The following is a 144,179-nucleotide window of genomic DNA, read 5'->3' as shown; positions in this document are numbered from 1 at the left end:
GTGCTTTCAGGGCATACTGTTTCATTTTATTTTTTATTGACCTCTCTTTTTCCATATCCTAGACACCTTTGTGCCTCTGTCCAGACTATTCCAACCAGCTCTCCCTGTCAAAGATTGTTAGAATTTTATTATAGTTTTTGTGTTTCTACACACTGGCTCTTAGCAAGTAAACTAGATTCTGTGATACTCAGGATCTCATTTGTAAGGGAAAAAAATTATACAAAATTTACTTGATTAGTATTTTGAAAGTTAAACAGTACAATGTTTGAAACAATACCTGTAATTTCTAGCACATAAGGGAGTAGTCCCATAGGGTGTCTGTTCTTTCTTTGGTTCCCTTTCACTGTGACTGAAATCATAAGAATATATGTTTACTTTCAAAATTATTTCCATTTCTATGTTTTAAGAAACAGAATGCACTGATTAAGACATTATACTTTTCTTTCAATCTTACCTAATTTTTAAATAAATCTTTCTCTCTATAAATAGCATTTTTTCTTTCTTTCTTTTTTTTTTTGGCAACACCAAGAGACACATGGCATCTTGTTTCCCAAGCAGGAATCAAACTGGCACTCCCCCTACAGTGGAAATGCCAAGTCTTAATCATTGGACTGCCAGGGAAGTCCCACCTTTTCTTATTTTTAAAAACTTTTCTGCAGTAAATCTGTCTCATTGAAATTGAATTTTGATTTGTCACTTTGCCAATTTTTAAAATTTATCATTCCCAGTGATATGTTAAGACTCAGAAGTGTACTTATGGGATTTGTCACCGGTTTTGTGGCTAAGTGTTGTCTGCTCTGATCAGACTTATATTGCAATAAGGTGAAAGCTGTCAGGAAGAAAAGTCTGTTGTCTTCTTTCATTGAGATAGGAGGGATTATTCCTTCAATGGATATCCATCCAGGGCTTGGTGGGATCCTCTTGTCTTTTGGAATTTTTATGCCTACCTCTTTCAACAGAGTCAGAGTTTTAAAATAAAATGTGGATTTTTGGTGAAGCAGTATCTGCTTTATCCCTGCTTATTCCCAAGAATTCTCTACTTCTTTACCTTTGGAAGCCCTTTGGTGAGTCACGGATTTCCAAGGAGGATTTTCCAGTTTCTGCATGTATGTGCACACATACATCCATGTCTTGGGACTTATTTATGGAAACTGAAGGAAACTGATCTTCTAACTTTTTCCTTTGACCTCTGTCTTCCTGTCACCCCATTGCTATGATGACTGAGGCTCTGACTCACTACTAAAAATCATACTCTTGGTTTATTGACACATGACTCTCTAGGGAAACTGACATCTTTTTATTTACTGGAATAGCTGATCCTCCAGTTCAGGATGAAGTACCTAGTTATGAGAGTATGAAAACTTAAATTTTTATATAAAGTAGAATAGAAAATATCTGCACACTGAAAGACTTTCACTTTCTAAGGGGGGTTCCTGGTCCCAGAAGTAAAGCTCTCTGCTGAAAATAATGTGAAATCTATACATTGCTCTCAATTATAGGGTCTCTTCTCAGTAAAGGGACTAATAACGTTTTAGGAATCTCTTCAAATATTGGTGCTGCGAAAACTGGACAGCTACACACCATATACGTAAGTAAACTAAGAACAGATTAAAGACCTAAATGTATGTCCTCAGTTCAGTTCAGTTCAGTCCAGTCGCTTAGTCATATCCGACTCTTTGTGACCCCATGAATCACAGCATGCCAGGCCTCCCTGTCCATCACCAACTCCCGGAGGTCACTCAAACTCATGTTCATTGAGTTGGTGATGCCATCCAACCATCTCATCCTCTGTCGTTCCCTTCTCCTCCTGCCCCCAATCCCTCCCAGCATCAGGGTCTTTTCCAATGAGTCAACTCTTCGCATCAGGTGGCCAAACTATTGGAGTTTCAGCTTCAACATCAGTCCTTCCAGTGAACATCAAGGACTGATCTCCTTTAGCATGGACAGGTTGGATCTCCTTGCAGTCCAAGGGACCCTCAAGAGTCTTCTCCAACACCACAGTTCAAAAGCATCAATTCTTCGGTGCTCAGCTTTCTTTATAGTCCAACTCTCACATCCATACATGACCACTGGGAAAACCATAGCCTTGACTAGATGGACCTTTGTTGGCAAAGTAATGTCTCTGCTTTTCAATATGCTATCTAGGTTGGTCATAACTTTCCTTCCAAGGAGTAAACATCTTTTAATTTCCTGGCTGCAGTCACCATCTGCAGCGATTTTGGAGCCCCAGAAAATAAAGTCTGACACTGTTTCCACTCTTTCCCCATCTATTTCCCATGAAGTTATGGGACCAGATGCCTTGATCTTCGTTTTCTGAATGTTGAGCTTTAAGCCAGTGTTTTCACTCTCCTCTTTCACTTTCATCAAGAGGCCTTTTAGTTCCTCTTCATTTTCTGCCATAAGGGTGGTGTCATCTGCATATCTGAGGTTATTGATATTTCTCCCAGCAATCTTGATTCCAACTTGTGCTTCTTCCAGCCCAGCGTTTCTTATGATGTACTCTGCATAGAAGTTAAATAAGCACGGTGACAATATACAGCCTTGATGTACTCCTTTTCCTATTTAAAACCAGTCTTTTGTTCCATGTCCAGTTCTAACTGTTGCTTCCTGACCTGCATATAGGTATCTCAAGAGGTAGGTCAGGTGGTTCTAAAACCATATAACTCCTAGAAGAAAACATACCAGTTCACTCTTTGACAGAAAGCACAGCAATGTATTTTTGAATCTATCTCCTAAGGCAAAAAAACTGAAAGCAAAACCAAACCAAAGAGACCTAATGAAACTTAAAAGCTTTTGCACAGCAAAGGAAGCTATCCACAAAGCAAAAAGGCAACCAACTGACAGGGGGAAAATTTTTGCAAATGATATGAGCAATAATGGATTAATGTCCAAAATTTAGAAACAGTTCATACAACTCAATATAAAAAAAAAAAAATAAACAAACAAAAAAAAAAAACAATTTAAAAATGAGAAGAAGCCCTGAAAAGATATCTTCTGCCAAAGAATACACAACATTCGACAGGCACATGAAAAAATGTTCAGCGTTGCTAATCATCAGAGAAAAGCAAATCACACCTGCCATGAGATAACATCTCACACCTTTCAAAATTCTTATCATCAAAAAGACCACAAATAACAAATATTGGTGAGTTTATGGCGAAAAGGGAGTTCTAGCATAGTGTGGGTGAGATTTTTAGATTGGTGCAGTCCCTATGAAAACAATATGGAAATTTCTCTAAAAACTGAAAGTACAAATAGCATATGATTTAGCAATTTCACTCTTAGATGTATATCTGAAGAAAGCAAAACAGAAACAAAAATTTGAAAAGATACCTGTGCCCCAACATTCACAGCAGCATTATCTACATAAAGAAGATACAGAAGCAATCTGTGTCCATATAGATGAATGGGTACAAAAGTTGTGGTAAGTATACAAAATGGAATATTAGCCCCACAAAAAAAGAAAGAAATTCTTTCACTTGCAATGAATGTATGGATCTAAAATGCATTATGCTTAATGAAGTAAGTCAGACTGAGGAAATCAAGTACCCTAGATTGATACTTACATGTGGAATCTAAAAAAATAAAACAAAGTTATGAAACAAAACAGAAACAGATTCACAGATATAGGAAACAAATTAGTGCTTGCAACTGGGGAAAAGTAAGTGAGGAGAAACAAGATACGTATGAGTATAAGAGAAGGAAACTTCTATGCCTAAAATAAAAAAGCTATAAGAATATATTATATAACATTACTTAGAAATAACTTAAAAGAAGTATTTCTACAAATATACTGAATCACTAGATTTTACACCTGAAACTAATATCATATTACATATCAGTTAAGTTCAGTTCATTCGCTCAGTCATGTCTGACTCTGCGACCCCATGAATCGCAGCACGCCAGGCCTCCCTGTCCATTACCAACTCCCGGAGTTAACCCAGACTCACGTCCATCGAGTCAGTGATGCCATCCAGCCATCTCATCCTCTGCCGTTCCCTTCTTCTCCTGCCCTCAATCCCTCCCAGCATCAGAGTCTTTTCCAATGAGTCAACTCTTTGCATGAGGTGGCCAAAGTACTGGAGTTCCAGCTTTAGCATCATTCCTTCCAAAGAAATCCCAGGGCTGATCTACTTCAGAATGGACTGGTTGGATCTCATTGCAGTCCAAGGGACCCTCAAGAGTCTTCTCCAACACCACAGTTCAAAAGCATCAATTCTTCGGCGCTCAGCCTTCTTCACAGTCCAACTCTCACATCCATATATGACCATAGGAAAACCATAGCTTTGACTAGACGAACCTTTGTTGGCAAAGTAATGCCTCTGCTTTTGAATGTGCTATCTAGGTTGGTCATAACTTTCCTTCCAAGGAGTAAGCGTCTTTTAATTTCATGGCTGCAGTCACCATCTGCAGTGATTTTGGAGCCCCCCAAAATAAAGTCTGACACTGTTTCCACTGTTTCCCCATCTATTTCCCATGAAGTGATGGGACCAGATGCCATGATCTTCGTTTTCTGAATGTTGAGTTTAAGCCAACTTTTTCACTCTCCACTTTCACTTTCATCAAGAGGCTTTTGAGTTCCTCTTCACTTTCTGCCAGAAGGGTGGCATATCTGAGGTTATTGATATTTCTCCCGGCAATCTTGATTCCAGCTTGTGCTTCTTCCAGTCCAACGTTTCTCATGATGTACTCTGCATATAAGTTAAATAAGCAGGGTGACAATATACAGCCTTGACGTACTCCTTTTCCTATTTGGAACCAGTCTGTTGTTCCATGTCCAGTTCTAAGTGTTGCTTCCTAACCTGCATACAAATTTCTCAAGAGGCAGATCAGGTGGTCTGGTATTTCCATCTCTTTCAGAATTTTCCACAGTTTATTGTGATCCACACAGTCAAAGGCTTTGGCATAGTCAATAAAGCAGAAATAGATATTTTTCTGGAACTCTCTTTCTTGTTCCATGATCCAGTGGATGTTGGCAATTTGATCTCTGGTTCCTCTGCCTTTTCTAAAATGAGCTTAAGCATCAGCAAGTTCACGGTTCACATATTGCTGAAGCCTGGCTTGGAGAATTTGAGCATTACTTTACATTACTTTACTGGATCTTCACTACCCATATAATCACGATGGTGTGATCACTGACCTAGAGCCAGACATCCTGGAATGTGAAGTCAAGTGGGCCTTAGAAAGCATCACTATGAACAATGCTGGTGGAGGTGATGGAATTCCAGTTGAGCTATTTCAAATCCTGAAAGATGATGCTGTGAAAGTGCTGCACTCAATATGCCAGCAAGTTTGGAAAACTCAGCAGTGGCCACAGGACTGGAAAAGATCAGTTTTCATTCCAATCGCAAAGAAAGGCAATGCCAAAGAATGCTCAAACTACCACACAATTGCACTCATCTCACACGCTAGTAAAGTAATGCTCAAAATTACATATCAATTATACCTCAATAAAAATCTTTTAGTGTATTATAAAATAATTATCATTGTGAAAAATCTTTTCTTATCAATTTCATAGCTGCCAGGCCCTACTTTATAATCACAATAGCCTCTTTAACTGAATATACTAATTAAAAGTTGATTTAACATCCTATCCTAATTTTGCAGTAGTCTTATTTCTTAAAAAATCCTTTTCTCTCTATGCCCAATTTCAAAAAATTATTGTTTAAGGCACTGCAGGAATAGTCAGGAGTATTTTGTGGAATTTCTCAACAATATTGAAGGCAAACTTTGTTTCTCCTGGCTCACATCCCCCTTTCTAGAGGGCTCATAAACATGGCCATCCTGGAATGAAGACGAGACCACTCTCCTCCCCTGGTGTGAAGGGAAGAGGGAATGTCCCTGGCACTGGTTATTCACGCAAGCCTTGATTGGATCCCTATGTCCTGTCCTTTAGAATTATGAACAAATCATATTTCTTGAGTAAATAACATGAGTTGATTGATTTTTAGGGTCATATATATTTTGAGTCATAAACAGTCAGATTATTTTCAGAGTGGTTGTCTCAGTTTTTATTCTCATGAAAGGAGAAAGAGATAACTTTGTATATGGTGGTTAATGCAGAGCTATGCAAATGTGACTTCGAATATAGACTATTTTTGATCTGAAAATCTTGTTGACTTTTGGAAGGGACTAGAAAGCTCAGCATATGTGAGTGTGTTAATGTGGCCTGCAAGGGAGGAGGGTAAAATTTATTGTGAGGACCAAAGGTGATGACTTTCATTGTCCAAGGACCTCTCTTCTCTCTAATCCTTCTTCCTCTCTCTTGCCTCCCACAAATTCCATATTTCTCCTTTTACTCTCCAGTCCCTTTGAATGTCTAATCTGATCCTTCTTCCTGGACCCTAGAGAACTAAAGGATTCCCTCCAGAAGAGTCTGTGTGTGATATTTGTATGAGGTATATGTGCCTCTGGAATGTGAAGAAAGAACTCTTTCTGCTGGTGGAGGATGTAGACGCTGGCTCTTTATCAGGATCTCATCTCTTTAACATCCAAGAACTCCCTTTCTTCAAAAACTCAAACTCCTACTTATGTATTTCTGGGGAGACTGATATATAGCAGACTTGGATTGTAAAGTCTTGTTTCAATCTATAATTTGAAAATGGTGGCTATATAGGTATCATGTGTTTCTGAGGTTGTTTGGTGATATTATCAAAAATACACTTGGAAAATATAGGAGGAAATCTGAACCTCGAAAAATTGTGAAAATGTAGGGGTAGGTGAGATCAATGTCCTGGGAACCTCCTCTGACATATTAGATTTATGGTAAGAAGAAACCAGTAAAGAAATCACAGTGGTGAGGTATAGAAAACATGGGCCAATGGGAAACCTGAATGATCCAAGCTCCTTTTCCCACCACCCAAAATCTGTGTCCAGAGCCAACTACATTGCTAGCAATTACATTACAGGTTATTGAAGAACCAGAGAATAATAAATTCTCCTTCAAGCTGTTTCCCCCTCTAACCTATACATTTCTTGTTGGAGAGGAATCTAATGAAAGATTTGTCACTTTGGGTCTTTGACTTCTAACTGTTTCTGGTCTAAAAAAACCCTAAAGTATAGGAAACAGTCGTTAGAGTTTGACCATATAGATAAACTAGATAAAGGTAGGTATCTGAGTAAACCTTTGGAACAAAACAGGGAAGATATTAAAATTGGTTAGTTAAGTTTTCTTCAAAGAAATTCATGTAAATGTTAATTGTAAGGCTAGTGAAGAGAAAAAGAGAGCAAGCTGGGCAGTCAGGCAAGAAAAGGAAATTTATTAGAAGGAAAAGAGAAGGTGACTGGCTCTTAAGGAGAACCAGTGTTCTCCCTTTCTGACTGAGTCCTTCTTATACCCCATCAGTGAAAAATTCTCTGAAGGGATGATCATGTAGTGGAGATCTGGAATCTGGTCCTCTCGCAGCTTTGAGAAGATAGGTGCCAGTGAGATAACAGGATGCCGTTTGGGCAATTTGGTCAGTCTTACAGATCACTGTGGTTTATTCTTTGTTTGCGAGGTCGACGTAAGGAGCCATCTTATCAATGAGACCCCATGTGGGCCCTATCACTCCTGCCTTTTTGATTTAGGATAAGGGCTAAAGGTCAATCTTCTGTAACTGCTTCCTGCGGGACAGGGGCAGGGAACGGGGAGAGGGGGGTGGGGCGCGTAAAATAAGAAAAGGCTGAAATGCAGGTCATGGGGATTTGTGTGGAGTCAAAGTTTTTGATAATCTGAGTGAGTTAGAAGTAGCTCATGGATAGTTCGGTTGGCGAAGGCTTGTAAGCGGTCCTGAAGAAATTTTGAAAAAAGACCCAATGAACATGGGCTGAAAGTTAGAATAGGGGTAAGTAGAAGGAGAGAGCCAAGAAAAGGTAGGACCCAGGGCATCCAATTCCAATTGCTTAACTAGTTTTCCCATGAATTACTGAGGTATTGGCATATTCTCGAGGCCTTGTTTGTTAGATTTCTTGCTGCTTCCTTTACAACGCCTGATTTACTGGCATAGAAACAACAGGCTTCCTCCAAAAATAGGCATCAGATCAGATCAGTCGCTCAGTCGTGTCCGACTCTTTGCGACCTCATGAATCGCAGCATGCCAGGCCTCCCTGTCCATCACCAACTCCCAGAGTTAACTGAGACTCACGTCCATCGAGTCAGTGATGCCATCCAGCCATCTCATCCTCTGTTGTCCCCTTCTCCTCCTGCCCCTAATCCCTCCCAGCATCAGAGTCTTTTCCAATGAGTCAACTCTTCACATGAAGTGGCCAAAGTACTGGAGTTTCAGCTTTAGCATCATTCCTTCCAAAGAAATCCCAGGGCTGATCTTCAGAATGGACTGGTTGGATCTCCTTGCAGTCCAAGGGACTCTCAAGAGTCTTCTCCAACACCACAGTTCAAAAGCATCAATTCTTCGGCGCTCAGCCTTCTTCACAGTCCAACTCTCACATCCATATATGACCACAGGAAAAACCATAGCCTTGACTAGATGAACCTTTGTTGGCAAAGTAATGTCTCTGCTTTTCAATATGCTATCTAGGTTGGTCATAACTTTCCTTCCAAGGAGTAAGCGTCTTTGAATTTCATGGCTGCAGTCACCATCTGCAGTGATTTTGGAGCCCCCCAAAATAAAGTCTGACACTGTTTCCACTGTTTCCCCATCTATTTCCTATGAAGTGATGGGACCGGATGCCATGATCTTCGTTTTCTGAATGTTGAGTTTAAGCCAACTTTTTCACTCTCCACTTTCACTTTCATCAAGAGGCTTTTGAATTCCTCTTCACTTTCTGCCATAAGGGTGGTGTCATCTGCATATCTGAGGTTCTTGATATTTCTCCTGGCAATCTTGATTCCAGCTTGTGTTTCTTCCAGTCCAGAGTTTCTCATGATGTACTCTGCATATAAGTTAAATAAACAGGGTGACAATATACAGCCTTGATGAACTCCTTTTCCTATTTGGAACCAGTCTGTTGTTCCATGTCCAGTTCTAACTGTTACTTCCTGACCTGCATACAAATTTCTCAAGGGGCAGGTCTGGTGGTCTGGTATTCCCATCTCTTTCAGAATTTTCCACAGCTTATTGTGTTCCAGACAGTCAAAGGTTTTGGCATAGTCAATAATGCAGAAGCACATATTTTTCTGGAACTCTCTTGCTTTTTCCATGATCCAGCAGATGTTGGCAATTTGATCTCTGGTTCCTCTGCCTTTTCTAAATCCAGCTTGAACATCAGGAAGTTCACAGTTCACATATTGCTGAAGCCTGGCTTGGAGAATTTTGAGCATTACTTTACTAGCTTGTGAGATGAGTGCAATTGTGTGGTAGTTTGAGCATTCTTTGGCATTGCCTTTCTTTGGGATTGGAATGAAAACTGATCTTTTCCAGTCCTATGGCCACTGCTGAGTTTTCCAAACTTGCTGGCATATTGAGTGCAGCACTTTCACAGCATCATCTTTCAGGATTTAGAGTAGCTCAACTGGAATTCCATCACCTCCACTAGCTTTGTTCATAGTGATGCTTTCTAAGGCCCACTTGACTTCACATTCCAGGATTTCTGGCTCTAGGTCAGTGATCACACCATCGTGATTATCTTGGTCATGAAGATCTTTTTTGTACAGTTCTTCTGTGTATTTTTGCCATCTCTTCTTAATATCTTCTGCTTCTATTAGGTCCATACCATTTCTGTCCTTTATCAAGCCCATCTTTGCATGAAATGTTCCTTTGGTATCTCTGATTTTCTTGAAGAGATCTCTAGTCCTTCCCAATCTGTTGTTTTCCTCTATTTCTTTGCATTGATTGCTGAAGAAGGCTTTCTTATCTCTTCTTGCTATTCTTTGGAACTCTGCATTCAGATGTTTATATCTTTCCTTTTCTCCTTTGCTTTTCGCTTCTCTTCTTTTCACAGCTATTTGTAAGGCCTCTCCAGACAACCATTTTGCTTTTTTGCATTTCTTTTCCATGGGAATGGTCTTGATCCCTGTCTCCTGTACAATGTCACGAACCTCATTCCATAGTTCATCAGGCACTCTATCTATCAGATCTAGGCCCTTAAATCTATTTCTCACTTCCACTGTATAATCATAAGGGATTTGATTTAGGTCATACCTGAATCGTCTAGTGGTTTTCCCTACTTTCTTCAATTTAAATCTGAATTTGGCAGTAAGGAGTCCATGGTCTGAGCCACAGTCAGCTCCTGGTCTTGTTTTTGCTGACTGTATAGAGCTTCTCCATCTTTGGCTGCAAAGAATATAATCAGTCTGATTTCGGTGTTGACCATCTGGTGATGTCCATGTATAGAGTCTTCTCTTGTGTTGTTGGAGGATGGTGTTTGTTATGACCAGTGCATTTTCTTGGCAAAACTCTATTAGTCTTTGCCCTGCTTCATTCCATATTCCAAGGCCAAATTTGCCTGTTACTCCAGGTGTTTCTTGACTTCCTACTTTTGCATTCCAGTCCCCTATAATGAAAAGGACATCTTTTTTGTGTGTTAGTTCTGAAAGGTCTTGTAGGTCTTCATAGAATCATTCAGCTTCTTCAGCTTTACTGGTCGGGGCATAGACTTAGATTACTGTGATATTGAATGGTTTGCCTTGGAAAGGAACAGAGATCATTCTGTCGTTTTTGAGACTGCATCCAAGTACTGCATTTCGGACTCTTTTGTTGACCATGATGGCCACTCCATTTCTTCTGAGGGATTCCTGCCCACAGTAGTAGATATAATGGTCATCTGAGTTAAATTCACCCATTCCAGTCCATTTCAGTTCACTGATTCCTAGAATGTCGACATTCACTCTTGCCATCTCTTGTTTGACCACTTCCAATTTGCCTTGATTCATGGACCTGACATTCCAGGTTCCTATGCAATGTTGCTCTTTACAGCATCAGACCTTCTTCTATCACCAGTCACATCCACAGCTGGGTATTCTTTTTGCTTTGGCTCCATCCCTTCATTCTTTCTGGAGTTATTTCTCCACTGATCTCCAGTAGCATATTGGGTGCCTACTGACCTGGCGAGTTTCTCTTTCAGTATCCTATCATTTTGCCTTTTCATACTGTTCATGGGGTTCTCAAGGAAAGAATACTGAAGTGGTTTGCCATTCCCTTCTCCAGTGGACCACATTCTGTCAGATCTCTCCACCATGACCCGCCCATCTTGGGTTGTCCCACGGGCATGGCTTAGTTTCATTGAGTTAGACAAGGCTGTAGTCCCAGTGTGATTAGATTGACTAGTTTTCTGTGAGTATGGTTTCAGTGTGTTTGCCCTCTGATGCCCTCTTGCAACCCCTGCCATCTTACTTGGGTTTCTCTTACCTTGGGCATGGGGTATCTCTTCACAGCTGCTCCAGCAAAGCACAGCCATTGCTCCTTACCTTGGACGAGAGGTATCTCCTCACTGCCACCCTTCCTGACCTTCGAATAGGCCTCCTTTTTCTGCTTTGAGGAGGTCTAATCCTCTTCTGTTTTGGAGGACCATGGATGCCAGGGAATCTAGCTGATTTTGGATAGTGATAAGGCTGTTAGCTATTTCTTTTAGGCTGTGAGGTTTTTAGAAAGGCTTTGATAGTAATTTAAAGAGGTTGTGAGTTCTGTGGTCCCTTTCCCCATCCCAGTGGCTATTCCTAAACTGATTAATAGAGGAATGAATTGAATTGCCGGTGTGGGTCAGTTATGAGTTAGTGGGTTATTAGTTAGTGGGATAGGAAGGGTCTGATTGTTAGGAGCAATAGACGTATCTGGGGCCAGATATACCACGGTGCATGTTCCTGTCCAGTTAGTGAGAAGACATAAATAAATAGTGGTTCTACATAATAAAAATACTCCAGGAGTAAGAAGACAACAGCTGAAATCGATAGCAAATAGGAGTCTTTCTGGGAACTTGTTAGTGGTCTCTGAAACTGACAGTGAACTCCCCAGAGTAGCCCCTACAAGAGGAGTATTTATACCATATGCAGAAGGGAGTCTCCCTGAGAAAGTAAGAGAGTGTCCTGCAGTTCCTGAGACATGATAGATCGGCCTGAAAGGAAGGAGAGATGTGAAGTGTGATTACAAAGGCGTGGCGGTATAGTTCCTAGTTGGGGATAAAGAACTGTTTATAGAGTTTTGTCTGGAAAAACAGAAAGGAGTCTGTTGTAGACAAACATCAAAAGTGGTGGATGTTAAGGAGCAGTAACCAGGCTAGATCAGAGGGTGGGCTTGGGATAGTAATAGAGGCTTTGAATTTTGAGAGAAGGTCTCTCCCAAGAATAGGAGTGGGGCATTTTGGGAGTATGAGAAAAGAATGGGAAAATGGGGTATCTTGATGTGTGCAAGGTAGAGGCTTGGTTATTAATGGTGTAGATATTAAATCGTCAACCCCCATTACAGAGACCTGAGAAACCTTGGTTTTTCCAGAGTAGACAGGCAGAGCAGAGTAAGTGGCTCCCGTGTCAATGAGAGAGGAGACCGGCTTGCCTGCCTCTCTAAGAGTTACCCTGGGCTCTGCAGAGGTGACAAGAATCGGGGCCTGGGACCCTGGGCACCTTCAGTCTTCAGCAGCAAGCCCAAGGAGACTGGGCAGAGCTGGGTGAGAGGACTCCTGCTTGGCACCAGGAGGGGATGTCTGGATCCCTGGAGGGGGCTTTAGGCAGTAGACCTTCCAATATCCCTTTATGCCACAGCTGGGACAGGGACCTGGAGGGGGCCTTGGCTTTAGGCATGAGCAGGCCCAGTGGCCTTCTTTGCCACATTTGAAGCAGGGCCCAGATGGCTTCCTTTCTTTTTGGTTGATGGAGGCAGTGGCTAAAAGGTGGTATTTGGCCTGATCTTGTTGGGCCTTATCTAGCTTTGCCTGTTCTTCCCGGTTATTGAAAATTTTAAAGGCTAAATTTAAAAGGTCTTGTTGAGGGGTTTGAGGGCCTTCTTCTGCCTTTTTAAAGTTTCTTTCAGATATCTGGGGACGACTGGGAGATAAAATGGGTATTAAGGACAATGGTGCCTTCTGCTGAAGTGGGGTCTAATTTTGTGTATTTTTGTAGTGCTTCTGTTAACCTGGCTAGAAATTGTGCTGGGTTTTCATATTTCCCTTGAGTTATTTCCTGGAGCTTATCAAAGTTGGTGGCTTTATGCCCTGCCTTTTGAAGGCCCACAATGAGGCAAGCAACCATGTGATTACAGGCTGCTTGTCCAGGTCTCCCTGCCTGATAATCCCAGTTGGGATCATCTCGGGGGACAGCCATTGCCCCTATGGGATTAGTGTCATCAGTCCTGTGTATCTCATCAGCATGCATCTGAGAGGCTTGCCATACTTGTTCCTTCTCTTCTGGGAGAAGAGTGGAGGGAAGGATGATGTAAATATCATGCCAGGTTAAGTTATAAGACTGGATAAAATACTTGAATTCTTTTAGATAATTATCAGGATCGGAGGAGAAGGACCCAAGACGCTTTTCAATCTGAGATAGATCAGTGAGGGAGAATGGGACATGAACCCAAACAATGCCTTGTGATCCAGCTACTTTCCATAAAGGGAGGAGTGGAGCAGAGGAAGGAGAGGGGTCCTGTGGTGAAGTTTCCTGTTTTTAAGTTGTACGGGACTAGGCACAGGGAGGGGATCTAGGGAGGTGGGGTAAAGCCTTGGGAGCCTCCGGGTAGAGGGTGGGGCTGAGGTCTCAGAGCTTATCTCAGGCACAGGCTGGGGAGGAGGGTTGGGAGCTGCAGGTGGCAGAGGCCTGCACTTGAGAAGGAGGGAGGGAGGAGAGGACATAAGGTGGATGGTGTGGAACTGGATCTGGAGCAGCTGCAAGGGGATTGGGAGCGATAGGGGTGGCCTGTGGTTGGAAGGGTCAAAGGAAGAAGAACCTTCTGAACGGGGATTGGGAGACATTGTATTGGAAGGATTTAGTGTCTGTCTATAATGCGGAAGACCTGGAGTATCAAAATTGAGAGTTCTAGCCACTGGGACCTGTTATCAAGTCTGTTATCAAGACCTGTTATTGCAGCCAAACAGTGATAGAATAGTAAATAAGTCTTTTTAGTCTTATCTCCCCTTGGAAGCCCAAAGCTTTTAGGTTTTGGAGAAGGCATCCTAGAGGAGTAGATTTTTGAGGGCTGGGATTGAGAATTTCCCATTGAGGCTGAATAGGGAGGTTAGACAAGGGAGAGAGAAAGCGAGGAGAAAGGTCCAAGAGAAAAGGCATCCCTGTTCTCAGGACTTTCTCAGAGAGTAATAATAGTCTGCTTTGAAATGGGCATCCCCTATTTCACAGTCAGACGGGGCACAAAGCTGAGGGCCTGAGGGCCGTGGGGATCCTCCCTCCTAGAGAGAGGTGGGGGGGGATCCGAGAGAATGGATTTCACTCACCCTTGTAACCGATGGATGAAATGAATGGATGTCAGTCCAGCAAGACAAGTAGAGAGTACCGTCCGAGCTCGGCTCAGTTTCTAGGCAAGGTCTAAGGGAGGGAACCACTGGAGGTGGGCTCGTGAGAGGAGCCCACCCAGTTGTATCTTCCCTCCCGTTTTGGCACCAGAATGTAGAGAAAAAGAGAGTGAGCCGGGCAGTCAGGCAACAAAAGTAAATTGATTAGAGGGAAAAGAGAGGGTGATTGGCTCTTAAGGAGAACCAGCGTTCTCCCTTTCTGACAGAGTCCTTCTTATACCCCACCAATAAAAAATTCTCTGAAGGGATGGTCACATAGCCAGAGGTCTGGAATCTGGTGGTCTTGCAGCTTTCAGAAGATAGGTGCCAGTGAGCTAACAGGATACCATTTGGACAATTTGGTCAGTCTCATAGATCAATGCGATTTATTCTTTGTTTGTGAAGTCAATATAACAGGCCACCTTATCAATGAGACCCCATGTGGGCCCTATCATTAATAATACTAGAGTTCCATTAGGTACCACAGCAATTATATTACTGCAACAATAGAAGAAAACCATGACTACCCTCAGTATGCTCAAGACAATTAAAACTGTATCAATAGCCATGTCACTGCAAGTCTTTCTATTTAAATTTCACTCCTTATCCACAACAATTTGCAGCAGAACTGAGACAATAAAGAACAGCATAGAAAATTTCCCTCCCTGCCTTCAAAAACCTTACCACTGTTTGATCCATGAGGAGAGATTCTCAGTAATTGCATTATTTAATAACACAGAATATAAAGGGAAAAAATGCCAGTTCTCAGAATACCATTTCTACAAAAGTTAGATCATTATCATTACACTTGAAAATCATCGTGGGTTTTAGTTCATGCATTCCCAAGAAAATGAAACTGTTCATATGGCTCAACAATTATGCCTAATATAATTTAATTTCTGCCTGATAGATATGAGTCAAAAAGAGTTTATAAGCCAATATTAGCTTTTTTCTCCTGTGTATTATAAATAATATCAAAATATGTGTCCTTTAACTTTACAAGCATCTACTTCTCTGTCTCCCAACCTCCCAATCTGCTGATGTGTGCAGATTGCTATGCTTTGCAGTCTGTCAATCAAGGACCCAATATATATGATCAGAACCATCTATTAATTTATGTGTTCTTACTTGCCTCTAAGTTGCTAGATGAAATGGCAGTGATGTAGCTTTACCATAGTTAGTCTCTGGAAGACTGCCTCAGTAAGGAAGGATTGTGCATGCCTGAGTGTGCTAAGTCACCTCAGTCATGTCCGACTCTTTGTGATTCTTTAATACTACCAGGCTTCCCTGTCCATCACCAACTCCCAGAGCTTACTCAAACTCATATCCATTGAGTTGGTGATGCCATCCAAACATCTCATCCTCTGTTATCTCCTTCTCCTTCCACCCTCAGTCATTCCCAGCATCAGGGTCTTTTCCAATGAGTCAGTTCTTTGCATCAGGTGGGCAAAGTAGTGGAGTTTCAGCTTCAACATCAGTCCTTCCAATGAATATACAGGACTGATTTCCTTTAGGATGGACTGGTTGGATCTCCTTGTAGTCCAAGGGACCCTCAAGAGTCTTCTCCAAGACCACAGTTCAAAAGCATCAGTTCTTTGGTACTCAGCTTTCTTTATAGTCGAACTCTCACATCCATACCTGACTACTGGAAAAACCATAGCCGTGACCTGAAAGACCTTTGTTGGCAAAGTAATGCTTTTTAGTATGCTGTCTAGGCTGGTCATAGCTTTTCTTCCAAGGAGCAAGCATCTTTTAATTTCATGTCTGCAGTCACCATCAAAGTGATTTTGGAGCCCAGAAAAATAAAGTCTGACACTGTTTCCCCATCTATTTCCCATGAAGTGATGGGACCAGATGCCATGATCTTAGTTTTCTGAATGTTGAGTTTTAAGCCAACTTTTTCACTCTCCTCTTTCACTTTCATCAAGAGGCTTTTTAGTTCTTCTTCACTTTCTGCCACAAGGGTGGTGTCATCTGCATATCTGAGGTTATTGATATTTCTCCCAGCAATCTTGATTCCAGCTTGTGCTTCATCCAGCACAGCATTTTTCATGATGTACTCTGCATCTAAGTTAAATAAGCAGGGTGACAAGATACAACCTCGACATACTCCTTTCCCTATTTGGAACCAGTCTGTTGTTCCATGACCAGTTTAACTGTTGCTTCTTTACCTGCATACAGATTTCTCAGGAGGAAGATCAAGTGGTCTGGTATTCCCATCTTTTTCAGAATTTTCCACAGTTTGTTGTGATCCAGACAGTCAGGTTTTGGCATAGTCAATAATGCAGAAGCACATGTCTTTCTGGAACTCTCTTGCTTTTCCATGATCCAGCGGATGTTGGCAATTTGATTTCTGGTTCCTCTGCCTTTTCTAAATCCAGCTTAAACATCTGGAAGTTCATGGTTCAAGTACTGCTGAAGCCTGGCTTGGAGAATTTTAAGCATTACTTTACTAGCTTGTGAGATGAGTGCAATTGTGTGGTAGTTTGAGCATTCTTTGGCATTGCCTTTCTTTGCGATTGGAATGAAAACTGATCTTTTCCAGTCCTGTGGCCACTGCTGAGTTTTCCAAATTTGCTGGCATATTGAGTGCAGCACTTTCACAGCATCAACTTTTAGGATTTGAAGAAGGTCAACTGGAATTCCATCACCTTCACTAGCTTTGTTGGTAGTGATGCTTCCTAAGGCCCACTTGACTTCACATTCCAGGATATCTGGCTCTAGGTGAGTGATCACACCATCATGGTTATCTGGGTCATGAAAATCTTTTTGGTATAGTTCTTCTGTGTATTCTTGCCACCTCTGCTTAATATCTTCTGCTTCTGTTAGGTCTATGTGATCCTGAAGCTGCTCTAATTAACAGATAGAGATTAATATACGTTTTATTCTAAGGTGGCAGACGGGGGGATCATTGAGTCTGTGCTGTAGTGACCTTCACAGAAGGGAGGTTTAAAAAAGCAAAGAACCTGGTTTTTTTCTTGAAGATACTATTTCTGCATGCTGACTTACCCTCATCTTCCTTCTGTTCTATAGTTTTGATGTTCCAGCTTGCCAAGGTGAGCCAGAAGACTCTTTTTCAGAGACGTGCTCTTTTTCTGCAGAAAAGTTGTAAGATGGAGCCATGTTTTCCCTCTTATAAAGTTCAAGCTCCTGGTGAGAACCAGCAGATAAGAGAGCCCTTATCTGAAGTTATGTGAGAAGGAAAGAGATTTTAAGGATTCTGCCCAAGATAAGATTTTCTTACACTTCATCCTTTTACTTTTGTCCTGGTACCCTCTGGGAAACTGTCCATTGCCTTTCTGATAGATTACTAGTACTTCATCCAGCCTGATGAAATGGACCAGGTAATCCGATGGCTACCCACCTCTGCAGCTCCCCTGTAGTAACTGTCCCTCTGGAGCTTCAGGAATAGGGAATTCTCCTGTGAGTTTCCTGTTCTCCTGTGAGTGCCTATGACTGCCTCCTACCTCAGCAGCACCCCTTTCACCCTCTGGTGACCTTTCCTTCCTTAGAACTTGTTCTTCATCATTGATAAAATTTTCCATTGCTTATGACCTCAATTCTTTACTTTGTTCCCTTGCAACAAGATAAAATAGAGCTTGATAATTTCTCAAGAGGAAATTCACCTTAGTCTCTCTTCTGAAGACTTTGCACCTTGATCCCTATATTACACATAAGTTTATGTGCACATTTCTTTCCTTCTGCATTTCAGAAATTCTGAGTCTGTACCTTATTTCTGGGCAAAGCCTCTATCTCACATAGAGTAATTGTCTACTAAGGTGACAGTTGGAGAAGGGAATGTCCAGTACAGTGTCTGATAAACAAAAGAAAATGGATTTTTAAATTTCAATGTTTTAAATTAAATTCACAAGAAGAAAAATCAGGATTGAACTTCCCTGGTGGTTCACTGATTAAAAATCTGCCTGCCAAATCAGGAACACAGGTTTAATCCCTGATCTGGGAAGATTCTATGTGCTGTGGAACAACTAAGCCTGTGCACCACAACCACTGAGCCCATGCTCTAGAACCCAGGATCCACAACTACTGAAGCACACAGATTGACAGTCTGTATAGCAAGAGAAGCCACCACACTGAGAAGCCTGCACATCATAATAAGGATAGCCCCTGCTTGCTGCAACTAGAGAAAGCCTGCACAGCAACAAAGACCCAGTGCAACCGAAAATAAAGAAAAAAATTATCCAAAAAAAAAAAAAAAAAAAAATCAGGGTTAACATCTATTGAACACAAAATACATATTAAGTACCTACAGGAGAAGGAAGTAAACATTGAAAGAGTAAGGCAGTATGCCAAAAGATAAAAATTACACTGCAGATAGTGATTGCAGCCATGATATTAAAAGACGCTTACTCCTTGGAAGGAAAGTTATGACCAACCTAGACAGCATATTAAAAAGCAGAGACACTACTTTGTCAACAAAGGTCCATCTAGTCAAGGTTATGGTTTTTCCAGTGGTCATGTATGGATGTGAGAGTTGGACTATAAAGAAAGCTGAACGCTGAAGAATTGATTCTTTTGAACTGTGGTGTTGGATAAGACTCTTGAGGGTCCTTTGGACTGCAAGGACATCCAACCAGTCCATCTTAAAGGGCATCAGTTCTAGGTGCTCATTGGAGGGACTGATGTTGAAACTGAAACGCCAATACTTTGGCCACCTGATGTGAAGAGCTGACTCATTTGAAAAGACCCTGATGCTGGGAAAGATTGAGGGAAGGAGGAGAGGGGACGACAGAGGATGAGATGGTTGGATGGCATCACCGACTCGATGGACACGGGTTTGGGTAGACTCCAGGAGTTGGTGATGGACAGGGAGGCCTGGCATGCTGCAGTTCATGGGGTCGCAAAGAGTCGGACACGACTGAGCAACTGAACTGAACTGAACTATGCCAGAAATGTAAAACAAAGAGACAACAATCAAAAAAAGAGGTGCATTAGGGCAAGGTATCCAGAAAGTCCTGGTAAAGGACTTCACGCTTTTAAAAGGGTATCAAGTTAGGTGTCAGTGTAGGAAGATAACTCTAAGTGCATTATTCAAGGAAGTGATAGCTTTCAGATGAGTTTTACCATGTGTAATGCGTACTAACCTAGACCATGTTAAATACTGACTCACACTGAATGACATGCATTTGAGCAAAGAACTGACAATTTTTTATGTATATCATAAAAAAGTCACTTTGGCTGATGAATAGTGATGAGGACAGACAATATGAGACCATTAACAGTGTCAAGAAAAGCAATGGGAAAACCATTCTTGGAATCCATGTAGAAGTCTCTATGGGATGGGACCTAATTGAAGAGAGTGCTATAGAATTTTCTGATACTTTGTGAGAGAAAACCAGAGATAAAGGGTAGCTTTATAAAGATGGATTCCACTGCAAAATGACTTCTTTGAGACAAATGATCTGAGAGCTAGAGGGACAACTTTGTTAACTTGGGAAAGATTAAGCACTGGATTCTAAGTGTGGTAGAAGAGAAAGTTCAGTGTATAGAGGAGTGGGAAGGATTTGCCATATGTCTGGGTTCCCAAGGTTTTTGAATACTAAGAACACATGGCACCTTCCCATTGACCTGATCCAGGGAACAGAGCAAATTTCAAAGATGTTCACTCATGTCTTAATAGGACTTCCATTTATTTTTGAGACACTTTCATTTTTCTTGTCAAAACTGTGTAGATACAGAAGGCCATTGTGCAGACAATCACAATATAATGAGTTAAGGAAAAGTGAGACCTAGTTCGCCCTTATCCTATTGTAAAGACTTCTACATGGTACCATCTCCAAAGGGAGCCTACATTTTATCTGTCTGCCTTGTCTTAGTTGTGTGTGTCTTAGTTGAGGAGTACTTTAATGAAGTAATCCTTCTTCAATGATAGAATTAAAAAACAATAAAAGGAAAATAATTACATGAATTAGTTTTTTAGAATTGTCACAAAAAATAAATACTATAAGCTGGGCGGCTTAAATAAAATTTATAGTCTCACAATTCTGGATACTAGAAATACAAGAACAAAGGTGTTGATGTGTTGATTCTTTTTCAGGGCTGTGAGGGAAGAATCTATTACATGCTTCTCTGCTAGCTTCTGACAGCTGCTGGCTGTCATTGGCATTTCTTGGTTGTACCGGCATCAACCTGATTTCTGCTTTTTATTCATACACCATTCTCTATGTGTCCATATCTTTCTATGTCAAAATTCTTATTTCTTCTAATAGGGACACTGTTATGATGGGTTAGTGAAGTCGCTCATTCGTGTCTGACTCTTTGTGATCCCATGGACTGTAGTCTACCAGGCTTCTCTGTCCATGGTATTTTCCAGGCAAGAGTACTGGAGTGGGTTGCCATTCCCTTCTCCAGGGGATCTTCCTGACCCAGGGATCGAACCCAGGTCTCCTGCATTGCAGGCAGATGCTTTACCCTCTGAGCCACCAGGGAAGCCCACTCAATTATTACTTCATTTAAACTTGATATTTTTATTCTGCAAAGTTGCTTCTTCCAAATAAAATTACACTCACAGAAATCAGTCAGACAGAGGAGAAATATTGTATGATAACTCTTATATGTCGAAATCCAAAAAGAAATGATACAAATGAACTTGCATACAAAACAGAAAAAGACTCACAGACTTAGATGACAAACTTATAGTTGCTGGGGTGAAGGGATAGTTAGGGAGTTTTGGAAGGTCATGTACACATTGCAATATTCAAAATGGATAACCAACAAAGATCTGTTGTATAGCACATGGAACTCTACTCAATGTTATGTGCTAGCGTAAATGTGGGAAGGTTTGGGGAGAATGGATACATGTGAATGTATGGCTGAGTCCCTTTGCTGTTCTCCTGAAACCATCATAGCATTGTTAATGGCTATACCTCAATATAAAATAAAAAGTTTCTTAAAAATAAAGTTACACTCACATATATTGGCAGTTAGGACTTCAACATCTTTTGGGAGAACACAGTTCAGCCCATGACCTATGACAGCACTCAGTGTGTGTGAAATGAAATACTAGTTGATGAAAATAAAGGTGAAAACCTAATAAGAAAGGTCTGGAGAGATAGTAAAGCATTGTATTCCTGTGTGTGATGCAATTTCAGTAACTGAAGCTATATCACTGAGCAAAAGCAGTGCCTTATTTTGCATGGATTACCTTTTTGGAGGAAGAGGTAAATATCTAAAGGAAGATTTTATATATTGTACAATAAAAATAAGAAAAATACAGTGAATGTATAGTAAGTGATATTAAGGGCAATTTTGCTATAGACAAGTTACAGTGTCTCCTTCTGATAAGAAAACATGTAAAGGAAAATTTAATGAAATGTAAGTATGAGTTCAAGCTGGTTTTAGAAAAGGCAGAGGAACCAGAGATCAAATTGCCAACATCCGCTGGATCATGGAAAAAGCAAGAGAATTCCAGAAAAACATCTATTTCTGCTTTATTGACTATGCCAAAGCCTTTGACTGTGTGGATCACAATCAACTGTGGACAATTCTGAAAGAGATGGGAATACCAGATCATCTGACCTGCCTCTTGAGAAACCTGTATGCAGGTCAGGAAGCAACAGTTAGAACTGGACATGGAACAACAGACTGGTTCCAAATAGGAAAAGGAGTTCATCAAGGCTGTATATTGTCACCCTGCTTATTTAACTTCTATGAGAGTACATCATGAGAAACGCTGGGCTGGAAGAAGCACAAGCTGGAATCAAGATTGCCAGATGAAATATCAAGAACCTCAGATATGCAGATGACACCACCATTATGGCAGAAGGTGAAGAGGAACCAAAAAGCCTCTTGATGAAAGTGAAAGAGGAGAGTGAAAAAGTTGGCTTAAAACTCAACATTCCGAAAACTAAGATCATGGCATCTGGTGGAAAATAGATGGGGAAACAGTGGAAACAGTGCCAGACTTTGTTTTCTGGGGCTCCAAAATCACTGCAGATGGTGATTGCAGCCATGAAATTAAAAGATGCTTATTCCTTAGAAGGAAAGTTATGACCAACCTAGATAGCATATTGAAAAGCAGAGACATTACTTTGCCAACAAAGGTCCATCTAGTCAAGGCTGTGGTTTTTCCAGTAGTCATGTATGGATATGAGAGTTGGACTGTGAAGAAAGCTCAGCGCCAAATTGATGCTTTTGAACTATAGTGTTGGAGAAGACTCTTGAGGGTCCTTTGGACTGCAAGGAGATCCAACCAGTCCATTCTAAAGATCAGTCCTGGGTGTTCATTGGAAGGACTGATGTTGAAGCTGAAACTCCAATACTTTGGCCACCTCATGCGAATAGTTGACTCATTGGAAAAGACTCTGGTGCTGGGAGGGATTGGGGGCAGGAGGAGAAGGGGACGACAGAGGATGAGATGGCTGGATGGCATCACCAACTCAATGGACATGAGTTTGAGTAAACTCTGGGAGTTGGTGATGGAGGCCTGGCATGCTGTGATTCATGGGGTCACAAAGAGTCGGACATGACTGAGTGACTGAACTGAACTGAATTGAAGTATGAGTTATTTTGACATCATGGGTGGATTACTCTATGCAGAGGTAATCTGCGAGCCACAGTGGGCTCTGTGGATGTGCTTTGGCCATGGGGAAAAAGAGCAGGCTAAAAAACAATATGCCAAGTGAAAGAACCCAGACTGCAAAGATCATGTATTAAGGTTTTCATTTTTATGAATTGATCAAAAAGGAAATCTATAAAAATGTGAAAAAGATCGGTGATCTTCTAAGGCTCATGTCAGAATGAAGATGACTGTTATAGTATTAGATTTGTTTTCAAGTGATGGAAATGCTCCAAATTTGCTTGTGGGTCAGAGACGTAGCCATGTGGAAAACTATCTTTCTCTCTCTCTCCTTCAATCTACAACCATTAAAACATTCACAGCTCAACAAAGGGCCCTCCATCCAACACAGTGTGACACTGAAGAATTCTGAGCATGAAAGATGGATGGCCTGGAACGCACAGTAGGTGGAACCAAGGGAACGGTGGGGATGGGGCCTGAGATCCCAGGCTTCTGACCATGGAAGCTGAGCCCATTGCTCCAGAGGAGCCAGCAGCAGCAGGCAAGGCAGCGCACATGACTCTGGCATCATGCATGGGCACACAAACCCTGCTTCCAAAGAAACGTGACAGTAGTGTCCATGAAGACCTGGCCCACACCCTCACCCTTCCTGCTGCTGAGGCATCAGAACCCCAGCTCCTGCACCCTCATCCACGGTGGTGGGGCCCTTGAACCTTACAACAAAGGTCAAGGTGGGGATGGGCTGCTCAATCCAGCTCAATCCAGGTCCTTCCAGCTCTCCCCCTCTTCCCCACAATGGAACCTGTTTCAAGGGATCTCGGATGTAAGGAAAGAGCCCGCCATTCTGATGAAGACAGCAGCTCTGGCACAAACAAAGCAGCAATAACACTGCTGTCACAAGATGGAGCAATGGAAGTGTGGAACCACCCACACCTCTTACAGAGCCGGTGGAAGCTGGAAAGTGCCAACTTCAAATGCAACCACAAGTAACTGCAGATACTAGAAGCCAAAAGCTTATGTGACGTTGCCACCTACTGGTAAATAAAAAGAAATAGACTATCTTGAATCTGTCATTTAATTTCAAAAGTGCAAGCAGAGGAAAAATGTATCAAACAATATGAAGAATTATAGTAACACTACACAACACAAAGAAAAAGATAATTTTCTAGATGCCAAATTTAAAATAACTGGTAGTCCAGTGGGTAAGAATCTGACTTCTAATTCAGGGGTCCCAGGGCTCAGTGGGGAACTAGGATCCCATATGTCTGGAAGCAACTGAGCCCGTGTGCCACGACTACTGAGCTTGCCTGCTGTAGAACCCATGCTCCAAGACAAAAGAAGCACTTGACTGCTGCAACTGGAGAAAGCCCAGATACCACAGCAAAGGGGCCAAGCACCACAAGGAAGGCTCAGCAGAGTCAAAAATAAATAAATAAATAATCAGAATAGTGTGATCGAACTGTTGGAGAATTCAAAATAGTTGTCATGAAGAAATTCAAAGAGTTACAAGAAAACTCAGAAAGGTAATTTAATAAGCTGAGGAATAAAATTAAGGAACCCGAAGGAATACTTTACCAAAAAGACTGAAACCCTAAAGAAGAGCCAAACAAAAATTCTAGAATCAAAGAACACACTAAATGGGGTGAAGAATTCATTAGAAAGCATTTAAAATAGACCAGATCATAGGAAGAGAGAATTAGTGAGCTCATAAATAGAAATCTAGGAATGATGCAATAGATGAGGAAAGAGAAATAAGATATAAAAAAAAAAATGAGGAAATCCTACAAGAATTACTGGAAACTTTTAGAAAGGGCACCATTAGCATAATGGGTATCCCATTAGGAGAAGAGAGGGAAAAGGGAGAAGAAATATTATTTAAGAAATAATAGCTGTGAACTTCCCAAACTGGGGGTAGGAACTTGATATACAAGTCCATGAAGTTAAGAGAACATCTAAAGACCCCATTGCAAAAAGACCTTTTCCAGGACAAGATAATAAAATTGTCAAAATTCAATACAAAGAAAGAATTTTAAAGGCAGCCAGGGCAAAAGGGATGGTAACCTACAAAGGAGCTCCTACTGGACCATCAGCAGGTTTTCAGCAGAAACCTAACAGGCCAGGAGGGAGTAGAATGACATTTTTAAAATACTCAAAGATAAAACTTGTCACTCAAGAATATTCTATCCAACAGAGTTATTATTCAGCTATTATTCAGTTATTATCCAGCAGAGTTAGTATTCCCTGACAGATATGGCAGGGGAATACTTACCCAAGCAAGCAAAAGCTGAGAGAGTAGATGAACCCTAGACCTTCCTTACAAGAGATGCTAAAAGGAGATCCTCTACCAGAATCAAAATGGCAAAAATACACAAAACATTCAGCAAGGGGATAAAGAGACAGAACCGGAAAATTACAAAGAGCTCTTTTTACCCTGTCATTAATCTACTCTTCTTGTATCACAAGGTTGTGATAACTTCAGGTGAACAGGAAAGGGACTCAGCCATACATATACACATATCCATTCTCCCCTACAACCTTCTCTCATCTAGGCTGGCATATAACATTGAGTAGAGTTCCGTGTGCAATACAATAGGTCTTTGGTTATCCACTTTGAACACATTTTAATAATCTAATTTTCTTTACTTATTAAACATCCTGACCCAGTGCCTAAAGATTTGAAAAAAGATAACTTCAAAAAAATATTTAAAATAACTGAGTGTTTGAATTTTGGATAGTAATAGCAATATAATAACAGTATTACAGCAGCATCGGGCTGCATCCTTCAGCCTGCAAGCCCTGTACTTGCTGAGTCTCAAGACCAAAGAGAAAGCCCAAAGTCAATGATAGAGACATGTTTAATAGACAGAGGAAACTTTATGTGTGTGAAGCAAGGTCCTGGAGCAACTCCCACTATCTGTAGCAGGTAGAGGAGAGAACACAGCAGCAATCTTGCTGTTGGACAGAACTGCCAACAACAGTGTTGAGGAGCTAGGGAAGCTGTCTGAGGGGTGAAAGTGAGGTGTGTCTGACTCTTTGTGACCCCATGGAGTATAAAGTCCATGGAATTCTCCAGGCCAGAATACTGGAGTAGGTAGACATTCCCTTCTCCAGGGGATCTTTCCAACCCAGGGATCTAACCCAGGTTTCCCATATTGCAGGTGGATTCTTACCAACTGAGCCACTAGGGAAGCCCAAGAATACTGGAGTAGGTGGCCATTCCCTTCTCCAGCGAATCTTCCCCACCCAGGAATCAAACTGGGATCTCCTGCATTGCAGATGGATTCTTTACCAGCTGAGCTACCAAGGAAGTCTGCAAGATACAGCACCCCTAATATTGATTTATCGGTTACCAGGGAAACCAGCAGAGGGGCTAAGGACCTTCATGGGGTAAAATCTTCCCTTTGAAAAAATAGCATGGTGGAGTCATTCTGATCTAAGGATTAGAACAATCACTAGCCAGAGTCAGGGGGAAGGAAGGACACAGGTTTTTACTGATTAGGCTTTAAATTTAAGAGGGAAGATCAGTCATGTGTGTAGGATGTAAGTAAAGCAGGGACTGGTAGAGCAGAGGATAACCCAGAGAGAAAGTCTGCTTGTACAGGCAATCAATGATTATTTATGCCATGAAATGTCTTGAGAAGTTTCTAAAGCACTTCCCAAATGCAATTATTATCCTTGACAAAGTAAAAATAAAATTAAGTCAAAGGAAGTTTAAGGTCACCAGCCCAAAGTCATATAATTAGCGAGCATTCAAATTAGATTTTGAATTGAAATTTGCCTCACTCACAACCACTTAGGGAGAAGAAAGCAATATTTGTACTTTCTTTTAAAAACTTTTGCTAATTATATTGAGGAGAAGGGTATAAAATTGTTTGAAAACAAGTCCATTTTGTAAAGAAAAATTCTGATCTTTTTCTAGTATAGAATAAAGTGTTAGCTGATTCTTCATCTCACCTTTTATCATTATACCCCTCTGACTCTAAGTTTATTTATCTTTACAATTAGTGACAAACAAACAAAAACAACAGAGACACAGCATGTAATAGAATTTCTGGAAAGTTTCTACTTCCCAGACTTTTATATGATAAATACTTCATAAAGAGAATTCCCTTCCAATAATTTTTCTCTTTTAAAAGTAATCCAGGAATTGTCTGTCAAAAACATAACTAGAGAAAGCATTTACATAAATCTTTTTTGTTTGCTTGTTTGCTTTGGTTTTGGTTTGGATTTTGCTCAGGTCGTCCACAGAGAATCAGCTTGAAATCTTTATGTACTTCTCCGTGTTTCTGGCTCAGAGGGTAAAGCGTCTGCCTGCAATGCAGGAGACCCGGGTTTGATTCCTGGGTCGAGAAGATCCCCTGGAGAGGAAATGGCAACCCACTCCAGTATTCTTGCCTGGAGAATCTCGTGGACAGAGGAGCCTGGTGGGCTACAGTCCACGGGGTCACAAAGACTGAGCAATTTCACTTCACTTCACTTCTGTGTTTCTTACCTAGACATGGTACAGAGCAGTTTATGCCACACAAATCTTTTCTTCTGTCCCTTGGGTTCCTATAAACAAAGATGCTATTCAGCTCCTTGAGGACATTTAGGAACCTATATAAATCCTACTCAGCAGGGTAAGAAGTTGTACAGAAAGCTGAAGGCACTGGCAAGAAGACAAAGGTAAAATAACATAGTCATAGAATACCAGAAAAGTGAGATAGAAAGTAAGACTGAACAGGGAGAGTTATTTCTATGAACTGGACAAGTATATATGTATTACTGTTACTTAACTCAGGTTTCGTTGCTCTCTGCTCAAAAGCCAGTACTCAAGAAACAAGTGTTGCATGGATAGAAAAGCTTGCTTTATTGTGGAGGCTGACCACCTGGGGAGAAGGTGACTAGACTCGCATCTAAGAATGAACTCTGAAAATTCTACTTTACCATAAAAGTTTTTAAAGGGAGAAAGAAGTTAGTTGCAGTTAGTAATTTGAGAAAGGGGTCAGAGTCTTTGTTATCTTCCACTGTGTGCAGACTTTGTTCTGCACAATAAATCACAGATTTATTGGTGATGAGGGAGGTGTTCCAGGACTCATGCTTAGCATGACGTTATCATCCTCCACCTGGGTAAGGGTCTTAGTTCCTGCAGAACAACTCAATGATATTGTCATGTTTCTCCCTTGATGAAGAACCACAATCCTGCTTTATCATTGCACTATTGTTTCTTGATTTCTCCTTTGTTTCTTCAGTCCATCACTGTTCTGGTTAGCAACTGCTTGAATCTGCCTTTTGGAACTCACGGAAGGTCTTATGAGGCTGCATGAAGTCCATTTCTTACAAACAAGAATCAGGGACATGAAAAGGATTTGTACCCACATGGTTCCCACAGGGTTCTGATTGGGTTCATTACTAAAGAGATAAGTGAAGGAAGAAGGCAATGGCACCCCACTCCAGTACTCTTGCCTGGAAAATCCCATGGACGGAGGAGCCTGGTAGGCTGCAGTCCATGGGGTCGCTAAGAGTCAGACGCGGCTGAGCGATTTCACTTTGACTTTTCACTTTCACGCATTGGAGAAGGAAATGGCAACCTGCTTCAGTGTTCTTGCCTGGAAAATCCCAGGGACGGTGGAGCCTGATGGGCTGCTGTCTATGGGGTCGAACAGAGTCGGACACGACTGAAGTGACTTAGCAGCAGCAGCAAGCTTAGAAGATCACAGTCTACAAATGCATAAAAATCGTACCAAGGCACTAATTACTGAAGGAAACTTTTTATGGGTAACATTATTTTGGGAGAAAGGGCACCAAAGAAAATATTTATTAATGATGAAAAAGCTGCTGGACCTCTGAGTATAGAGAGAGGACAGTAATGTATCTGCAGAGATTTTGGCTTCCATCATCTGGGACTTCTCCCCTTCCTGTTCTCTTCCTGCCTCCCCAATCTATTAGTCTTCATATCAGTTAAGATAACATCTATTATGACCTTCAGTCACTTGGAGATTGCTGAGTACCAATTTTCTTTTTCTGATAGAGGACAGAAATAGCAAGATTTGAGCTTTTCAACTGCAAGATTAGAGAAAGCACAAGAAAGTTTTACCAGCTAGCAATGTTATGAAACAAACTGATGAAATAGTTTATCCAAACACCTGTAGGGGAATAAAATGATTTTTGCTTTATCCTTCTAGGTTTTTGACAAAACCTCCTCTGTAATAAAAGACAGATTAACAGGAGGAAACAAACAGAAGTTTAAGAATATGCATACTTCCTGTATACATGAGACACACCAAGGAAAACTGAGTAATTCATAGAAATGGCACAAGCCATCACCTTAAATATCTCTGCAGCTAAAACAAAGAAAGATTACCAGGGGTCTGTTAATAGGTTACAGGGAAAGCACAGTAAACAAGATTACAAGACAAGGTCAAAAATGGTTATGGGGCAGAGGATGAGATGGTTAGATAGCATCACAGATTCAATGGACATGAACTTGGGTGAACCCCAGGAGATGATGAGGGACAGGGAGACATGGAATGCTGCAGTCCAAGGGGTCAAAAAGAGTCGGATATGATTTAGCAACTCAACAACAGCAAAAATTGTTATGCAGATATAGGTCCTAGCCTTGTCTATTGATAAGAGTTTCCAGAGACTCACTCATCCTCTTCTCACACAGAGAGGAAGATACCTTTACAAATGGACTGTCCCTCACAAATGTAAATATCTCTTCCAGAAGTGCAAATGTTCCAAGCTCACTCTGCTTGCTGTGCTCCAGGCCAATGAATCTGAGAGACAAGGTGTTGAGGCAAGAAAGAGACTTTAAATGGGGAGCCAGCAGACCAAGGAGATGGCAGGCTAAAGCCTCAAAATAACCATCTTATTGGGGTCTGGATGCCAGATTCTTTTATAGATCAGAGAGAAAGAAGCAATGAGGAACTAAAGTCAAAAGGCAGAATAAAGAAGGAGATGCAGTGAGGAAGAAAAGTAAAAGGGTCTTCAGTTTTGCAAAACATCTCCAAGGGAATGCCCAGCCTTCTGAAGGGGTGTGTTAATCTCTTCTATTCACAGGTGGGCAGGCACAAGCTATCTCCATGAGCTGAACAAAGGCACTTTAGTTTACAGTCAAGCAGAGGGGCAGGGTCCTTCAGGCAAGCCATAGAATACAATTATAATAATATTATAATTATAATTATAAAAGCAAGTAAAGAAAACAGCTTCCAACATGGAGTCAAAATTGGCTTCCTCCTTGCAAGATAACTTTTAATTATAATTATAAAACAACAAAAGCAAGTAAAAAAAACAGTTTCCAACATGGAGTCAAAATTGGCTTCCTCCTTGCAAGATAACTTTTACCCAATTTTCAGAGATCCTATTATATCTGCAGTGTTTTGTTTTTGTTTTTAATAAATAATCAGCTCAATTCCAGAAACTATTTCTTAATCTTTTAATATATGTTATTTTGACAGATATCTGAGCACTGAAGTTTTAAAAATTTAGCTTATCTAATGTCTTTTTCTGACCCCTCTGCCAATATGCTGCTGCTACTGCTAAGTCGCTTCAGTCATGTCCGACTCTGTGCGACCCCATAGACAGCAGCCCACCAGGCTCCCCCATCCCTGGGATTCTCCAGGCAAGAACACTGGAGTGGGTTGCCATTCCCCTCTCCAATGCATGAAAGTGAAAAGTGAAAGTGAAGTTGCTCAGTTGTGTGCGACTCTTCGTGGACCCCATGCAGCCTACCAGGCTCCTCCATCCATGGGATTTTCCAGGAAAGAGTACTGGAGTGGGTTGCCATTGCACCATCCCTAAAGGAGCTTTCCTGGTGGCTTAGATGGTAAAGAATTTGCCTGCAATGTGGGAGACCCAGGTTCAATCCCTGAGTCAGAAAGACTCCTCTGGAAAAGGGAATGGCTACCCTCCCCAGTATTCTTGCCTGGAAAAATTCATGGACAGAGGATCCTGGCAGGCTACAGTCTATGCGGTTGGGTCACAAAGCGTTGGATACCACTGAACAACAAACACTTTAACTTTCACTAAAAGTCTGTGAAAGATTTTTTTTTTCTTTTTTCTCAAGATTCCTAGGTTCTGAAAACAGACATCTTTCTCACTCTGCCACAGTTGCTTCATTTCTTTGTGATTTCATAGGCTCAAAAGACCCAAGAGGAATTGTTGGCTAAAAAAGAAATGCACAAGGTGAGAGTTATGAGTCAAGTTTTATTTGGGGCAAAAGGAGGACTGTAGCCCAGGAGACAGCAATTTCAGATAACTCTGAGAAACTGTAATCTACAGGACTCTAGGGGTCTTTCCTTGGACAGACCACTCCCCGCTGCCCCTTTCTCTGCTTTAGCTCCTCTCTGAAGTACCTAGATAACAGTATCAAAGGCACATTTCCTGTATTGTTTTACTGCTGTGAAAACCCCTCACCAAACAGGTGTTAACTATTTGATGACCCTGAGCATACAGCCCCAGGCCTATTGGAGCCTCAGTTCAGTTCAGTTCAGTCGCTCAGTCGCTGTCCTGTCTGACTCTGCGACGCCATGAATCACAACATGCCAGGCCTCCCTGTCCATCACCAACTCCGGGAGTTCACTCAGACTCACGTCCATCGAGTCAGTGATGCCATCCAGCCATCTCATCCTCTGTCATCCCCTTCTCCTCCTGCCCCCAATCCCTCCCAGCATCAGTCTTTTCCAATGAGTCAACTCTTCACATGAGGTGGCCAAAGTACTGGAATTTCAGCTTCAGCATCATTCCTTCCGAAGAAATCTCAGGGCTGATCTCCTTCAGAATGGACTGGTTGGATCTCCTTGCAGTCCAAGGGACTCTCAAGAGTCTTCTCCAACACCACAGTTCAAAAACATCAATTTTTCGGCACTCAGCTTTCTTCACAGTCCAACGCTCATATCCATACATGACCATTGGAAAAACCATAGCCCTGACTAGACGGACCTTTGTTGGCACAATAATGTCCCTGCTTTTGAATATGCTATCTAGGTTGGCCATAACTTTCCTTCAAAGGAATAAGCATCTTTTAATTTCATGGCTGCAATCACCATCTGCAGTGATTTTGGAGCACCCAAAAATAAAGTCTGGCACTGTTTCCACTGTTTCCCTATCTGTTTACCATGAAGTGGTGGGACCGGATGCCATGATCTTCGTTTTCTGAATGTTGAGCTTTAAGCCAACTTTTTCACTCTCCACTTTCACTTTCATCAAAAGGCTTTTGAGTTCCTCTTCACTTTCTGCCATAAGGGTGGTGTCATCTGCATATCTGAGGTTCTTGATATTTCTCCCGGCAATCTTGATTCCAGCTTGTGTTTCTTCCAGTTCAGCATTTCTCATGATGTACTCTGCATATGAGTTAAATAAACAGGGTGACAATATACAGCCTTGATGAACTCTTTTTCCTATTTGGAACCAGTCTGTTGTTCCATGTCCAGTTCTAAGTGTTGCTTCCTGACCTGTATACAAATTTCTCAAGAGGCAGGTCAGGTGGCCTGGTATTCCCATCTCTTTCAGAATTTTCCACAGTTGATTATGATCCACACAGTCAAAGGCTTTGGCATAGTCAATAAAGCAGAAATAGATGTTTTTCTGGAACTCTCTTGCTTTTTCCATGATCCAGCGGATGTTGGCAATTTGATCTCTGGTTCCTCTGCCTTTTCTAAAACCAGCTTGAACATCTGGAAGTTCACGGTTCACGTATTGCTGAAGCCTGGCTTGGAGAATTTTGAGCATTACTTTACTAGCCTGTGAGATGAGTGCAATTGTGCCGTAGTTTGAGCATTCTTTGGCATTGCCTTTCTTTGGGATTGGAATGAAAACTGACCTTTTCCAGTCCTGTGGCCACTGCTGAGTTTTCCAAATTTGCCGGCATATTGAGTGTAGCACTTTCACAGCATCGTCTTTCAGGATTTGGAATAGCTCAACTGAAATTCCATCACCTCCACTAGCTTTGTTCGTAGTGATGCTTTCTAAGGCCCACTTGACTTCACATTCCAGGATGTCTGGCTCTAGGTCAGTGACCACACCATCGTGATTATCTGGGTCATGAAGATCTTTTTTGTACAGTTCTTCTGTGTAATTTTGCCATCTCTTCTTAATATCTTCTGCTTCTATTAGGTCCATACCATTTCTGTCCTTTATCGAGCTCATCTTTGCATGAAATGTTCCTTTGATATCTCTGATTTTCTTGAAGAGATCCCTAGTCTTTCCGATTCTGTTGTTTTCCTCTATTTCTTTGCATTGATCACTGAGGAAGGCTTTCTTATCTCTTCTTGCTATTCTTTGGAACTCTGCATTCAGATGTTTATATCTTTCCTTTTCTCCTTTGCTTTTTGCTTCTCTTCTTTTCACAGCTATTTGTAAGGCCTCCCCAGAGAGCCATTTTGCTTTTTTGCATTTCTTTTCTATGGGAATGGTCTTGATTCCTGTCTCCTGTACAATGTCACGAACCTCTTTCCATAGTTCATCAGGCACTCTATCTATCAGATCTAGGCCCTTAAATCTATTTCTCACTTCCACTGTATAATCATAAGGGATTTGATTTAGGTCATACCTCAATGGTCTAGTGGTTTTCCCTACTTGAACTATATATAAATATATATATATATATATATATATATATATATATATATATATATATACACTTGACCTATATATAAATATATAGGTCAGTCCTTCGGGGTCTTTGTCTTCCTTCAGGCCAATTATCTGTTTTCTTTTTCTCACACCTGACCTGCTCTGGGACTTTCCCCTGGGGTGCGCATATGCCCCTCAGTCAAGACAAATCAAGTGAAGGCTTCTGGGAGGAACAAGACTCTTTATGGCTTGACAATAGTCCCTTGACTTTTGACCCACAAGGAGACTTTCTGTGCATGTGTAGTGTCTCCCTTATCCCAAGAGAAAGAGGAGGGAGATCCCTTAAACCTTTCCTCAAGTAGGGTTTTGCCCCCTCTTTGTCCTTGCCATTACTATTACTTTACGGTATTTACAAGAGACAAATACTGGCTATTACTCCGCTTCTGTTGTTATTTCCATTTTGGAGAGCAAACAGGAGGCTAATTATAAATTCCTTAACTGGAGCCCATCTATCTCTTGTCCCAGGAAATACAACAGGAAGCTAGTTGTAAATGTCTAACCTGGAGCCCATCTATTTCCTACATCAATGGAACTTTGATTTCCCTTTTGAACTAGCCTTGGTCATTCTGCAGCTTCATCTCTGATAGGGCATTGGTTGAGGTTGCCCCTTTTTGGACTGACTGGGCATTTGTTGGGAATTTTCCTTTTTTAGGGCTAGGCAACTCTGACCCTGAACAATCATTCTGAATTGCTGTTTGCTTGATATTTGCTAATGGTGACAATGAATAATTAAGTGTGGATGATCAGAGCTCTGTTCATCTTACAGTCCCTTGGGGTAGTTTTGCAAATTTAAGAGATCCTTTAGCTGTGCTCCCTAAATGAAAAAAATGCCTCAGTGCTCCCTGAGATCTGCAGGGCAGAGGCCTCTAATGGCTTGTCTATTGTATCAGAATGGATCTTTTGCAATTGCTTTTCTCTTGCAGCGGGTTGGGAGTGTGGGGGTTGGGGGTGGTAATGTATGTGAATAGATGTCTCAGTACCTGAGTCCAATCCCTGACTCTCTTCCTGGTTTTGTTAAGAGTGGCTTAAGAGTGTGAGCAGATGATATGTATTATTGTCTATTACTGTTACTTGGTTTTCTTTCTTTCTTTCTTTCTTTTTTAACTGAGGTGAATATTTGGAAACAGGAAAAAAGAGTTCCCTGAATATACATCAAGATGGCTGGATTTTGTACAAGTAGAAAAAAATGTGCATTTTATCCTCCTGTGCCTTTGAGATGTAAATGATCTACCTAGGCCCTCTGGAGCTTTTCTGTGTTGCTAGGAACTGAAGAAAAAAGGGATGCAAAAATAATATTTAAAAAAACCTCAAAACTACTGGGAATGCTCCCTCAGCGAAACTTTACATAAGTTTCATAAGAGATGATCAAGAAAATCAGTAAAACCATAATTTATCTAAGCAAGCAAATTTAATGTATTCAAACTATTCTTTGTAAGCTAGCAAATTTATATTGTTGTTTAGTCACTAAGTTGTGTCCGACTCTTGTGACTCCATGGACTATAGACTACCAGGCTCCTCTGTCCTTGGAATTTCCCAGGCAAGAAGACTGGAATGGGTCACCATTTCCTTCTCCTAGGGAGCATTCTGACTCAGGGATAGAACCTGCATCTCCTATGTTGCAGGCAGATTCTTTACCACTGAGCCATATAGGACTTTGTTGCTATTCAGTCGCTCAGTTGTGTCTGACTCTCTGCGACCCCCTGGACTGAAGCATGCCAGGCTTCCTTGTCCTTCACCGTCTCCTGGAGTTTGCTCAAACTCATGTCCCTTGAGTTGGTGATGTCATCCAACCATCTCGTCCTCTGTTGTCCCCTTCTCCTGCCTTCAATCTTTTCCAGCATCAGGGTCTTTTCCAATTAGTCATCTCTTCACATCAGGTGGCAAAAGTATTGGACACCTAGAACTTTAAGCACTTAACAATTCAAATATTTAAAAAGTTAGACAAAATGCATTTCAAGTTCATGTGGAAGGGGAAATACTATATTGTTGATACTTGGCATTAATGTTAGTTTGTTGATTTAATTAATTAGGTCTAATGAATTTGGTCTAATTAATTAATTAGGTCTTTAGCGTCATCAACTTTCATGCTTTCACAAAGTAACGTTTTCACTGAGCTTAGGTTTAGTAGAAGTTAAAGGAAATCTTGTGATTTCTGTTGCAGATCTGTCGGTGAGAAAAATAACTTGGTGTGGTGAAATTTTTGAGTTAAACTATAGGAATAATTATGTTCTTAAATTATATAAAATAATCTCTCCAGATTTTGGTAAAAATTACTTGCTCTCTTGGTTTTCCTTAGAAATTAAGGTGTTTAAAAGTTGGGGATTCTAATTTAAATATGTAATTAAAGTTACTAGACATAATAAAACATTTCACTATATAGTAGGAAAGTGGGTTATATATTTTGAGAAAAAAGTTTTATGCATGGCCAGGCTTATTTTAGTTTAAACTTAATTGGGTAAATGGATTTTGTTATTAAAAGTAGACTGGTACAGGGCTAGATTTGGTTCCTTTCTGCCAAAAGAACAAGTTTACTTCAAATGCTGCTTTTGATAATATATGTGAACTTCCTTGCCTTTCAATGATATGATTTTGTTTTGAAATATTTTAAGTGACCTATGATTCCACCAGACCAAATGTTCTTAAAACCTTTTGAAGTTTTTGATGAGCTTCTTATCAAATTCTGGGTTTCCCAGGTGGTACTAGTGGTAAAGAACTGGCTTGCCAATGCAGGAGAAGTAAGAGACCTGGGTTCGGTCACTGGGTCGGGAAGATCCCCTGGAGGAGGGCATGGCAACCCACTCCAGTATTCTTGCCTGGAGGAGAATACCATGGACAGAGGAGCCTGGCGAGCTACTGGCCATGAGGTCGCAAAGAATCCTACAGGACTGAGCAACTAATACACACACACAATCAAATTCTAATTAAATTTCTTTTGACTTCAGCTTGCTCTGGGATGCTTCAGAGGGCCCCTAAGTCATGAGATAATCCTTCCCAGGCAAATACTAGAGTGGGTTGCCATTCCCTTCTCCAGGGGATCTTCCAGACCCAGGGATGAAATCCAGGTCTTCCACATTTCAGGCGGATTCTTTTCCATCTGAGCCACCAGAGAAGCTCAGCACATTGAGTGGCCTACCAGGGAAATCTCCACCAGATTTGGGAATGAGCATTCCTATCATCACGAGATGAAATGGTCATGAAATACCCCCAAAGCTAGGATCAAACTTATAAATATGAAAAGGCCTTGCCAGCTGGAAACTGACACTTGCTCTCTATCTCTAAAAGGATTAAATCATGAGCCACTGCAGTTCTGACCTTGAACACCCCTGAAAGGAGTTTCAGGGTGGAGATTAGGAATGGGGCACACCGTACTCAGGGGTAAAACTGGCAAAACAGGCTCTCAAATAGAAATTTTAAGAAGATTTTTATGAGCCTAAATCATCACATCTTCTCATATCTTAAAAAGCATTAAAATCACTAATGGTGATGCCTTTTTTGGCAATTTAGGAGAGAAATGCATTTGGATATAAAAATGGAGTAGCTGTCAGACTCAGACATGCCTAGTCGGTCTCACAGCAGTGTCTGTTGGAATTGTAACCCAGCAGAACACTGTAGGTACCTCTATCAAGTCTATGATTAACCTCCTTATCTGAACCTTTATTCTTTTTCTTGTTCAAAACTTGTTCTCCTCAAGATTGAGAATTTCCAAAGAAAAAGGGGGAATTGTAACCCAGCAGGACCCTAAGGAGCCTTCCCAGGACAGGCTTTTCCCATATCTTCTACTTTAGATATACTTAGATAGCAGTATTTGATGCAGTAATTTGACTGATAATGTTAACTCTGTAATATCACCCTGTTCCCTCACCCTCAGCCACTCAGAATTGTACACTCACTGATCACATACCCTGAAACCCCCTTCCCTTCCCTGGGTTTTAAAAATTCTTTGCCAAATTTCACCCTGTGCCGGGAGCTCAGGGTGGTGCGTGGGGGAGGGGGAGTGAGTGCGGCACATAAACTTCTTGTCTCATTGCATGGCCCTGCAATAAATACTTCTCTGATCCAAACTTCAGTGTTTCTGTGTGTTTGGCCTCACTCTATCAGGCACACAAACTTGCTCTAACAAAACTTTTCCAAAAATGTTGGTATACATGTGATCAGTATACGTATGATTTTAGTGAAGGAAGAATACATGCAATCAGGCACGTATTTCTTTGCAGATTACCGCTAGTCACCAGGGGCAGAGGTCATTATGAAGAATTTTAGTGCTTTTCTAGATACAAGAAGATGCAAGAACTGGGCTCATGAAATCTCCTGAAAACATGTAACTATCTGAAGACATGTTCTGCCAGTTTTTCTCAGAGCACAGTGTCTCATTCTTGATTTCCACCCTGAACTCCTTTTAGGGAGTATTAAAGTTCAGCAGCTGCAGTGGCTCATAATTGGATCTTTGTAGAGGTAGAATGCAAGTGCCAATTTATAGATGACAGTATATTGTATTGCTTTTTAACTTTATCAGTCTATGCTCTCTCTTCTCCAAACTTTATTGTATCAAAGAATATCCTATAGTAATCTTTTGTCTACAGCTATTCTCTCCAACAGCGATAAAACACTCCTATACTTTCCTGCTACAAGTGCATGACTGCTTTCTGGACAGATAAAAACTTCCTTAGGTTAAAAAAATGACTGATTTATGCTCTCAACTAGGTGAATGACAAGCTTTGAGCTAAAACAACCAAAAATAATAAAGCATTTTGAGCTCATTTCCTGTTTATCTCTTTAACCAGATCTCTCTTGAAAATATATCACATGATGATTTAACATGGTTGTAGAACTTTAATCTTATGTTTTCCACTTTTCACAGATTTTGCAACAAACTCTGGTCTTGTGGCTGCCTCCTCCAGTCATGCTTTTCGTTACTGCTACTGCTACTGCTAAGTCACTTCAGTCGTGTCCGACTCTGTGCGACCCCATAGACAGCAGCCCACCAGGCTCTGCCATCCCTGGGATTCTCCAGGCAAGAACACTGGGGTGGGTTGCATTTCCTTCTCCAGTGCATGAAAATGAAAAGTGAAAGTGAAGTCGCTCAGTCATGCCTGACTCTGTGCGACCCCATGGACTGCAGCCTACCAGGCTCCTCCATCCATGGGATTTTCCAGGCAAGAGTACTGGAATGGAGTGCCATTGCCTTTTGGTTACTAACTCCACCCAAGTCCCCTTCTACTTCATCCTCATGGGCATGGCCATCTTCCATACCTGGATTTCCATCCCATTCTGCTGTCTGTACACTATCTCTATTGCAGGCAACACCACCTTACTGGCTGTCATCAGGGCAGAGCCCTCTCTGCATGAGCCCATGTACTTGTTTCTTTCCATGTTGGCCCTAACAGACCTGGGACTTAGCCTCACTGCTTTGCCTACACTCATGAGGATCCTCTGGTTCAATGCCTCAGAGATCAGCTTTGAGGCTTGCTTTATTCAGTTCTTCTTCCTCCATGGATTCTCCTTTATGGAATCTTCTGTGTTGTCGGCCATGTCTTTTGACCACCACGTGGCCATTTGCCACCCCCTCCATTATTTTTCCATCCTCACCAAGAAGGCAATCTGCAGAATAGGTCTAGCCATCATTTGCCACTATCTTCTGGCTGTTCTTCCTGCATTGTTTCTGTTGAAAAGGCTCCCCTTTTATGGATCCCCTCATCTCTCCCACTCCTACTGCCTCCATCAAGACATTATTCACCTGGTGTGTGCTGACACCACTACAAATAATGGGTATGGATTTGTTCTAGCTCTGCTTATTATCATACTGGACCCCTTGCTCACTGTGCTGTCCTATGCACTCATCCTGGGACACGTCCTCAGAATTGCCTCCCAGGTTGAAAGGCTCCGGGCCCTCAGTAACTGTCTGTCCCACATTTTGGCTGTTTTGGTCCTTTACATACCCATGGTTGGTGTGTCCATGACTCACCGCTTTGCCAAGCATGCTCCCCGAGTTGTACATGTCAGTATGGCCAGTGTCTATGTACTAGCACCTCCTGTGATGAACCCCATTATCTACAGTGTTAAAACCAAACAGATCCATTGAAGGATCTTTGATCTCTTTGCTCATAGACAGTTGGAATAGAGTGTTGAGAAGTGGGCTTTTGGTACTACTTTGTAAAATAATAGTTTGAGAAACTTGAAAAATTGGTTTGAATGTCTAGTCATGTATGAATCAGGAAGCAGGGTTGGGAGTTAAATACAATATTATGTTCATTGGATTTGTAATTTAAGCTAAGTTGAACCACCTGCATGTGGCAGAGCTGCTTCATTTACACGCACTTTTTGCACGCTAAGTTCCTCAACATTTGTATCCTGGAATTGCCAAGCTTCTAGTTCAAGATGTGAAATATGTTATAGAGTGAACTACCTGAGTTAGGTAACCCTTCAAAAGTCCTTCAAATGGGGACATCCTGTTTTCAACAGTGTCTCTTCTTGTGAAGCTCTCCCCTAACATGTACATGAAGCCGCTAAGTTGCTTCCATTTACACTGTTTCTTCTCGGAAAATGCCCTGAGAAGTAATTCTGGATCTGAAAGAAAACACAAAACAAAACAAAAACTCACTAGGCATCAAACGTGGGGTCTCTCATGATTCAATATAAGTTCTAGGGTTTCTCCTTCTCACCTCTCAGCTTCTAAGTGGCAATTATTTCATCTTGTATTTTTTAGACTTTAGATGTGTACTGGGACATTAATTTGGGAGATGGGTATTCACAGTGAAAATTTGTTAAGAAGGAGATCAGAAGAACCTTGGAAATAAACTGGCTTCCTTTTACGGGTTCATTCATTCATTCATATACTTTTACTTGCTTTTCTTATTTTTTGGGCTAGGACCTACAGTTCAATGATGAACGAATGTTGACATGTTCCTTGATATGTTCCCAGTCAAACAGAGAATGTATTCAATATTTAACCATTAAATATGATGTTAACTGTGTGCTTTTTCTTATTTAGCTTGAGCAGATTGGTATCTCTAATTTAATACTACCATGACTGGATAGTAGATTTGGTGTAATGCATTTCTGCCTACATTGAAATGAGCATGTGATTTTTACCCTCTTGTTTCTTATTTAATTCAACTACACTTGCAGTTTTACAACTGCAATATCTTAGTATTTTTTCTGTACTTAAAGCCTATGTTGATACCTTGAGTTTTTTAACATGGTATTTAGTATGTATCCATACTTTAAAATACAACTAGTCTTTCTTTTGTGATTCTCTTAAGCCAAAACTTCATCTGTTTTTTGATTGATTATCATTTTTAGTTTTAATTTGGCAATAAAAATCTATTTCTATTTGTCTTCATCTAGTGCATGTTAAATATAAAGTTATTTTCTTTTATATATTCCATACTTGATATAATGGCTGCTGTGAATTCCTTGTCTATTACATTCAATATCTGGATTATTTTGGAGCTGATCCCCACAGATCATTTTTCTCTGGAATATGCACCACATTTCTAGTTTTACTTTATGTTGAGTACTCTTAAATTGTATCTAAAATTCCCTCAACCATGTTTTGAATAAGATGTTGAGATTCTGGATTCTGTTTATATCTCTGAAGAATTTGATTGATTTTTATTCAGATAGTTAACTCATGGAACTCAAATTCTCAATTCACCCCTGCATTTTGAAGCACCTAATATCTTTGTTCAGTTTTGTTAGCCTTACATAGGCTGCTTGATACCTGTCTCAAATATGTACAGTTCAGATATTCACTGAGTTTATATGCACAAATTTGTATTCTTCTTCTTGATCTGTCTTTTACATGTATTTTCCTACCACCTTCTAGATAATCTGGCAGCTCCAAAACATTCCTTTTGTTTTTCAAACCAGTAAGTCTGTATGTTGTTTACTGAGTTTTAACTGACCCATCTCCTATCAATAGAGATCTCTGTAAAACTAAAAGTCATAAAACAAAGAAACTCCCTCAATAATGTTCTCTTTTTCTAAGTAAGTGTAACATTTCTCTAAGTACATTGTACTTATTTTTCTCTTTTGTCACAATGGCATCCCACTCCAGTACTCTTGACTGGAAAATCCCATGGATGGAGGAGCCTGGTCAGCTGCGGTCCATGGGGTCACTAAGAGTCAGACACGACTGAGGGACTTCACTTTCACTTTTCACTTTCATGCATTGGAGGAGGAAATGGCAACCCACTCCAGTGTTCTTGCCTGGAGAATCCCAGGGACGGCAGAGCCTGGTGGGCTGCTGTCTATGGGGTCGCACAGAGTTGGACACAACTGAAGCGACTTAATGGCAACAGCAGCAGCAGTGCTTTCATAGTTTTAAAAAAACACATTTGTTCAAGGTTTATAATGTTGATCTATGGGTTAAAGGTGTCATTTTGTTAGAATAAATACCTTTAGTCATTGAAATACATAGTCTTATCTATAGTTGAATTGCTGGATTGTACGGTATATTGTAATACAAACTGTCACATTGTGTTCAAAGTGGTTGTAACACTGCATCCCCTCATACTTAAGGAAGACGACAATGATGATATGGAGTATGGTGGTTAATGCAGAGATATTCAGATGTATTTTTAGGTATATTATACAATCAAAGTTGGAGGGGATTTGAGAGAGTGAAGTCCCATTGGTTATACAACAAATACAGCAGAGGGGTACTGTTTTCAATGTTGAAAAGAAATGAGCTCCCTTATCCAAATGTATTTTCTCTGTCCAATTCTCTTCCCAGTTCTTCTACAGATCCAATATCCATCCTTATACTCTTTCTTTGACTCTCTGAACTGACCCAATTTCCTTGGTTGGTAATTTGCTTGTTTGTTTTATAAAGCATTAGATTTATAAGGCTCCAGAAGGCTCTGCACAAGCTGGAATCAAGATTGCCCGGAGAAATATCAACAACCTCATATACGCAAATGACACCACCCTTATGGCAGAAAGCAAAACAGAACTTAAGAGCCTCTTGATGAAAGGCAAAGAGGAGAGTGAAAATATTGGCTTAAAACTCAACGTTCAGCAAACTAAGATCATGGCATCCAGTGCCATCACTTCATGGCAAATAGATGGGGAAATGATGAAACAGTGAGAGACTTTATTTTTTGGGGGGGCGGGGGCTCCAAAATCACTGCAGATGGTGACTGCAGCCATGACATGAAGATACTTACTCCTTGGAAGAAAAGCTATGACTAACCTAGATAGCTTATTAAAAAGCAGAGACATTACTTTACCAACTAAGATCTGTCTAGTCAAAGTTATGGTTTTTCCAGTAGTCATGTATGGATGTGAGAGGTGGACTATAAAGAAAGTTGAACACCAAAGAATTGATGCTTTTGAATTGTGGTGTTGGAGAAGACTCTTGAGAGTCCCTTGGACTACAAGGAGATCCAACCAGTCTACCCTAAAGGAAATCAGTGCTGAATATCCATTGGAAGGACTGATGCTGAAGCTGAAACTCTGATACTTTGGCCACCTGATGTGACTCATTGGAAAAGACCCTAGTTCTGGGAAAGATTGAAGGTGGGAGAAGAAGGAGACAACAGAGGATGAAATGGTTGAATGGCATCACTGACATGATGGACATGAGTTTGAGCAAGCTTTGGGAGTTGGTGATGGACAGGGAAGCCTGGCGTGCTGCAGTCCATGGGGTCACAAAGAGTCGGACACAACTGAGTGACTGAACTGAACTGAACTGAACTAAGGCTCTGTATTTAACCTCCAGTCATTAAATGTCATGCCTAGAGAGGAATCCAGTGAAATATTTCTCCCTTTGGCCCTCCCTTTTCTCCTTTGAGAAAATCTTAGGCCAAAGTAAGAGTTACTGTGGTTAAATTGTGGTAGTGGAGACAGATTAAATACCAATCTTGTAAATTTTAGAAAGAAAAGAGGAGATAGGAATAATTATTGGCCAGTCCTTCTCAAAAGAACCACATTTTGTTCATAATACCATAAAAATTGCTGAATTTCATTATGTGATACAGCAATTGTTTTTACATGAAGAAGAGTAGATAGATGCGTTATCATCAAGATGTTCAGTTCAGTTAAATTGTAGTCACATTTACATCTGTAGAACTGTATTTTTCACTCTTTTATACACCTTAGGCATTATTCAGTAAAATAAAGTCCTTACCTGACTTCATGAAACTTACAGTTGGGGGCGCAATGTGGGGCTGTGTTGGAGATGACTAATGACAGTGTTCGGAGAAGTCAATGACACCCCACTCTGGTACTCTTGCCTGGAAAATCCCATGGACAGAGAAGCCTGGTGGGCTGCAGTCCATGGGGTCACTAAGAGTCAGACACGACTGAGTGACTTCACTTTCACTTTCACTTTTCACTTTCATGCATTGGAGAAGGAAATGGCAACTCACTCCAGTGTTCTTGCCTGGAGAATCCCAGGGACGGGGGAGCCTGATGGGCTGCCGTCTATGGGGTCCCACAGAGTTGGACACGACTGAAGCGACTTAGCAGCAGCAGTAGCAATGACAGTGTTAGTAAAGAGCACTGTCCCCACTGTGCTTCACTTCCTTAGCTTCCACCAGGTGGTGCCAGTGGTAAAGAACCTTTCAGGAGATACAAGAGATGGGGGTTTGATCCCTGGGTCTGGAAGATCTCCTGGAGGAGGGCATGGCAACCCACTCCATTATTCTTGCCTGGAGAATCCCCATGGAAGAGGAGCCTGGCAGGCTACAATCCATAGGGTTGCAAAGAGTCAGACATGACTGAAGCAACAGCACACACATGTATTTTAACTTTCTAACTCCGGTACACTGGCTGAGTTCTCACCTCTAGGAGTACTCCTACTTCTAGCCAGGACTTCCTGAGAAATTCTAGCAGTCCTCTTCCTGGAAACATTGAAATGTCAGAATTAATCTACTTTTCACAGTAATAGCCACAGCTTTCATAGGTTATGCCACATCTTGAGGTCAAATATCCTCCTGATGTATGGCAGTCATTACAAATCTCTTTCCAGAAATTCTATACTAGTTGATACTAGTCTAGTTGAATGAGTCTGGGGGTGATTCTCAGTTGACAAAACTGCTCTCTCTTAATTGTTTACCTTTCCCTTTATGCCTTAATGTCCCAGGAGGAATCTCATCTGATATAGACAAAATTCCACCTCATCAATACTCTACAATCAAAGACATCTTGGGTGTCTTATTCCTAATTCTAGCATCATTAATGTTAATACTATTCTCAGTTCATCTTTTAGGAAATTAAAAGTATACTTCAGATAACTCTATCAAAACTCCCCTTCATATCAAATTATGTGATACTTCTTATTCACCTATGCAATCTTACGGTCCATTCCCAATAATTCAGTGGATGCACAGGCCTTAGTCTTTCCAGTTCTGATTTTAGCAATTATCTCAGTACTTAGTGCATGTGAGCTAAGTTGCTTCAGTCATGTTTTTCTCTTTGTGACCCTGTGGACTGTAGCACTACAGGCTCCTCCGTCTGTGGGATTCTCCAGGCAAGAATACTGGAGTGGGTTGCCATGCCCTCCTCCAGGGGATCTTCTCAACCCAGGTTCAGTCCCAACCCAGGAATTGAATTCCTGTCTCTTACGTCTCTCCTGCATTGGCAGAAGGGTTCTTTACCATTAGTGCCCACCTGGGAAGCCCCAATACTTTATACATCAAAATAACAAAGCATAACATTTCAATCCCTTAGCTAATGCCTATTCTGTGTACTAGCAGCTGACCTACAAACACTAGCAAGAATTGGAGGACTATTGAGTATTCATTTGTCATCACTGCACAATTAGCATCTATTTTATAATTTCTCCTAATTCTCATTCTTCCACCACTAGCCAGCATCATTGAAAACCACTACCTGAAATGTATTTATATATGTAACCGAATCTTACCACATATTCTTTATCCATTCCTCTGTTAATGGACATTTACATCACTTGCATGTCCTGGCTATTGTGGATAGTTCTACAATGAAAACTGGAATTATGGAATCTTTTGGAATTATGTTTGTCTCTGGGTATATCCCCAGGAGTGGAATTATTCGATCATATAGTTGTTCTACTTTTAGTTTTTTAAAGGAAGCCCTATGCTATTCTCCATAGTGGCTGTACCAATTTGCATTCCCACCAACAGTCTAGGAGTGTTCCCTTTTCTCCACACCTGATCCAGCATTTATCGTTTGTAGATTTTTATTTTTTAATGACCATTCTCTCAGGTGTAAGGTGCTACCTGATTGTACTATTGATTTGCATTTCTCTGATTAGTTGTGGTTAGTTAAGCATTTTCTATGCTTCTGGCACAAAAACAGAAATATAGATCAATGGAACATGATAGAAAATCTGGAAATAAATTCATGCATGCACCTATGGTCAATCAATCTATGACAAAGGAGGCAAGGATACAATGGAGAAAAGACAGTGTCTTCAATAAGTGGTCTGGGAAACCTGGGCAGCTACATGTAAAAGAATGATATTAGAATATTCTCTAACATAATAAATAAATAAACTAAAAATGGATCAAAACCCTAATTATAAGGCCAGACAATGTAAAATTCTTAGAGGAAAACATAAGCAAAAGACTTTCACATAATTCACAGCAATATATTTTTTAGACCACCTCCTGAAATAATAAAAATGAAAACAAAAATAAACAAATGGAACTTAGTTAAACTTAAAAAGTGTCTGCAAGGAAATGAAACATAAAACAAAGAGACAACCCTCAGAATGGGAGAAAATTTTTGCAAACAAAGTGACTGATAAGGGGTTAATATCCAAAATACACAAACAACTCATGCAGCTCTATGTTCAAAAAACAAACAACTCAATAAAAAAAAAAAAAAAAAAAGGCAGAAGATCTAAATATTTCTCCAGAGAAGATATACAGATAAAAGTACATTGGTAATTTAAAAATACTTATAAGCTTCTGACTCTTACTTTATATAGAACTTTCCATGTTTTCTATATACTTGATGCTTTCCATACAAGCTGTTCTCTCAAAACTGAAAGGGAATTATTGAAATCTGCAACTGCTATTATTGAATCATCTCCTTCATCAATGTCTTAGAGTTTTCAGAGGAAAGGTCATCACCTCCTTGCTTAAGTTTATTCCTAGCTATTTTATTATTTTTATGTGACTATATATGGGATTTTTAAAAATTTTCTCTTTCTGATAGGTCATTATTAGTGTATAGAAAATTAACCAATTTCAGGATATTAGTCTTGTATCCTGAAACTTTTCTGAATTCATTTATTAGTTCTAGTAGATTTCCTGGTGGAGACTTTAGAGTTTTTTTTATATATTTAGTGTGGTAATCTGCAAGTAGTGTTAGTTGCTCAGTCATGTCTGACTCTTTGTGACCCTATGAACTGTAGCCTTCCAAACTCCTCTGTCCATGAAATTCTCCAGGCAAGGATACTGGAGTAGGTAGACATTCCCTTCTGCAGGGAATCTTCCCAACTCAGGGACTGAACCCATGTCTCCTGCATTGCAGGCAGATTCTTTACCTTTGGGCCACCAGGGGAGCCCTGAGAATCCTATAAGTAATTGTAAATTTTTACATTTGTGAGGAAAGGTAAGCCTGATATCCCCCTACACTGCCATCTTAATGTTTCTTCCTTAAACCCTCTGTTTAGATTCATCTTTGTGTTTATTGATATTATTCTCATTGCTAGCATATAATTTGTCAATGATAATTAGTTGAATGATGTTGCCTAATGTTTTGAGAATTTTTCTCAAGACTAATATTGCTTTCATCTATTTCTATATATATATTTAATGTATCTGACATGTGTGATCTGATGAGTATATACACCATATCTCTCCCCACAATTCTCAGGCATGTCACATCTTCAGACTTCTACCAATGTCCTTGGCTTACTTCCAGGCCAAGGTGAAATCTGAATTTGCATACTCAAGACTTCTCAGAAACTCTCAGTTGCTCTGAGGTCCTCATTTCTTTACCCCTACTTCTGCATTGCTCTGGGTATCACTGGGTCCATGAAGTTATCTGCACTTGATTAACTGAGTGGAAGAGGAGACAGGCCTCTGAAGGATGATCTCAAATACATGAAGTTCATCTCTATTCTTTGTATTTCAGATGTTTGTAAGTCACTATTTCTAGTTACACATCTGATAGAAGGTTTGCTCCCTCCATGTATTGTATCATATATATGATATATTGTCATATATTATATCATGATGATAGAAATGATTGCAAAGGAAAAGCAAATGATGGCAGTAGTTACACTGTAAATAACTTAGTTACAGCAGGTCTTTGTGATGAGAGAATATGTAAGGAAAGGGTTTATTGAAGTATGAGAGAGAGTCGTATCAAAATCAGGGCTACCATTCCATGTGAGAAGACCAGGTATGTATGCCCAAAGGCATAAGTGGTTTCAACCTATACACACTGAGGATAATTTGGGGGCATAGGAATGAAAAAGCAGGATAGATGGTGAGTCATACAAGTATCTTGGTAGAAAATGTCTCAGATCATCTTTTTGTTTAGTAAAATTAAATAATGAAAATCATTACACACATGAAGATGGAACTTGTCATGTGATATGAGTGAGTAAAGTGCTTAAAATTATCATGAAATGTTGTTTTCACCAGGTCATCAAACTCTTTCCCTTGTTTTTTCATTTGCTTTCATGTCCTTCAGTAACTTGGTTTTGGACTTCACGTGTTTTATATCCTGTTAGTATCATGTATGTCTACCTTCTTTAATCTCCCCCTTTTAACTTTCCCAATCATGCTGGGATCCATGAGTAAGAGAACCCACAGAAGCCAGGAGAGGTAGGAGCAGGCAAACAGCTGTCATGGCTTCAGTAATCCTGGTGAACTTACAGGAGGAAGTGACCTGGCCCATTTGCCTGGAGCTTCTGATAGAATGCTTGAGCCTTGACTGTGGCCAAAGCTTCTACCAAGCCTGCATCACCACTGTTAGAAAGTGCAGCACAAAATAGCCGTGTAGGAGAAGGTCCTTGGGAAAATGGCGGAGGGCCAGAAATACCCTGGCTTTGCATGCTGCTGGTTGTAAAACATCTCCTGCCTTTAGCTATGCTCAGTGCCAAGATTTAATAATAAACATTAAAGATGATGCTTGAGAAAGTGGGTCATGGGATAAACACCTGGGTCATTTATAACACGCTGTCCTTGAAATATCTTTTACTGATTATGTCTTAACCCCGTAAACGCTCTGCTGGCCATATACTCTAAGCTCTTTGTTCCTGCTTCTATAAAAAGGCTCGACTGCAGAAATAAATTTGTCAGTCCTTGCAAGAGACTGTCCGAGTGTCATTCTTTCAGATTCGTCGTTTCCAAGTCCCGGGGAGAAAATCCCCACAAGTGGCGCCATGAACAGGGACTTGAAAGGAAGGCTGAACAAAGCAATGAGCCCCTGCAGAAGGGGGCAAGCAGGATGGGACAACATAACAGTAAAATTCCTTTCATTTCTATAATGCATCATTTTTTTGAAACAAAACGGTGTTAATGTTTCAAGAGATCAGTGAATGACTGCTATCATATTTTACTGGAACAATTCATGGTTCCCAGCAGAGGGGACACTCAATCTAGACATATAGAAAAGGGTTAAAAGTAGTGTTTTGCAAGCATATCGGTAAGGGTTACATGGTCACTCATAGGGGCTATCCTAGAACAAATTGAAGGGCATAACGTTGATTTGGAAGTAAAGACTATTCAGTCTTTACATGAATGTGAGCTTAAGGAACAAGATATGCAAGGTGCTTTGAAATATAAGAATGTTATGCTCAATCAGACACAATCCTTAGAAAAACAACTTAGAGACATATATATACAGGATGTGTCAAAACTGAAGCCACTTAGAACGGAGGTCATTTCTTTCAACGGACAGCCCAAATCAGGTTTTTCCTTCTGCTCCGCCTGTAACAGCAGTTGCTAACTTTGCTCATACTAATCATTTCACTCCTCCTTGGGAGATGCCTGCTTGCACTTTCTCTTTCCCAATACAGTTCAATCAACCTGCCCAAGGCCAAAATACTTGGGCTAATCTAGATTTTGTCATGTTGTCTAACTTTAAGAAAGCATGTACTCTGTATGGACCTACTTCTCCTTACCGTGTAGGATTTCTCAGAGGATGGGCTGACCATTGGATGCCATATGATTTTTTTCAAGTAGCAAAGATGATTTTATATCCTCAACAATTACTGCAGTGGCAAATGTGGGTTAGTGATGAGGCCCAACAACTGATGATTGACCAGCAATCTCATGGTAACCCCGCCAATTTAACTTATGATATACTTACTGGAACAGGGACCATGGCCGATGTAATGGCGCAATTAGCTAATATTACCCCTGAGATGTGGCATTTCATTAAAGAAACTGCCTGCAGGGCTTGGGCAAAGGCTGATAGCGCTAACTCTGATGGTTCATTTGTTAAGATTATTCAAGGACATGAGGAGGAATATTTTCAGTTTATAGGAAAATTAAAGGATACAATTGAAAAATCTATTAAGGATGTGACTTTACAAAATTTTATTTTAAAACAACTTGCTTTTGAAAACGCTAATGAGGAATGTCAATCCATGCTCAGACCAATTCGAGAAACTGGCTCTCTTATGGAATATTTGAAAGCATGTAAGGATATTGGATCTATGTCCCATAGAGCAAAATTGGCAGCATTAGAAACCTTTAATGTACAGAAAGCTGCTAATGCCAAATGTTTTAACTGTGGGAAGCCCAGCCATATGAAAAAACAATGCCACATGCCAACATAGGCCAGAAAAAATAATACTACTTTTAATAAGAAGAGACCCCCAGGAATCTGTCCAAGATGTAAAAAGGGGTTCCATTGGCTGAATGAATATCATTCTAAATTTGATAAGGATGGAAACACCTTGACCCCCGGTGCACAACAAGAACAACAGGGAAACTAACAAAGGGGCCATCCTCTAGCCCCATTACAAAAGGAGGACCCAGCGTTATGACGCTACAAGCAGCCACATCTAAGAGTGCTTGCATTGATATACCTAGTCCTTATGAGATGGAACTAATAGAATTATACAACCCCCACAAAATTCCCACTGGATATTATGGCCCGATTCCATCTGGGACAGTGGGACTGATTTGGGGACGTATTAGCTACACAATGAGAGGTTTAGTGGTACAGACCAGTGTTGTGGACGAAGATTATGAAGGGGAAATACATATTATGGTAAATGTTGTGAGAATGGGAACTATATACTTACAAAAAGGGGAACATTTTGCACAATTATTACTTTAGCCATATGTCAAACCAATGAAGGCATCTGATAAAGTTCGGCAGGGAGGCTTTAGCAGTACCAACCTTACTGCTGCACTATCCACCTTATTAAAGGAACATCAGAAACCCATGCTCACTTTATGCATATGGGAAAAAAAAATTTCACAGGCATGCTAGATACCGGAACTAACATTTCAATCAGAGCTGCAGAATGGCTCCTTGATTGGGATAAGGTTATGGTTCCTTCTAGAGTACTAGGAGTAAATAAAACTGATGGCACACAAACTTTTGTCAGTGCATCCTATTTACAAGTGTATGGCCCTGATCAAATTGTAGCCTATATTAAACCATATATTACTAATATCCCTATCAATTTATGGGGACGGGATTTTCTTGAACAAATGAAAGCCACAGTTATTTGAATGAACCTTTTTAATGGGGGCCACTGAGTTAACACTGCTGCCTCTCGATTGGGAATCTGATACCCCAATATGGACACCTCAATGGCCCCTAACTAAAGAAAAGTTAGCAGCTCTTACGCAATTAGTAAATGAACAATTACAAAAACCTCATATAGAACCTTCATTTTCCCCATAGAACTCCCCTGTTTTTGTAATAAAAGAGAAATCAGGAAAATGGCAAATTTTGATAGATTTAAGAAATATTAATAATACCATGTTACCTATGGGGCCCTTACAACCCGGATTGCCCTCCCCTTTTATGGTACCAAAAGGATGGTCTATAGTTATTATTGACTTACAAGACTGCTTTTTTACTATACCTCTGCACCCTAAAGATAGAAAATGTTTTGCCTTTTCAGTTCCTTCTATAAATCACATGGCTGCCGTTAAAAGATTTCAATGGAAGATGCTACCTCAGGGAATGATGAACTCTCCTATCATTTGCCAATATCTCATATCTGTTTTATTACAACCTATTAGAGATAAGTTTCCTACGGCATTTATAATTCATTACATGGATGATATACTTCTCTCTATGGAATCTGAACTCTGCAACAGTTATATAATGAAGTTACTACTGCTCTTCAAAATCAGGGCCTGCTTGTAGCACCAGATAAAATTCAATTGAAAGCACCCTTTAATTATTTAGGACATATTATGGAAGAATCTAAAATCAAACCTCAAAAAACTCAAATTTCTATGCAGTCTCTATGCACGCTGAATTATTTTCAAAAATTGCTAGGAGATATTAATTGGCTATGGCCATCTTTTGGCATCCCCACCTATGCGTTACACAATCTATTTAAAATTTTAGAGGGATCCCTTAACCCTAATAGCCCTAGTCAACTAACAAAAGAGGCCAGAGAAGAGCTAGCCTTAATGGAGAAACACATTCAACAATCTTTTTCAACTCGGCTAGATCATGATCAAGCAGAGATTTCTTTACATATATTCTTTGCATATATTCCCCACTGAACATTCGCCCACAGCAATTACAGCTCAGCATAGCCCAATAGAATGGGTATATTTACACACTAAACAGTCTAAAAAAATTATATCATATATTGAGAAAATAGGGCAATTAATTATGTCAGGAAGAAGCCATATACAAACTTTGACTGGATTTGATCTATATGCAATACACGTCCCCTTGACAAAAAAGGAATTGCAAATTGCCTTACAATATAAGCTGACCATGCAAATGGCATTAAATGATTTTCAAAATGTTATCTCATTTCATTTGCCGAAAGGAAAATTATGGGACTTTCTACAATGTACTAAATTCATTATAACTAATATCATTGCATCCCAGCCTATTTCCAATGCACCCACCTATTTCATTGATGGCAACAAGAAAGGCATAACAGGGATTGTCGGCCCTGATATCAAAGAGAAATTACCCACTACCTATTCTTCAGTACAAAGAGTTGAATTGTATGCTTTATATGCTCTTTTGTTGCTTCAACCATTATCCTTCAACGTATATACTGATTCCAAATACCTTGCTTCCCTTTTTCCCGATTTTGTTATCACCTTTTTATACAACCTAGATGAAGAATTATATACTCTCTTTTCACAGACTCAAGCTTTAATTCTCTCACATACGGAACCTTTCTTTATTGCTCATATACATGCTCATTAGGGTTTACCTGGCCCTCTGGTTGCAGGAAATGATGCTGTTGACAGTCTCATGGCTCCCATTTTTACATCCGCCAGTGACGAACATGCTAATCTTCATACCAATGCTAAGAGATTGCACTCTAAATACCATATTCCTCTCACGGAAGTGCGGCATATTATTAAAACCTGTGATGTCTGCGCCCCTCTGCATTTACGGACTATGATTTCAGGAGTTAATCCCTGGGGGCAACAGCCTAATTCCCTTTGGCAATCTGACTTCACTCACTGCTCCTTAGGAAAGTTTTCTTTGCTTTTTGTCTCAGTTGATACATTTTCAGGCTTTATCTGGGCAGTACCTTTCTCTTCAGAGTCCAGCAAACACGCCATTTCTACACTCTTACTCACCTTCCCCGTTATGGGGATTCCTTCAGTCTTGAAAACAGACAATGGACCTGCATTCACCTCACATTCATTTCATTCATTTTTATCAGAATGGAACATAACACACATTACAGGAATACCCTATAATCCTCAGGGTCAAGCCATTATTGAAAGAGCCCACTGCACCCTAAAAACTCATTTATTAAAACAGAAAGGGGAAATTTGGAATAGGAGATACACTTCTTATTCTATGAACCCTCAATTATTATTATCTTTAACTCTTTATTCCCTAAATTTTTTAAACTTAACAAAAAATAATTCTGACACTCATGCAGACAGACATTTTGCAGAAGACAAAAACAGCAAATTAGAAATCAATACACCAATATGATATAAGCAATTTTATCAGTGGCTGCCAGGAATCTTACGACTCCTAGGCAAGGCTTATGGTCTTATCGTTGCAGATGGAGAGGAAATCTGGGTTCCCCTTTGCCATATCCATTACTGAGAAGGACCCCAAGACTGGACTCCCTCGGCAAGTAACAAAGCTGACACAAAGGGTGTCATCAGTGACCTTGGAGGAACCAATGAGGAAATGCCATCATCTGAATCCTTACCCGACATGCGCTCAAGTGAAAAACATGACTCGTCAGGCTGAGCAAACACTGAAGAACACTGGAACTCCTATGACTCCAGATAAGCTGTTTCTGGCAATGTTAGCTGTTCTTTCCTGTTCCTCTGGGGTAAGTGCAGAATATGTTTATTGGGCATATATACCTAATCCACCTTTGTTATCCATAGTGGATTGGGTTGACAAGGTCCCTGTGGTATTCACCAATGATAGTCTGCACTTCCCTGCCCCATGGTAAATGCAGAGGCCAATTCATGAAGAAGATGAAGGTAAAAAGATAAATGTTTCAATTGGATTCAAGACACTACCTATATGCTTTGGAGCTCACTCTTTGTGCATGACTATATTCCCACAGTGTTGGGTTACTCTGTACACAATGTTTCTGCCTACAGTATAGGAATGTTTGCAACTGCATCCTTCCTCTTAAATGGTTCTGAAAGACATTATCCTGGAGAAATAGCTAACTATACTGACTTACTTTTCCAGCCTGCAGAACTAATATGTGATGCTGTATCTTGGAGAAAGAAATGATCAAATCAACCACTATATTTGTCTGACTGTTGGGGACAGTTCAGGAAACTTTCTATCAAACAACAAAATCAATCCATATTCAAATTCGTGGATTGGGGGCCCCATGGGTTATTTGTGAATTGCTCTGAGGAGCAAGAAAAAAATCATAGCTGTTCCTGGTATCATAGAGTTGACACGTGGGGATTCCATAAGACCAATATTGGCTTTTTGGACTGATAAGGATGTATTGTTAAACTGGTATTATGGAGGGTTGTCTCCACCTCAGCCCAGAATTATAGTCCCTCTTATAGGACTTGAACAGTGGCATATTTGGAAGATTCCTGCTGCACTGGAACACTTTGCCAATTTACATGGGACTGCAAAGCCTTTAAAACCCCAAAACTATACCTTTATGTATAATAGTACAGGTTATATCCAATCCTGTGTGCACCTCCTGTACATGTTTATTGTAGGTAACTTTGATATAGATCTTTCTGCTAAAATTGTTAACTGTACAGCTTGTGCTTTATATACATGTTTGACCATACTATTTCTTACCACAACGCCAACGTCACTATAGTCAAGTAGAGGTCTAAACTGTGGCTTCCTGTCAATTTAACAGAACCATGGACCAACTCTGTATTCCTTTCAGTTCTGCTCAGAAATGGTCTGAAAAGGTCGAAGTGCATAATAGGGTGGATTATTGCTGGCATTCTTAGTCTAATATCCATTGTTACAATAAGAACCCTGTCTGGTATGGCATTACACAAGTCTATACAAAATCATGATTTTATCACTGCATGGCACAAAGACTCTCATGATCTTTGGACTCAACAAGGCCAAATAGATCAGCAATTACAAACACGAATTAATGAGTTACAAACTGTGGTTATCCACTTAGGAGATCAAGTGCAGCAACTGACTTTCCAAACAGATATATGTTGTCACTGGAATTTTATGTCTTTTTGTCTGACTAACATGCCTTATAATAGCACTGAGTTTCCTTGGGATAAAGTTAAAGCACATTTACAGGATCTCACAGACAACTCAAGTTTAGACATCAATCTGTTGAAACAACAAATTGCTAATTTTCAAGTTGAGGTACCTAAAGAATTGTGCAGCACTCAATTTTATGATACTTTAACTAAAACCCTATCGTCCCTAGACCCTAGAACTTGGTTTTCAGGAAGCAACATTTTTATATATGTATTAATGACCCTACTTTTTCTGTCATTGATTATAGGATACAGATGTCTCTACTAAAGACTCCGTGCCTCTCACAACGGAGCCCAACTAGCAGCTGCCGTGCTTAAACTAAAAACAAAAGGAGGATATGTTAGGAAGTGCAGCTCAAAATAGCCATGTAGGAGAAGGTCCTTGAGAAAATGGCGGAGGGCCAGAAGTACCCCGACTTTGCATGCTGCTGGCTGAAAAACATCTCCTACCTTTAGCTATGCTCGGCGCCAAGATTTAATAATAAACATTAAAGATGTTGCTTGAGAAAATGGGTCATGGGACAAATACCTGGGTCATTTAGAATGCCCTGTCCTTGAAATATCTTTTACTGATTATGTCTTAACCCCGTACGCGCTCTGCTGGCCATATACTCTAAGCTCTTTGTTCCTGCTTCTATAAAAAGGCTCGACTGCAGAAATAATTTGTCAGTCCTTGCAAGAGACTCTCTGAGTGTCATTCTTTCAGGTCCGTCGTTTCCAAGTCCCGGGGAGAAAATCCCCACAACTACAAATGACAAGGAGTCAAATATTGGCCAAGAGGGAGAGAGTAACTCGCTTGTGTGCAGATTCAATTATGAGCCTGGGAACCTGCAGCCTAATAGGCATGAGGCCAGCATAGTGCAGAAATTCAGGGAGGTCAAGGGGAGCCTGGAGGAGTGAGACAGAAATCTCTGCACCATGGAGAAAACCCCTGCTCTTCTGTGAGGAAGATGGGAAGCTCATTTGCTGGCTTTGCGAGTGGTCCCAGGAGTATCGTGGTCACCACATGTTCCTCATGGAGGAAGTTGCCCAACAGTACCAGGGAAGAGACCAAAATGGAGGAAAGAAAGGCCAGAAAATGATACTTAAGGGGAAATCTCTACTTGGCATTGGACTTTAACTACCTGGTCACCATGAACCTAAGACCTGTGATTCTTTCTTTCCTATGTTGTTGTTGTTCAGTCACAAAGCCATGTCCCACTCTTTGCAACCCCAAGAACCACAAGCATGCCAAGCTCATCTGTCCTCCATCGTCTCTCAGAGTTTGACTGTTTATGGAATTCTCATGGAGTGGTTTGCCTTTCCCTCCTCTAGTGGACCAGTTTTGTCAGAACTCTTCACTATGACCCATCCATCTAGGGTGGCCCTGCACTGCATGGCTCATAGATTCATTGAGTTATGCGCCCCTTTCACCATGACAAGGCTATGATCCCTGAAGGGGATATGCTTCACCATGAATTTCTCTCTTCTTTTTCTTTCATTCTAATATCTGAAAAACATTTCTGTGCACTCACCCACTTACAGAGTAATAATAGCCCTACATACAGACTCTTAGTCAGAAGTAGACATTCATGCATCTTGTATTAATAGGTGGAGAACTGTGCCCAGGAGAAGTTCTCATTACCCCATTGAACAGGAGGGTAACTAGGACACTGGGAAGATTGAGGTATACTTTTCCCCCACTCTAGAATCAGGTTTCTTCTAGAACAAAAAGAACCAGTCTTCTTTCTGGTGAGAGAAGATGGTGATTTCTATCTCTTGAGTTGTAAAGAATATATTCTCCACCTCAGTATTTTTCAAAATCAGATTCCAATTACTGTTCTCAGTTTATGTAAAGTTTATTTATCTATTTATTTTTTGGAAATCAGCTTGATTCCTCCACCATTTATCCTCTACAGTCTTGCTTAGAAGACCCTTTCTTGACTCTGATCTGATTCTTTTCTCACAAAAAATGCTCCAATCATATTTGAAGAGGTTGAAGAGGGAGAAGCAGGAAGCTGCGAAGATGGGATCTTATTTCAAAAAAGAGATATCTACCTGGAAGGCAGGAGGAGACACTTACTGAGGAAATTAGATAGATATCTTGGCAGGACCTTGGGTTGATCACAAGGAGCTGCCTTCTTCTTTGTTCCCTGACAGTTAAGTCTTTTGACTAGGCCTTTTCTTCATCCTTTCCTGATAAGAATGGTGGCTGAAAAGTGAACATGTCACAAATGGCCACAGATATTTGGAGGGAGATATTTTTATAGAGGGACTCTCTGGTGAGGATGACAAGCAAATTTCATATTCCATTCTTGTCGTGTGTTTTAACCTTTGACTCTCAGAAGACATCTGGCAATGGCTCATGGCTTTATCCTCGGGGTTCAAGTTTTTGGCAGAGGGTGGTGGAAGGGGATCAGGAGTAATACAGAGAGGCATGAACATCCTGGACAGATGTGTGAAGCCTGCCCACACCCAGGGGTCTCGTTTGGCTCTGAGTTGTCCTCAACAATTTGGGTCAGATTTTGGGGCCGTATTTTTGAAGTCAAATAGAAAAAATGGACAAAGTCAGTTTCACCATGAATTGCTCTCCTCCTCTTTCTCTCTCATTTCTGAAGAATCAAGTATAACATGAGACAAAATGTCCAGGCAGAGTTTAAAAAACAGAGTGATCCTGGACAGTGAGGAGCTGAAGGGACTGCAAAAGTTGAGAAATGAAGAGGAAGTTGGTTTACAGAACATGGCAAATTCTGAGAATGGGATGGTCCAGTAGAGTCAATTGGTGAGATCTCATCTCAGATCTGGAGCATCATTTGCAGGGATCAGCAATGGAGATGCTGCAGGTAAGACTTGGAAAGAAGTCTGAGGATCCAAGGTATGAAAAAAAAATGAAGACTAAGTTTCCATCTTTTCTGTGTTGCTATACTCTTTGTGGTATTGTCAGTAAGGTTGTTTTGGGCCTCCAGTACCCCTTCTTTGCATCTAGTTCAGAGGTTTTAAGAATAAGTGAATGCATGAATTGAATGCAAGAATAATGAGGGAAATTTTCATTTTTTTAACGTACCAATTTCCCTGTAAATATGTTTGGCGGTTTTCTAAAGGCCCCTGTTATCTGTGATCTAGTGTTAAGTATTTACTGGATGCTTCTTCATGATGCAGCTTAGTCATAGACAAACAAACACACCTCAGATTCCAAGAATCTTTTTTTCTCCACTCAATGTGTTGAGATTTTCTCCCTCTTTCTCTATTTCTGAAGAAAGCTTTTGAAGGGTTGCTATTTATTTTCTAAATATTCATTGGAATTAACCATTGAAGAATCTCACTCTGGATATTTTTTATTGAAAGGGTTTAAAATATCTTGCTTGTGTTAGGATCATTTAGTTTTTTTTTACAGTCTTTGAGTCAGTTATTGTATGTCTTGTAGAAAGTTGTCTATTCTAAGTTGCCTGATTTGTAAGCATACATTTGGTTACAACAATCCTATATTATCCCTTTAATTTTTATTATAATCACAATATCGTTTATTCCTGATTTTGGTGATTTGCTTTTTCACTTTTTTTTCTCTTTAGCTATGCTTTGTTAATTTATTGATCTTTTAAAAAAACATTGTTTCAGTTATTTTGTTTTTAAGCTTTCTTTATTTTGTTTATTTTTAAACTTTCTTATTCATTTATTTCTGCTGTTACATTTATTTTTTTCTTTGTGTGTGTTTGTGTGTGTGTTGGGATGTGTTGGGGTGCGTTGTGGTGTGGGTGGGTGGGTGTGCTGGTTTAATTTACTCTTCCTTTCTGTTTATTGAACTGGAAACTTATCACTGATTTGGGACCATCTCTTCTGATATAGGGTTCAATGACATAAGTATATTTAACATTTCACACATTTTGATTGTTTAGTTTTAATTTTCATTCAGCTCAACATACACTCAAATTTCCTTCACACTTTTCTTTTTCTTTAAATTTTGTTTGTTTGTTAAAACTTGGACATTTTAAAATGTGTTGTTAATGAGAGAATACTTGGTGATTTCTGAGTTTAACATCTGTTGTGGATTTCAATTTTAATTCTGACATAATTAGAGAACAATTTGTGCATGGGTGCTTGCTCATTCGGGACTCTTTGCGACCCTAAAGATTATAGTCCACCAGGCTCTTCTGTCCGTGGGATTTCCCAGGCAAGCACACTGGAGTGGGTGGCCGTTTCCTTCTCCAGGGGATCTTCCTGACCCAGAGATTGAACCTGAGTCTGCTGCATCTCCTGCATTGCAGACGAATTCTTTACCACTGAGCCACTGAGGAAGCCCATTAGAGAACATATATTTTTATTATTTCAAGCTTATAAGTTTATTGACACTTGTTTGTGGCCTAAGGTACTGTATATCCAGAGAAAAAATTATTATGAATTTGAAAATATTGTATGTTTCTTGTTCATTGAGTAAAATTATCTTTATATGTCGATTGGGTCAATTTGGTTGATAGTATTGTACATGTCTTCAATATATTTGATAAGCTGTTATCTTATTGACAGTCAGTTATTGAAATATACAACTATTATTATTGAATTGTGTATTTCTCCTTTTATTTTTGCTTCAAGTATTTTGAAGCTCTGCTGTTCTGTGCATCTGTATTTATAACTGTTGTATATTTTTGATGTAGTGAACATTTTATAATTATAAAATTTCCCTCTCATCTTCCCTAATATTAATCTTGAAGTATTTTATCTAATATTAACATAAATTTTTGACCTATTTTTTAAATTTCTGCTTGCATTTCATGCAAGCATGGTATATATTTTTCTATCTTTTTTAACTTTGCCCTTTTTGCGCCTTGACTATGTCTCTTGTAAATAGCAAGAAATGAATTTTGCTTTTTATCCATTTCAACAAATCTCTGATTTCAACTGAGGCATTAATACATGACATTTAATGCAATTGTTGATGTGATTGTATTTAAATTTACTGTTTTGCTGTTTGCTTCCTATGTGGCTATTGTAATTTTCATTCTTTTTCTCCTTAACTAGCTTATTTTGTATTAAATGAATATAAACTAGTATAAATTTTGTTTCCCTGTGTTCAAGGTGGTATTTTTTCAGTTTTTTTTTTTTTTCCCTACTGGTTGGTCTAGTGATTAAAATGTGTTTCCTATATTATCTAGATCTACCTCAGACTAATATTAACTTAGTTTCCAAAAAATAGAAACTTTCTTCAGCATCCCTTCATTTCCTTTCTGCAACAATGTAGTGATGCTTTTAATATGGGCATCTGATTCTGTGCAGGCAAATGCCTGCAGGAATCTGAACATTTTGCAACATCTGGGAAGAGAAGCTCTCTTCATCTGGAGTTTATATCAGGATGTTTGTGTTTCCTGTATAAACTGAGAAAAAGAATCAATATAGGTCAAATAGTAGAATTGGAGAAAGACACAGATCAGATTCTGAAGACAGTGTTTGAGTATCAAAATTAAACTTTGATTAAAATGGTGACTGCTTCCCCTGCTCCAATCCTGCATTCTTTCTCTACTTATTCTAGTCTAATTTGATTTTTGTCATGTACACAAAAGAGACCTATTGTAGAGAGGTTTTTTGTTTTTGTTTTTGTTTTTTTTAAATTCAGATGTTGTCATAGATTTTGGTGACATGGGGAAAGTAAATCTGCAGTAAAGGAGACTAAATATAGTGGTACATACCGGTTAAAATAAATAAAACATTAAATGTAGTGATTAAGAAGATTACATGTCTAAAAAATGTTAAGCATCTGGAGTCAGTTCAGTTCAGTTCAGTCGCTCAGTCGTGTCCGACTCTTTGCGACCCCATGAATTGCAGCATGGCAAGCCTCCCTGTCCATCACAAGCTCCCGGAGTTCACTGAGACTCATGTCCATCGAGTCAGTGGTGCCATCCAGCCATCTCATCCTCTGTCGTCCCCTTCTCCTTCTGCCCCCAATCCCTTCCAGCATCAGAGTCTTTTCCAATGAGTCAACTCTTCGCATGAGGTGGCCAAAGTACTGGAGTTTCAGCTTCAGCATCATTCCCTCTAAAGAAATCCCAGGGCTGATCTCCTTCAGAATGGACTGGTTGGATCTCCTTGCAGTCCAAGGGACTAAACAGACTCAATAGAGACTAAACTGCAAGTAAATGTCCCAGGTTTTAGAAAGTGAGTGTATACTGGTTTGGTTCAGTTCAGTCGGGTCTGACACTTTGCAACCCCATGAACTGCAGCATGCCAGGCCTCCCTGTCCATCACCAGCTCCCACAGTCTACCCAAACTCATGTCCATTGTGTCGGTGATGCCATCCAACCATCTCATCCTCTGTCATCCCCCTCTCCTCCCACCTTCAATCTTTCCCAACATTAGGGTCTTTTCAAATGAATCAGCTCTTCACATCAGGCGGCCAAAGTATTGGAGTTTCAGCTTCAACATTAGTCCTTCCAGTGAACACCCAGGACTGATTTCTTTTAAGATGGACTGGTTGGATCTCCTTGTAGTCCAAGGGACTCTCAAAAATCTTCTCCACCACCACAGTTTAAAAGCATTAATTCTTTTGTGCTCAGCTTTCTTTATAGTCCAACTCTCACATCCATACATGACCACTGGAAAAACCATAGCCTTGATTAGACGGACTTCTGTGTATATTGGTAACTTTATGGAAATGGGTTACAAGAAAGGAGACAACTGGTTGGTGAATAACAAGTTGCATATTAGATATTCTAAGTTACTCTTTCCTGTGGCTTATTTACTACTAAATATATTATTATATATTTAAGAGACAAAGGTGAGTAGAAATAAAAGAGTTGGAAATCAATTGCACGTGAGTATGCTGAATTTAATGGAGTGGAAGAGATTATCAGTTGTATACAAAATGAGAAGAGAGACACCTGTAAAGCACCTACATGGATATATTTGTTTGCTTGTACCCTCAATGAAAACCATATGAATAGCTTGAGGAATATTAGAATTATATTAGGATTATGTATTCATCTTTGATTCTCAAAAGCTCAGCACAAAATTTGTATATCACTTCAATTTTGTTTAATAAATGATAGAATCATGAATTATTCAAATCATCTCTTAGGTCACCAGAATTACAGGCTTGTTTTTCCCATAAATATGTCTCATTTCCATATACTAGAAGCCTTGTGCTTCCACAGAGGTTGGAGATTTTTTACCTTTTTAGAAATCCGACAATATCACATTCTGGTATGATTGGGCTCATTCTTGTCTTTACTTTCTGGCTCTCACATTGAAACCATCTCTATTTCCACAATCAAGGGCTGATGGGGATGTAAATAAGCTTTTTAAGTGGGGGCACCTATCATTTTTTGACTCATATTTTCTTTTTTCTCAGTTGGATGTGAATGGCATCATGAAAAGCTACATATGGGAAGCCAGAGATGGTCCTTTTATACTGGTAAAATAATTTAAAGCTAATAGAGTTATCTGGTGGGCAATTAAGATAAAACAATGCTCAAGGCAGAAAAACAGAGTATATATTTAGCTTAGATTTCTGTTCACAAATCATGGCTAGATTGTTCTGTAAACTTTGAAAGGACCACATTCTATGGTAGAGAATTTTGGTCATAGGAAGTTGAAGAGTTTGGGTCAGGACCAGTATTAGGAATAAGATATTGCAGTATCAAAAGCCTGTGACTTCATAAATTTAACTCACACTGTGTGTAACTATGTAACTCAGGTTCCCATATTTAGTATGTGCTAGACATTACTTTGCCAACAAAGGTCTGTCTAGTCAAGGTTATGGTTTTTCCTGTGGTCATGTATGGATGTGAGAGTTGGACTGTGAAGAAGGCTGAGCGCTGAAGAATTGATGCTTTTGAACTGTGGTGTTGGAGAAGACTCTTGAGAGTCCCTTGGACTGCAAGGAGATCCAATCAGTCCATTCTGAAGGAGATCAGCCCTGGGATTTCTTTGGAAGGAATGATGCTAAAGCTGAAACTCCAGTACTCTGGCCACCTCATGCGAAGAGTTGACTCATTGGAAAAGAGTCTGATGCTGGGAGGGATTGGGGGCAGGAGGAGAAGGGGATGACAGAGGATGAGATGGCTGGATGGCATCACTTACTCGATGAGCGTGAGTCTGAGTGAACTACAGGAGTTTGTGATGGACAGGGAGGCCTGGTGTGCTGCGATTCATGGGGTCCCAAAGAGTCGGACATGACTGAATGACTCAACTGAACTGAACTGAACTGGTTTATCATGTGAAAGTTGAGTCTTTACCTGTGAAGCACCTAGAATTAGAGACAACTCCTTTATATTTAACTTTCTGCTCTGGGAATAAAAGAGATACAGTTTTTTATTATCTTTCTGTTTAGATTCCCAAAAACAGACTTGAATCTTAAGGAATATTTTGTCCTTGCTGCAAAGAGTTGATTCATCTTAGCCACATAATTTAGGCACCAGAATGGAAAAGTACCATTTGGTGTGAATTTGCACACCAAATGTGTCAGCATCAGACTCTTTACAAACACATGAGATGCAGTCCCCTATTCATTTAGTGTTCATAATGTCTTCTTTTCCAGTGGTTTCTAATTATTCCCAGAGATCATGAAATATCATGCTGTTCTGAGAACCTCCCTATAAGGGAGCAGCCTTTGAAGACTTGGAGACTCTAGACTTTGTTCTCATATCAGATATGTCACAAACACCCAGGAGCCTGATCCAGCTACATCACATTCTGACATCTTCCTGGGAACACATATCTATGCAGTGATTCCACAAATTAAGTTTTTTAGGTACCAAAGTTTTATTAAATTTATCATTTCATATAATTTCATATTATCTCAAGGAGGAAGAGAGGGAGAGGTTAATGATTTCATTTTGAAAAGAAAACTGTCTTTCTGACAGGTAAAGATTATCTCAAATCACCCAAAGGTAACTGGGACACGAGCACATTTCTCTGCCTCCAAGGTCAGGCATCCACTCTTCCCTTTCCAAGGGTTTCCAAGAAGACAGTTCAAGTGCATAAATGGAGTAGAAGTAAAACTCAACAGTGTGGGGATCAATTTTTGTTTTCTCCAGGGGTGAGCCCTTGACTCTGAAGTAGCCAGAAACTTTCCCAAAGGAACAGAAGAGAGTATTTTGAATTCCTGATTTGACAGACATACTATGAGTGTTTAATGGTGAGGCATGCTGCCCTGGAGGGTGTCTGTGGGATTCATGTGATGGAGAAAACCTTAGGAGAAGACTCCATTTCTAAGTGTGGGTAGGGAGAGGGAAGCCCGACACTATGTGCTGATGATGTGATCGTTTTTATGGGGAGTGACCAGGAACTTGGTTCATCCTTTCTTTCACCAGTTCACTACTTCACCATAATCTGGAAAAAAATAGATTATAGTGCTGATTCCTTTGCTTATATTTAATATTGTGAATTTTTAAAAAATCATTTCAGAGCTAACAGATGTGTAATGCTACTGGGATAAGGAGACATCACAGTATTATCAAGCCACCTTGTTCTCAGCATCTTTCAGAATTTTTCATTTTCTAGTTGGTCTCATGTTTTGAGACCCATGTTTTCCCTCCCAACACAACAAACATTGTCTTTGCACTGAAGTTATTCTATAGAGCCCATTCAAAATGTCTCAAATAAAACTACATCATCGCTCTAATCCAAAAGTGAAAGTGAAAGTTGCTCAGTCCTGTCCGACTCTTTGTGAGCCCATGGACTTCACAATCCATGGAGGGGGTAGCCTTTCCTTTCTTCAGGGGATCTTCCCAACCCAGGGATCAAACCAAGGTCTCCCACATTGCAGATAGATTCTTTATGAGCTGAGCCACAAGAGAAGCCCGCCTTAACCCAACCCAACCCAACTCTATAATTTTACCATAGTTCACGTGACCTTCCATAATCCCACAGGTAAATCAAATATTGCCATTTCTGTGGATGAGAACATAACATTTCTGCACAATAGGAGATACACCTATCAATGGGATATAACTGATTGCCAAGGTCATAACTGATTGCCCAAAATAATTCCTGGCACTGTGGTCAATTAATCTATGGCAAAGAGGTAAGCATATACAATGGAGAAAAAAGCAGTCTCTTCAATAAGTGGTGCTGGGAAAAACTGGACAGCTTACATATAAAAGAATGAAGTTAGAACACTTTCTCATATACAAAAATAAACTCATAATGGATTAAAGACTAACAATAAGACTTGAAACCATAAAAATATCAGAAAAAAACATAGGCAGAACACTGACAAATTGTAGCGATATTTTGGGGGAATCTGTTCTGGGGCTTCCCAGGTGGCGCAGTGGTAAAGAATCTTCCTGCAATGCAGGAGATGTGGGTTCAATCCCTGGGTGGGGAAGATCCCTTGAAGTAGGAAATGGCAACCCTCTCCAGTATTCTTAATTGGAAAATTTCATGGACAGAAGCATCTGTCAGGCTAGAGTCCATGGGGCTCACACGACTGAGCTGCTGAGCACTCCTAAGTCAAAGAAAAAAAAGCAAAAATAAACAAATGGGACCTAACTTAAAACTTTTTGTAGCAAAGGGAACTATTGACAAAATGAAATACAACCTAGAAATGAAAGAAGATTTTTACAAATTATATGTCTGATAAGGTGTTAATATCCAAAATGTATTAATATTAATATAAGCAGCTCATACAACTCAGTATCAAAACAATCCAATTTAAAGGTAGGCTGAAACTATTTTCAGGGCAGCAAAGGAGACACAGAGAGAACAGACTTATGGACACTAGGGAGGGAGAGAGTGGGATGAATTGCAAGTGACATTGACACATACACATTACCATATGTAAAACAGAAAGCTACTGGGAATGTGCTGTATGATGAGAGGAGCACAAACCAGGTGCTCTGTGATAACCTTAGGGGGTGGTATGGAGTGAGAGGTGGGAGGGAGATTCAAGCGAGGTGGGGGGAGGAAGAGACACGTATATATCTATGGCTGATACATATTGATGTGTGGCAGAAACCAACACAACATTGTAAAGCAATTATCCTCCAATTAAAAATAAATTACATGTAAAAAAAAAACTGAGCACAAAGCCTCAAGAGACATGTTTCAGAAGATATACAGATGGCCAATAGGCACATGAAAAGGTGTTCAACATTGCTAGTCATCAGAGAAATGTAAATTAAAACTGCAATGAGATATCATGTCACCTTCACCAGAAAGGCTATCATCAAAAAGAAGAGGAAGGCAGAAGAGAAAAGTCAGAGTGAAGTGTGAATATGGAACATTGCTGGCTTTGAAGATGGAGGAAAGGGACTAGATGCTAGAAAAAGCTAGTGAACAGATTACCTTCTAGAACTTTCAGAATGGAACACAGTCATCTTAATCCCTTGATTTTGGCCCAGTGACACATATGCAAGAATTTTGAATTACAAAACTATAAGATAGTAAATTTGTGCTATTTTAAGCACAAATTTGTTTTAGCAAATAGGAAAAAAGTATTCCACATCCAACCAAAAAAAGGGTATTTGTATTTTTTAAGAACATATGGACATCTTAACCCATTATTGAGGAAATCAAAAGACTACATTGATTCAGTCATATATCATATTTATACTACTTATAATACAAATATACAGTATTATAAACATATAAAGTAGTTCCATATGAATGTACAGATTCCATGCATTCAAGATAAAAACTCAGAGTGCGTGTGTATCTGTTCTTGTAAGTTCAGAAATTGCTTTTAAAGCTATCATGGTAATGCAAAGTGCCAGGAATGGTTAAAAATTTTTGGAAGAAAAAGTTGGAGCACTTATATTCCAATATCAAGACTAGAAAATTTTAAGTGTAAAGAAAAGTGAAAGTGTTAGTCACTCATTTGTGTCTGACTCTTTGTGACCCCATGGACTGCAGCCCACCAGGGTCCTCTGTCTGTGGAATTTCCCAGACAAGAATACTGAAGTGGGTTGCCATTTCCTTCTGCAGGGGATCTTCCCCACCCAGGGATTGAACCTAGGTCTCCCACATTGCAGGTAGACTCTACCAACTGAGCCATCAGGGAAGCTTTTAAGTGTAAACCTACAATATTTATCCAAGCTTATACAACTAGACTAATTAATGAAAGCCAAAAGTACAGGAACATTCTTAGGCCTATGAGAATTCTGTCTCAACAGACTGAATTTTTTAGACTGAATCTCTCAGGGATCCAATATCCACAGCGTACTGAAACCATCAAACTTCATTCCATCTCAAGGGAGAGAAGTTAATACGTTTGATTCTATTCCTTGCCTGGGAATGGGAAATGGAGGATGGAGGGGATATAACTTATGTTCTGTCTCCTGGGGATATAAGAAAATGCATAAGTGTTTTCTTTCATCTCTTTCAGAATCTCTTCCAGCCTAAAATGTTGCTTTCTTCCTTTAAATTGAAACTTCCTACTATTTCTGTGAAGCAAGAGACAGAAGACAGAGTTTGGTGAGTTGAAAACTATAATTAACTAGAGAGAAGAAAAATGTTACACTGGCTCTGTGATTTTATCAAATAACATAGCCTTGAGTTTATTTAGTGTCCAAGTAGAGGCTGTGCCCTAGAGGACATGACTCTGGGAGGAAGATGTTCCCAAGTACTGTGACCGGTAATGGCAGGGGATTCATAAGCAAAGAAGAGCTCTCTGGGTAAAAGGCTGAGGTCAGTCAAATGATTTTGACTAAGGCAGCAGACTGGTTTGGATGTTTCTTTTTTGACTCCCTTTTGTAGTTTTAATGATTAGGGGTTTATTTTCTCCTTTTATTATAATTTTTTTTTCCCTGTGACCCTGAGGAAATGTGCTTCTTTTCAGGAGGCAGTGAATTTATCCTCCAAAGGACTGAGTTGCAATCTAGCTTAAATTTACAGTTACATTTTTGAGCTTTCTTGGTCTATTTATTTTTCATGCTACAAGAGATGATGTCACCATCTTTTTAAGGGAGGATTTTGCAAGGTCTGTTGTTTTCTTTATTCTAAAAAGTTCAGTGCCTGTAGGAGTTCAGTCTGCATTAGATCTGGAGGAGTAATTTAGAATATGTATTCTTGGGCTTCCCTGGTGGCTTAGTGGTAAAGAATCCACCTGCAACGCAAGAGGTCTGGGAAGATTCCACATGCCCATGTACCACAACTATTCAGTCTGTGCTCTAGAGCCCAGGAGCTGTCACTATTGAGCTCATCTGCGGCAACTGCTGAAGCCCACACAACCTAGAGCCCATGCTCCACAAAAAGAGAAGCCATAGCAATGAGAAACCCACAGGCCGAAACTAGAGAGCAACCTCTGCTCTCCATAACTAGAGAAAAGCCCATGCAGCAACAAACACCCAGCACAGTGAAAAATAAATGAAATTATTATTATTATTGTTTTAAGTAAAGCAGCCTTAAAAAAAATAGAATATATTTAAGTGGCAGAGAGCTGTCTTTGGACAGTGGGGACTAGTTACATTCCTCCTAAGTAGTTACTTTGTTCACTTAGGCTAATCCAGGGCTCTTGCAACAACCAAAACCATCCCTTGTGAGAAGCTCACTATATAAAGCTTTGAGCAGGAGTAGGAAAGAGATATCTCAAAATTCTACATGGCTCAATCCACTTCTGCCTCCTTGCCCACAAAACTCTAGAAAACTGACAAATTCAGTGATACAGAGCTGTTATAGCTTGTCCACAAAATCCACTTCCTTCCTTAAAAACTTTTTGAATGACTTTGTAAATATGTGACGGAGTATAAGAACTAAACCTCTCTGAAACTGGCCTAAAGATGGCTCATGTTGTGCTGGGTCTTTCTGATGCTGTGCTTCCTGGTAACAGTGTTCTGATTCTCTTTTCAAAAGTACTTTATAAAATAGATCACAGAATAGAATTAAAACTCGAGGGATATTTCCAATACAAAAGTCATCTTAAAGGCCGGCTCTATATGGGTGAACTGAAGATTCCCAAAGATGGATTTGCAGTTCCAGTACTGGCAGATTAGAAAATGAAAACACTGATCAAAACTTTATTAGTCTTTATTTCATCTCTTGGAGGTGAAAATATACTCCACTTGACTTTGCCTAGGTTAAATCACTCTGGCTGATATCTAGTATGGAGGCATTCCCAGACCACAGATGAGTAGAGGTGTCTCCCCAGTTTATGTTAGGAAGCAGATCCTCCAAAGCTTAGGGCATTGCCCCTGAAGTCATAAATTATCCTCTGAGCTCACTGCTCTCTGAGTCACAGAAATGTTGCTCACTTATCTTGTGCATTTCCTGACAGAAGCCTTCTCTTATGGGCTTCCCAGGTGGCACAGTGGTAAAGAATCTGCCTGCCAATGCAAGAGATATAGGAGACTCAAGTTTGATCCCCGGTTTGGGAAGATCCTTTGGAGTAGGTAATGGCAACCTGGTCCAGTATTCTTGCTGGGATAATCCCATGGACAGTGGAGCCTGGTGGGCTACAGTTTATGGGGTAGCAAAGAGTCAGACATGACTGAGTCCCCATCCCTTTTCTTAATATTCACATCCCAGTAAGCATACCTTAATCTGAACTGTATTTCAATCTCTGTGTAACAAACCTCCCATAGTACACACACACTGGAATATGTCCTTTCTTTTTCTTCACCCCTGTCATTATTTTTCTGCTACTTTATTAAAATACCTCAGCTTATTTTATCAAACCCAGTGTCTAAGACATAATATTTACTCCTTACAGGTCAATTACTCCCTTTTTGTCTTGTCACATCCCATTTAATAATTTTAATATTTTTCTATTTTTTTCTCTCTCTTCCTCTCTGTCTCCCTCATACATGTCTCCTTCTTCCTCCTCATATATAACTTATTTCTTCATTTGAACCTATGCCTATCCTAAATATTCTCCATTGGTTAAAGGGGCATGATTATTTAGGTTTAATCATATGAAATTGCTGACCTACAAAAATAACTATTTCACATGGTTTATTAACAAATGCATAAAGAAATGAAGTGGGGCCAACGGCAAAGCAAAAGGGGAATAACAAGTCAATTCTATAGATGCTAGTTCATCCAGGCGAGAAGGTACTTCTCATAGAGGAACGCTGAATGTGACAGCTGCTGTCCTCAACAGCTCACCACCAGAGTGCTCACCACCAGAGTGGAATTGTTATCTTTCATGATATATTCTGACAGCTGATTTGTCCTCAGGGCTCAAAAACCAGTGCATCCCAGACTGAAAAGACCATGTATAACTTGAGCTGTTACAATCCTGGTTCCTTTATCCTTGCTGGAATACCTGGCCTGGAGAAGTTTCACGTCTGGATCGGGATTCCCTTTTGTGTCATCTATGGTCTGGCTATTGTGGGCAATGGTACTCTCCTCTACCTCATTGTTGTTGAGGACAGCCTCCATGAGCCCATGTTTTTCTTCCTCTCTCTGCTGGCCACCACGGACCTCATCTTGTCTACTGACACGGTGCCCAAACTGCTCAGTAACCTCTGGCTTGGCTCCCAGGAAATAACTTTTCACTGGTTGTCTCGCCCAAATGTTCTTCCTCCACTTCAGCTTTGTAGTAGACTCAGCCATCCTGCTGACTATGGCACTGGATCGCTATGTGGCTATCTGCTTCCCCTTGAGATACACCAGCATCCTAGCTCCTCAGGTGATTATCAAGCTTGTGGTGGTCATTGTTGTGAGGAGTTTCTCGGTCATCTTGCCAGATGTCTTTCTGCTGAAGCGGTTGCCTTTCTGTGGAACACGAATCATCCCCCACACATACTGTGAGCATATAGGTGTTGCTAGGCTTTCCTCCACTGACATCTCCATCAACATCTGGTATGGATTTTCAGTGCCTGTCATGACTGTTGCCTCAGATGTGATCTTTATTGCTGTCTCCTATATCTTCATCCTCCGTGCTGTCTTTCATCTCTCATCCCAGGGTGCCCGCCAAAAGGCACTCGGCACCTGTGGTTCACATGTCTGTGTCATCCTCATCTTTTACACACCTGCTGCCTTTTCCATCCTCGCCCATCGCTTTGGGCACAGTGTACCTCGAAATATGCTCATCTTATTTGCCAACTTCTACGTGGCCATCCCTCCTGCTCTAAATCCTGTAGTGTATGGAGTGAAGACCAAGAAGATCCAGGACAAATTTTTTCTCCTCTTTACTTTGAAGAAGACACAATGAGTGGGAAGCATCACTGAAGGAGAAATTTAGGTAATACTGATAAGATAAAATTTTGCATAACATTGGAAGACATAAAATAAAGTTGTAACTACTATTTACTTGAAATTTTAGAGTTCTACTCATGTAATAAAAGTATAAGCATGAGGGAGAGGGGAGAAATAAAGTCTTTGGGACTTCTAGAAAATCAAAGATTTTCTTGATTTAGCTTTTCTCACTACTTGTATGGAGAAACTAATGATGGGTACAGAACAGCAGTAAGAGTAAGGTTTATATATTTCCTATTCCTGATTTTGAGATTTGATGGCTAGATACTTCCTAACATGCAACCTATCCCTGTGTTTCCCAGTTTTTTAATCAAAGGCAAAGCTTCCTGCCTTTTTAACTATTAATTCTTTCTACTACAACTAACAAACTTAGGGGTTCACACTTCAGTCTTGATTCTATACATTATTAATTCCTCCTCCTCTGTCCTTTATTGCTTTTTTAAAAAATTTTATTTTATTTTATTTTATTTAACTTTACAATATTGTATTGGTTTTGCCATATATCAAAATGATATATCAATGCCATAGATCAAAATGAATATATCAAATGCCATAGATAAAAATGAATCTGCCACAAGTATACACGTGTTTCCCATCCTGAACCCTCCTCCCTCCTCCCTCCTCCATCCCCATAATGTCCCTCTGGGTAGTCCCAGTGTACCAGCCCCAAGCATCCAGTATTGTGCATCGAAACTGGACTGGAGACTCGTTTCATACATGATATTATACATGTTTCAATGCCATTCTCCCAAATCATTCCACCCTCTCCCTCTCCCACAGAGTCCAAAAGACTGTTCTATGTATCAGTGTCTCTTTTGCTGTCTCGTATACAGGGTTATTGTTACCATCTTTCTAAATTCCATATATATGTGTTAGTATATTGTATTGGTGTTTTTCTTTCTGGCTTACTTCACTCTGTATAATAGGTTCCAGTTTCATCCACCTTATTAGAACTGATTCAAATGTATTCTTTTTAATGGCTGAGTAATACTCCATTGTGTACATGTACCACTGCTTTCTTATCCATTCATCTGCTGATGGACATCTAGGTTGCTTCCATGTCCTGGCTATTATAAACAGTGCTGCGATGAACATTGGGGTACACATGTCTCTTTCCCTTCTGGTTTCCTCAGTGTGTATGCCCAGCAGTGGGATTGCTGGATCATAAGGCAGTTCTATTTCCAGTTTTCTAAGGAATCTCCACACTGTTCTCCATAGTGGCTGTACTAGTTTGCATTCCCACCAACAGTGTAAGAGGGTTCCCTTTTCTCCACACCCTCGCCAGCATTTATTGCTTGTAGACTTTTGGATCGCAGCCATTCTGACTGGCGTGAAATGGTACCTCATTGTGGTTTTGATTTGCATTTCTCTGATAATGAGTGATGTTGAGCATCTTTTCATGTGTTTGTTAGCCACCTGTATGTCTTCTTTAGAGAAATGTCTATTTAGCTCTTTGGCCCATTTTTTGATTGGGTCATTTATTTTTCTGGAATTGAGCTATAGGAGTTGCTTGTATATTTTTGAGATTAGTTGTTTGTCAGTTGCTTCATTTGCTATTATTTTCTCCCATTCTGAAGGCTGTCTTTTCACCATGCTTATAGTTTCCTTTGATGTGCAGAAGCTTTTAAGTTTAATTAGGTCCCATTTGTTTATTTTTGCTTTTATTTCCAGTATTCTGGGAGGTGGGTCATAGAGGATCCTGCTGTGATGTATGTCAGAGAGTGTTTTGCCTATGTTCTCCTCTAGGATTTTTATAGTTTCTGGTCTTATGTTGAGATCTTTAATCCATTTTGAGTTTATTTTTGTGTATGGTGTTAGAAAGTGTTCTAGTTTCATTCTTTTACAAGTAGTTGACCAGTTTTCCCAGCACCACTTGTTAAAGAGATTGTCTTTAATCCATTGTATATTCTTGCCTCCTTGTCAAAGATAAGGTGTCCATATGTGTGTGGATTTATCTCTGGGCTTTCAATTTTGTTCCATTGATCTATATTTCTGTCTTTGTGCCAGTACCATACTGTCTTGATGACTGTGGCTTTGTAGTAGAGCCTGAAGTCAGGTAGGTTGATTCCTCCAGTTCCATTCTTCTTTCTCAAGATAGCTTTAGCTATTCGAGGTTTTTTGTATTTCCATACAAATTGTGAAATTATTTCTTCTAGCTCTGTGAAGAATACCATTGGTAGCTTGATAGGGATTGCATTGAATCTATAAATTGCTTTGGGTAGTATACTCATTTTCACTATATTGATTCTTCCAATCCATGAACATGGTATATTTGTCCATCTATTAGTGTCCTCTTTGATTTCTTGCACCAGTGTTTTATACTTTTCTATATATAGTTCTTTAGTTTCTTTAGGTAGATATATTCCTAAGTATTTTATTCTTTCCATTGCAATGGTGAATGGAATTGTTTCCTTAATTTCTCTATTTTCTCATTATTAGTGTATAGGAATGCAAGGGATTTCTGTGTGTTGACTTTATATCCTGCAACTTTACTATATTCATTGATTAGTTCTAGTGATTTTCTGGTGGCGTCTTTAGGGTTTTCTATGTAGAGGATCATGTCATCTGTGAACAGTGAGAGTTTTACTTCTTCTTTTCCAATTTGGATTCCTTTTATTTCTCTTTCTGCTCTGGTTGCTGTGGCCAAAACTTCCAAAACTATGTTGAATAGTAATGGTGAAAGTGGGCACCCTTGTCTTGTTCCTGACTTTAGAGGAAATGCTTTCAATTTTTCACCATTGAGGATAATGTTTGCTGTGGGTTTGTCATATATAGCTTTTATTATGTTGAGGTATGTTCCTTCTATTCCTGCTTTCTGGAGAGTTTTTATCATATATGGATGTTGAATTTTGTCAAAGGCTTTCTCTGCATCTATTGAGATAATCATATGATTTTTATTTTTCAATTTGTTAATGTGGTGTATTATGTTGATTGATTTGCAGATATTGAAGAATCCTTGCATCCCTGGGATAAAGCCCACTTGGTCATAGTGTATGATCTTTTTAATGTGTTGTTGGATTCTGATTGCTAGAATTTTGTTAAGGATTTTTGCGTCTATGTTCATCAGTGATATTGGCCTGTAGTTTTCTTTTTTTGTGGCATCTTTGTCCGGTTTTGGTATTAGGGTGATGGTGGCCTCATAGAATGAGTTTGGAAGTTTACCTTCCTCTGCAATTTTCTGAAAGAGTTTGAGTAGGATAGGTGTTAGCTCTTCTCTAAAGTTTTGGTAGAATTCAGCTGTGAAGCCATCTGGACCTGGGCTTTTGTTTGCTGGAAGATTTCTGATTACAGTTTCAATCTCCATGCTTGTGATGGGTCTGTTAAGATTTTCTATTTCTTCCTGGTCCAGTTTTGGAAAGTTGTACTTTTCTAAGAAATTTGTCCATTTCTTCCCCGTTGTCCATTTTATTGCCTTATAATTGCTGATAGTAGTCTCTTACCATCCTTTGTATTTCTGTGTTGTCTGTTGTGATCTCTCCATTTTCATTTCTAAATTTATTGATTTGATTTTTCTCCCTTTGTTTCTTGATGAGTCTGGCTAATGGTTTGTCAATTTTATTTATCCTTTCAAAGAACCAGCTTTTGGCTTTGTTGATTTTTGCTATGGTCTCTTTTGTTTCTTTTGCATTTATTTCTGCCCTAATTTTTAAGATTTCTTTCCTTCTACTAACCTTGGGGTTCTTAATTTCTTCATTTTCTAGTTGCTTTAGGTGTAGAGTTAGATTATTTATTTGACTTTTTTCTTGTTTCTTGAGGTATGCCTGTATTGCTATGAATTTTCCCCTTAGGACTGCTTTTACAGTGTCCCACAGGTTTTGGGTTGTTGTGTTTTCATTTTCGTTCATTTCTATGCAAATTTTGATTTCTTTTTTGATTTCTTCTGTGATTTGTTGGTTATTCAGCAGCATGTTGTTCATCCTCCATATGTTGGAATTTTTAATAGTTTTTCTCCTGTAATTGAGATCTAATCTTACTGCATTGTGGTCAGAAAAGATGCTTGGAATGATTTCAATTTTTCTGAATTTACCAAGGCTAGATTTATGGCCCAGGATGTGATCTATCCTGGAGAAGGTTCCGTGTGTGCTTGAGAAGAAGGTGAAATTCATTGTTTTGGAATGAATTGTCCTATAGATATCAATTAGGTCTAACTGGTCTATTGTATCGTTTAAAATTTGTGTATCCTTGTTAATTCTCTGTTTAGTTGATCTATCCATAGGTGTGAGTGGGGTATTAAAGTCTCCCACTATTATTGTGTTATTGTTAGTTTCTGCTTTCATACTTGTTAGTATGTGTCTTACATATTGTGGTGCTCCTATGTTGGGTGCATATATATTTATAATTGTTATATCTTCTTGGATTGATCCTTTGATCACTATGTAGTGACCTTCTTTGTCTCTTTTCACAGCCTTTGTTTTAAAGTCTATTTTATCTGATATGAGTATTGCTACTCCTGCTTTCTTTTGGTCTCTATTTGCATGGAAAATCTTTTTCCAGCCCTTCACTTTCAGTCTGTATGTGTCCCCTGTTTTGAGGTGGGTCTCTTGTAGACAACATATGTAGGGGTCTTGTTTTTGTATCCATTCAGCCAGTCTTTGTCTTTTGGTTGGGGCATTCAACCCATTTATGTTTAAGGTAATTATTGATAAGTATGATCCCATTGCCATTTACTTTATTGTTTTGGGTTTGAATTTATACACCCTTTTTGTGTTTCCTGTCTAGAGAATATCCTTTAATATTTGTTGGAGAGCTGGTTTGGTGGTGCAGAATTCTCTCAGCTTTTGCTTGTCTGTAAAGCTTTTGATTTCTCCTGCATATTTGAATGAGATCCTTGCTGGGTACAATAATCTGGGCTGTAGCTTATTTTCTTTCATCATTTTAAGTATGTCTTGCCATTCCCTCCTGGCTTGGAGAGTTTCTATTGAAAGATCAGGTGTTATCCTTATGGGAATTCCCTTGCGTGTTATTTGTTGTTTCTCCCTTGCTGCTTTTAATATTTGTTCTTTGTGTTTGATCTTTGTTAATTTGATTAATATGTGTCTTGGGGTGTTTCGCCTTGGGTTTATCCTGTTTGGGACTCTCTGGGTTTCTTGGACTTGGGTGATTATTTCCTTCCCCATTTTAGGGACGTTTTCAACTATTATCTCCTCAAGTATTTTCTCATGGTCTTTCCTTTTGTCTTCTTCTTCTGGGACCTCTATGATTCGAATGTTGTAGCGTTTAATATTGTCCTGGAGGTCTCTGAGATTGTCCTCATTTCTTTTAATTCGTTTTTCTTTTTTCCTCTCTGATTCATTTATTTCTACCATTGTATCTTCTAATTCACTAATCCTATCTTTTGCCTCTGTTATTCTACTATTTTTTTGCCTCCAGAGTGTTTTTGATCTCATTTATTGCATTATTCATTATATATTGACTCTTTTTTATTTCTTCTAGGTCCTTGTTAAACCTTTCTTGCATCTTCTCAATCCTTATCTCCAGGCTATTTATCTGTGATTCCATTTTGATTTCAAGATTTTGGATCAATTTCACTATCATTATTCAGAATTCTTTATCAGGTAGATTCCCTATCTCTTCCTCTTTTGTTTGGTTTGGTGGGCATTTATCCTGTTTCTTTACCTGCTGGGTATTCCTTTACCTGCTGGGTCTCTTCATCTCGTTTAAATTGCTGTGTTTGGGGTGTCCTTTATGTATTCTGGCAGTATGTGGAGTTCTCTTTACTGTGGCATTTCCTCACTGTGTGTGGGTTTGTACAGGTGGCTTGTCAAGGTTTCTTGGTTAGGGAAGCTTGTGTCATTGTTCTGGTGGGTGGATCTGGATTTCTTCTCTCTCCTTTTGAAGACAATGGGTTGCTTTTCTGGGTGCCTGATGTCCTCTGCCAGCATTCAGAAGTTGTTTTGTGGAATTTACTCGGCGTTTAAATATTCTTTTGATGAATTTGTGGGGGAGAAAGTGTTCTCCCCATCCTATTCCTCCGCCATCTTCAATGTCCTAGTCCCTTTATTGCTTTTACTTTGCTATTTTCCTTACAAATATCAGATTACAAAAAGTGGATTATCTTTTATATCTATTTTCTTCAATTGAGTGCTCCAATAAAGTTTTCACTGCCCTTGGCTCATATTTTACAACTGTAATTTAATTTATACTAATTATATTTAACTTAAAAATTTATATTTGAATATTTAACTTAAAATTATTTTGAAAATATATTTAATTTAAAAATAACTTGAGAGAATATTAATTTATTTCACAGATGAGGAAACAGAAACATGATTACCAAAAGACAAATAGAGATTTAAGATCCAAACCCAAGTCTGTCTGATTTTGTGTTTTTTATCCCATTGCTTTTTGGATAGCTACTCACTGGACTGGTTCACAGTCTTCAGAAATTTAATTTTCCAAAACTGACCTGTAAATTCAGTAAGTTTCTCTATAAAAAGTGTTCTTCCTTTCCTGTCTTTCTGTACTGAAAATAGCACCACTTCAAACCTGAATTCCAAAGCTAGGTACCTGTGATTTGTCTTTTATTTTTTCTATGTCACTGTCCAACAAAATGAACTCAGTATTTGAGTTGAATATCTGAGTTTGAAGAGGTTAAAAGCCATTAGAGTGGGTATATACATCACATTCTCACCTTTATCATGGCCAGCTGCTCTGGACTCTTATCTATTACTTATCTCTCTTGAGAGCCTTTCAAAATCATCCTTTTAAATGAGTTCCAACCCTGTTCCATCCAAACCACTTTCTCTATAAAAGCCAAAGTGTTCATTTTACAAGTCAAATATGATCGTGTCACTTTGTGCATTGAAACTCTTCAATAGTTTCCTTCTTTAGATCATGAATAAGTATTGTCCTTAGGATCACTCCAGGGAGTGGAAGACTAATAAAAAGAGCAATCTTCCATGAAAATCAGAACCTTGCACTTAATTTACATTTATTCACACTTTATGTTTATTTTCATTTCATTTACACTTCCCGGACTCTTTGAGCAAGTAATTTCAAAAATGTTTTGTTTTTTTTCTTTTGGATTGTCATACTCAATATTCTGTTATTTTGCAAAACATTACAAACTCATTGCAGGTAGAATGCATGTTGGGTGGATTTGGGTAGGAGTCATCCCTTCTCTTAAGAAAGTGTCCCAGGATAAAACCGACTGTTCTGAAATCTCAACTTATAAAGAAGCCATGTATACCTGTGGCGGATTCATTTTGATATTTGGCAAAACTAATACAATTATGTAAAGTTTAAAAATAAAATAAAATTAAAAAAAAAGAAGCCATGCTTTTAATCAATATGAACAAATTAAATTCCTTCAGAGTAAATAAGAAGTACAGAGTAAAACTGACATTCTAAAATAAGATCCTTTGTATATGTGTGTATTGACTTTTTTTTTTTTTTCTTTTTGTCTGCTACACACTTTAGAGAGTTTAGAAGAGACACCATGCAAGGACTGTTTTATTCAGAGCAGTCTCACAAACCATCATACTTATTTGCTTATTATTTATCAATCTACTCCTATATTATGAATTCCTTGAAGGCAGAAACTTAGACCTAGGCCTCTTCTTACACCCTGTCTTATAAAAATACCTGACGCACCATGTGTTCTCCATAAAGGTTTCATGCATACACAAAATTCATCAGGAACCCCTTCCTTCATGCCATTGTCTCTTGCTTTTCCTTTCTCCTCTATCCAGTTTAGATCCCATAGCGTATCATTTTAGTTATTGTTTGTTTATCCTAAATGCAATTTGTCCTAAAACCAACTGTCTCTCTTACACGCTCAGTTGACAAAAGATATTCCAGAAAAACAAAGTTAGCCTTACATTTTGAAGAAGTTGGAAAAAATGATCCCACAGGGTACATTGATATTACCATTAATAAAGTAAGACAATATACCTCCATACTTGCTGACTTTCAGCTTCTCAGATGTATCAGATTTCTTCTTGTCTTTTCTACCTGTGTTTTCTCTTTATTCTTTGCTTAGAAATTCCTTTTCAGGCTTCATTTGAAAATCCTTCCTCAGCTATTCCTCCTTTAACTCTGTGTATTAGATTAGTATCTATTGTATACATTCTCATTGCACAAAGTCCTTTTTATTTCAGGACTTATCATGAGTTTAATAAGATGATTGCTAGTATACATAACTATGTCATTGAGGACCAGGTTAGTTTCTGCCTTTTTTCTATCACATTCCTATCACTTGCAAAGCTCCTAGTTCATTACAGGTATGCAATAAGTATTTGCTGAAGAAAATGATTTTTGCTTAATGAATGAAATCCCTGTTTTGCATGATGGATTTATGGAGTCACAGAAAAAGACATTTTGTCCACAGTAAGGTACTAGCTGTTTTTCCACTTATTCATCAAAGCTGTTCTTTAATCTTTTCCAAGTTATTACCTTTCCATAGTTGTGGAAACTGAACATTTCCAGAACAGTTTACATATTGTATTAGAGCACAAAGGAAGAGATGAATGGAACAAGGGATAAATTACAGATTTTGACCACTAGACAGTGAAAGTAGACTACCTCATTGAGCTGACGGGCAGTCGTATTGAAGGTCTTCCTATTGGAAGTCTATACCAATAGACTATACCTACATTGGCTATCTATGATCTTCAAACCTACACTTTGTGTTAGAGATCTGCACCACATTAACAAGGAATTACTAGCTTGCAATCTAAATAATGAGTTGAACCCAAAGTGATGATTCTCAACTGATGGAAGATGGACAGAATTGCCAAGCAAGACTGAACACTGAAGTAAATGTCTAAAAAGACATTTTTTTTTAGAAATATCTTCCCACCTGGGAAAATGGCAGCCACAGTGAGAATTGTTTTCAGCATTTTATAGTCTAAGGCTAGAAGTAGATGCATTCCAATTTAACAGACATTTTTTGATTATCTGCTATGAAACAAGGGATTCAAAATAAAATGAAACATTCTCTGCACCAGAAGTTTTAGGAGGCATGGCAGAGTTTCTTTATCAAATTACTGATCAAGCTAAGTCAAGACCCCACTGAAACGCAGGTATGCTACCATCCTAGATTCCAGAGTTACCAAGCCACAACTCGTAAAAGCAGAGGTGTCAGTTCCTAAGCTGGGAAAGTGTTAATTTGGCTGGATCCTGGCTCCTGCCCTAGATTGGCCTGGGGCCTTGGGACCTGAGACCCATACTTCCCTCTGGTTTAGAGGTCCTCTTCTAACTTGTCTCTAATCCCTGGAGAGGACAAGGGAAGTACTTTTGCACTCCAGTCCTCCAGATTTTGTTTGTCCTTCTCTATTGTAAGCATGGTCCTATGTCTTTCTCCCTTGTTGTGTTGCCTATTCTCACTAACCCTGGGACTGCTTTTTTTCCCCCTCTGATCCATTTTTTGATTGCTGTGTTTCTACAGTCTTCGGTTCTTACCCTGACTTTGCAAAACAGTTCCAGAACCAGGACTTTCAAGGTATCAACTAGTGGTAAACTTTATTGAGTTTCACTCAGCAGGGAATAAAGCTGGTGAGAAACGGAGGTGTTGAGAGGGAAGTGGGGAAAGAGTGGGCTCTAGGAAAAAGGAAAGGTCAAGATTAGAACTTTGAATAAGATTCTATTAATAGACATGATATTTATGGTAAGAGTATGACATGAAAAAGAATTATCTATTAGAAGCTTAATTCTGAGTCCCTCTCCTATTGCTTTCCCCAAAATGTTTCTAGATTTTTCTGAAAAGTAAAAATGTTAAGTGCTGCTGCTAAGTCGCTTCAGTCGTGTCCAACTCTGTGCGACCCCATAGACGGCAGCCCACCAGGCTCCCTCGTCCCTGGGATTCTCCAGGCAAGAACACTGGAATGGGTTGCCATTTCCTTCTCCAATGCATGAAAGTGAAAAGTGAAAGTGAAGTCGCTCAGTCGTGTCTGACTTTTAGCGACCCTATGGACTGCAGCCCACCAGGCTCCTCTGTCCATGGGATTTTCCAGGCAAAAGTATTGGAGTGGGTTGCCATTGCCTTCTCCTGTTAAGTGCTAAGGATATTTAAAAGAAATTTAAAGAGAGTAAATGGTCATGATAGACTTAGGAATGGTTATAACCAACTGGGGCCCACCATTTGGAAATTAAAGTTTGATATGCTGCCTCAGGGGCTTCCCTGGTAGCTCAGCTGGTAAAGAATCTGCTTGCAATGCAGGAGACCCCAGTTCAATTCCTAAGTCAGGAAGATCCCTTGGAGAAGGGATAGGCTACCCACTCCAGTATTTTGGGGCTTCTGTGGTAGCTCAGATGGTAAAGAATCTGCCTGCAATGCAGAAGACCTGGGTTCAATCTCTGGGTTGGAAAGATCCCCTGGAGGAGGGCATGGCAACCCACTCCAGTATTCTTCCTTGGAGAATCCCCATGGACAGAGGAGCCTGACAGGCAATAGTCCATGGGGTCACAAAGAGTTGGACATGATTGAGAGACTAGCACAGCATAGCACACCACCTGAGAGACTTAGGATATTGTGTGTAAACGTGGGTTTATATTTGTGAATGTGCTTTTGAATGTGTCCTGTTTTGTAGGATGATGGAGCAAGCACTAAGATATCCACCTGTCCTACACACCATGGAGGGGCACAAATAAATACATAATAGAGGTGAATGGTTACTTTCTGAAATGAGTCTTAAAACAGTCTTTCTGTAACCCATGGACCAACCATGAATATCTCCTTTCTCAAAAGGGACAGAAGGGAGATCTTCACAAAGGCACACAGCATAAAAAGAAAAATAATCATAAGGCATAGATTATAATATTTCATGATCAAGGTGGTATGGAAGGACCTATCCCATATTTAACTTAGTGCTGGAGGAAACAGCATGTGGAGATATAGGACATGTCATTGCAATATACCTAACCTTAGGAGAGGAAGAAGATGCTCAGCAATCAGTCGCAAACCAGTGAAATAAGGTGGGACTAGAATGCGTGCTGAAGACAAGATTCTATTTAGGATTCTGTCATGAGAAGGACTGTAATCAAAGACAGAGACAGTACTGATTATTAAAAAGAATGCATCATAGTGGCTACAGGACAGTTTCAACAAAGTATGAAAATGTAAAGGCAGGGATCTTTCCATTGTTATCTACTTTGGAGGTAGGTGAGCAACATTCTACTAATTTTTCTCATCTAGCTCTGTCCTACCTTCCAGACCAGCTCAGTGGTTTGTAGTGTCTGGTTTTCCTAGGTCTGTTGGTGGGAGTCTTTACCTGGTTTAGAAGTATTTAATATGAGAAGCAAATTTTCATGCTTTTCTAGATCTTCCATTTTCAGAGTTGAAGTGTAGGAACTTGTTGTGTTTTGGTAGGTTGTGAGGGTACCAGATTGAGGGAGAAGAAGGTGATTGGTAGGGTGGGTACTTGAGTAAACTGTGTTCATGATGAAATCAAGGCAAGTGAAGACCAACAGGACCCCTCGGTCACTCATTTATTCAACAAATATTTATTGAATGCTCTACAGCAGACACTGATATAGAGGTAAAACAATTAAATTAGCAGACATGATATCTGTCCTCTTAAAGTTTAGCATTTATTAAAGGAGAAAGCTAAATAAAATGTGATAAATGTTCTGTTTGGGTAATATGAAGTGCCAGGAATACACCTGGGAATATGATCTAATTTGAGTATTGTTCAGGAAAGCTTGCTGTGTACCGTAGATGAGTAGAAGTTACCTAGAGAAGGAGAGTCTATTAAGCTGAGAAATGTCCAAGATCAGACTTAGGTGCAAAATAATTCAGACAAAAATATTCTCAGAAACTGAAAGTCATATTGAGGGTGACGTATTTGGTAGACCAAAGTTATCTTCCTTTTGACATGGGAGACACTTTATGGCCTTTGCCACTTGGAATCTGGTGTTAGTTAATATATTACTTGTTTCAGACTGAACAAAAGAAATCACTGAGGGTCTTTAAAGTGGCATCGAGGAACTACATGATGACAGTGGTGTCAGTAAAGCCATGGGGCCTGATTAGGTAGAAAATCAAGAGCTGTATACAGATTCTTCAGTTATGAGGTATGCCAGTAAGAGATGTATAGATGTGGATACTAGTCACACAACCAGTTAATGTGTGTCTTCAAGTTGATATCCATTTGCTTACCTTATTAGATAGAAAACAAATGGGAATATTTTGAATAATCTTTCCAATCACTCTGTAATGCCAGGAGACAAAGCAGAAGACAAGAGAACACAAGAAAAACTTTGCTTCAAGATTAAAGAGATGAAAGAACGGTGATGTTTCTTTACTACTCTTTCCTTCACTCCTCTATCAATTGACACATTTTACCAATTCTGTCTTCTGTTTCTGAAAGAAATGTATTAATCTCCTCTGTGACATTCGTTCAGGTCTCCATTGTCCACCTCACTGCGGCAAATTATCACACTCTAGTGCTTTTTACACAATATGTTCTCTTTCCATCTGGGCACACATTAGGACTTAAAAGAATTTTACTGTTTCAAAGTTTATAAAATAGTTATAATGGTCTTCAAAAAAACCTAGATTTTCTGGCTTCCTATATGCTCAGAAATCAATTGTATCCTACATAAAATATCTAGTCTTTAAAAGTAATATCAAATGATACTGTTGATTAAATTTAGTCTGGGCACTATTTGGAGGGAGATAGAGCTCTGCCAACCTTTCTTTTTATTTCATGTAAATTGTTTATTCAGGTTTTATTATTATCCATGAATCATATTTGTTAATTTGTATTTTCCTGTGTATCATCGATTTTACTTTACTTGTCAAAACATTAGAATTAATTTTTAAAGTATCACTATTGTTAGAAAATATATATTTTTATCATTAGAGAGTATTTTTATCTTGATTCTAATCATGCTTACGTCTTTCTCATGCTTTTAGAGACAATTCAATTGATTACATTTACTGTATGTTTCTCTTTTTAAAATAATTAGTTTCCAATTTTTGACATAATATCAAGTTATGGAGCAAAAGATAATATTTATACTATTCATATTATAGTATTTGTCATTCACTTGAAAGTGAGTTTAAGACTAAAATTTTGAATATTAAAGCAGCATCTAATACTTTTTGAAGTTTTGCCATTTAGTGAGATTGTGCTATATGTACATTTTGTCTTCCTTCTTTATTTAATGTTTGTTGCTTACTTATTTACCTAAATGTATTTATTAAAAGCATTCTTATATGGATTTTAGATACATACCTTTTAAATAAAATTTAGAGGTTTAATTGTGACTTGATTTACATGTACTTTTTTGATTCAGGAGGAATTTTGTTATAGTTAGTGTGAGTTGTGAATCTAGCTACATTTTTTCTACAATAGACAATAAATAATTGTCAAACTATCTGTGGAATAATTCTGTATTTTCTCACTGATTTTTGACTCCTCCAATTGCATATAGTATTCAAGTTATGACTCATTTAGCATCTATATATTTTGCTCTTTGGGCATATTTATTCTTGAGCCATCATTATGCTATGTAATTTATTTATGTTTATTTAACTCATTTTTATATTTATATACTTAATAAGTATATTGAAGTTAATCATGCCATTTTATCCTTAACTCATAAATAATATAGGACTCATTTATTATCATTTAATATGTTCCCAGCATGTATTATATTAATTTTAAATATATTCTGAAATTATATTACCCTTTAAATATAAATCTTAAGTGGATTTTGTTATAATAAAATAACTGGAAGTAATTATTTCTTAATATTTTATTTTTATAAAAGCTCATTTTATAAAACAAATTACATACATATGAAGTTAAAAGTTCAAATTTCTTTCCTCACCTTACCTTTAATTTGAGAAATATTGCTTAAAATAGTTGATGTATATTCCTCCAGCCTTTTGAATGCAAATACCATGAATACCAAATCAACATTAACATAATAACATTATATTGCAATCTTTTTCCACATAAATATATTTTGGCATCTTTTAATTCCCATAAACATAGCTTTACCTTATTCTTTTCTTCAACTCTATATTCTTCCATTGTACAAAGAGATTGTAAATGTTAAAGTCATTTCCATATTAAAAGTTAAACTTGTGTCACCCTTTCAATTTTCATATTTTTATATTATAATTTCACTCAAATTTTAGATTAAATGTTACTACTATGAATATCTTCATGCCATTTTTTTAAATTTGTTTAACTGAATCTTTGGAAATATTCCTTAATCGGAACTACTCTGGGGCAATGAATATGCACATTTTATGTTTTGAAACATATTGCCAAGTGAGTTTCTAAGAATGTTACACAGTAAACCCTTGTAAAATAGTTATAATAGTTCTTCTTTCCTCAGACCCTTAACAGAGTTGGACATCAATGATATAATCAGTATTTATGACTTTTCTAACCCTAGAGTATACCACATCCTTGTTTTATATCGAGTTTAACTATTTATGAGACAGAATATTCTACATATGTGTTAAAGATTAGAATTTATTTTTACATGACTTTGTTTATAATTATTGTCAATTTTCCCACTGAGTCAAAGGACTTTACTGTAGTCATTTCTAAAAATACCTTAAATAAACTTTTTTTTATGACAACGTTTGTATTTTGTAAATCTCTTTGATATTTGGCTTTATAGAAGACAGATGGCTTCTCATATCAGCGTCTAATTTTCATCTCTCATAATACATTATTGTTATACATATCTCTACTACTTTTTTTGAAGATTCTTTTCCCATATAGGCCATTACAGAATATTAAGTAGAGGTCTCTGTGCTACATAAATATATATATTAACAGAATTTTGTATTTTTCATTTGAATTGATCTTTAATTATGCTATTTTTTGTTATGTGATTTACTGCCGCCTGTGTAATTTTACTTTTCTGTGCATTGGTCTCTCCTGTAACTGAATTTTTTTTTTTAACTGAATCTATCTTTAATGAAATGGATCCTACCTAGATTTGAGCACAGATGATATTGACACTGCTCCTGACTGCCAGCCTAAGCATTTTTATCTGGAATTACAATCTTTCCACTTCCTTTTACTCACTGGTTAGGAGAGACCCTGCATCACATCTGCCTTTAATTTTTCAAGGAATATTAAATATGTTTGAGTTAGCCTATGCAGAAGTCTTGGTGGGAAATGATGGTATAAGACAGAGCAGTCAATACATGAGTAGTAAAAAGTGGATGTAATATAGAGATACTTAGGGAATCAATGCCTGCAATGTGGTAATTGAAAGATGAATAGGGTGACTGATATGAGGGAGCTATGACTAAGATAATTTCAAGGCTTTTAGATATAGACATTGATGGTATTACACGATTAGTTGCTGAGTTGAAAAACATTATAGGAGAAACAGATCTGGGGCAACGAGAAGAGAAATGTGGTAGTTTGGAACATACTGAGTTGGGTGCACTTGTGAGGTTTTTAAGTGAAGATGGCAGGCATAGGATAACTAGTTGCAAAAAGTATAGGCTAACTAGTTCCAAGACTGAGGAGAAGAATATTTTCAAAATTATAAACTCAACAGTCTTCAACATAGGAGTCACAGTTAAAGTCATGGTGTTTGGAGATATTACCCATGTGGAGTTTGTCAACCTAGGAAGCAACAGACATGGACAGAGCACTGAGAAATACCAACACTCAAGAACAGGTAGAAAAGGGTGGCTCATTCCCTGGTGGCTCAATGGTAAAGAATCCACTTGCCAGTGCAGGAGATTTGGGAAGATTTAACATGCTGCAGAGCAGCTAAGCCTGTGTGCCAGAACTACTGGAGCCAGTGCACCTTAGAGCCCATGCTCCGCGGGAAGAGAAGCCATCGCAATGAGAAGCTGAGGCACATCACTCACCACACAAAAAGCCCATGCAGAAATGAAGACCCAGCACAGCCATCAATAAATATTAGTACATAAATAAAATAATGTATTAAAAAAGAACAAGTAGAAAAACAAATGAATACTGAAGTTGGAGTAAAAAATTTCTGTGTCATGTCACAAAATAAGACAGCTTGGAAGAAAGGCTCAACTGTTTGATGAAGTTTCATAAGACTGAGTAATTTTACAGATTAGATAGGGTCAAGAAGATCATTGCATAGTGCTGCCAGGAGACTGGGTTCCCTCTGTTGGGGTAGTTTTCCAGGATTAAAAAGCGGGTTCTATTCTTTCAGCAAGACAAATCTGACATAGTAAGTTACTGGAGAATGTCTGATCTTCAAAACTTTTCCAACCTGGGCATATCTGAAGTGGCAGATTAAACGACCTCAATCTTAGATTTTGTAGAAGAATTTTCTTTGTCTTCTCTTTATGTTTGTAAGGTATAGAGAAGAATAAAGAAGAGACTGCATGGTCTGCTTTGGTTTCATATATTAAGCCTATCTTTTCAGCCCCTTGTGACCCTTGGGCTTTACACTGAACTTTTTTCCAAATCCCTCACCAATGATGTTTCTTTGCCTAATATTATTTTTGCACATATTTTCTTATAAAATTTCCTGAGTTTCTGGTAGCCAGGCAGGACTTGCTTTAGAGTTACATGACTTGTATCTCTGGGAAAAATTATTTAGCTACCACTTCTATTATGACTTAAAATTGTGACTAAAAACTTTGCAAATATTTATGAGTAAAGAGAAGATAAGGATAGTTTATCACTTTCTAGAACTGAAAGTGAGCAGATGATACAGGAGAAGGCTCAGAGATGCATGTCTGAAGATAATGTTAACAATCAGTCATGACCTTTTCATTTTCAGTCTGTGAGACACAACCTATCCAAGATCATGATGACCATGTTCAACTTGACCAGCTTCATGAATCCAGGTTCATTCATCCTACTGGGAATCCCAGGACTGGAGCACTTCCACATCTGAATCAGGATTCCCTTCTTTATCATTTACCTTGTGGCTCTCGCAGGCAATAGTGTCCTTCTCTATCTTATATCCATGGAGCGCAGCCTTCATGAGCCCATGTTCTTTTTCCTCTCCATGCTGGCGGCTACAGTTCTCATCCTGTCTAACACATGTGTACCCAAAACATTCAGCATGTTCTGGCTGGGTCCTTAGGAAATCACCTTTCCTGGATGTCTTACTCAGATGTTTTTTCTCCACTATAGCTTTGCCATGGATTCTGCCACCCTGCTGGCCATGGCATTTGATCACTATATTGCTATTTGCTTCCCCCTAAGATATAACACTATTCTCACCCGTCAGGTTATTACTAAGATTGTAATGGGTATTGTCAGCAGGAGCTTCTGTATCATCTTCCCATGCATGTTCCTAGTAAAGCGACTGCCTTTCTGCCAAACACTCATCATTCCACACACATACTGTGAGCACATAGGCATTGCCCAACTTGCCTGTGCAGACATCTCCATCAACATCTGGTATGGTTTTGCTGTGCCTGTAATGACTGTTATATCAGACCTGATCCTCACTGGCATCTCCTACACTCTCATTCTTCGTGCTGTCTTTAACCTCCCATCCCATGATGCCCGCCAGAAAGCCCTCAACACATGGGGCTCCCATGTTTATGTCAGCTTATATTCTACATACCAGCCATATTCTCTGTCCTCACTCACCATTGTGGTCACAATATTCCTCACTCCTTCCACATATTGATTGCCAACCTCTATGTAGCCATTCCTCCTGCACTCAATCCAATCATCTATGGAGTGAAAACCAAGCAGATTCGGGAGAAGATAATCCTACTTTTCTTCCTTAAAGGGACCCAGTGACATGAAACTGAGAGTTTGGGAAAGAAAACAGGTAACCATATCAATTTTGGAACACATTTCATTTTTTTCAAAACTAGAATACAATTACAACTTAAATTTTTATGAAATCCTAGAATTCCACTGAGTTGGTAGTGGAACTCCAACTTCACATCATTGTAAGAAGCAATGAGACAAGATAAGGAAGTAGATGTCAAGAAGGGAGATAAAATTAGAAGAAAATGTGTATCTGAAAAGATAGATCAACAAAATGTTTCTATACCATTATGAAGTAGATTTCAGAGTCTTATGGCATAAGAGGAGGATCATGTATAATTTGGATAGACTATTAGTGTTATAAATAGGTTACAAGAGACAAGCAAAGGTCTACCCATTTGGAATATCTTTGTAGGACACTTTCCAGTTGAGAGTTATAAAAGCTAACAAGTGATTACCTTCTTTTAAGAATCATTCAGGAAAATTATTAATCTAAACATGGTTCTCAAACATTGGTTGGTGCCACAATCACCTAGGGAACTTGGCAAAAGTGTAGAGGCCCAGGCTGGACTGTAATTCACTGGGTTTTTGGGTTCTTTAACATTTCTTTGTACAATTCTGATACCTAAGAAATCTTGGACCCTTTCAGATCAAAAGTCTTGGTCCTTTGAAAATCTGTAGACTTGATTCTTGTAGTAACTTCCTGGGCCTGGAAGTAGCATAGTTCTTTATGTTCAGTATAGCTACTTCTTTACTTCTTTCCTCATATTATTTATTATTTCCTCATATTATTCACAACTTGAAATTTCACGTCTTAAAAATATACTATCCTTTCTGCCTGTGGAGGCCGCCGAGAAAGCACCGTTGAAGTCTTCCCTGCCTCCACTGCCATCATGTCTACATCAGAGTCTCCCAAAGAGCCCGAACAGCTGCGGAAGCTCTTCATCAGAGGATTGAGCTTTGAAACTATGGATGAGAGTCTGAGGAGCCATTTTGAGCAAAGGGGAACGCTCACAGACTGTGTGGTAATGAGGGATCCAAACACCAAGCGCTCCAGAGGCTTCGGGTTTGTCACATACGCCACGGTGGAGGAGGTAGATGCGGCCATGAATGCAAGGCCACACAAGGTGGACGGAAGAGTTGTGGAACCAAAGAGGGCCGTCTCAAGAGAAGATTCTCAAAGACCTGGTGCCCACTTAACTGTGAAAAAGATTTTTGTTGGTGGCATTAAAGAAGACACTGAAGAACATCACCTGAGAGATTATTTTGAACAGTACGGGAAAATTGAAGTAATTGAAATCATGACTGACCGAGGCAGTGGCAAAAAGAGAGGCTTTGCTTTTGTAACCTTTGATGACCATGACTCCGTAGACAAGATTGTCATTCAGAAATACCACACTGTGAATGGCCACAACTGTGAAGTGAGAAAAGCCCTGTCTAAGCAAGAGATGGCTAGTGCTTCATCCAGCCAGAGAGGTCGAAGTGGTTCTGGAAACTTTGGTGGCAGTTGTGGAGGTGATTTTGGTGGGAATGACAACTTTGGTCGTGGAGGAAACTTCAGTGGTCGAGGTGGCTTTGGTGGCAGCCATGGTGGTGGCGGATATGGTGGCAGTGGGGATGGATGTAATGGATTTGGTAATGATGGAAGCAATTTTGGAGGTGGCGGAAGCTACAATGATTTTGGCAATTACAACAATCAATCTTCAAATTTTGGACCCATGAAAGGAGGAAACTTTGGAGGCAGAAGTTCTGGCCCCTATGGTGGTGGAGGCCAATACTTTGCCAAACCACGAAACCAAGGTGGCTATGGTGGCTCCAGCAGCAGCAGTAGCTATGGCAGTGGCAGAAGGTTTTAATTACTGCCAGGAAACAAAGCTTAGCAGGAGAGGAGAGCCAGAGAAGTGACAGGGAAGCTACAGGTTACAACAGATTTGTGAACTCAGCCAAGCACAGTGGTGGCAGGGCCTAGCTGCTACAAAGAAGACATGTTTTAGACAATACTCATGTGTATGGGCAAAAAACTCGAGGACTGTACTTGTGACAAATTGTATAACAGGTTATTTTAATTTCTGTTCTGTGGAAAGTGTAAAGCATTCCAACAAAGGGTTTTAATGTAGATTTTTTTTTTGCACCCATGCTGTTGATTGCTAAATGTAATAGTCTGATCATGACGCTGAATAAATGTCTTTTTTTTTCTTAAAAAAAAAAATATATATATATACTATCAATTATCTATACTTATTGCAGTTTTTAAAGAATTTTGACTTTGAGCACAAAAACTTATCAATATTGTTGATTATTTTAATGTCCATAGAGATGACCCTTTAATAACTTGGTGTGATACCTTGTATTTTCCAAAGATACCCACAATAATAATATATTCCATTGTCTATGCTTTTCTGTGGGAGAAGGCAATGGCACCCCACTACAGTACTCTTGCCTGGAAAATCCCATGGACAGAGGAGCCTGGTAGGCTGCAGTCCATGGGGTCGCTAAGAGTCGGACATGACTGAGCGACTTCAGTTTCACTTTTCACTTTCATGCATTGGAGGAGGAAATGGTAACCCATTCCAGTGTTCTTGCCTGGAGAATCCCAGGGACGGGGGAGCCTAGTGGGCTGCCGTCTATGGGGTCACACAGAGTCGGACACGACTGAAGCGACTTAGCAGCAGTAGCAGCATGCTTTTCTGTAGTGCAAATTTGCCATTCCCATGTTAACAAGTGGAATATAATTCTACTTCTTTTGAATCTGCACTAGACTTAGGGATTCTTTTACAAACAGAACTCAGTGTTAGTAATATTTGAAGCTTCTGAAATTAGACTATAATTTTTTTTTTTTTTCCCGTTTCTAGCTGAGTCTCTTGAAATACTTGACCTTGGTGTGCTCCCTCTTAGAATCCAACTACTATGCAATGAGCATCCCCAGCAACATGGAGAAGTCATGTCTAAATATTCTGGAGGGTGGCCCCAATTGAGACTCCAGTTAATAGTCAGCAACAACTGCCAGTTATGTTGGTAAGCCATCCAGAGCTTCCAGTCCAGCTGAGACTTCAGGTATCTATAGGATCTCAACTGACATCTCTCTGTAATGCATGAAAGACTAAAAGACAGAATTCTTCATCTAGTCAAAGCCAAGCCATAGAACCATGAGAGTAATAGTTTGCTATTTTAGGCCAATAAATATGGGAATGGTTAGTCATGAAACAATAGATAAATATTGTAAAAATTGGTAATAAGAAGTATGGAGTTGGTATACAAAAAAGCCTAAAACATGCAGCATTCGCTGTGGAATAAGGCAGCAGGCAGAAGCTGAAAGGGCCTTGATGAGGCTGTTAATGAAGTCTTGAAAAACAAAGAGAAAATTATTACTAGAGGCTAGAGACAAATGAGTACTATGTAGTTGTAGAAAGTTTGGTAATATCATATTTGCAATACTGTGAAAAACAGAAAATATAACTAATTAACTGATGCATTTGGCTGAGGAGATTTTGAAGTAGAATACCAAAAATACCAACATTATTTTTATGTCACTTATGATAAAGTACAGATAAAGAGTTATAAGCTAAAATGAAAACTTTCAGTGTTTAATCATTGTTTGAGTAAATGCAAAGAAGTCATGACTGTTTGGGATCAAGGTTTGTTTGTTTGTTTTTTAATTACCCACACAACAGTCTTTCCAAATGACAAAGGACTCGCAAAAGAAAAAATGCCCTCAGGGTATAATGTCATCTTTAGGATGAGTTGGTAAGATCCTTTGTTAAGAATACAGAAATATTTAAGGATATGCCTAATAAATCTTTTTAATTAGATAAAGAAGCTTCTAAGAATCTTAATCTTCCCAGAGAAGCATAACTCATGCAAAATCAGACAGGTGGCAATCTGGAAGACATTTGTGGGTATGACTTTTGTCTAATGGGGTAAACACTAAAAGAGTCATAGAAAATCACAATTTTTAAGACAAAATAGACAGAAGCACCGTCATTTTGGACTAAAAGGGACAAAGTACAAAATTAGAAGGGGATTTTGGGTTTTCAACTTTATTCGTCTGGAAATAGACTGAAAAAAGTATTCAGATGTAAACACACCTTGTTTCTCATTGAAAAGCAAAGGTCATATGGAATATAGAGCTAATTGCCTAAAGGGCTTCCCTGGTGGCTCAGACAGTGAAGAATCTGCCCATAATGTGGGAGACCCAGGTTCGATTCCTGGGTCAGGAAGATCCCTTGGAGAAGGGAATGGCAACCCACTCCAGTATTCTTGCTTGGAGAATTCCAAGGACAGAGGAGTCTGGAGGGCTACAGTCCATGGGGTCACAAAGTCAGACACCACTGAGTGACTAACACTTAACTTAACCAAGAGCTATGGAAAATCATTCCCAGGGAGTAGAAGTGGGTTCTTATGAAACTGATGATACTTACCTTTGAATGGATTTTAAAAAACTACAATGGACTAGTGACTGTAAGGCAATTCTCCCAATATTTTACAAATGAATATTGCAGTTATCCTATCTGTATATCACCATGGTGCGTTGCCTGTGTGAGCAGTTGATTTCTTTCCCATTTCTTTACTCCACAGGTCTTGAGAGGAACTACACTCAAGGATCTATATGCAAGGAATTGAGCTCAAGGAGTCCTATTCACACATTGTCCTGATTTAAAGGATGAAATCCCAGACTTTGAACTAATCCCATAATATGAGTGAGATCTGGAAACCTTAGGGAAAAGGTGAATGCATTTTGCATGTAGGAGGAGATCATTATTGTGGCCAAAGGGTACGTTGTTGCAGGTTTTATTTTCCCAAAGTGGCCAAAACAATATTTTGCATCCCATGTACTTTCACAATATGGTCTGGCTATCAGAGAAGGCAATGGCAACCCACTCCAGTACTCTTGCCTGGAAAATCCCATGGATGGAGGAGCCTGGTAGGCTGCAGTCTATGGGGTTGCTAAGAGTCAGACACAACTGAGTGACCTCACTTTCACTTTTCACTTGCATGCATTGGAGAAGAAAATGGAAACCCACTCCAGTGTTCTTGCCTGGAGAATCCCAGGGACGAGGGAGCCTGGTGGGCTGCCGTCTATGGGGTCGCACAGAGTTGGACACAACCGAAGTGACTTAGCAGCAGTAGCAGCAGAATTGCTTCAAAAAGTCCAATATAATTCTACCCCGTCTTATCTGGACTGCCTTAGAGACTTTGGAAAAAAGAATGCAATAGATGTGATGTTTCATGATATCCAAGACTAGATTTTAGGAAATCTTACATCTTCCTCATTGGTGTTATTGTATTTTTGGACATTCTCTCTAGAACACAGACGTTATATTGTGAGAATCCCAACCCACATGGAGGGTTTATGTGATTGACAATCTGTCTGAGCTCCTAGTTAATAGCCAGAATCAATTGCATCAATTTTAATGAAACTTAGAAATGACTACAACTTCATAAAAAATCCGATTGCAGTCATTTGTGTGTGTAAGAGAAATCTCAAATGACAATAGCCTATATAATCAATAAATCTACAGAATCATTACAGATAATAATAAGTTGTTTTAAGTCACTACTTTGGGGGAGTAGTTTGTAATGTAGTTATAAATAACTGAAAAAATTTGATTTTCAGTACTCTGAATTTTTCTCCAAAACTGTTAACCATTCTACTTCATCTATTTCATTGTTTGGAAATACATTAGAATTTGTGTTTCCATATATATATATATATGGAATGTACAAATACATGTGTGTGTGTGTGTGTGTATATATATATTCTTCATAATCTAAATTATAGGCATTCAGTTCCTGACCCATTACCTCCTGTTTTCTAATTCACTTTCTCTTGAATCTGAATGCAATAATCCTTCAATTTCAATGCAGTAATAATAAAACTCATTACATTTTCATATTGCCTCATTTTTTCTCCTCCTTACCAGCATGAATTTAAGGTTCATTCCTATAATTACTGTTTAGTACAAATGCTTTCTTCTTTTCACTCTCCTTTACCTAGCATGCGTGTGCACATGCACACACACAATATATTGTGCTTTTTCAGTAACAGGACACTTGTCATTTCTATTCTAACTTCATTGTTTAAAACCAGCCACATGTGAACATGTGTGCTCAGTCACTCAGTCATGTTCCAACTCTTTGCAACCCCATGGACTGTAGCCTGCCAGGCTCCTCTGTCCATGGAATTTTTCAGGCAAGAATACTGGAGCAGGTTGCCATTTCCTCCTCCAGGGTATCTTCCGGACCCAGGGATCGAACCCGGGTCTCCTGAATCTCCTTCGTTGGTGAGCGAATTCTTTGCCACTGAGCCCACTAGGAAGTCCAACCTACCACATTCCCCCATCTAAATACATCAGAAGCACATATACAGAAAGGAAAGACAAGTCAGACATATGAGAATGAAAAACCTCTATTGCAGAATCCAACACAACCTTGACTTGTTTGTCTCTGATCTCATCTACTGCTATTTACCTGACCTCCTTGCTCTTGCCATACTTGCCTTCCTGAATCTTCTCAAACACATCAAATACAGTCTACTTCAGGGCCTTGATAATTCACTTGCTGTAAATGTCCAGGTTTCATGTTGTATCAATTAAATCAGCATGGTTATGGGTAGGATTAACGCATCAGCAGTTTTTATAATAAAAAGCCCCAAGAATTTCCAGTCTATAGTAAAGTTTTGGAACCACCAACTTTAAGTAAAATTAATAGTTTTACTTTACAGTTGAGGAATATGAGGATCTGAAAAATTGAAAATGTATTTGAAATTTTCCAGTTAGTAAATATCAGAGCTGGGACTCAAATTTGTATATCTCATTCCCATCTGCTATATTTCCTGTATAAAATAGATTCCTCTGTATGTGAGCACTAAAATAAGGGAAATCATCTTTCAAGTTTCTTTATAAATGTGTGCTAAGGCCCTTTAGTAGTGTCCAACTCTAATAGTGTTACAACCCTATGGACTGTAGCCCACAAGGCTCCTCTGTCCATGGGATTCTCCAAGGAGGAATACTGGAGTGGGTTGCCGTGCCCTCCTCCAGGGGATCTTCCAGAGACTGTACCATTGTCTTTTACATCTCCTTCACTAGCAGGCAGATAGATTCTTTACCACTAAAGCTACCTGGGAAAACCCAAGTTACTTCACACTTACTCTCAAATCACTTTCCAAAAATCTTGCACAAATTTAAACACCAACTTGCATGAAATTCACAGACAAATTGGGAATAGCATTTTGTACTGAATACGTACTTATAGTTCAATACCAATGAGTCAGATACTAGGTCTGGGGCATGAGAGGGAGAAAAGTGGTGACAGGATAACTAAGATGTTTACAATGATGTGAAATCTGCCCAGTGAGTACACTTGAAATAAATCTGAGTCCACCATGTCTCTTCTTCCTTGGAAAACTATATTCCCATAGCTCAGTCCTAGATAATCTTAGATGATGGTCCTATTCTGGGAGGAAACACCATTGTTTCCTGTCACATATTTCCCAAGTACACACTTTCCATGTTGCCTTAATTTATAGGAATTTTTCTTGACCCAATCAACCTAGCATTCAATTTTGCATTTCCAATCCAAGATACCTAGCTGAACCAAGTGAAAGTTTGATGGAGAACACTGAAAAATATTTCAGAAGACAAATATGTAACTTCCTTAGAGCATTTTTGAAAAAAACATGTATGTTACACTGGACTGTAACTAACAGTACCTTTGAGTATATAGCTTATCATCTGGTACAATTAGATGAAGGAAAAAAGAACAAAAGTTACCCAAATTGAGTCACAAAATGTTAAGAGAATAAAGACTCAAACTCAAGCTAGAGGAATTCAGATCAAACACAGTGATGATTTTCTTGAGAACAGGAGAACCAAAGGAAGTTGTGCCAAATCCAACTCCAGATAGATCTCTTCCCAGTGTATTTTTATTCCATGTTGCCTGCTTTCTCTTTGAATTTCCCTCTCAACAGTTTGACACAATTTGGCAAAATACTTTTTTTTTCCCCAAGGGCTGAGCAGGTATTAACTTACTGTGAGACAATGATGATCCCTCCTGACTTAAAAAAATTTTCAGCATTTAAGAGAAGACTCTGACATGACTTTGTGTTTCCCTAGAGATCTTCTTTGCAAATTCACTTTTACTTTTAGCAGCTGGGAGCACTGGTGCTCTGAGCCATACCACAGGCCCTGTGGGTCTAAAAAGTCTTCAGAGGGGAGAGATAAATGAGACCAAATCTCAGATCCTGGAAATATACTATTTGTGCTGAATCAAGGTTTCTCTAGTGCAGCTGACCATCAGTGCTGGGAGTAAGTGTTTAATGAACAAGAAGGATAGAAAAAGGTTGAAGACTGTTCTGTAAAGCCAAGAGCAGAGGTACGGAGGAGATACAGAGGGATAACAATCCTACAAATATACTGATGTCCTTGTCTACTCCAGAAGTCATCTCAGATTGGCACCTGACTCCAGTACAGGATGCACAGTTTCTTGAATCCTTCAAGTATTAAGGTAGCCTTATTGCATACCAAAATGAACCATCAGTAAGTCTTTCTTTTATTTGTATCTCAATTGTTTTGTTGCAGTTAGAGATTTTAGTCCCTTACTATTTTACTTATGGGTTCAAGGTAAGTCAATCAAAGCTCTAGGAGTAGCTTTTCTTAAAGCAATAATGAGGGAAGAATGTCTCATTCTGCATCTTGTTCTCACTCATATCAGTCAGGCCAGCCAGGCGGGAGTCAGGATACATGCATTTGTTAGAAAGCAACCTTGTACTTGAGTACTTAGGACCCTATAGTGCCCTCAGAAAACCTAGGAAATCAGCAAACTTATTAGATTTCCAATCTCCTCCATGCCTGAGTATTCCATCCTCCAAATCTAATTCTGTCCTACAATTTCTCACACAGAAAGTTTCAAAGCCCAAAAAGCTAGGAATACCTATCTCATTACCCTAGGTTCTGTTTGTCCATGGCAAAATCAGATCTCTGTCTTATTGAATAGTCTAAGAGAAATTCTTCCTTTAACAGAAATGATATGCACTCCTTCATCTTTACTCTTTCTTGGTAGCAGCACAAAACATATTCCCTTTATTTTAAAAAACTCATATATCAGAATTGTCTCTTGGTCCCAAGGGAGATTAATGAGGGGACCTCAACGACATTGCCATATTGATGGGCTCATTGAGGAGCCATCCATCTTGTATCTTGAGAGCCCACCTAACCTAACTAACTGAGGACTAGTTTTGGCTATCTCTGAAAACAGTTCTTGATTTAAAAGAGCGTAAAACCACAGTGCCTTCAACCATGGCTTATAAGCTCAAGAAAGACCAATATGTCTTTCAACTTGAGGAACTAAATAAAGTTTCCTTTTCTGAAAGGCAAATATATAGTTAGACTAACTGACTCAGACATTTGCAAATGCATGAGCAGTATCAGTGAGTATTGTAACAAATATTTCTTAAAATATAGGACTGCATTATGTGTTTTATATGATTTTCTCATTTAAGTATTTAAAAAACCCTAAAACATTATTATCTGAAATTTATATTGGCAAACTGAATACTGAGGAGAATAAAATATTTGCTGAGGATAATCCAGTTAGCAAGTAACAGCAATCAGATCAGATTCTGAACCCGGCAGTCTAAATCTAGTCTCTTATTTTCCAGAGCGGACCACATAAAGAGGGTGACAATCCTGGAAACAGTTGTGCAAGAGATGCTTGAAGCATTTGAGGAAAACTCAGATTTGGAGACTAAATTTAATTTCCTCAGAGGCACTTTCTCTAAGTAGGAACTGGCTTATGTATGTTTTCTTCATAGCATACATAACAAGGAAACCACTTTCAAAGGTGTGGGTATAAGTATAAGAAAACTATAAGTGCTTATGAAATTATTATTCTTGCCTGGAGAATCCCAGGATGGGGGAGCCTGGTGGGCCACCGTCTATGGGATTGCACAGAGTCGGACACGACTGAAGCGACTTAGCAGTAGCAGAAGTTATTGGGTTAGTGATAGCAGGCACTGTCACAACCCTTGGACCAAAGGAACAAGAGGAGAAATATGGCTAAAAGAGAAAACCAGAGCCAAAAAGGCTGCTGGCAGAGAGATGTGTCCAGCTTGCAGCAACCTTGCTGGGAGAGAGCTCAAGGAATAAATCCCTGACCTCCCTCCAGTCTCCAGATGGTTTTTCCCATTGTCACATCAAACCAGAAATGAGAGGGCAAGGACTCTATCAGTGTAGCCCAGGGTCCCAGGCACCAGAACAAGATAGAAAGTGGCAGAGAATCGACCAAAGGAGAAAAATACAAGATATTCCTCACAACATGCACTAAGAAAGGTTATATTTGCATGATATTGATAGTTGATGATTTTCACACATTAGAATATTAGGCAGAAATGGAGAGGTTTCACTGCAAGATGAAAATCTTAGAAGTGGGCGTATTAGTTACAAAGCTATTTTAATTACTCAGGAAAGAAATGAGGAAGGCATGATTTGGAGTAGAACTGGTAGAAATGGAAGAAAGGTATGAAATTAAAGATTTGTAGGATAAATAGATTGTTTCTAAGATGAATTTATTTCACCTTATAATAGCTTTAAGGAAGGTAAAGCCTGATTCTCTGCATCATTATGGTTTCTGCATCTGTCCCCAATGACACTACCTTCCATCCTTCCACATTTATTCTACTTGGAATCCCTGGGATGAGAGATCAGCACATTTGGGCTGCCATCCCCTTCTGCTCCATGTATATCCTCGCTCTGGTTGGCAATGGAACTATCCTCTACATCATTATGAAGGAGAGAACTCTGCATGAGCCAATGTACCTCTTCCTGTGCCTGCTGTCTATCACTGACCTGGTACTTTGTTCAACCACATTGCCCAAAATGCTAACAATCTTCTGGCTTAAGTCCCACATAATATCTTACCAAGGCTGCCTCACCCAGATGTTTTTCGTGCATACAATCTTTGCCACAGAATCAGCTGTTCTGCTGGCCATGGCTTTTGACCGCTACGTGGCTATCTGCCATCCACTTCATTATGCATCCATCCTCAACGCCATGGTGATTGGGAAGATTGGTCTGGCATGTGTGGTCCGTGGCCTTCTCTTTGTTTTCCCCTTTGTCATCCTCACAGAACGCCTACCTTTCTGTGGACATCACATCATCCCTCACACCTACTGTGAACATATGAGCATTGCCAAACTGGCCTCTGCCAGCATCAGGCCCAACACCATTTATGGTCTCACTGTGGCCCTTTCAGTCACTGGCATGGACGTGGTCCTCATTGCCGCTTCGTATGGCCTAATCCTGCGCGCTGTGCTGCGCCTGCCCTCGAAGGATGCCCAGTTCCGAGCATTTAGCACTTGTGGAGCTCATATATGTGTGATTCTTATATTCTATGCACCTGCCTTTTTTTCCTTTTTCACCCACCGCTTTGGCCAGCAAGTACCTCCTCACGTGCATATTGTACTTGCAAATCTCTATCTCCTTGTGCCCCCTGCTCTCAACCCCTTGGTCTATGGCATTAACACCAAACAGATCCGCCTGAGAATATTTCACTTTTTTATGGGGAGAAGATAGTTAAGTCTCTCCATAACCCAAGGAAGAACTGGTAAAGCTGTAATTAATTTTCTACTTTCTCAAACATCTCTTATCCTTATACTATAAGTTGCTGTTTCTGCCAATCTTAGCAAGCCAGTTGTTATTCAGTCACTAGGTCGTGTCTGACTGTGATTGCATGAACTGCAGCCCACCAGGCTTCCCTGTCTATCTTTCACTATCTCCTGGAGTTTGCTCAAACTCATGTCCATTGAATCGATGATGTCATACAACCATCTCATTCTTTTTTGCTCCCTTTTCCTCCTGCCCTCAATCTTTTCCAGTGTCAGAGCCTTTTCCAATGAATTAGCTGTTTGCATCATGTGGCCAAGGTATTGGAGCTTCAGCTTCAGCAACAGTCCTTTCAATGAACATTCAGGATTGATTTCCTTTAGGACTGACTGGTTTGATCTTGTTGCAGTCCAAGGGACTCGAGTTTTCTCCAGCACCACAATGAGAAAGGATCAGTTTTTCAGTGGTCAGCCTGCTTTATGGTCCAACTCTTATATCCGTTCATGACTACTGGAAAAACCATAGCTTTGACTATAAGGACCTTTGTCAGCAAAGTGATATCTCTGATTTTTAATACAGTGTCTAAGTTTGTTATAGATTTTCTTCCAAGGAGCAAGCATCTTTTAATTTTGTGGCTATAGTCACCTTCTGCAGTGATTTTAGAGCCCAAGAAAATAAAATCTGCCACTGTTTCCACTTTTTCCCAACCTATTTGCCAATGAAGTGATGGGACCAGATGCTATGATCTTAGTATTTTGACTGTTGAGTTTTAAGCCAGTTTTTCCACTCTCCTCTTTCACCTTCATCAGGAGGCTCTTTAGTTTCTGTGCTTTTTCTGCCATTAGGGTAGTGTCATCTGCATATCTGAGGTTATTGATATTTCTCCCAGCAATCTTGATTCTAGCTTGTGATTCATCCAGCCAGGCATTCACATGATGCACTCTGTATATAAGTTAAATAAGCAGGCTAACAATATACAGCCTTGACATACTCCTTTCCCAATTTTGAACCAGCCCATAGTTCCATGGCCAGTTCCAACAGTTGCTTCTTCCCCTGCCTACAGTTTTCCCAAGAGCCAGGTAAGGTGGTCTGTTATTCCTATCCCTTAAATAATTTTCCACAGTTTGTTCTGATCCACACAGTCACAGCAAGTCAGTACCATGTATTATCTGAGAGGTTTGGAAGAACAGCTCATTTATACCTGCTACATATATAGAAAATTAGTTTCCTAGAATGCTATTATATGGCCTGTTCATGGGCCTATAGGTCTTGAGTCTTCCTAGGAAAAGATCAGGAAACAATATAGTAACTTTGAATTCGTAGTAAGAACCATAGAAAGTTATTCTTTCTACATAAGAAATCCCATGTGCTGGAAATAGATAAAAAGTGGTCAAAAAAGAACTATTGACTTATAGTCAGCCCCAAGGAACTGAGAATAACACACACACTGATTAATTGATTGTTTACACTTTCTTTGATCAAGAGTGTTTGCAAGAGTGTTTGTTAGTCCTAGGTCAGAGATGGCTGTCAGAGGGCAGGATCTTTTGGATCTGGAATTAGATTTGAAAGAGATGAAGATGACTGCTGGGTGCTTAAATGTGAGAAGTCTGGAAACACATATATCAATGGGAAAGCCACAGCTCAGGTTTCTCAACAAATTACTTCAAAGTGACACTTTGTCACTAATATTTACTTTATGACCAATGACCTTTGCATTTTCCCGATATTGTCAGAGCAATTATGTTTTACATGCAAATTATTTTGTGGGTCATTATGGACATATCCTGATATTTTCTTTATCTCATATAGTCAAAAACACATTGTGTATCTTAGAAACCCCAGGACACAGAGTTTTCTGCTAACGGTATCCAAATTGACACAATAGAACAATGAAAAGAGATAGAGGCTTACGATCATAAAAGAAGAAAGACAAATATCATTACTAACGAATGACAAGATTTTTCTACAGAGAAAACCCATAAGCCCGTAGAGATAGATTTTTAAAACTAATGATATTTAAAGAAATTTGCTGAGTTCAAAGTAAATAAATAAAATCACGAACTGACACATTTTTATGTAAAGCCACAATTAGGAATGCATATTTTTTAAATTTATAGCAATAGCAACAAAATCTGTGGTACTTTAACAGAAATGTGCATGGTCTCTATGTTAAACAATTAAGAAAGTGTTTGAAATATATTTGAAAAAATAAAAAAGAATATATAGATTGCCCTGCGGAAAGCCAGGTCCTGTAACTGATTCTCCTGACTCCAAGACTTGAGCTTCAAAGGTTTGTCCCAGACACATTCCAGAGAATTTTGTACCAGAACTCAGATGCACAGTCCAGCTGACTACTGATAAATGCCTGAACACTGTTTCGGAAGAGGCCCTTCCCCCATCAGCTACTCTTTCTCTCATCAATTAGAAGAGTTGGATATGGGGGGAGGCAGGAATCCAGGGCCGTGCTTGGTTTCTACTGACCCTTCTTGCTACATGGGACTCGCAGTGTACCCCCTGGCCCCACCCAGCCTGTTCCCTTCTCATACAGCTTTAAAACCTTACTACTTTTATTTAAAGAGGAACCGGATTGGAGCAAGTGGCTTCCCCTGCCCTTAACACCTTGCATTTCCTGTGGGGGACACAGGAGGCATAGGGGGTAGGGGGTGGTGCATGAACACCATCTCCCAGGGCTTGGGGACGTCTTCCTGGCAACATGGCAACAGGGCTGTTGCACATGTTTGTTTGGAAACCAAGCCGAATGCCTGCCAGGCAGCCAGAGGTCTGGGTGATGGCTGACTCCCCTGCTCAGTTCAGGGGCGCCTGTCCTAGGCCAGCCTGCCATCCCTGGAGCAGGGGGCTACCTCCCAGGGTTCATTCCTGGGTCAGGGTGCCCAGGCGTGTGGCAGGAGGCTCACCTTGGAGAGTCCTTGTCCCAAGCACTGAGGCCCCCTGAGGGCTGGAGGGTAGCTGAACAGCTGTGCATTGTAGGAGACAGGGCTGCTATGGATCCCAATGGCCAGGAATCAGCTTGGGAATCTCTGTATGCTGGGGGCACTAGGGGTCTCAGCTTCCCTGGACTTCTCAGACAGCCCTCCTCTTCCCAAAGCTATTGATGGAGCTTCTCTGGGATTGTTTGCCAAACCCCACATTAGACTCCAAGGGTCCAAGACCATTTCCATCTGAACACATGTTTTCCTTTTCTGTAGGAACTTGTGTTTTTGTTTTTGTTTTTTCCAACTAGCACCACACCATGCTTCTGAAGGCCACATTTTGCCTTTCCCCATCACTACACTGAAATAGTAGTTGTACAGTTCCCAATCTTGCCTTGGCTTGCTTGGATAAAACTTTGTATGTATTTTGTAAGACATAGATTCTATATTGTAATGATGCCCTATGCAAAAAGAAAAAAAAATTAACAAAACTGTAAATTTTATTGTTTTAATGCATATGCATGTTTAGTGAAGTTTACATTTTGAAATAAAATTTATAATTCATTATTTTAAAAATTAAATAAAAAAATATATTATGAAATTCATGGATATGAAAAATGGTAAAATAGGAAAAAATAGAAATAATGAAAGATAAAGGCATGAACTTATCAGAAGAAATATAGACAAAATTTTTTTATAAAATCAACCTCAACCATCTCAGTACTAAGAAAAAGGCAATGAAAACCACTTTTACACTCCTTAAATTAGCATATACCTAGAACAAAATTCAGAAAATACTAAAAATTAGTGAGGATATAGAGAAATAGCAATACTTATGCATTGCTAATGGGATATTAAATGTGCATCCACCGGTTTCAAGATCAATTTAAAATATTTAGCAAAGTTACAGATATGCATATCTTACAAACCAGAAATTTCACTCCTCAATATTATCCTTTGAGGCACACTGCACAAGTGAACAGCTATCTTTAAATAAGAATATTAAACACCATTTATTTTGGCATTATTATCTTCAAATGTTTGTTTTTACAGTTGAATCAGAATCATTTTGGCAAGATTTCAAATACAATAAATCATTAAAATGTGTTTGGATTTGCCATTAATTTATAAATTCATTTAAGAAGTTGTAGCTTTTAAATAGTTGTGCTGAATTCCCTCATGGTACAGTGGATAAGAATCTTCCCGTCAATGCAGGGGAAACGGGTTCAATCTCTAGTCCAAGAGGATTCAACATGGCTTGGAACAGCTGAGCCTGTGTGCCACAACTACTGAGTCCTTGCTCTAGAACACTTGAGCTGCAACTATTGAGCCCAAGTGCCACAAACTACTGAAGTCCAAATGCCCTAGAGCCTGTGCACCACAGGAGAAGCCATCACAGTGTGGAACACTTGCACCACAACAAAGAGTAGCGCCTGATCATGGCAACTAGATAAAGCCTGTGTGCAGCAATGAAGACCCAGTACAACCAATAAATAAATGAATAAATAAATTATTTTTAAAAGATTTGCTTTGTGTGTCTATATATATGGGAAAACAAAAGCAAGTAAAATTTCACAAACTAGGATACATATTTAGTTAATATTTAAATGACATTATTTGCTTAGTCATTCATTCATTTATTTGGCAATTATGTATGCCTACTATGTACCATGAAACTAGAGATCTCTTCAAGAAAATTAGAGATACCAAGGGAATATCTCATGCAAAGATGGGCTCGATAAAGGACAGAAATGGTATGGACCTAACAGAAGCAGAAGATATTAAGAAGAGGTGGAAAGAATACACAGAACTGTAGAAAAAAGAGCTTCATGACCCAGAGAATCATGATGGTGTGATCACTCACCTAGAGCCAGACATCCTGGAGTGTGAAGTCAAGTGGGCCTTAGAAAGCATCACTACGAACAAAGCTAGTGGAGGGGATGGAATTCCAGTTGAACTATTTCAAATCCTGAAAGATGATGCTGTGAAAGTGCTGTACTCAATATGCCAGCAAATTTGGAAAACTCAGCAGAGGCCACAGGACTGGAAAAGGTCAGTTTTCATTCCAATTCCAAAGAAAAGCAATGCCAAAGAATGCTCAAACTACCACACAATTGCACTCGTCTCACACGCTAGTAAAGTAATGCTCAAAGTTCTCCAAGCCAGGCTTCAGCAATACACGAACCATAAATTTCCAGATGTTCAAGCTGGTTTTAGAAAAGGCAGAGGAACCAGAGATCAAATTGCCAACATCTGCTGGATCATCAAAAAAGCAAGAAAGTTCTAGAAAAACATCTATTTCTGCTTTATTGACTATGCCAAAGCCTTTGACTGTGTGGATCACAATAAACTGTGGAAAATTCTGAAAGAGATGGGAATACCAGACGACCTGATCTGCCTCTTGAGAAACCTGTATGCAGGTCAGGAAGCAACAGTTGGAACTGGACATGGAACAACAGACTGGTTCCAGATAGGGAAAGAAGTACGTCAAGGCTGTATATTGTCACCCTGCTTATTTAACTTATACACAGAGTACATCATGAGAAACTCTGGGCTGGAAGAAGCACAAGCTGGAATCAAGATTGCCGGGAGAAATATCAATAACCTCAGACATGCAGATGACACCACCGTTATGGCAGAAAGTGAAGAGGAACTAAAAAGCCTCTTGATGAAAGTGAAAGTGGAGAGTGAAAAAGTTGGCTTAAAGCTCAACATTCAGAAAATTAAGATCATGGCATCTGATCCATGGGAAATAGAAGGGGAAACAGTGGAAACAGAGACAAACTTAATTTTTTGGGCTCCAAAATCACTGCAGATGGTGAATGCAGCCATGAAATTAAAAGACGCTTATTCCTTGGAAGGAAAGTTATGACCAACCTAGACAGCATATTCAAAAGCAGAGACATTATTTTGCCAACAGAGGTCTGTCTAGTCAAGGCTATGGTTTTTCCTGTGGTCATGTATGGGTGTGAGAGTTGGACTGTGAAGAAAGCTGAGTGCTTAAAAATTGATGCTTTTGAACTGTAGTGTTGGAGAAGACTCCTGAGAGTCCCTTGGACTGCAAGGTGATCCAACCAGTCCATTCTATAGGAGATCAATCCTGGGTGTTTATTGGAAGGACTGATGCTGAATCTAAAACTCCAATAGTTTGGCCACCGATATGAAGAGTTGACCCATTGGAAAAGACCCTGATGTTGGGAGGAACTGGGGGCAGGAGGAGAAGGGGATGACAGAGGATGAGATGGCTGGATGGCATCACTGACTCAATGGATGTGAGTTTGAGTGAACTCCAGGAGTTGGTGATGGACAGGGAGGCCTGGTGTGCTGCAATTCATGGGGTTGCAAAGAGTTGGACATGACTGAGCAACTGAACTGAACTGAACTGAACTGAACTGAACATCATGAGAAATGCTGGGCTGGATGAAGCACAAGCTGGGATCAAAATTGCCGGGAGAAATATCGATAACCTCAGATATGCAGATGACACCACCCTTATGGCAGAAAGTGAAGAAGAACTAAAGGACCTGTTGAGGAAAGTGAAAGAAGAGAGTGAAAAATTTGCCTTAAAGCTCAACATTTAGAAAACTAAGGTAATGACATCTGGTCCCATCACTTCATGACAAATAGATGGAGAATAAATGGAAACAGTGACAGATTTTATTTTGGGGGGCTCCAAAATCACTACAGCCATGAAATTAAAAGACACTTGCTCCTTGGAAGAAAAGCTATGACCAACCGAGACAGCATATTAAAAAGCAAAGACATTACTTTGCCAACAAAGGTCCATCTAGTCAAAGCTATGGTTTTACCAGTAGTCATGTATGGATGTGAGAGTTGGACTGTAAAGAAAGCTGAGCGCTGAAGAACTGATGTTTTTGTACTGTGGTGTTGGAGAAGACTCTTGAGAGTCCCTTGGACTGCAATGAATCCAACCAGTCCATCCTAAAGGAGATCAGTCCTGAATATTCATTGGAAGGACTGATGTTAAAGGTGAATCTCCAATCCTTTGGCCTTCTGATGTGAGGAACTGACTCATTGGAAAAGACCCTGATGCTTTGAAAGATTGAAGGTGGGAGGAGAAGGGGTCAACAGAGGATGAGATGATTGGATGACATCACCTACTCAATGGGCATGAGTTTGAGTAAACTCTGGGAGTTGGTGATGGACAGGGAGACTTGGCGTGCTGCATTCCATGGGGTCGCAGAGAGTCAGACATGACTGAGCAGCTGAATTCATTGATGTGCCATGTGCTGTGCTGTGCTTATTTCAGTCATGTCTAACTCTTTGCAACTCTATGGACTGTAGCTCACCAGGCTCCTCTGTCCATGGAGATTCTCCAGGCCAGAATACTGTAGTGCATTGCCATGCCCTCCTCAAGGGGATCTTCCCAACCCAGGGATCGAACCCAGGGCTCCAGCATTGCAGACAGATTCTTTACCATCTGTGCCATCAGGGAAACCCAAGAATACTGGAGTGGGTAGCCTGTCCCTTCTCCAGGGGATCTTCCCAACCCAGGAATTGAGCCGGGATCTCCTACTTGCAGGCAGATTCTTTACCAGCTGAGCTACCAGGGAAACCTACTATGTGACATATATGATGTTAATGAGAGGGACACACTATTTGCAGAAAAATCAGATGGGGCTATTATCCCAGAGTGGTGTGATTATCCAGAAAGTTAAGGTGAAAAGTTTTGACTAAAATGAGAATCCTCTGGTTGATAATAGAAGGTGCTTGATGGAATTGGGGGCATACTATGAAGAAAGGTTTCTTTAGTAATTGTGTTCAGCTATTTGACAGGCCCGAGGATAAAATAATGACAGGCCCAGGACTAGGAAGAAATGGTTATATTTGATTGCTACCTGTCATTCAGGACCACCATGGGACATAGAGAAAAACAAATGACTGAGCTCAAGATTTCTGCATGTTATTAGAGTTACAGCTTTCTGTTGGGGAAGCTGTGTGGATCTGTCTATGAACAGGTGCATCTACATTGGCCCTTATGGTGATACAATGGTAAAGAATCTGCCTGCCAATGCAGGTGATACAAGAGATGTGGGTTAGATCCCTGGGCTGGGATGATTTCTTGAAGTAGGAAATGGCAACCCACTCCAGTATTCTTGCTTGGAAAATACCATGGACAGAGGAACCTAGTGAACAACAGTCCATGGGGTCACACAAAGTTGGACATGACTGAGCAACTAAGCATGTAAGTACATTGATGTACTCTTTCTATTGATGTACTGACTGACCCAACACATTAATTTTGTCACTCACATTCCTCTGTCATTGTTTCACTCTTACTGACACCTGACTGTGAACAAAGTCTTCCTACAGAGCCTGTCTGCAGGCAGAACTTGAACTATATCAGGTTTTAAAATCTGGCTTCCTGAGCCCCATTTCTGATACATCTTTGAAAGATTTTTATGATGGTTTTGTTCTGTTTTGTGCATTTTGCAATTGACTTGGAGAGATACTTTTGAAGACTTTAATAATTTGCTTTTTTTGGAACCATGAGAAAGGAAACATGGTCACATCTGGACTCAGAGATTGAGAGGATACTGAGACAGAAGAGACTGTGGTGCTGAGTGAAGGAAGTGGTATCAAAGAAAATTCCCTGGAGACTGTTTGGATCAAAACTATTAACCTGCGAAAAAAGTTAGAGTGAAGTCAGAAAGCACTGAGGGACAGACAGAACTTGAGACTACTAACACCATTTTACCAGGGTCTCAACAACAGGGTTTGTGACTATTTCATGAGCTTGAATACTTCAGCCAGAAAGCAAAGTCTCCCTGGTTCTCAAATGCTCACACGTGTGGGAATGGGGTGTTTGGGATGTCCAAACTGCAAAGCCCTAATATAGTTCCAGATTCAGATTTAACTTCACCCTCCATCTACAAGATCCCCTGGAGAAGGAAATAAGGACCCACTCTGGAGAAGGCAATGGCACCCCACTCCAGTACTTGTGCCTAGAAAATCCCGTGGACGGAGGAGCCTGGTAGGCTGCAGTCCATGGGGTCACTAGAGTTGGACACGACTGAGCAACTTCACTTTCACTTTTCACTTTCATGCATTGGAGAAGGAAATGGCAACCCACTCCAGTGTTCTTGCCTGGAGAATCCCAGGGACGGGAAGCCTGGTGGGCTGCCGTCTATGGGGTCGCACAGAGTTGGACACGACTAAAGCGACGCAGCAGCAGCAGCAGCCAGTACTCTTGCCTGGGAAAGATCCCATGGACGGAGGAGCCTGGCAGACTATACTCCATGGGGTCGCAAGAGTCAGACACAACTGAGTGACTTCACTTTCACTTTCCCCTCTCTCAAGCTCCTCTAGGACTGCTAAAAACAGGATTATTCCCAACATCCCTAAGGTCTACCAGCATTATCTTTTGGGAGCTCAGGGCAACCTTCAGCATCAATCTTACAATTAACACCAGTAGTGTGCATGTTTAGGGGATGAAGGAGTAACAAAGAGCTAATTTTGGACACCCTGGGGTCCTTTACTTAAGTTATTTAATGAGACACACCATGGATTCTGGGTGCCTGAAAGAGAGGAGTGGAGAGATGCTGGGCCATGAGTGTGCTCTTCAAGAGGCAAATGAATGTTTGCTAAGACATGCCTGCATACATGTGTATGTACTCACAGACATTTGAAGACAGTGTATGTACTAGCTTTCCACTCTCTTATTGCCTCACATTCAGATAAGTGATTCTAGGTGAGTGTGGACTTTATATTCACATTCTGGTGGCCTTGTTTCAGAGATTCTGATGATCAAAATCTTACTGCTTGCTTTATTCTAATTCAGCATTACAGTTTCCATGATTCCTAAGCCTGCAATATGTGCATTATTTAGCTGGATAAGAATTCTGCTGTAAGTTTTAAAGTTCTCTTATTTTTTTTTTTAAAAGTTCTCTTATTTTATAAACAGTTTTTTGTTGACCTGTTTATTTGGCCTTTGGTTTGTTGAAAAAGGAATGTGATACTTCATCAATTTTTCTCTGTATTTCTATCTATGTCTGTTTCATATACTTTAAGTTATAGTCTTTAGGTGAAAATACATTCAAAATATATGCAATGTATTCTTGTAAATTTAATGACATGTCTTGATAATTATGAATCCATCTGTCCTTAATAAAATAGTTACTATAAAATATATTCTCTCAGATATTAATTTTATGCCACATTATTACTATTCTACTACCATAGCATATAATTCTTTTCTATTCTAATAAAAATCAGAATTATTTTTGTGTATCTTAATATTCCAACTTTTATTTCTACTTTGCAAATCTTGATTCTTTTTAAAATCCAGGCAAGGTTGTTTCTGAATTGCTCTTTTCAGGTGCTCCACCAGGGGGCCAGCATGACTGACTGCAATGCCTCCCAGGGCCACCCCTCTTTCTTCCTTCTCCAAGGCATTCCTGGGATGGAGGACAAACACAAGTGGATCTCTATTCCTTTCTCTTCCATGTACTTTGTCACCATCCTGGGGAACTGCACCATCCTCTTCACCATCTCCACAGAGCACTCCCTGCATAAGCCCATGTTCCTGCTGCTTGGCATGCTGGCCCTCACGGACCTGGGCATGTCCACAACCACCATCCCCAAGGTGCTGTGCATCTTCTGGTTTGACCAGAGTGACATCAGCTTCGAGGGCTGCCTGGTCCAGCTGTTCTTCCTCCACTCCATCTCTGCCTTGCAGTCTGCCATCCTCATGTCCATGGCCTTTGACCGCTATGTGGCCATTTGTGAGCCCCTGCGCTATGCCACCATCCTTTCCAACAGCCGCATTGGGCTCATCGGCCTCGTGAGTTTAGTGCGAGCTGTCCTGCTCATTCTCCCCATGCCCATCCTCCTCCAGAAGATGCCCTTTCATGCCAGGCATGTCATCCCCACCACATACTGTGAGCACATGGCTGTGGTGAAGATGGTGTGTGTGGACACCACGGTCAACAGGGTGTATGGTCTGGTGGTGGCCTTGTTGGTTGCTGGGGTAGACATCTCAGCTATTGCCTCATCTTATGTGCTGATCATCCGGGCTGTAATGCGGCTCTCTTCTAAGGAAGCCCATCAAAAAGCAGTAAATACCTGCACCACACACATCTGTGTCATGCTTATCTCTTATACTCCCTCACTGTTTTCTTTTCTCACTCATCGCTTTGGCCAGGGAATCCCACCTCATGTGCACACCATTCTTGGCAGCCTCTACTTCCTTGTACCTCCAATGCTCAACCCTATTATTTATGCAGTGAAAACCAAAGAGTTTCGGGACAAATTGACAAAATATGGGTTCTGGAGGAAGAAGCTTATAAACATTATCCATGATCAGAAACCTCTCTGATTATTAGTGCTGGTGGGGATGAGAAAAAAAAATAATAAGTAGATGCTGTTCCTGGAGGAATTGGCTCATGGGAAAAATATGTCATACTTTAGATTAGCATCCAAAATCCTTGGACAGATGGGCTAAGACACATGAGACCCCCTGTTCACAGTAATTTCAAAGCAAGGCAGTTATCCTCCGTTAAATAAAAATAATGACATATTCTTCCATAACAGACATACATGTTGGGCAAATTATATGTGGTCATACATGTAATAACAAGCACTTGAAACAGTAACATACTGTACACATAAAATAGGGTGGTATGTTTCCATAAGAACATAAGAGCAAACAATAACTTGCTCACCACTTTGTCACATCAAGGCTAAGGTGTAATATACCTGTGTGTTTAAGGAGCAATAGAAAGTGGTGAAAGCTTGAGGTGAGTGAGAAGGAACAGGGAAAGTTCTAAATTGCATTTAGGGTCATTATTTTATTATCCCTGCTGCAGAAGGCTTACATTTGGGCATCAAGAATTGTTGCTTCCTCGAAGAACTAGGCAATTTGGGCAGTGAATATCATCTCCAATTAACAGAGAAATTCGAACAGATAGTGAAAAATGGGAAAATTCTAATTTTAAAAGGTTCATATGTATTTTAATTAATTTTATATTTTAATTCCTCAAGTCAACTCTCCTACCCTTTTCAACTAATTCCAGTGTCTGTCAGAATCTCTTAAAAAGAAAGAATTCTGAGAAATTCTGTTGATGGTTACAGTTATAAAAGTTGGTTTTATACTGAACATCTTTGGCTAAAGACATCTACAAGGCAATTTCTCTTGGAATATGGGAGGAAGTCATGAACAAGAACTTGAAGCAGCTTCTGGAGCTCTGATCCTCTGCTCGGATATGGGAATTCATTCAGTTTAGAAGTTATTGTTTAAGACTTCTAGACAATGATTATGGATATTCTGCAAATAATTAAAGATGCATGAAGGATGAAACCAAAATGATTCTAGGATTTGTCATCATATTGTAGAACCAATCTATGAAGGCAGAATTTGGTGAAAAAGAATACCCAGCATAGGGTCAAGATGGCCACTGTTTAAAGGAGAGTCATGATACTTAAACTACAGGGGAATGAAAAACTTCTCCCGTGTAGTAGCAGCTACAATAAATAATAATAAAGGCTTCCAATATACTGAATAATTCAATAACAAGGTCTGAGAAAGGAGGCATATTTCAAAGCTTGAAATAATGGGTGCAACCATAAGGAGAAAAAATAAAATTATGGATTGTATAGGAAGTGTGTCTTCTATAAATGGAGAAAACTTGCAGAAGCAATAATGATTGAGTGCTGCCTATCTCTAACGCATACCAAGAGTAGGTATTTACCCCACCCGCAAACATATAGATGAAAAAAGACCCACAAATTACTCAGCATGATGTTTTATGATTGATCATAATATTTATATTATGTGTTGGAAATGACTAATGTGAACTTTTGAATCTAGGTTATAGAAGAAAATACAGACTTGTTCTCGCCTCTCTGCCTGAGCTTTGCCTTCCTTCCCTTATCCTTTTCATCTCTTCCTCCTCCATCTCTTTTTCCTTCTTCCCTCTCTCACTTATGTGTAAGCATTCCAGCTTCCTTGAAGCTGCCATGATATCATGTACAGATGGAGAGAAATTAATGAGGCTTCCTAGCTCTTCAAGCCCTTACCTATTTATATTCATTCAGCCCAGACACCAGACTTTGGAGTAAGTCAGTATTTAGATAATTTAAGCATTCTGTCTGATACCAAATTGAACTAGCCTTCAAATGCCCCAGCCAGTACCTACAGGAGCAGAAACAAAGGGTCCCTCTGAGCACTGACTAAAAAGTCAGATTTGTAAGCAAAATAAAATTGCTGGTTTCTGCTACTAGTTTTCACTAAAATTTATTTATTTTTCTGGTTGCACTGGTACTTCATTACTACATGCAGGCTTTCTCTAGTTGAGGTGAGTAGGGGATACTCTTCACTGCAGTGCATGGGTCTCTCATTGCAGTGGTTTCTCTTGTTGCAGAGAATAAGCCTTATTGTACATGGCCTTCAGTCGTTGTGGCACATGGGCATAGTTGTTCCATGGCATGTGGAATCTTCCTGGACCAGAGATCAAAACCATGTCCCCTGTGCTGGCAGGTGGACTCCCATCCACTGTACCACCGTGGAAGTCCTCAACAACTAGTTTTGAAGTGGTTTGTTATCAACAAAAAATAACAGATACCATGATTTACATTAAAATTTTTCCTTATGGTTAATTTAGCCTAATATGACTAAGAAAATGTTTCTCTACCCAGTGTTTATAGTTATCTAGAATTGGCCAAACTGTAAGTCCTGAGAGAGTAATTCCCACAAGATCACTCTCACTTCAGATGTCATCAGCTAGTTCAGGTTCCCCCAGATGATTAAAAATTGGGGGGTCACAATGATTACCCTCATGTTCAATACTCTTCTAGAGAAATCATGAAAACTTAGAAAAATATACTTATGATTAAAATTTTATTATAACAAGAAGATGTAGAGTAAAACAATAGAAGTAGAAGATATACAGAACAGAGTCCAGGAAGAGTCCATATGGGGAGTTTTAGTCATCTTTTCCCTGTGAAATCATTGTTGTTCAGTTGCTAAGTCATGTCCAACTCTTTGCAACCCCATAGACTGCAGCAGACCAGGCTTCCATGTCCTCCACTATGTCCTGGAGTTTGCTCAAACGCTTGTCCCTTGAGCCGCAGTATTGGAACTTCGGCTTCAGCATCAATCCTTCCAATGAATATTCAAGGTTGATTTCCTTTAGGATTGACTGGTTTAATCTCCTCACAGTCCAACGAACTCTTAAAAGTACTACTTCCTCTTGGTCACCATTTGTGACAATACACAAGGTACTGCCAACCAGGGATACCCACATGAGCCTTTGAGCATAAAGAGTTATAAATATATTAAATACAAATATATTAAACTTTCCTCAACCATCTGAGTAATAAAGTAATTTAGTTAGAACCACTTTCACACTTCTCAGATTAGTAAAATTAAAACAAAATAATCACATAATCAAAGGGACTAGATCTGATAGAGTGCCTGATGAACTATGGACATTGTACAGGAGACAGGCAGCAAGACCATCCCCAAGAAAAAGAAATGCAAAAAAGCAAAACGGATGCCTGAGGAGGCCTTACAAATAGCTGTGAAAAGAAGAGAAGTGAAAAGCAAAGGAGAAAAGGAAAGATATAAACATCTGAATGCAGAGTTCCAAAGAATAGCGAGGAGATATAAGAAAGCCTTCCTCAGCTATCAATGCAAAGAAATGAGGAAAACAATAGAATGGGAAGGACTAGAGATCTCTTCAAAAAATTAGAGATCCCAAGGGAACATTTCATGCAAAGATGGGCTCAGTAAAGGACATAAATGTTAGGGACTTAATAGAAACAGAAGATATTAAGAAGAGGTGGCAAGAATACACAGAAGAACTGTACAAAAAAGATCTTCACAATCCAAATAATCATGATGGTGTGATCACTCACCTAGAGCCAGACATCCTAGAATGTGAAGTCAAGTGGGCCTTAGAAAGAATCACTACGAACAAAGCTAGTGGAGATGATGGAACACCAGTTGAACTATTTCAAATCCTGAAAGATGATGCTGTGAAAGTGCTGCACTCAATATACCAGCAAATGTGGAAAACTCAGGAGTGGCCACAGGACAGGAAAAGGTCTGTTTTCATCCCAGTCCCAAAGAAAGTCAATGCCAAAGAATGTCAAACTACCGCACAATTGCACTCATCTCACAGGCTAGTAAAGTAATGCTCAAATTTCTCCAAGACAGGCTTCAGCAATACGTAAACCTTAAACTTCCAGATGTTCAAGCTGGTTTTAGAAAAGGCAGAGGAACCAGAGATCAAATTGCCAACATCCGCTGGATCATGGAAAAAGCAAGAGAGTTCCAGAAAAACATCTATTTCTCATTTATTGACTATGCCAAAGCCTTTGACTGTGTGGATCACAATAAACTGTGGAAAATTCTGAAAGAGATGGAAATACCAGATGACCTGACCTGCCTCTTGAGAAATCTGTATGCAGGTCAGGAAGCAACAGTTGGAAATGGACATGGAACAATAGACTGGTTCCAGATAGGAAAAGGGGTACGTCAAGGCTGTATATTGTCACCCTGCTTATTTAACTTATATGCAGAGTACATTATGAGAAACGGTGGGCTGGAGGAAGCACAAGCTGGAATCAAGATTGCCAAGAGAAATATCAATAACCTCAGACATGCAGATGACACCACCCTTATGGCAGAAAGTCAAGAAGAACTAAAGAGACTCTTGATGAAAGTGAAACAGGAAAGTTAAAAAGTTGGCTTAAAGCTCAAAATTCAGAAAACTACGATCATGGCATCTGATCCAATCACTTCATGGGAAATAGATGGGGAAACAGTGGCTGACTTTATTTTGGTGGGCTCCAAAATCTCTGCAGATGGTGATTGCAGCCATGAAATTAAAAGACCCTTACTCCTTGGAAGGAAAGTTATGACCAACCTAGACAGCATATTAAAAAGCAGAGACATTACTTTGCCAACAAGGTCTGTCTAGTCAAGGCTAAGATCTTCCTGGTGGCTCATACAGTAAAATGTCTGCCTCCAATGTGGGACACCCAGGTTTGATTCCTGGGTCGGGAAGATCCCCTGGAGAAGGAAATGGCAATCCACTCCAGCACTCTTGCCTGGAAAAACCCCGTGGACGGAGGAGCCTGATAGGCTATGGTCTATGGGCTTGCAAATAGTCAGACATGACTGAGTGATTTCACTTCACTTCACTTTAGTCAAGGCTATGGTTTTTCCAATGGTTATGTATGCACGTGAGAGTTGAACTTTAAAGAAAGCTGAGCACAGAAGAATTTATGCTTTTGAACTATGGTGTTGAAGAAGACTCTTGAGAGTCCCTTGGACTACAAGGAGATCCAACTAGTCCATCCTAAAGGAGATCAGTCCTGGGTGTTCATTGGAAGGACTGATGTTGAAGCTGAAACTCCAACATTTTGGCCACTTGATGCAAAGAGCTGACTCATTGGAAAAGACCCTGATGCTGGGAATGATTAAGGGCAGGAGGAGAAGGGGACGACAGAGGATGAGATGGCTGGATGGCATCACCGACTCAATGGACATGAGTTTGGGTGGATTCCAGGAGTTGGTGATGGACAGGGAGGCCTAGTGTGCTCTGATTCATGGGGTCACATAGAGTTGGACACGGCTGAGCAGAACTGAACTGAACTGAACTGAATCAAATAATACTGACAATTAGTGTCAATGTTGAGAAGTAGAAACACTATCATCTCTATATCCTCACTGTTAATATACAGAAATAGGAATCACAGCTTATGGGATGCTAAATATGGATCAACTACTTTCAAAATCAATTTATTAATCTTTAGAAAAGTTAGAGATATTCTACACCCAGGGAATTTCACTCCAAATATAAGCACTTGAGGCACACTTCACAAGTAAGCAAGATAGCCTCATATTAGAATATTAATAACAGTATTATATTTACAAATAATTATAAACCACCTATGCTCATCAAAGAAAAATGAATTAATTAAATACAATTTTTTCATTCAAACCAAAGAATGAATTAAATGTGCTGTCTTAACTAAATATAATATCTTAACATGCTGCTGCTGCTGCTAAGTCACTTCAGTTGTGTCTGACCCTGTGCGACCCCAGAGACGGCAACCCACCAAGGTCCCTGTCCCTGGGATTCTCCAGGCAAGAACACTGGAGTGGGTTGCCATTTCCTTCTCCAATGCAGGAAAGTGAAAAGTGAAAGACAAGTCACTCAGTCGTGTCCAACTCCTAGAGACCCCATGGATTGCAGTCTATCAGGCTCCTCCATCCGTGGGATTTTCCAGGCAAGAGTACTGGAATGGGGTGCCATTGCCTTCTCCAAAATAAAACATAGGAGGAGCATATAGATGCATATAGTAGTAATAAAAGACTTATCAGTTCAGTTCAGTCACTCAGTCGTGTCCAACTCTTTGCGACCCCATGAATTGCAGCATGCCTGGCCTCCCTGTCCATCACCAACTCCCAGAGTGCACCTAAACTCATGTCCATCGAGTCAGTGATGCCATCCAGCCATCTCATCCTCTGTCGTCCCCTTCTCTTGCTGCCCCCAATCCCTCCGTGCATCAGAGTCTTTTCCAATGAGTCAACTCTTCACATGAGGTGGCCAAAGTATTGGAGTTTCAGCTTTAGCATCAGTCCTTCCAAAGAACACCCAGGACTGATCCCCTTTAGTATGGACTGCCTGGATCTCCTTGCAGTGCAAGGGACTCTCAAGAGTCTTCTCCAACACCACAGTTCAAAAGCATCAATTCTTCTGCACTCAGCTTTCTTCACAACCAACTTTCACATCCATACATGACCACCAGAAAAACCGTAGCCTTGATTAGATGGACCTTTGTTGGTAAAGTAATGTCTCTGCTTTTGAATATGCTGTCTAGGTTGGTCATAACTTTTCTTCCAATGAGTATGCGTCTTTTAACTTCATGGCTGCAATCACCATCTGCAGTGATTTTGGAGCCCCAAAAAATAAAGTCTGACACTGTTTCCACTGTTTCCCCATCTATTTCCCATGAAGTGATTGGATCAGATGCCATGATTGTAGTTTTCTGAATGTTGGGCTTGAAGCCAACATTTTCACTCTCCTCTTTTACTTTCATCAAGAGGCTTTTGAGTTCCTCTTCACTTTCTGCCATAAGGATGGTGTCATCTGCATATCTGAGGTTATTGATATTTCTCTTGGCAATCTTGATTCCAGCTGTGCTTCTTCTAGCTCAGAGTTTCTCATGATGTACTCTGCATATAAGTTAAAGACACTAGATGACAATATACAGCCTTGACATACTCCTTTTCCTATTTGGAACCAGTCTGTTCCATGTCTGTGGGGAGCCGGCGTGAGGACCTCCACCCGTGGCAAAGGTCATGAGGAAGGAGGCTCGGCATATGCAAAGGCGGGATCGAGCCTCAGGAGTCCCCCTGGAAATTCTCATCCATCTACCCCCAAATCCAGAGCCTGCCTACTTTACTACTTTGTGTTCTCACCTACACCTCTGACTTTACGGGGGGTTGTCCCCCACCACCTCTTTTGGAGAAGGAGTTAACTTAGAGCTCCAGTTAATAATAATTCCTGGGCATGATAGGAGTGTTTCAACCTACAAACTCCTCTGAAGGTTCTCTAGCCTGCCTGACAGGCTTGTCCGGCAACATGTGATTGCTCACAGCCTCCCAACCGTGAGAGGCACTAGATGCTTTAAACCTTCTAAAACCAGGTTCTTTAGAGAAGTTAGAAAACTATTAGTATAGTAGAGTGGGCTGATTAGAAATTGTATTGATGAAGGGTTTTTCATTTGTTGAGCCAATGTTCACTGCTAAGTCTCCACATCCCATGCCCTTATACACATTAAAGAATATATAGAAGAAATAAGTATTAACCTTTAATATTAATCACGTTAGACCTTAGGCTAAGTAAATTCTTTCCTTAATTAAAACCCACTACACCCTAACCCTATAGGAATGTAACTTTATTTGGGTGGCATCTGTTTTAAGAATAATCACCTCTGGAGAAATAAGTATTGACTGACCGCTGTCACAAGGAAAGAGTCATAAATTGTCAGCAGGCCCTCCTGGCCAGAAGATGATATAACACCCCTAAGACCTCTGTATATATTTGTATGAAGCACCTGACTTTAATAAAAGTCAGGACCGCTGACCCCGTGTGACTTTTGTATAACATCTCAGTGTATAAAAACAGATCCTGGACAAATAAAAAATGGGATCAGTTCCTCAAAAGACTGGTCTCCCCATGTCCTTCTCTCTCTCAAACTCTGGCTGAGTTTCCATCTGGAGCACGGAGCCCGCCAAGCTTACTAATTTTGCCTGGGCTTCTAAGATCTGACTGGGAGGCCTCAGTGTCTCCTCTCCTTTGGGAGAATGGAAGGACACCTGTGGCCTATGTAAGTGGTGCAAGCTTCTTGTCTTGAAGTTTTATTGGTTTCCTGCGTAAACCAAGCTACTCAGCCTCTTTTCTCCACTGAATTTTCCTACTGAAATATCCTCATTCTATTACTCTTTGTATCTCTAATTAATATTTAATTAAAGCTATTATTTCCTGATTGCCAAAGCCGTCTCCCCTTCGAACTCCCTGGATCAGCCAGGGCTGGACCTCGGCACATGTCCAGTTCTAACTGTTGCTTCCTGACTTGCATACCGATTTCTCAAGAGGGAGGTCAGGTGGTCTGATATTCCCATCTCCTTCAGAATTTTCCACAGTTTATTGTGATCCACACAGTCAAAGGCTTTGGCATAGTTAATAAAGCAGAAATAGATGTTTATCTGGAACTCTCTTGCTTTTTCCATGATCCAGTGGATGTTGGCAATTTGATCTCTGGTTCCTCTGCCTTTTCTAAAACCAGCTTGAACATCTGGAAGTTTAAGGTTCATGTATTGCTGAAGCGTGGCTTGGATAATTTTGAGCATTACTTTACTAGCCTGTGAGATGAGTGCAATTGTGTGGTAGTTTGAGCATTTTTTGACATTGCCTTTCTTTGGGATTGGAATGAAAACTGACCTTTTCCAGTCCTGTGGCCACTCCTGAGTTTTTCAAATTTGCTGGCATATTGAGTGCAGCACTTTCACAGCATCATCTTTTAGGATTTGGAATAGCTCAACTGGAATTCCATCACCTCCACTAGCCTTGTTCATAGTGATATTTTCTAAGGCCCACTTGACTTCACATTCTAGGATGTCTGGCTCTAGGTGAGTGATCACACAATCATGATTATCTTGGTTGTGAAGATCTTTTTTGTACAGTTCTTCTGCTTATTCTTGCCACCTCTTCTTAATATCTTCTGCTTCTCTTAGGTCCATACCATTTTTGTCCTTTATCGAGCCCATCTTTGCATGAAATGTTCCCTTGATATCTCTAATTTTATTAAGAGATCTTTAGTCATTCCCATTCTGTTGTTTTCCTCTATTTCTTTGCATTGGTCACTGAGGAAGTCTTTCTTATCTCTCCTTGCTATTCTTTGGAACTCTGCATTCAGATGTTTATATCTTTCCTTTTCTCCTTTGGTTTTTGCTTCTCTTTTTTCATAGCTATTTGTAAGGCCTCCCAAGACAGCCATTTTGCTTTTTTGCATAATAAATATTTCTCTAGACATACATGCAGAAACATAATTGTATCCCACAAATAAAATGTTATACCTGCATAAACATATGTGTATCTCACAAATAAAATCTCACAAATGATAAAAAATTAAAATTCAGAAAAATGGCATGGTATACACTATCTATATAAAGTTTAAAATATGCTTTAAAATATTATGAATTAACTAAGGATTCATACTTAAGTAGTGAAAATAAAATATATAAAATGTTATGGAAATGGTATGATGTAATTCAACTCTGAAGAATAAAAGTAAAACAAATATTACATGAATAAACTGCACCAGAGGCTCTTAATATTTTTGTAGCACTTTGTTTCTTAATCTACATAATGAATATAAGAATGTATTCTATATTGTTCTTTATAAGCTTTGTGTGTCCAAAGTAGACTAAAATAAAAGAAACCTAGATTTGAGATTGGTAGGCATGATAACATCATAAGTCATCTGAAAACATACATTTAATTATTAATTATGTTATCTAGAATCTAGCTTTTCTTCAGTGTTTTGAGATATTACCATAGTTGCATAATATACATTATACACTTGGACATCTATGTTGATGCCTTTTGCCCAGTTATTTATTTCTAAACCATAACCTAATTGTTCAAAATAAAGAGGTTTTATAATGCACTTTAATTTCTAGTAGAATAAGCTCCCCTCTGTTGAATTATTATCTTCAGATATTTGTTTTTCCCATTTAATTTCAGAGTCATTTTGCCAAAATTTCAAGCAAAGTAGATAAAAACTTATGTGAATTTTGCCTTGAATGTACAAATTCATTTAAGGAGAAGTTATAGTCTTCAAACATAGGCATGCTTTTGGTGTTTATAGACACCAGACACAAACAAAAACATGTGAAATCTTATGAAATAGGATACATTTTAAGTTCATATTAAAATGAGCTGATTCATCTGCTTGTTCATTCATTTGACATTTATATATGCCCACCATTTGGGCTTACCTGGTGGCTCAGTAGGTAAAGAAGTTGCCTGCAATGCAGGAAACTTGGGTTCAGTCCTTGGGTCACGAAGATCCCTGGAGACGGAAATGGCAGCCCACTTCAATGTTCTTGTTTGGGGAATCCCATGGACAGAGGAGCCTGGCAGTCTTCAGTCCTTGGGACTGCAAGAGTAGGACATGACTTAGCAAAACTAAACTACCTACTATTTGCCATATATGATGTTAGTGAGAGGCATATAGGATCTGGAGGGAAATCAGATGGGAATGATTGTCCAGAAAGTTAAGGTTAAAAGTTTTGATTAAAATGAGGATCCTCTGGTCAATAACAGAAGGTGCTTGATAGAATTGGGGACATATTATGCAAGAAAAGTTTCTTTAGTAGCTTTCATGTATTTGACAGGACCAAAGATAAAATAATGGGAAGGAGGACTAGGAAGAAATGATTATTTTTTTTCTTGTTACCTGTTATTATAGCCCCTCAGGGCCAACTTGGAACAGTGAGAAAAGCAAATGACTGAGCCCAGAATTTTTGCCTGTTATTAGAGCCACAGCAGCTGCCTGGTGCTTGAGCAGCAGCTGTGAGGCACTGGAGTGATTGTGAAGTGATACCCCACATCCAAGGACAAAGGAGAAGCCCCAGCAAATGGTAGGAGGGGCAAAATCACAGTTAGAATCAAACCCCATACCCACCAGAGATGCTCAGAGCGCTCAAACATACCTTGTACATGTCAGGACCCAGAGACCTCACAGAGACTGAGACAGAACTGTATGTGAGTGTCTCTTGAAGAGGTATGGGTCAGCAGTGGACTGCTGCAGGGGCAGGGGCTCTGGGTGCAGTAGACCTGGGTATAGCAAAAGCCCTCTTGGAGGAGGTTGCCATTAACTCCACCATAGAGCTGCTAGAACTTACACAGGACTGAGGAAACAGACTTTTGGAGGGTACAAACAGAACCTTATGTGCACCAGGACCCAGGAGAAAGGATCAGTGACCCCACAAGAGACTGACCCAGACTTTCCCATGAGTGTCCAGGAGTCTCTGGTGGAGGCTTGGGTTGGCAGTGGCCTGATGCAGGGTTGGGGGCACTGAGTGTAGTGGAGCTTGCATGGGACATTTTAAAGGAGGTCGCCGTTGTCTTCATTACCCCCACTCTTTGCCCCCCTCAGGTCAAATAACAGGGAGGGAACACAGCCCCACCCTTCAACAAAAAATTGGATTAAAGGTTTACTGAGCATGGCCCTGACCATCAGAACAAGACCCAGTTTCCCCCTCAGTCTCTCCCATCAGGAAGCTTACATAAGCCTCTTATCCTTCTTCATCAGGGGCAGACAGAATGAAAACCACCATCACAGAAAACTAACCAATTTAATCACAAGGACCACAGCCTTGTCTAACTCAATGAAACTATGAGCCATGCCATGTAGGGTCACCCAAGATGCACGGGTCATGGTGGAGAGTTCTGATAAAACGTGGTCCACTGGAGCAGGGAATGACAAGCCACTTCAGTATTCTTGCCTTGAGAACCCATGAACAGTGTGAAAAGGCAAAAAGATAGGACACCAAAAGATGAACTTGCCAGGTCAGTAGGCACCCAGTATGCTACTGGAGATCAGTGGAGAAATAATCCAAGAAAGAATGAAGAGACAGAGCCAAAGCAAAAACAACACCCAGTTGTGGATGTGACAGGTGATGGAAGCAAGTTCCGATTCTCTAAGAGCAATATTACACAGGAACCTGGAATGTCAGGTCCATGAATCAAAGCAAATTGGAAGTGGTCAAACAGGAGATGGCAAGAGTGAACATGAACATTTTAGGAATCAGCGAACTAAAATGGACTGGAATGGGTGAATTTATCTCATATGACCATTATATCTACTACTGTGGGCAAGAATCCCTTAGAAGAAATGAAGTAGCCATCAGAGTCAACACATGAGTCTGAAATGAAGGACTTGGGCGCAATCTCAAAAACAACAGAGTGATCTCTGTTTCTTTCCAAGGCAAACCATTCAATATCACAGTAATCTAAGTCTATGTCCCAACCAGTAAAGCTGAAGAAGCTGAATGATTCTATGAAGACCTACAAGACCTTCTAGAACTAACACCCAAAAAAGATGTCCTTTTCATTACAGAGGACTGGAATGCAAAAGTAGGAAGTCAAGAAACACGTGGAGTAACAGGCAAATTTGGCCATGGAGTACAGAATGAAGCAGGGCAAAGGCTAATAGAGTTTTGCCAAGAGAATGCACTGGTCATAGCAAACACCCTCTTCCAATAACAGAAGAGAAGACTCTACACATGGACATCACCAGGTGGTTAATACTGAAATCAGATTGATTATATTCTTTGCAGCCAAAAATGAAGAGGCTCTATACAGTCAGCAAAAACAAGACTGGGAGCTGACTGTGGCTCAGATCATGAACTCCTTCTTACCAAATTCAGAACTAAATTGAATAAAGTAGGGAAAACACTAGACCATTCAGGTATGACCTAAATAAAATCCCTTACGATTATACAGTGGAAGTGAGAAATAGATTTAAGGGACTAGATCTGATAGACAGAGTGCCTAATGAACTATGGACAGAGGATCGTGACATTGTACAGGAGACAGGGTCAAGACCATGCCCAAGAAAAAGAAATGCAAAAAAGCAAAATGGCTGTCTGAGGAGGCCTTACAAATAGTTGTGAAAAGAAGAGAAGGGAAAAGCAAAAGAGAAAAAGAAGTTACATCCATTTGAATGCAGAGTTCCAAAGAATAGCAAGGAGAGATAAGAAACCCTTCCTCAGTGATCAGTACAAAGACACAGAGGAAAGCAATAGAATGGGAAAGACTAGAGATCTCTTCAAGAAAATTAGAGATACCAAGGGAACATTTCATGCAAAGATGGGCTCAATAAAGGACAAAAATGGTATGGACCTTACAGAAGCAGAAGATATTAAGAAGAGGTAACAAAAATACTCAGAAGAACTATCCAAAAATAATCTTTATGACCCAGATAATCACAATGGTGTGATCACTCACCTAGAGCCAGACATCCTGGAATGCGAACTCAAGTGAGCCTTAGGAAGCATCACTATGAACAAAGCTAGCGGATGTGATGGAATTCCAGTTGAGCTATTTAAAATTCTAAAAGATGATACTGTGAATTTCAGTTGAGCTATTTAAAATTCTAAAAGATGATGCTGTGAAAATGTTGCACTCAATATGCCAGGAAATTTAGAAAACTCAGCAGCAGCCACAGGACTGGCAAAGGTCAGTTTTCATTCCAATTCCAAAGAAAGGCAATGTCAGAGAATGCTCAAACTACCACACAATTACACTCATCTCACACACTAGTAAAATAGTGCTCAAAATTCTCCAATCCATGCTTCAACATTATGTCAACTAAGAACTTCCAGATGTTCAAGCAGGATTTAGAAAAGGCAGAGGAACCAGAGATTAAATTGCCAACATCTGTTGGATCATGGCAATGAACTCTCGAAAAAGGAGGAAGGTTCCAGAAAAACATCTACTGATGCTTTATTGACTATGCCAACATTTTTGACTATGTGGATCACAACAAACTGTGGAAAATTCTTCAAGAAATGGAATAGCAGACCACCCGACCTGCCTCCTGAGAAATCTGTATGCAGGTCAGGAAGCAACAGTTAGAACTGGACATGGAACAACAGGCTGGTTCCAAATAGGGAAAGGAATACATCAAGGCTGTATCTTGTCACCCTGCTTATTTAACTTAGATGCAAAGTACATCATGAGAAATGCTGGACTGGATGAAGCACAAGCTGGAGTCAAGATTGCTGGGAGAAGTAGCAATAACCTCAGATACGCAGATGACACCACCCTTATGGCACAAAGCAAAGAACTAAAAAGCCTTTTGATGAAAGTGAAGGAGGAGAGTGGAAAAGTTGGGTTAAAACCCAACATTCAGAAAACAAAGATCATGGCATCTGGTCCCATCACTTCATGGGAAATAGATGGGGAAAGATTGGAAACAGTGACAGATTTTATTTTGGGGGGCTCCAAAATCACTGCAGATGGTGGTGACTGCAGCCATTATATTATAAGAAGCTTGCTCATGAGCAGAAAAATTATGACCAACCTAGATGGCATATTAAAATGCAGAGATATTGCTTTGCCAACAAATGTCCGTTCTAGTCAAAGCTATGGTTTTTCCAGTAGTCACGTATGGTTATGAGAGTTGATTATAAAGAAAGCTGAGTGCCGAAGAATTGATGCTTTTGAACTGTGGTGTTGGAGAAGGCTCTTGAGAGTTCCTTGGATTGCAAGGAGATCCAACCAGTCCCTCCTAAAGGAAATCAGTCCTGAATATTCATTGGAAGGACTGATGCTAAAGCTGAAACTCCAATACTTTGGCCACCTCATGCAAAGAACTGACTCATTGGAAAAGATCCTAATGCTGGGAAAGATTGAAGATGCAAGGAGAAGGTGATGACAGGTGATTAGGTGGTTGGATGGCATTGCCGACTCAATGGACATGAGTTTGAGTAAATTCTGGGAGTTGGTGATGGACAGGGAGGCTTGGCATGCTGTAGTCCACAGGGTTGGAAAGAGTTGGACATGACTGAGTGACTGAACTGAAGTGTACTGAAGAGCCACAGCTTCTGCAGGGGAATCTGTGTGGATGTGTCTATGAGCAGGTGCATCTATGTTTATATTGATGTACTCTCTCTGTTAATACCTGTGATGGATTCATTTTGATATTTGGCAAAACTAATACAATTATGTAAAGTTTAAAAATAAAATAAAATTAAAAAAAAATATATTGATTGACCCAGCACCTTAACAGTCCTCTGCCACTGTTTCACTCTTATTGACACTGACTCTGAACAAAGTTGCCCTACAGAGCCTGTCTGCAGGAAGAACTTGCACTACATCAGGATTTAGAATCCAGCTCTCTGAGTCCTATTTCTGTTTAGTCTTTGCGAAATTTTGTGATAGTTTTGTTCTGCATTGTGCATTTTGTGATGGACTTGGCAGCATACTTTTTGATGAACTTTAATACTTTGCTTCCTCTGGACTCTTGAGAAAAGAAACATTGGCCAAATCTGGATCCAGTGCTTGAGAGCATATAAACAGGCCAGCAAAGATGTATCTGCTTAGAGACACAACCATACAGCTTCCACTGCAGAAAGTTGGGACTCTAATAACATAAGAGACTATAAGGGCTGGGGAAATGGGAGTTGCAGAAAGTGACCTGAGGAGTGTCCATGGAAAAACCCTTGACCTGCAAATAGGTTAGAGCGAAAGTCAGGATATCAACAACAGGGGTTTACCTCTTTTGCATTTATGAGCATGACTACTCCAGCCATGGAGTAAAGCTTTCCTGGCTCTCCTACCTACACATGTATGGGAATGAGGGCCACTGGGATACCAAAACTGCAAAGCCCTAATCTAGTTCTAGATTAAGTTTTAGCTTCACATCCTGTCTCTCAGGCTCCTCCAGGACTGCAAAACCCTGGAAGTTTCCCAGAATCCCTAAAGTCAACCAGCTTTATCTACTGGGAGCACAGGGCAACCTCCAGAGTCAATGTTACACATAATAGTAGTGATGCATAGTGAGGACGTTTGGGGAATCAGGGAGTAAAAATAAGAGCTAATTCTGGGCATTATGGGGGCCTTTACTTAGGTTACTTAAAGAGCCACATCATGAAGAAAGCCTGAAGGTGAGGAGTGGAGAAATGCAAGACAATGAATGTGCTCTCCAAGAGGCAAATGGATGTTTACTGATATGCCTACATACATGTGTACACATTCACATGTCCATATTTGAAGACAGTGTGTGGGCCTAGTTTTCCACTCTCTTATTGCCTTACATTCAGGTAAGTGGCTCTAGGTGAGTAAGGGCTTTATATTCACATTCTGGTGGCCTCATCTCTGAGCTTCAGTTGATCAAAATCTCATCCCTTGTTTCATTCTTATTCATTATTATACATTTCTAGTCACTAGGGTCCCCTTGAGTCCCATGTGAACAGTAAATCTGTATTTTTTAAATAATTGTGGATTGCTTTACTGTGTGAAAGTGATACATGTTCTCAAAAAATTTTCCTCATTGATAAATGTATATATTCCTTATCTGCACCATAAGTTTTCTTTTTCATCCCTTTTTTACTTTTTTACAATACTTTTTTTTTTAAATTAAAGTATAGTTGACTTACAATATTGTATTAGCTTCAGGTTATAGTCTAGTTATCCAATTTTTTGTAGATTACAAACATAAAATTTATTATAATATTACTGATTATATTCCCTGTTCTAGGCATTACATCCTTGTGACTTATTTATTTATAACAGGTAATTTGTACCTTTTAGTTCCCTTCACCTTTTTCACCCATTCTTCCACCCTCCCCTCTGGCAACAGTTTGTTCTCTGTATCTTTGAGTCTATTTCTTGCTATTTTTTTATTTTTTAGATTCCTCATATGAGTGAAAATATACAAATATATTCCAAATAAAAGTAAAAAAAAATATAGTTTTCTTTCCCTGTCCGACTTATTTCACTTAGCAAAAACCCCTCTAAATCTATCCACATTGTCCCAAATGGCAAGTTTTTTATGGTTGAATAATATTCCACTGTATATATAACATCATAAATGTATATATTTAAATTCTTGAATAGAAAATTATATTATAAACCTAAGTTTTATTATTTTTAAAAAACTTTTGTTGACCTATTTGATCTTATTGCTGAGAGGGCTATGTAATATTTTATTAATTTCTCATTGAATTTATTTTTGTTTCACATATTTTAGCTTATAGTCTTTAAGTGAAAATACATTAAAAATAGATGCAATATATTCTTAAAATTTAGCATGCTCTTAATAAACAATGAATCAATCTGTCCTTAATAAAATAGCTATGATAAAACATATTCTCTTAGATAGTAATTTTATGCCACTTATTACTACTCTAATACTACAATGTGCTACTGTATTATATTGATTATATATATCATGATATCAGAATTATTTTTTATGCTACTTTAAATCCACCTTTTTTCTCATTTATTATTATTTTTTAATTGGAGTCCCAGGTTGTTCTTTTAGACTGCAACATAGAGGGGAATCAGGAGCATGAAGTCAATAGCAGTATTAACATACCAAGGTGTTATTACAAATTATAGCTTATCTAAATATAGTCTAAAAAACAGGGGAGTCAGTGCTTCATAGGATATATTCAACCATAACAGTCTAAATTTCTTGCCAGATGGACACATGCGGGCTTGCAGGAAAATCCAAACTGTGCTGAATCTTTGGTGTTCAACTTTGGAAAACACTGTGGAAACCTACAATTCTGATCAAATGGAAGTCAAACAGTCTGTGGTGGTTTTGAAGATATTCTCTTTTTTTCAGTTTTATTGAGATATAGTTGATATACAGCACCTGTATAAGTTTAAAGAATACAGCATAATTTAACTTATATACCTCATGAAATGATTATCACACTAAGGTTTGTGAACATCTCTCATCTCATGTATAAACAAAATTTTAAAGACATAGAAAAAATATTTTTCCTTTTGATAAGAACTCTTAGGATTTACTCTTAACTGTCATACATATTTATCATACTGCACATTACATCCCTGGTACTAATTATAACAGAAACTTTGTACCTTTTGATTGCCTCCATCCAGCCTCCCCAATTATTTTTGTGTATCTTAACATTTCAACTTTTATTTCTACTTTGCAAATCTGGATTCTTTTTAAAATCCAGGCTCTGTTGTTTCTGAATTGCTCTTTTCAGGTGCTCCACCAGGGGGCCAGCATGACTGACTGCAATGCCTCCCAGGGCCACCCCTCTTTCTTCCTTCTCCAAGGCATTCCTGGGATGGAGGACAAACACAAGTGGATCTCTATTCCTTTCTCTTCCATGTACTTTGTCACCATCCTGGGGAACTGCACCATCCTCTTCACCATCTCCACAGAGCACTCCCTGCATAAGCCCATGTTCCTGCTGCTTGGCATGCTGGCCCTCACGGACCTGGGCATGTCCACAACCACCATCCCCAAGGTGCTGTGCATCTTCTGGTTTGACCAGAGTGACATCAGCTTCGAGGGCTGCCTGGTCCAGCTGTTCTTCCTCCACTCCATCTCTGCCTTGCAGTCTGCCATCCTCATGTCCATGGCCTTTGACCGCTATGTGGCCATTTGTGAGCCCCTGCGCTATGCCACCATCCTTTCCAACAGCCGCATTGGGCTCATCGGCCTCGTGAGTTTAGTGCGAGCTGTCCTGCTCATTCTCCCCATGCCCATCCTCCTCCAGAAGATGCCCTTTCATGCCAGGCATGTCATCCCCACCACATACTGTGAGCACATGGCTGTGGTGAAGATGGTGTGTGTGGACACCACGGTCAACAGGGTATATGGTCTGGTGGTGGCCTTGTTGGTTGCTGGGGTAGACATCTCAGCTATTGCCTCATCTTATGTGCTGATCATCCGGGCTGTAATGCGGCTCTCTTCTAAGGAAGCCCACCAAAAAGCAGTAAATACCTGCACCACACACATCTGTGTCATGCTTCTCTATTACACTCCCCCACTTTTCTCTTTTCTTGCTCACCGTTTTGGCCATGGCATTCCACCTCATGTGCACACCATTCTTGGCAGCCTCTACTTCCTTGTACCTCCAATGCTCAACCCTATTATTTATGCAGTGAAAACCAAAGAGTTTCGGGACAAATTGACAAAATATGGATGCTGGAGAAAGGAGCCCATAAATATTACCTATGGTCAGAGACCTGTCTGATTATCTGGCACTGCTGGTTGAAAGAAAATTAAAAATCTCAACATAAATGAAGTTCCTTGAGGAATTAGCTCATGGAAGAAATACATCATATTACAAATTATCTGCCAGAATTCTTAAATTGAGAGTCTAAGACACAGGAGAACTTACTCTCACTATTTCCAAAGCAAGGCTACAATCTCACATTAAATGAAAAAATAATATATTCTCTTCATCTGACGTGGTAATTGGGAAAACTGAATGTGATGATGTACATAAAAGAACTTTGAACAACACACTGAATGCAAGTAAAATGAGGTGGAATGTTTCCAAATGAAGAGAATATTGGTAGAAGAGAATAGTGGTAGAACTTGTCTACCACTTTTCCAGGAGAAGGAAATGGCAACCCACTCCAGTTTTCTTGCTTGAGAAATCCCATGGACAGAGGAGCCTGGCATGCTGCAGTCCATACGGTCACAAAGAGTCAGACATGACTTAGTGACTAAAACAAAAACAACCACTTTGCCAAGGCTGGTCAAGTTGTGGGGGAAAAGGTTAAGATTATCTGAGGATGAGTGAGTAGGTCAGGGAAAGTACACTAATTTATTATACCTGCTGCAAGAGACTTATGTTTGGTTTACAGGACTTGCTTCTTTGTAGAACTAGGGGGAATATGGACAAGAACCATAATCCCCAATTCCTAGAGAAATTCCAGTGGAAAAGGAGAAATGGGAAGCTCTTAAGCTTAAAAGGTGGATATGCCTTTAAACTAATTTCACATTTTTAAAAATTCTTGTTGTCAACTCTCCTGCTTGTCTCTACTAATTCCAGTGTTTCTTAAGAATCTCTTACTGAGAAAATTCTGAGAATGTTTTGTTATTGCTTGTAGTTATAAGTCAGTTTTACACTGGAAGTCATTGGCTATAGACCTCTGAAAGGCAATTTCTGGGAACATGGAAATGTCATGGGCAAATTCTTGGACAGTTTGTGGAGCTCAGATCTTGTGCCCAAACTTAGGAATTCATAAAGCTCAGAGGATATTATTTATCACTTTCAGACAATGATTTAGGATATAGTGCAAATCTTTCAAGATGTATGAAGGGTAAAGTCCCAAAATTCTAGGGTTGGTCATTATATTGTAGAAGTAATATTTAAAGACAGAGCTCAGTGAAAAGACACCCTTGAAGCCACATAGCTACCATTTAGAGGAGACTTTTTTTTTTTTTTTTTTTGGCCATGCCTCGCAGCATGTGGGATCTTAGTTTTCTGACTAAAGATTGAGCCCATGCCCTCTGCAGTAGATGCACAGAGCCCTAACCAATGGATCACCAGGGAATTCCCTAAAAGGAGACTCTTAAAACACTAATCTAGAGGGAAATAAATGATACTCCTCGAGAGTGATACCAGCTATAATAAATACTAATAAATTATTTATTAAACAATTATATATATTGTTCTTTGAACAATTCATTATATTGTTCAATCCAGTATATTGAACAATTCATTAACAAGGGCTGTGAAAGATGGAATATTTCAAAGCTTGAAATAATGGGCACAACCTTCAGGAGGAAAACAAAAATGAGGCTTACTAGGAAATATTTCTTCTACAAATGGAGAACTAGAGATGAAGGAAAGCTTACAGGGGAAAAAATGGTTGAGGTACAGAGTATTGCCTATCTGACACCACAAACTTGAAGATTACACACACACATGCACAAATTACTCAGCATAATATTTTATGATTAAACATTTGATTGACACATAAGTAGCAGTTTGTGAAGGAACTTGAAGCACTCATTAGCTGGAGGGGCTGTGGTAGCACAAAACTTAATTTTGCTGAGATCTCTGTCTGATTTAATGAGTTAAATTTAATGAGTCTGCATAATAAAATATTGCCTATCTCTCATATTTATTTTCTTCCTTTTGCTTTATGACTGGTTATTTTATAAAAATAAGAAGTCTATTTGTACTGAAATTATGAGCAAAATATTTATTAACTTGGGAATAAAATGCATATTGGGAAAATTGTGGCAGGAAAGCTGTCAGCAGCAGATGATTCTGAGAAAACAGAGAGAGCTGAGAAACTCAGAAAAAGAAGCAAGTCTGACTCCATCTGTGTTTTTTCTCTTGGCCTGTTTTCTTCTTATTTAAAAGTGTTTTATTGTTTCTACTGTAAGATCAGCTTGATTCATCTCCTGTAGACTTGCTAACAAGATAGTATATGACATAGATATAAACTATTATTTTTCTCATGTCTATAGAATTGTTTCTAGCCATGAAAAGCTAGAAAAATGTTCAAATGTTTCGTATCATGGTCAGGTTTAAATCACTTTCTGTCTGCTAGGTATTCGGATTTGAGTTAATACAGAGTTGACTACCCTTCTATCATCTCCATTTTATGGAGAAGTTAAGGTAAAGAATCGGCCTGCAATGCAAGAGACGCAGCTTCAGTCCCTGGTATGGGAAGATCCGCTGGAGGAGGAAATGGCAACCCACTCCAGTATTCTTGCCTGGAGAATCCCATGGACAGAGGGTTCTGGTGGGCTACAGGCCATGGAGTCACAAAGTCAGACACAGTTGAGCAACTAAACAGCAAATATGCCTAGTAAGAGTCTCAGGCTCCCAAAATATAAACAGTTAGAAAATAATTATATAATAGTAAATATATAAATAAGTATCCTGTAATAAATTTTCATGGAGGCAACACCTGACTAGAGTTTTAGGTATTGGGGCAAAAGATTTTGTAGCATTGGGGAATATAAATCTAGATTCCCCAGAAAACAGGCCTGAGACAAAAGCTTGCATATTGGCAGCTCATTTAGATATGTAGTCACAAAATATGGCCTTGTAAAACAGAGCGAAACAAGAAAGAGGAAAAGCCAATATAAGATTTTTGGTCCAGTTGCACACTGTTAGTGGAGACTATTGTCCAGCCCTGCCAGAACCATCTAAAGAGACTTCTGAAATACATCTCAGAGTATTTCATCTCCAGGGGATGAAAGGACTTCTCCCAATGGCTCAAACAGGGTTCCTGGCCTGCTCAACAGGTGTTAACTCCAGGTACTTATGCACGACAGCAGAGCTGTTTGCTAGGGGTATCCATGGACTTGGGGAAGCCCCATGGCAAGACATTACTAGGCATGACCTGAGCTTGACTGTCTGATTATACCTGCTAGGAACTGGTCACAGCAGCACTGTTTGAATGAATACAAGAGGACTGTGGATGGTGTGCAAGAACTGTCTAACGTAAAAATCTACATGACCAAGGCCTCACAGGCTTCCCAGGTGGCACAGCAGTAAAGAATCTGCCTGCTAATGCAGGAGACACAGAGATGCAGTTTCAATTCCTGGGTCAGAAAGATCCCCTGGAATAGGAAATGGCAACCCACCCCCAGTATTCTTTCCTGGAAAACGCCATGACAGAGCAACCTGGTGGGCTACAGTCTATGGGGTCACAAAGAGTTGGACACAACTGAGCAAGTGAGCATTCAGGCAGTCTCACCATAAGCTGTGAACTTTCTTTGAGATTAAGAAGGGCTCACACCTTGAGTTCATCCAATAGATTCATTATTTTAATTTTTCAACTTCAAATAAAAAGTTATCTCATTATCATGGTTCAACATCCATAACTATAGCTAACTAAAAAGTATTCTTAAAATATTTAAAAGTGTTTCTAGAAAGAAAAGAGCTTCTATAGATGTGTATAGTTCTTCTCAATTCTTACTTCTTTCTGTCTTCTTTTTTACACAGAATGAAATAAATAGTGCTACTTACTATTGTTCTTTCTATTTTTGTTGTTAAAATAATACATATACTTTGTAAAGCAAACAAATGTGATAAGATACACAATGAAGTATAAAAGTCTTCCTTCTCCTTTTACATGAAACTGGTCCCTGGAAGTAAGTCTTTTAAATAGATTTTATGCATAATTTACTACCTGTAATTACTTTGCTATTTAAAGTAAGAGTATAGATACAGGCGTCTAGATATGATTCCTTTTTTCATAAGTATGACTTACATATTTATTTAACTTTGAACTTTTATGTGCAGCAGGATTTTTAAAATTTCTCTCTTTGTTGCCAATCGTGAATTTCCTTTTTCTGCCACTTGACAAGACCAAGGAGCATTTTTCTTTGTTTTCATTTGCTTCATCGAGTCCTGGACTTTTCTACTTTGGTTCTTTGGTCAGCAACAATTCCCTGTGTATAATTCATTCTTCTTTACCATACATGAGACAAAAACAGACCTACTTCAAATAAAAATTAAAGACAAATAAGTCTATAGTTCCCCTTCCCTTTGTATTATCAGGTTGCCAGTCATAGACTTCCTGAATTGAGGACAATGTTTCCTCCACTGCTGCAGGATTCTTTTACCTGAAGTGCTTCTTGTATTTTTTCCTCCATTGAGAAATATTTCCCAATTGCAGCTCATGCTCCATTTTGTTAAAATAAAAATACCACTCCACATGCCTCTCCTGAGAATCTCCCATGTATATGCAAGAGAGCTGATTTCTTTGTGGGAGGCTTGGTGGCATTCTCTTCTTCCTATCCAATAGTGTCAACAGAAGCTTTAAGTTTACTGGTTTTACTTTGTAGTTTAAAATAATAGTTTATTTCTGCTTGTGAGGTATCAAATTTCATATCATGTGACTGAATGTGCTTTTTCCAAACAAACCTATCGTCAGTTTAACATAGATTTTTAGATAGGTTTTCTATGCCTTTACTTAAAATAATACTGCTCAGAAGTTCTTTTCTTAAAATGTTAGTCCCTGTGGCTGTTTTAATAAACCAACACATCTGAGAATAAACTAGCATATTCATAACTTCTCAGCTTTACTTTATTTAACTTTAGAGAAAAATATGTATTTATCTAGCCATGTATCTCATCGCATTCTTTATTAACAACTCTATCAAAACATTTCAATATTCAATTCTGTGGCAATGATGTCTGCAGATAGGTCTGTATATTTAGATCTAAATTTTGGAGTCTGATACTTTGTATATGTGCAACTTACTGAGGGCCTATTATTCAGGTGATAAATACTTCAGCTTCAGACAAACATTGCTTTATTTTTCTTTGTTTCTTCATTTGTTCACATTTATAAAGCTTTCAGTGATCAATGCAAAGAAATAGAGGAAAACAATAGAATGTGAAAGACTAGAGATCTCTTCAAGAAAATAAAGGACATCAAGGGAAGATTTTTTGCAAATACAGGCACAATAAAGGATAGAAATGGTATGGACCTAGCAGAAGCAGAAGATATTAAGAACAGGTGGCAAGAATACACAGAAGAACTATTCAAAAAAGATCTTCATGACCCATATACCCACGATGGTGTGATCACTCACCTAGAGTCAGACATCCTGGAATGCAAAGTCAAGTGGGCCTTAGGAAGCATCACTACAAATGAAACTAGAGAAGGTGATGGAATTCCAGTTGAGCTCTTTCAAATCCTAAAAGATGGTGCTGTGAAAGCACTGCACTCAATATGACAGCAAATTTGGAAAATCCAGCAGTGGCCACAAGACTGGAAAAGGTCAGTTTTCATTCCAATCCCCCAAAAAAGGCAATGCCAAAGAATGTTCAAACTACCTCACAATTGCACTCATCTCACACACTAGCAAAATAATGCTCAAAATTCTCCAAACAAGGCTTCAATAGTAAGTGAACTGACAACTAAAAAGCAAGAGAATTCCAGAAAAACTTCTGCTTCTGCTTTATTAATTATGTTAAAGCCTTTGACTGTTTGGATCACAACAAACTGTGGAAAATTCTTCAACAGATGGGAATACCAGACCTCCTTACCTGCCTCCTGAGAAACCTGTATGCAGATTTCAAGAAGCAACAGTTAGAACTGGACATGGAAAAAGACTGGTTCAAAATAGGGAAAGGAGTACATCAAGGCTGTATATTGTCACCCTGCTTATTTAATTTCTATGCAGAGTACATCACGCAGAATGCTGGACTGGATGAAACACAAGCTGGGATCAAGATTGCCAGGAGAAATACCAATAGCCTCAGATATGCAAATGATACCACCCTTATGGCAGAAACTGAAGAGGAACTAAAGGGCCTCTTGATGAAAGTGAAAGAGGAGAGTGAAAAAGCTGGCTTAAAATTCAACATTCAAAAAATGAAGATCGTGGCATTTGATCCCATCACTTCATGGCAAATAGATGGGGAAACAATGGAAACAGTCATAGACTGTTTTTTAGGCTCCCAAATCACTGCAGATAGTGACTGCAGCCGTGAAATTAAAAGACGCTTGCTCCTTGGTAGAAAAGCTATGACCTACCTAGACAGCATGTTGAAAACCAGAGACATTACTTTGCCGACAAAGGCCAGTCTAGTCAAAGCTATGGCTTTTCCAGTAGCCATGTATGAAAGTGAGAGCTGGACTATATAAAGAAAGCTGAGCACTGAAGAATTGATACTTTTGTACTATGGTGGTGGAGAAGACTCTTGAGAGTCCCTTGGACTGCAAGGAGTTCCAACCAGTCCATCCTAAAGGAAATCAGTCCAGAATATTCATTGGAGGGACTGCTGCTGAAACTGAAACTCCAATACTTTGGCCACCTGATGTGAAGAACTGACTCCTTGGAAAAGACCTTGATGCTGGGAAAGATTGAAGGCAGGAGGAGAAGGGGACGACAGGATAAGATGGTTGTATGGCATCACTGACTCAATGGACATGAGTTTGAGCAAGCTCTTGGAGTTGGTGATGGACAGGGAAGCCTGGTGTGCTGCAGTCCATGGGGTCGCAAAGAGTCAGACACAACTGAGTGACTGAGATGAACTGAACTGATAAAGATCTATCCAAAGAGATGTCCTATTATAATTCTGGGAATTATTAGCAAGTTTTCAGAGTTTATATATTATAGCTCTATGGAAGAAGCTACAAATTTGATTCTTTGTCAAGAATGGGCAGAGGACCATAACTGAATAAGTAAATATTAATTCAAATAGTTAATATCAGAAGAATAAGAGGAATATTCACATAGGTCATGCAAAATACTACTGACCACAATGGAAGAAAACCACATCAGAGTTTGATAGATTTTGTGGTCTGTCAACATCAGTTGAACTGTTGCTGAGCTATTTTAAAAGTGGCCTATTTCAGGGAAGTTTCACTATGGATTTATGAGCTATGTACCTGGAATTTCATCAGAAAAAAATTTCAGTAATGGCTGATAGGTGAAAAATAAAAATGATTCCAAATTGAATCGCCTCCTTACCCCATTATATTTGAAGAGTCTTCTTTTGCTTAAATATATTAATGATAAAACCAATTAATTTTGTATTTAAATAGTCCAAAGATATTATTTTTATTTTTAATACTACAAAGCATCACAACACTCTTGTCCACTATAATGTAACCAGACTGTGCTGTTTAGATAAATTGGAATCTCGAAAACTAGGATCAGGGCATGAAAATCTGGATGGATGTTATAGCTCAGCAACCACTATAAATCTGTTGGTAGAATATTCTAATTTTAACTAATTACTAAATGAACTAAAGAAAAATGCATTTTAAGAAAAGATAAGTGTCATTATATGTAACTTTGTTCTGTATTTTCCAAGTCTTCTGTAAATGTGTTATCATACTTTCATAACTTAAAAAATAAAAAAGAAAGAAAAAAGATAAGACAGGTATCTTCACATGTCTTCTATGGAAAAAATATATGCATTGGGAAAATTAGACAAGAGAAAACTTGTTGACAGCATTACAGATGAAAAACATAAATGATAACACGTTACTATGTTTTTAAAATTTGTTTATTTAATAATATCTCTTAGCATTCGTTCCGTATTAGCATAGGTAGACCTATTTTATTCCATTTCATGATTCTATAACATTCCTGTAGATATTTGTCAACATTTATTTCAGCAGTCATCTATTGATAGACATATATTTGTTTCCAGGATCTTGTTATGTATTGTGTTTTTAGAATTTTAAAGTGGCAAATTTTGTTGCCATTAGCTGTTTGGTGGCTCAGTCACTTCTGACTCTTTGTGACCCCACGGACTTTAGCTTGCCAGGCTCCTCTGTCCATGGGATTTCTTAGGCAGGAATACTGAAGTGGTTGCCATTTCCTTCTCCAGGGGCTCTTCCCAGTCCAGGGATGGAACCTTCAGCTCCTGCTGGGTAGGAGATAGACTAGCTCCAGTTTGAAAATTCACCATCAGCCAGCCTCTTCTTTGCATTTCCTGAGATAAGAGATATGTGTGCTCCAGCTGAGGAATTTACAACCAGCTCCACATTTGGGAATGAAAGTAACAACAGAAACAGGGTAAATAGCTAGTCTTTGTCTCTTGTTTACACCTCAAGGGAATAATCTTGGCAAGGACAAAGAGAGGCACAGATTCTTGTAAGTAAAAGGTAAGGGAACACTATACATGCACAGAAAGGCTCCTTGGAGTCAAAAGCCAAGGCATAATGCCAGGCCATAATGAGTCTTGTTCCTTCCAGAAGCCTTCACTTTGAGATCCATCTTGGCTGAGGGGTGCATGTATACCCCAAGGGAGAGTCCCAGGGCAGGGCAGGGCAGGAGCGGAAAAAGAAACCAGATAACTGGCTAGAAAGGAAGGCAAAGTCAGAAGAATCGCCTTATATTGTTGTAGCCGCGTTCATTCCAGAAAACAAACTCACTCAGAAGGACAATGCAGATAGTGGAGTGCAGTTTATTTCCCTGGTGGGCCCAAGGCAGAGTCTCCTCTTAGCCAAGGACCCCAACCAGTTTTTGTGAAAACCTTATATACTATAAGTGTACGTGCCCAAACCCACCTCCCCAAATTCCCTGAAACTAGTCTGAACAAAGGAAAAACAAATAGGAGTAGCACTGAATGCTGTGGGAGTCAACCCAGGCCTATGACAGTGGATGGTGCAGTGCTAAGTCATGTCCAACTTTTTGTGATCTCATGGACTGTAGTCTGCCAAGCTCCTCTGTTCATGGGAATCTCCGGGCAAGAATACTGGAGTGGTTTGCCATGCCCACCTCCAGGGGATCTTCCCAACCCAGGGATTGAACCCACGTCTCTTACATCTCCTGCATTGGCAGGTGGGTTCTTTTACCACTAGCGCCACCTGGGAAGCCCCATGGAAAAGAAAGATATGATCAAAGTTAACCCGTGATCCATATGCCTTAAGCCTAGGTAGTTAACAATGGAGAGTTATCAATAGGCCTGTGGTCATAGCCCAGTAAGCGTAATAGAATTTATGATTGTATTCGGTTACACAGATAATTAGGGTATTTTTTTAGGCTACAGAGAGTCTAGGTACAAGCTCTGGGGCTCTTCCATTTGGCGGGGCAGGGGGGCAGTGTGGGGGGGTCTGGTTTTCCAGTTGGTATGTTGTTTCCATAGATACTGGGCATATAGCTCAAATTCCACAGTCTGGCCCAAGATGGAGGCCTGCTTTCAAGATGGAGCCTGTTCTGTCTGTTTCCTCCCTTAATATAAATGACTTAACTGCCTCTTTACTATGTTCTTCCTCACTAGAGGGGACACCCACACCCTTTCTCTCCAGGTATGCATCTCTGCCTTGCTTCTATCTCACCTAAACAAACTGCTTCTCCGTGTGCTCTCCTACTTGCGGTTGTGCTGTGTCTCTTATAATAAACTTTGTACCAGCATTTACAGTTTCTGTCTTTATGATAAATGCATTTTTCTCGGGGGGCGGGGCAAAGATCCAGGGAAAATTAGCCTCTAGCTTCTAGCCCTTGTTTGTTTGGTGGCCAGGATTCCTGGTTCTCATCCAGGTGGACCCAGGTTCAATAACTGGACAAGGATTTAAGATCTCGCTTCATGCCACCACTCACTGCTGCCTCACAGAGATCACTGCCACATCTCCTACATTGCAGATGGATTCTTTTACCACTGAGCCACCGCAGCATTATTGTGTACGAGGGCCATGTGAGTTAGACTATTATCATCTGGAGCATGCCTTTATTCAAAAATTTATTGGGAGAGTAGCACTGAAACATATACATTACCGTATGTAAAATAGAAAGCCAATGGGGATTTGCTGTATGACGCAGGGAGCTCATCCTAGTGACAACCCAGAGAGGCGGGTTGGAAGGGGAGGTGGGGGGAAGGTAGAAAGGGAGGGAACATATGTATGCATACTTGTTGCAAGGAAAAGTCAATTCGGACTCCAAGTTGGAACTGTTTCTTTGACTTGCTTTTGTTATTGTAATCATATATAATGACTTGCCTCAGAGAATCCTGCCCCTCTGCCTTGGTGTTAAGCTTAAGAGCCTTGGTTCAGGACTTTGGCCACCTGTGGATGTCAGGAAGGAAGAAATTAACACATCTCCTACCTAAAGCTTGCCATTCTAGGAGATATTTGCAAGATTCATGGCCTTTTTACTTTGTTTCCTCACCTCCCTCTCATCTCTGATTGTAAAGAAACAGCACTTCTAGACCTCAATAAGATAGTTTTTTGGAGACATTAATCAGCTGGCTCAGGAAAAAGTAGTATTCCTTGCCTCAATATTTCATCTCTGATTCAATTCATTGGCCTCTTATGTGGTGAGCAGAGTGAGCTTGGTCTTGTTGATACCTATAACTGATTCTTTTGACGTATTGCAGAACCCAGTACAACGCTGTAAAGCAATTATCTTCCAATTAAAAATAAATTTTTTTTTAAGAAATAGCAAAAAAAGTCTATATTAAAGAGCTAAAGCTCTATCTGTAGGCATCCACCAAATAGAGGTTAAGTCATACAAAACCAACATTACGTAAAAACTGGCAATGGTCAAAATTATCCCTTTTCTCCTGAGAGTTACTTTTCAGGTTATGTTGTTCTTTGAATGAATCCAGCCCAATGGGATACTCTAATGAAATAGTTTTGTTTTTTTTTTAACCCTCCCTCTTTCTTTGATCTCTATAGAATCAGGCTGTGCCCTAAGTTCTTGGATGATGAAATCATAGAGTCCAAAATTTCCCTTATATAGTGTCAGAGCCTTAGTCCATGTAGAAAGGATGCTATATGTTGTGCCCAAGAAAAAGAAACAGGAGGAGATCCAGGGTGGCAGAGATCCCTTTCCCAGGGGCTAAGATCAACTCAGTGGAAAAGAAAAGTAATGTTCTATGAAACATGAAATAGGCAGATTCAAGTTGTGACTTTGGAATGACAAGCTCAGGTTATCAAAAGAAAAGAGACTGGTAAGAATATGGGAAAACATTTCTAGGTAAGTTCTGATGTAAATCATTAGAACTACTCCTAAATCCCTTTCTTTTAATCAGATTGTTTTCTGTAAGTGCCTTCCATCTGTAGCACCCACTACTTTGAACTGGCCATTCATCTGCTAGTCACTTAGCAACCTCTACCCCGGATATCTGAAAGCAGTGCCTCACTTCAGAAAAGTAAACAGGTTTACAGGGTATATAGGAGGTAACAGAATAAAAGTTTCAAGAATCAGATGGTTTTCAAATAATGCAGAAATGTATTTAGATATGAGCATGTAGAGCTGATTTATAAGTCCCAGCTCATTGTTATCGTACAATCAGTAAGTTGTGTCTGACTCTTTGTGACCCCATGAACTGCAGCATACCAGGCTTCCCTGGCCTTCATTAACTCTCAGAGTTTGCTCAAAGTCATGTCCATTGAGTCGGTGATGCCATCCAACCATCTTATCCTCTGTTGCCCCTTCTCCTTTTGCCATTAATCTTTCCCAGCATCAGGGTCTTCTCCAATAAGTCGGCTGTTCTTATCAGGTGGCCAAAGTTTTGGAGCTTCAGCTTCAGCATCAATGCTACCAGTGAATAATCAGAACTGATTTCCTTTAGGATTGACTATTTTTATTTCCTTGAAGACCAAGGGACCTTCAAAAGTCTTCTCCAGTACCACAATTTGAAAGCATCACTTCTTCAGTGCTCAGCCTTCTTTATTGTTCAACTCTCACACCCATAGACAACTACTGGAAAAACCATAGTTTTGGCTCATAGTGAGTACTTAATAAATATTACTTAAGTAGAGAAATTGTTTAAGGAAAGGAAACTTAGCTTAAGCACTATGCAATAGGGTAGAGATATGGGCAGAAGCATGATGTGGTTTCCCTGGTAGCTCAGTTGGTAAAGAATCTGCCTGCAATGCAGGAGACCAGAGCTTGATCCCTGGGTCAGGAAGATCCCCTGAAGAAATAAATGGCAACCCACTCCAATATTCTTGCCTGGAAAATATTATGGACAGAGAAGCCTGGCAGGTTAGAATCCATGAGGTTGCAAGGACCCAACTTAGCGACTAAACTCACCCCATGATGTGAGCAACAGCAGGAAAGGGAAGGTAACAATGAGGCAAGGATAATTCTTGAGTTTTCAAGAAAAAAAGAAAGAAATTTTAGGTAAATTTTAGGAAAGCATTTTAGGTAATAGGAACTGTCAGTCATAGATCCCACTTCTAACCTTGTTTCCAGAACTCCACTTACGTGACAGCAAGGTCACACTGATTTTCTCACTATTCCTTAATATACCTAAGTTTCCTAGGAATCAGAAGTCTACAAACTTTTCAGATTCTTCTAATATGCAACCAAGACTGGGAACCATTCTTTTGACTCTATGAAGTATGAAAATAAGCCAGGAGAGGGAATAGAGAAAAATGGCTGCTTCAGAAGATGATATACAGTTATTGTGATAAAAATAGAAGTTTAATAAACCAGTATTTTTTTTTTTTTTTTTTGCAGACCTACATAAGGGTAGGGAGTGGGTCATGTGAAAGTACACAGAGAAATTGAACAGTAAGGGCAAATACCCTGAAGCAGGAACAAACTTATCATGCTTCAAGTACTTCATGATATGTCTGAAGAATAATTAGTAGCCCAGTGGACTAATTTGAAGTAAATTACTCATGATTAAAGGCAATTCAGTTTACACAGGAGGGCTGACTGTAATGAAAGAAAGATGCACAAATCAGAAGAAAAAACACAGAAGACTGTCTATCAAGTGCATAAATACATAGCTTGCGAGAGAGAGTAGGAGATTGTTTTGTACTTGACAATACCTATGGATAGCCAGTCTGGTAGTTGGACCTGTCCTTGTAGTTCTTGGCATAAATGGAAGATGCCCTCAGCAATAGCCATCAGGAAACTTTGCAGCAAGTGGGGAAGGAGAAGAATGTTCATTACTAAGAAATGCTAGAAATTACATAGCAAACTTGGGACCACACAGTGAGGTCATGAGGAGCACCTAGGTCTTGGGTTCTTCTTTTATTGGAGTCAAGCGTGTGGGCTTAGGATTTTGTAGGCTCACTGTTTGTTGGTGAATTTAAAACATAAGAGCAAAAATCTAAAGTATGGGGAAA

At 39.6% G+C, this 144,179-nt stretch overlaps 5 protein-coding genes and 4 pseudogenes across 5 annotated transcripts; all 9 read left to right on the top strand.

Moving 5' to 3' along the window:
* Positions 1–38,687: 38,687 nt before the first annotated feature.
* Positions 38,688–39,599, top strand: LOC133260966 (olfactory receptor 51Q1-like). Its single transcript, XM_061439589.1, has one exon. It carries the CDS (start codon positions 38,688–38,690, stop codon positions 39,597–39,599), a length of 912 nt encoding a protein of 303 aa, XP_061295573.1.
* An 8,715-nt stretch (positions 39,600–48,314) lies between these two features.
* On the top strand, positions 48,315–68,011 carry LOC133260965 (tripartite motif-containing protein 5-like; annotated as a pseudogene).
* On the top strand, positions 53,761–55,653 carry LOC133261259 (endogenous retrovirus group K member 25 Env polyprotein-like; annotated as a pseudogene).
* A 2,441-nt stretch (positions 68,012–70,452) lies between the features above and the next one.
* On the top strand, positions 70,453–71,395 carry LOC133261258 (olfactory receptor 52H1-like; annotated as a pseudogene).
* Positions 71,396–88,161: 16,766 nt separating this feature from the next.
* Positions 88,162–89,312, top strand: LOC133261257 (olfactory receptor 52H1-like; annotated as a pseudogene).
* Positions 89,313–89,962: 650 nt separating this feature from the next.
* Positions 89,963–91,255, top strand: LOC133226731 (heterogeneous nuclear ribonucleoprotein A1-like). The gene has a single exon (XM_061380601.1). It carries the CDS (start codon positions 89,978–89,980, stop codon positions 90,938–90,940), a length of 963 nt encoding a protein of 320 aa, XP_061236585.1. The 5' UTR covers positions 89,963–89,977; the 3' UTR covers positions 90,941–91,255.
* Positions 91,256–99,700: 8,445 nt separating this feature from the next.
* LOC133261256 (olfactory receptor 52D1-like) lies at positions 99,701–100,651 on the top strand. The gene has a single exon (XM_061439765.1). It carries the CDS (start codon positions 99,701–99,703, stop codon positions 100,649–100,651), a length of 951 nt encoding a protein of 316 aa, XP_061295749.1.
* A 10,293-nt stretch (positions 100,652–110,944) lies between these two features.
* Positions 110,945–112,057, top strand: LOC133261255 (olfactory receptor 52E4-like). Its single transcript, XM_061439764.1, has one exon. The coding sequence runs from the start codon at positions 110,972–110,974 to the stop codon at positions 111,947–111,949; it is 978 nt and encodes a 325-aa protein (XP_061295748.1). The 5' UTR covers positions 110,945–110,971; the 3' UTR covers positions 111,950–112,057.
* Positions 112,058–129,925: 17,868 nt separating this feature from the next.
* Positions 129,926–130,903, top strand: LOC133260964 (olfactory receptor 52E4-like). Its single transcript, XM_061439588.1, has one exon. It carries the CDS (start codon positions 129,926–129,928, stop codon positions 130,901–130,903), a length of 978 nt encoding a protein of 325 aa, XP_061295572.1.
* The last annotated feature ends 13,276 nt before the right edge of the window (positions 130,904–144,179 follow it).

This window comes from Bos javanicus, chromosome 15 (assembly GCF_032452875.1).
Source record: "Bos javanicus breed banteng chromosome 15, ARS-OSU_banteng_1.0, whole genome shotgun sequence".
Classification (NCBI taxonomy): domain Eukaryota; kingdom Metazoa; phylum Chordata; class Mammalia; order Artiodactyla; family Bovidae; genus Bos; species Bos javanicus.
This window is presented reverse-complemented; position numbering and strand designations above follow the sequence as displayed.

Excerpts from the sequence above, each read along its gene's own strand:
- LOC133260966 (XM_061439589.1), top strand. The coding sequence starts at position 38,688 with ATGGAGTGCCATTGCCTTTTGGTTACTAACTCCACCCAAGTCCCCTTC.
- LOC133226731 (XM_061380601.1), top strand. The coding sequence starts at position 89,978 with ATGTCTACATCAGAGTCTCCCAAAGAGCCCGAACAGCTGCGGAAGCTC.
- LOC133261256 (XM_061439765.1), top strand. The coding sequence starts at position 99,701 with ATGGTTTCTGCATCTGTCCCCAATGACACTACCTTCCATCCTTCCACA.
- LOC133261255 (XM_061439764.1), top strand. The coding sequence starts at position 110,972 with ATGACTGACTGCAATGCCTCCCAGGGCCACCCCTCTTTCTTCCTTCTC.
- LOC133260964 (XM_061439588.1), top strand. The coding sequence starts at position 129,926 with ATGACTGACTGCAATGCCTCCCAGGGCCACCCCTCTTTCTTCCTTCTC.